At 37.9% G+C, this 138,670-nt stretch overlaps 18 protein-coding genes and 1 pseudogene across 24 annotated transcripts; 10 read left to right on the top strand and 9 right to left on the bottom strand.

The window, feature by feature from the left end:
- The first annotated feature begins 4,568 nt into the window (after nt 1-4,568).
- LOC103953438 (probable protein phosphatase 2C 46) lies at nt 4,569-8,046 on the top strand. Its single transcript, XM_009365169.3, has 5 exons — nt 4,569-4,966; nt 5,425-5,839; nt 6,071-6,438; nt 7,043-7,279; nt 7,527-8,046. The coding sequence occupies exons 2-5, from the start codon at nt 5,521-5,523 to the stop codon at nt 7,785-7,787; spliced, it is 1,185 nt and encodes a 394-aa protein (XP_009363444.1). The 5' UTR covers nt 4,569-4,966; nt 5,425-5,520; the 3' UTR covers nt 7,788-8,046.
- Nucleotides 8,047-15,413: 7,367 nt separating this feature from the next.
- LOC103953536 (probable serine/threonine-protein kinase PBL12) lies at nt 15,414-19,827 on the bottom strand. Its single transcript, XM_018648956.2, has 6 exons — nt 19,629-19,827; nt 18,840-19,043; nt 18,266-18,334; nt 18,094-18,156; nt 16,129-16,451; nt 15,414-15,893 (listed from the first exon to the last, which is right to left on the bottom strand). The coding sequence occupies exons 1-6, from the start codon at nt 19,825-19,827 to the stop codon at nt 15,414-15,416; spliced, it is 1,338 nt and encodes a 445-aa protein (XP_018504472.2).
- Nucleotides 19,828-43,935: 24,108 nt separating this feature from the next.
- On the bottom strand, nt 43,936-45,702 carry LOC103953437 (NEP1-interacting protein 1). Its single transcript, XM_009365168.3, has 5 exons — nt 45,530-45,702; nt 44,842-45,020; nt 44,606-44,689; nt 44,325-44,492; nt 43,936-44,215 (listed from the first exon to the last, which is right to left on the bottom strand). Exons 1-5 carry the CDS (start codon nt 45,687-45,689, stop codon nt 44,093-44,095), a joined length of 714 nt encoding a protein of 237 aa, XP_009363443.1. The 5' UTR covers nt 45,690-45,702; the 3' UTR covers nt 43,936-44,092.
- Nucleotides 45,703-52,812: 7,110 nt separating this feature from the next.
- On the top strand, nt 52,813-58,444 carry LOC103929578 (aconitate hydratase 1-like). The gene is made up of 20 exons (XM_009338800.3): nt 52,813-52,987; nt 53,105-53,209; nt 53,409-53,569; nt 53,664-53,756; nt 53,919-54,104; nt 54,200-54,361; nt 54,539-54,683; nt 54,806-54,948; nt 55,024-55,080; nt 55,178-55,257; nt 55,345-55,420; nt 55,578-55,763; nt 56,143-56,210; nt 56,292-56,410; nt 56,500-56,621; nt 56,765-56,863; nt 56,976-57,455; nt 57,607-57,705; nt 57,804-58,046; nt 58,140-58,444. Exons 1-20 carry the CDS (start codon nt 52,984-52,986, stop codon nt 58,206-58,208), a joined length of 2,697 nt encoding a protein of 898 aa, XP_009337075.2. The 5' UTR covers nt 52,813-52,983; the 3' UTR covers nt 58,209-58,444.
- A 285-nt stretch (nt 58,445-58,729) lies between these two features.
- LOC103929618 (F-box protein SKIP23-like) lies at nt 58,730-60,174 on the bottom strand. The gene has a single exon (XM_009338839.3). The coding sequence runs from the start codon at nt 60,032-60,034 to the stop codon at nt 58,856-58,858; it is 1,179 nt and encodes a 392-aa protein (XP_009337114.3). The 5' UTR covers nt 60,035-60,174; the 3' UTR covers nt 58,730-58,855.
- A 746-nt stretch (nt 60,175-60,920) lies between these two features.
- Nucleotides 60,921-63,376, bottom strand: LOC103953435 (probable prolyl 4-hydroxylase 10). The gene is made up of 8 exons (XM_009365166.3): nt 63,087-63,376; nt 62,919-63,000; nt 62,529-62,626; nt 62,298-62,395; nt 61,979-62,108; nt 61,695-61,882; nt 61,364-61,452; nt 60,921-61,156 (listed from the first exon to the last, which is right to left on the bottom strand). The coding sequence occupies exons 1-7, from the start codon at nt 63,290-63,292 to the stop codon at nt 61,379-61,381; spliced, it is 876 nt and encodes a 291-aa protein (XP_009363441.1). The 5' UTR covers nt 63,293-63,376; the 3' UTR covers nt 60,921-61,156; nt 61,364-61,378.
- A 5,187-nt stretch (nt 63,377-68,563) lies between these two features.
- On the bottom strand, nt 68,564-71,277 carry LOC103929580. Its single transcript, XM_009338802.3, has 4 exons — nt 71,104-71,277; nt 69,313-69,504; nt 69,060-69,175; nt 68,564-68,973 (listed from the first exon to the last, which is right to left on the bottom strand). Exons 1-4 carry the CDS (start codon nt 71,275-71,277, stop codon nt 68,826-68,828), a joined length of 630 nt encoding a protein of 209 aa, XP_009337077.2. The 3' UTR covers nt 68,564-68,825.
- LOC103929581 (DNA-directed RNA polymerase II subunit RPB1) lies at nt 71,271-79,775 on the top strand. The gene is given in 16 exon segments (XM_009338803.3): nt 71,271-71,617; nt 71,761-72,024; nt 72,363-72,662; nt 72,751-72,909; nt 73,055-73,216; nt 73,357-73,577; nt 73,691-73,832; nt 73,919-74,254; nt 74,353-74,639; nt 74,826-75,084; nt 75,165-77,834; nt 77,836-78,227; nt 78,425-78,496; nt 78,645-78,698; nt 78,811-78,882; nt 79,356-79,775. Coding segments are annotated over 15 exon segments (5,463 nt in total). The 5' UTR covers nt 71,271-71,533; the 3' UTR covers nt 78,872-78,882; nt 79,356-79,775.
- Nucleotides 79,776-80,863: 1,088 nt separating this feature from the next.
- Nucleotides 80,864-81,322, top strand: LOC103929619 (uncharacterized protein At1g76070-like). The gene has a single exon (XM_009338840.1). It carries the CDS (start codon nt 80,864-80,866, stop codon nt 81,320-81,322), a length of 459 nt encoding a protein of 152 aa, XP_009337115.1.
- Nucleotides 81,323-83,609: 2,287 nt separating this feature from the next.
- LOC103953430 (phospholipase D delta-like) lies at nt 83,610-94,791 on the top strand. Its single transcript, XM_009365162.3, has 10 exons — nt 83,610-85,277; nt 90,569-90,685; nt 90,986-91,180; nt 91,341-91,643; nt 91,792-91,860; nt 91,970-92,117; nt 92,557-92,705; nt 93,056-93,208; nt 93,497-93,697; nt 94,038-94,791. Exons 1-10 carry the CDS (start codon nt 84,342-84,344, stop codon nt 94,332-94,334), a joined length of 2,568 nt encoding a protein of 855 aa, XP_009363437.2. The 5' UTR covers nt 83,610-84,341; the 3' UTR covers nt 94,335-94,791.
- A 1,567-nt stretch (nt 94,792-96,358) lies between these two features.
- Nucleotides 96,359-99,538, top strand: LOC103929583 (serine/arginine-rich splicing factor SR45a-like). Of its 2 annotated transcripts, none has more exons than XM_018643096.2 (8): nt 96,359-96,496; nt 96,590-96,609; nt 97,547-97,678; nt 97,802-97,825; nt 97,985-98,084; nt 98,196-98,345; nt 98,941-99,010; nt 99,104-99,538. In XM_018643096.2, the coding sequence occupies exons 1-8, from the start codon at nt 96,494-96,496 to the stop codon at nt 99,337-99,339; spliced, it is 735 nt and encodes a 244-aa protein (XP_018498612.2). In that variant the 5' UTR covers nt 96,359-96,493; the 3' UTR covers nt 99,340-99,538. The 2 variants fall into 2 exon arrangements, with proteins under 2 accessions (XP_018498612.2, XP_018498611.2); XM_018643095.2 differs by having other exon boundaries at nt 96,364-96,496; nt 97,802-97,831.
- A 1,454-nt stretch (nt 99,539-100,992) lies between these two features.
- Nucleotides 100,993-103,449, top strand: LOC108865737 (ankyrin repeat domain-containing protein, chloroplastic). The gene is made up of 7 exons (XM_018643098.2): nt 100,993-101,728; nt 101,975-102,051; nt 102,179-102,277; nt 102,377-102,475; nt 102,568-102,666; nt 102,763-102,861; nt 103,051-103,449. The coding sequence occupies exons 1-7, from the start codon at nt 101,014-101,016 to the stop codon at nt 103,147-103,149; spliced, it is 1,287 nt and encodes a 428-aa protein (XP_018498614.2). The 5' UTR covers nt 100,993-101,013; the 3' UTR covers nt 103,150-103,449.
- Nucleotides 103,450-104,207: 758 nt separating this feature from the next.
- Nucleotides 104,208-106,821, top strand: LOC103929587 (bifunctional nuclease 2). Of its 3 annotated transcripts, none has more exons than XM_048588361.1 (9): nt 104,208-104,523; nt 104,765-104,830; nt 105,074-105,126; nt 105,206-105,262; nt 105,600-105,665; nt 105,757-105,828; nt 105,985-106,094; nt 106,175-106,266; nt 106,418-106,821. In XM_048588361.1, exons 1-9 carry the CDS (start codon nt 104,265-104,267, stop codon nt 106,468-106,470), a joined length of 828 nt encoding a protein of 275 aa, XP_048444318.1. In that variant the 5' UTR covers nt 104,208-104,264; the 3' UTR covers nt 106,471-106,821. The 3 variants fall into 3 exon arrangements, with proteins under 3 accessions (XP_048444318.1, XP_048444314.1, XP_009337086.2); XM_009338811.3 differs by having other exon boundaries at nt 104,212-104,523; nt 104,765-104,977; XM_048588357.1 differs by lacking the exon at nt 105,206-105,262 and having other exon boundaries at nt 104,209-104,523; nt 104,765-104,977.
- Nucleotides 106,822-107,209: 388 nt separating this feature from the next.
- Nucleotides 107,210-110,061, bottom strand: LOC103953532 (annotated as a pseudogene).
- A 9,051-nt stretch (nt 110,062-119,112) lies between these two features.
- LOC103929586 (serine/threonine-protein kinase STY17) lies at nt 119,113-124,791 on the top strand. Of its 2 annotated transcripts, XM_009338810.3 has the most exons (16): nt 119,113-119,412; nt 119,747-119,861; nt 120,171-120,271; nt 120,400-120,519; nt 121,043-121,097; nt 121,935-122,045; nt 122,131-122,181; nt 122,424-122,599; nt 122,674-122,781; nt 122,872-122,945; nt 123,207-123,382; nt 123,556-123,651; nt 123,896-123,976; nt 124,106-124,159; nt 124,241-124,375; nt 124,453-124,791. In XM_009338810.3, the coding sequence occupies exons 1-16, from the start codon at nt 119,216-119,218 to the stop codon at nt 124,522-124,524; spliced, it is 1,722 nt and encodes a 573-aa protein (XP_009337085.2). In that variant the 5' UTR covers nt 119,113-119,215; the 3' UTR covers nt 124,525-124,791. The 2 variants fall into 2 exon arrangements, with proteins under 2 accessions (XP_009337085.2, XP_048444300.1); XM_048588343.1 differs by lacking the exon at nt 121,935-122,045.
- Nucleotides 124,792-124,930: 139 nt separating this feature from the next.
- On the bottom strand, nt 124,931-125,983 carry LOC103929585 (protein IQ-DOMAIN 6-like). Its single transcript, XM_009338809.3, has 2 exons — nt 125,246-125,983; nt 124,931-125,152 (listed from the first exon to the last, which is right to left on the bottom strand). The coding sequence occupies exons 1-2, from the start codon at nt 125,501-125,503 to the stop codon at nt 124,967-124,969; spliced, it is 444 nt and encodes a 147-aa protein (XP_009337084.2). The 5' UTR covers nt 125,504-125,983; the 3' UTR covers nt 124,931-124,966.
- Nucleotides 125,984-126,127: 144 nt separating this feature from the next.
- Nucleotides 126,128-128,790, bottom strand: LOC103929584 (thiosulfate sulfurtransferase 16, chloroplastic). The gene is made up of 6 exons (XM_009338805.3): nt 128,434-128,790; nt 128,038-128,148; nt 127,825-127,898; nt 127,199-127,269; nt 127,033-127,086; nt 126,128-126,440 (listed from the first exon to the last, which is right to left on the bottom strand). Exons 1-6 carry the CDS (start codon nt 128,595-128,597, stop codon nt 126,366-126,368), a joined length of 549 nt encoding a protein of 182 aa, XP_009337080.2. The 5' UTR covers nt 128,598-128,790; the 3' UTR covers nt 126,128-126,365.
- Nucleotides 128,791-130,151: 1,361 nt separating this feature from the next.
- On the top strand, nt 130,152-134,815 carry LOC103929588 (ganglioside-induced differentiation-associated-protein 2-like). Of its 2 annotated transcripts, XM_048588326.1 has the most exons (6): nt 130,623-130,765; nt 130,917-131,176; nt 131,263-131,376; nt 132,355-133,792; nt 134,132-134,396; nt 134,480-134,815. In XM_048588326.1, the coding sequence occupies exons 4-6, from the start codon at nt 133,669-133,671 to the stop codon at nt 134,697-134,699; spliced, it is 609 nt and encodes a 202-aa protein (XP_048444283.1). In that variant the 5' UTR covers nt 130,623-130,765; nt 130,917-131,176; nt 131,263-131,376; nt 132,355-133,668; the 3' UTR covers nt 134,700-134,815. The 2 variants fall into 2 exon arrangements, 1 of the variants encoding a protein (XP_048444283.1); XR_007259890.1 differs by lacking the exons at nt 132,355-133,792; nt 134,132-134,396; nt 134,480-134,815 and adding an exon at nt 131,476-131,793 and having other exon boundaries at nt 130,152-130,765.
- Nucleotides 134,816-135,277: 462 nt separating this feature from the next.
- Nucleotides 135,278-137,374, bottom strand: LOC103929590 (putative F-box protein At1g65770). Of its 2 annotated transcripts, XR_007259889.1 has the most exons (3): nt 136,038-137,374; nt 135,631-135,853; nt 135,278-135,525 (listed from the first exon to the last, which is right to left on the bottom strand). XR_007259889.1 is itself a non-coding variant. In XM_009338813.3 (2 exons), the coding sequence occupies exon 1, from the start codon at nt 137,300-137,302 to the stop codon at nt 136,043-136,045; it is 1,260 nt and encodes a 419-aa protein (XP_009337088.2). In that variant the 5' UTR covers nt 137,303-137,373; the 3' UTR covers nt 135,278-135,525; nt 136,038-136,042. The 2 variants fall into 2 exon arrangements, 1 of the variants encoding a protein (XP_009337088.2); XM_009338813.3 differs by lacking the exon at nt 135,631-135,853 and having other exon boundaries at nt 136,038-137,373.
- Between the last annotated feature and the right edge of the window lie 1,296 nt (nt 137,375-138,670).

The raw sequence follows: 138,670 nt of genomic DNA, 5'->3' as shown, positions 1-138,670 counted from the left end.
ACTATTAACAAGAAATTCACATGTTACAATATGAGTTGATTGGTAATATCGCCTAATAGTATAACAGTTTGAAAAACTTCTCTATGCATATAGTTAATTAACGCTATTAACCTTTTGTGTGTATGCCTCTCTCTCTCTCTTCTAATAATTGAACATATTTTCTCACGTAGTCTCTTAGTTTTCTCTTTTGCGTTCCTAAAACAATTAAGAGAATTGGTATTGGGAAGGTATTAATTGAGAGTTGTTATTGACAATGTAAAAAGGATAATGATAGCGAGTTCAAATTTGTAAATCAAATGATGTGTCATTAATAAGAAAAAAAAACACGTTAATCGATACTTAATTAATAATCTAGTCATCTACAGCCACATCATTTAGTTTGCAAATTTAGTTTAAAATTTTAATCTCCCAAACATTACCTCTATAAAAAAAGTTATCATGTACTCATTTGTGTGTATTTTGTTCATTGTGTTTTTAGAGATGAAGAGTACATAATCACTTTTATGGAGCGTTGATGACACCTCTTAGTTAGGAGTAACACACTTCACAATTGGAAGTTAACTTATGGATAATGGTTGTATCCCCTTGACAAGTGAGCTCATTCCCCACTTGCAAATAATGCATCTTCATTGGAAAAGTTTCATAATAGAAACCATTCAATATCTATCTTCATTTGAAGACCATTTCTATTTAAAAATCATTTGAACTGGTGATTGTTAGTCTAACGATTCATTATAAATATGTTACTTGGTATCTGCACCGTTGGTTTATTTAATACATTTGAATGACTAAACAATCACCAATTCAAATGATTTTTGTACGAATGATCTTCAAATAAAGACTAATAGATTGAACAGTTACGACTACGAAATTTCTAATTTTAAGATACATTATTTGTAAGTGAAAAAAAGAGTTTATCCAGAAAAAGAAATGCAAGTACTATTATTGTACAACAATAAAGTCTCTTGGCAAAAGAAAGCCATCTTTTTAGCAGGTTCGTTAATGATATTGTTACGGGCGATGGGCCTAACTTTTGGGCCTTTCTTGGCTGATCGAGGTCCCCAGCTTGGTAACGAATAATGATAATGATAATGCAGGGCCTCTTCTTCTATTTATTGTCTTTGGGCTTGATAATGCAAAAGCAATATGTCCATCATCTCATTTCTTTTTCTTAATGCTATTTAAATTGTGGCCAAAATGTAATATGCTTACTTATCGGGAGTAACTTATATGAAACAGATTCATTCCTATTATAACATATCGTTTTATAAAGTAATGTCAGGTGAAAAAAAAAACACACACACACACACACACATATATATATATCATTTTATAGTATTGAATCGAAACGCCATATGATGGTGAACTCGTTTCATATAAATATTTTTCTATATAAAGGGTTATACATTAATCATTCCTTGCAATTAAACTTTCCCCAAATACGCGTTTTAGCTTTTTCTATTAGCTTTTGGACTTTGGAGCGTTGCACTAGTTTTGTTCCCTCTATAATTTGACCTATACATACAAAAGTATAAGATCGCCTATATCTATCAACCCTACGAGGCTATCTACCTATATATGACCTAATATTAACGTGTTCTTATTATTGAGCTTGAAAGCGATGAACCGTATAGCAATTTGGAAGAGTCCGAATCGATCCAGTTATTGGTTCCCACTTCCCACCAAACGAATTTTCTGTTTTCAAATCATTCTCGACCGTTTAAAATTTGACTTTTGTTACACATGTGTGTTGTCATATACAACAACTGCATAAAAAATTTCATAAACTTTAGACTAAGTAACCTCTAGCCAAATCAAACCAAATCAAGCTACGTAACGAATTAATAGTTTGAATCTACAACGACACTTGCTTTTAAATTTATGATTAAAAAAAAATGGAGGAAATGTGTGTCTACTTATTGATAATTGATAAGTTGATTATCATTGTCGCAAGGGAATATTTTAATTTTAGCATGAAACACGCCATGCCAGCAGACCTAGGGACTCCTATGGGGTTAATGGTAGGGCTAGTGCCTTATCAGCTGCAAGCGAGAAGAGATATTTTTCTGATTTCTTCCACCAAGATCATCAGATCAAGTGATACGGATTATTGAAATTTCATTCAACGGCCCATCTGTTTTGACCTCTTAAAAGCTATAATAATTTTTGACCGTTGGATGAAATTTCAAAAGCTCGTATCACTTAATCTGGTGGCCTTAATTAATCTTTGATCAGCAATTATACTAAACACTAATTAATTAAGTAACCAAAGTTCAAATTCTTTCAAACCACCTTAGAAAAATTTGAACTCAGGTGCAGATAAGAAAACAGAATGTGTACCTAATTTAGTTACTGTGCATGCTTTTTCGAGTTAACTACACCCACAAATTTGTTTACCTCTCATTCTTATAATTTAAACGAATTCCCTAACTACAACCCCGCGTAATAGCATATCTAATGCATGCAAACTATCTTACGCAAACATGTTATTTAGCCTCCACATTCGATTTTTAATTAGGTTAAAATAGTCAGGGTTTTTCAAGGGGCCAATTTAACATGCGATGTATGATGTATCAGATACAATGTTAAAGGGAAAATAGAGATACCTTTTACGTTAACAATAATATGTGAAAATATCTACATGATTTATAGAGTCACGCATTATTGTCTTACAGGAGAATCGTAGACAATATTATATTTGTGTGTGTTTATAACTTCTTGTTTATGATGTTCCATGCTGGAATTGGATCTCATATGGATCCAAATTGTGAGGATCTTAGAGATTCTCACATCTTAACAAATCGTCGTGTATCGTGCGATCATAAATCATTTGATTTTTTATTTATTTAAAATTAAACACGAATGATACCTGAAAAAAACTGACCGTACAATGTACGATGAACAATTAGGATGAAGGGATCTCTAAAATCCTCACAAAATAAATCCAAAAAGGATCATCTTCCCTTCCATACACATACAATGATACTATGACAAGTCTTATACATAAAATACAGACGACCAAACTTGGATTAAAAAACACAAACAGTTGTACTTAAAATTCTTCTTTGGCTATAGACGTCTATCATTTTGGGATATTCATCAACAGTGCCCAAACGACAACCTAACTTTGTCGTTTTCCATGCTAGGGTGTAATCTTATGACAGAAAATTCAAGAAAAACAACCCAATAAATAGAAAAAGTACACCAAAAAAATATGTATCGCTCGGCGCCATAAAATGCAACATAAATCTAAGATTTTTATATAAATATTATTTTACGTTCAACTCTCTCCATAAAATAATTGCCACTTTCTCGTGAATACGTGCGGACACGTGTCCTATAGACAGTTGATGCATGGACACCTATGCAAACAAGTCACAAGGTCACAGATACAAACCATCTTCTTTTTTTTATGGTCAATGGACAAACCATGTTCAAGAATCAAAATAATACTCGAAGCAAACACGAAACAAAATTGTATAATAAATAAGACTACAAATCTACATGCAATGTGTTTGCAAATAATGAACTTTATTTGGAATATTGTGTATTGTTTAAGGCAGTTGAGTGGTGTATTTTTGAGATTCGATTCGTAAAGTATGTGTTGCTGTCATGTACTTGAATTTTAAGATCAAACAATCAAATAATACTTCTGGTTGTTTTTTAAGTCATTTACATGCAAGCAATACAAAAAATAACTCATTGTAAAATGATATCGGGTTAGTTTGAAAGTGTTTTTAAAATGACGTAAAATCTTTTGATGAAATTATTTTTAAATTTTAAAAATACTTAAGTGTTTTTTTTTCTTCAGAATTCACTTGTATTTTACCACGTAATGATCATTTTCGATCTTTGCCATATCATAGCATATTGCTAAAAGAAATAACATGTCAAGTCAACCATACCACTCAAGTAATATTTTGAAAAAAAATGACATACTTGAAATGGATAGAAAGAGAAAGTACTTTTTTCCCTCACAAGTTAAAGGCACTTTTTGAAAATGTAATACTCCAAACTCTTGAAAAAAGATGTTGATAATTTTAATCTCCTCCAAACACACACGATCAACTTGTAGAAGCATATACGTTAACAAAACACTAAATTGACAAAAAAAAAAAATATTTAGAATTTTGATAATTGAGTTATGTTTAAATTTGATGGAATTTAACTTCATACACCTAATGTAAATTTATAAACTTTTATTGTAAAGACAATTGTAACTTTCCATTTCATGAAATGATTGACAAATTTAATGGCCAAACAGTGCAAATTGGACAAGTTATCCTTTACGACTAGTGACGAAAAACAATTGAGTCCATGCACTCTAACGTATATTTAATTCATTTCCAAATTTTTATATCTCAATTGGGCAGACAAAATTTAAAATAATTTAACAATTTAGAGTTTCAAGCAATTAAAAAAATTATGTTTATCTTTTCATAATTTTCAATTAAAAGAATATTAAATTATTGTCCCTCTTTCTATCTACTTTCTCTTTCTCTGGTTTATGTGGAGCCCATGGCTGCCTATATGCATTGCTGGCTCTCACCGATCGATTTGTTGGTTTTTCTTTTAAGGGGGTTTCTCAGCTGATAAAATAAGAGGATTAAAAAAGAGAGTTTCAGTTCGTTCAATCACTCTGATTGAAAGCTCTCCCCTGTCAAATAAAATCACTCTCTTTCTTCTTCCTCTTCCTCCTCCTCCTCCACCCTTCTGCATTAAACCCACAAGAAAAATCCCAAATCAGAAAGAAAAAAAAAACCATAAAAGTTGAGAAATTTATTTCAAAACCAAAAGCAGAAGTGACCCCTGTCCAAAAACCCTTTTGCCCACGGTTTTCAAGTTTGATGGATCTGCAGATCTAACGCGTAAACACCCACATGTATTGCTCTGTTTCATTTAGATCTCCGTCGTTTTCACCAGCCAAGGTTCAGTAGCTGACATCAAAACTGCCTAATTTTGCACTGTGAGTTGATTTTTCTTGGTTTTTACTCTCTGATGTGCTGTTTTTGCTATTGGGTAATCAAAAAGTACAGTAATTTGTTATCGGGTAACTGGAAAGTGTAGTAATTTGTTAGTGGGTAATGTTAAAGTTGCTTTGGGCGTGTAGAGATAATTGTGTGGTGGAAGTTTGGTGTGTAAAGTAGTGGTAGCTGTGACTGTCACTGTTTTCCCAAAACTGTATGTTGGTTGTGTTGCTTTCTTTGTTTTCAAGGTAGTATTTAGTACAAATGCAGATGGGGTTGATATTTCATGCCTGATTTTATCATTTGATCATATTTTTGAATGAGCCTGTTAACTAAATTTGCATTGTAAAGTTTGATTCTTTGGTTAAGTTTGTGGTGAATTTTGATTAACTTGTTTTAATTGTACTGTATTAATTGATCGGTTTTGGGTTTTATATTTCGATTTTTTGGTCTTCAGGAGAGGAGGCCGGTGTGGTGGGGTCCTTGGTTGTGAGAGGGATTGCATCCATTTTGGATGTGGAAGCATTGGAGGCTGGCCCAGGTGAAATGAGGGATGTTATCAAGGTTGATGAACATTCTGAGGGGCTGCTGGCTGCCTTCCTCGGACCGGTATGGACACTCAGGTTCGGATGCAGCTGGCAGACAAGAAGGGCTACTTTGGTACAAAGACACTGGGCAGCACATGAATGGTGAATTTTCAATGGCTGTTGTGCAGGCCAACAATTTGCTTGAGGATCAAAGCCAGGTTGAGTCTGGTCCCTTGAGCTCGCTCGAGTCTGGCCCGCATGGCACCTTTTTCGGAATATATGATGGTCATGGTGGTCCTGAGACCTCCCGATACATCAATGATCACCTATTCCAGCATCTAAAACGTAAGCTACTTCATCCCAGTCCCAAATGCACTTTCTAGCAAAAAAGTGTGTGTTAGGGAAATTAAAGTCGATTCACTCAAACTAGTCCATGTTAGGATTCATTATCACGGAATTAAATGAAGCTCCTTACTACAATTCAGGGGCTGTGTATTATCTATTTCTGATTGATGATTTCTTAGGATTGAAATGAATTCATTGCTGACAATTCTGTTAATCTTGGTTTATTTTCAGGGTTCACTTCAGAGCAACAGTCCATGTCAGTAGACGTGATACGTAAAGCATATCAAGCAACAGAAGAGGGATTCCTCTCTGTTGTTACCAAACAATGGCCTATGAAACCCCAAATTGCAGCTGTTGGATCTTGTTGCCTTGCTGGTGTGATTTGCGGTGGCACCCTTTACATTGCCAACGTTGGTGACTCCCGTGCTGTGCTGGGGAGAGTTATGAAGGCTACAGGGGAGGTTCGTGCCATCCAGTTGTCATCAGAGCACAATGTGGCCATAGAATCTGTCCGACAGGAGATGCATTCTTTGCACCCTGATGACTCACATATTGTAGTTTTAAAGCATAACGTATGGCGCGTGAAGGGCTTGATACAGGTAACTTCATTGCGTTAATTACAGTTTATCCATCACAGATTCTATGATTCATGGTAAAGTGCTTTCTTTCCTATTTCCTAAGCTAATTCAATATTGACTCGTTTAATTGTTGAAGAAGAAGATTGAAATGACTAATCAGTTTGGATTATTAGATAGAGAACTGTGGCTCCCAAAAGCAAAAAAAAAAAACGATGTTAACATCTACCATGCTAGGGGACTAAGATGCTGGTTTTGGTTTGAGCTACTACATAGGCTTGTAGGCTAATGTTTGTTTTCATTTAAAGAATAAAGATTTCATGTGGATAATTATCAAACATGATCCATGGCGGGATAATACCTGGCCTGAGATTGATTCAAATTTCAAGCAGTGATAAATTTCCATTATTTTTGGAGCTGGCGTAGAGCTGCTATTAATTTTCTATTTCTGTGATAGAAACGACTAAGCACATGCTGGGTGTTACTGAGTTTCGTGGTTATGATCATAAGTGCCATTTTCTTTTCTAAGATTACTTTATTTTTGGCGTTCAATGAATCAAAATTATGGTTCTTGTTTGAATATTTGGTTGTTATTGATATTAAGGGTAATGATATTTTTCTTCTGCAGGTTTCTAGATCTATTGGTGATGTATATCTTAAAAAGGCTGAATTTAACAGGGCGCCTTTGTATACTAAGTTTCGGTTGCGAGAACCTTTTAAAAGGCCAATTTTAAGCTCTGAACCATCGATCTCTGTGCATGAACTTCAACCACATGATCAGTTTCTCATACTTGCTTCCGATGGGCTGTGGGAGCACCTTACCAACCAGGAGGCAGTTGATATTGTTCAAAATCACCCACGCAGCGTAATTTACTTATCTCTGCAGTTCGATTTTGTTTAATATGTTTGAATAGCCAGTTAGATGGTGGGCTATATTTGGGGTCTATGTGCCAAATGGGCAAAGTGGACTTTGAGGAGCATATAAATGCTTGTATTGATAGGATCGAGTTTATGACTACGAATACAGGAGCACCACAGAATAGTGTCAAACACCATATTGCGAGTGGTTAAAAAGAGAAGGAACATGATTTTACTTGCTTATTGGTTTTCAGGGAAGTGCTCGGAGGCTTGTGAAAACTGCCTTGCAGGAAGCAGCTAAGAAAAGAGAAATGAGATACTCAGACTTGAAGAAAATAGAGCGTGGTGTCCGCCGGCATTTCCACGACGACATAACAGTCATAGTTTTATTCCTTGACTCGAACCTTGTGAGCAGAGCCAGCTCAATGAGAGGCCCTACTTTGTCCGTGAGAGGAACCGGTGTTCATATACCATCAAAAACTCTTGCCCCATGTTCCACACCCATGGATACCTGATGGGAGCCAGCTCATGAAATATTGTATCTATTGTTGTGTCCCTCTGAGAACTCCGGTGAACCGTCAGCTTGTACATCCGAGAGAGAGAGGTAAGAGAAGGTCCAGTCATTTTTTTTCACTGTACAATGTAACAATTAACTTGAATATGTAATTTATTTTTAGTTTATGAGATATTCAGCAGAGGTATAAAATGAAAGAACCAAAAGATGTAGAGCTACAAAGGTGACAGACACATAAAGATTCTTTCTTGAGGACATAATCTTCTCTACAATTTTTATTTTTTATTTTTCTCTGAATTCTGAAATTGTCAGGATGGCCCGAGGATCAAATTGCTGCAACATAGAGCTTCCTTGGATCAGGATCCTCTCCTAAGCTTAGGAGGCTGAGCCTCTTGAGCAAACTCATCGGACCGTTGAAATTTGATCCAACGGTTACAAATAGGGGCCCTTTAGAAAGTTATAATAATTGTAGCCGTTGAAACAAATTTCAATGGTTCGATGGGTTTGCTTAGGAGGCTGAGCCTCCTAAGCTCAGGAAAGGATCCCGATCCAGCTTCCTTAACCTTGAATGTGTGGTTTGTTGGGTCCATAGATATCTTATAAATTTGGCCGTGTGGAACGGGTTTATCGTCGCGTGGTGTTTTAGTCTATTATTATAAGACCATGTATTAGTAACGTAGGATGTCGCAAAGACGATGCACCTATTGTCTCCTAAATGGGAGAAGAAGAGAACACACTTCCGTATACCTAATGGTATGCAAGCGTTGCATTCCAGTATAATTACGCGATGTTATGTTGGAACGTGTAAAACCATGACACTCTTATTCATTTGGGATGTCTGGGTAGTGTAGCTAAAGGTCCTTCCTAAACGGATGTTGGCTCTGAAATAAAATCAAGGGATGAGATTGAATACCTTTTCTGTCTTTAGTTAAACATGGACGTATGGAGCATATGAGCAGGAAATTTGTTGACCCTAAAAACTACCAAGTCTACATGGCGAGCAGGTCAAGTAATTAATAAGCTAACTACGTCCTTCGGTTGTGTGTGGGGCGTGCCAACTCGTTGGCCGAGCTCAGCCGAGGAGTAAAATGTGTTGATGCTGCGTTGAGCGCTCTGCTGACTTCTTGATCTTGTGACTACGGTCGAGGAAGGAACACGTCTTGGCCTTCGGGTTCTAGAGCCTGAAGACAAGACTGCTAGTTCTGTGAAGTTCAATATCAAATTTGACTTTCAATGTCCCCGAATGTAATAACATGGTAACACCTCACTTCACCAAGAAGCTGATGAGATGACCTTTGCCAACAAGGATTCGAAAATCCTTCTCGACCGAGACTTGGATAGATAACCAGTCGGCCTCGACGCAATACTGTTTATCCAAACTGAAGGTACTTCGAGGTCGGCTGATTTTACGGCAACAATGCTGTTTATCCAAACTGAAGATGTCACCGGTTGCCTTCATAGTGCTGTTTATCCAAACTGAAGATGTGTCGGCGGAAAAAGAAAATAAAAATCTCAAAGTGTTTGAGAGGTTTCGCGTAGAGTGAGAGTTTGCACAGGGCAGTTTATGTGTTGAAGTAGAGAGGCTTAGAATGATGCACCCTCTTCTTATTTATAGCAGCCAATCTCGTCATGGCCGAACCAGAACTATACTCAGATTAGGATTCTTTATCCTAATCTAACCAAGTCTCAGCCAATCCTACCTCCATTAGGCCTTTGAACCAAACTCTTTATCTGACCACATTCACTTTTCAAATCTCAGCATCCTCATCCCATTGAGACTCATTATCATGCTAGGATTCGACTTTCCCATCAATTCGTCTCATACTAGGACTCGGCCGATCTTAACCGAGCGGCCCATAATAACTAGAATTCGGGATGATTCTAGAATACTGCCGGGCTGAGAACAACTCCTAACTTGACCCACACCAATTTTTTGGGCCTAAACATTACCCCTCGCTTCTGAGGTCATTGGCCTTCATTCCTAGGCCGAGCCTCGACCTTGAAGAAGCGAAATCGACCCTTATACCTCTATAAAAACTGAACTGCCTCGAATCACCTAAACATGCGCATTTATGGGACACGATCACATGTCCCTGGTTCCTGCCATGTGTCAGTCCTCTACTTACTTGTCCCCTAATGATGACATTTAAAACGTGTAGACGCCAAACAATCTCTGTATCATTAATCCTGCTGTTACACTTAACAACGCTTCCTTGAATCACAAACTGCCAGGTCATTGAATCGTCTATTCATCATGAAAACTTGCCACCACACGTCACCACATCGCCTCAATCTATGAGTTCTTCAGTCCTTTCATATGGATTCCCTAAATATCCGTGATGATTGCACAACTGTTGACTGGTCTTACCCTCTCTTTTCAAAAATCAAATGATTGGTCTCCTTCCAAAACCCCTATAAATGCCCGAATCCCTTCATTTTTTTCTTTACGCTTTCAGAAATCCTAAACCGTTCTTACCCTTTGCATTCGAATTCCCAGAAAACCCAGAAACTCTCAGCCTAGAAACTCTTCGAGTCCTTATCAATGGCTTTCTTCATTTCCAAGTTTTCCGACGAATGCAACAAATGCCAGGACTTCATCGATCTAAGTGCCATCAAGACTGTACGCTTCGAAGATGATTTGATTGCTTCCCATCAGATCTTGGGGCCACTCTTCAAGGACGTTGTGCCATCGTCCATCACCACCTCTTCATGGCTTATTGTCTGGCACCCTTGTTGCAAGGGTTTGATTGGTCGAAGTGGGACCTGACCAAGCCTCAAAGATCCTGGCCTTCGACCACCGCAGCTTGGGTCGAACGGATGGAAAAAATCTTTGGCCAAGAAAGGAAGACTCTTGGCATCTACGATGCCATTAAACTTTCGACCGTGGAAATCAAAATGGACAAAGATCTTCTCATGGTAGCTTTGAGCTTCTGGTGCTCGGCCACTAACACCATGGTTTTCCCCTTTGGTCCTATCGGCCCTACTATCCTTGACGTCTCAGCTATCCTGGGGACCTCTCATTCTGGCCTTCTAGTTGACGTCGCCCTCTATGGGTACCCGTCTAATCTTGACCTCAAAGCATTATACAATGAACTGGGCTGCCAAGATGCTGAGCAAAGAAGGCCAAAAACCTTCAAGAAAAGAAATTCAGAAGCTACACAGGAATTTCTTCAACTACAACACCCTCATCCTTTATTTTGCTGGCCGATGAGAAGAAAACCTTCGGAAGGGAGAGTAGGAGGCCTACTTATTTTACTGGTATAACAAATTTATTTGTTGTACCAAGTCGAATAAGTGCTTGGTCGAGAATATGCCTGTGGCCGAAGCCCTGGCAAGTGGTCACACCTTGGTCCTCAGTTCGGTCGTCCTCGCCAACCTCTTACGCTGCCTGGCCGAGACGACCATCAACATAATCAATTTGCACTAGAACAGCCCTTTCTGGGTTTTCCAACTTTGGCTGCAGGTTTATTTTGCCACCCTTCGACCAGAGATCCCCAACTTCTAATCCACTAAAACGCTCGGTCTTCAGTTATCATCTCGACCGGTGTCTTCTTACTGGGCAGAAGAAGTTTTCAAAAACTTCTTCAGCTTAGAAGACCTTTCTGACGATGAATTTCTAATATGTCGTCGTCAAGAGTACCATTCTTCCATTAGGCTCCCATCATCAGCGTGGAGTGAAGCCGAAGATGCTAATCTTCGCCAAAGCTGGGGGTCGTTCGTGTTAACATGCGACCATTCTTTTGGCTGCGATGCTTGTCGAGTGAGATGGGAAGTCTACCACCTTCATTTCACTGCTCGGTAACTCAGCTACCTCCAAGGTTGCCAGGTGCCTCTACTCACTTCCTGCTCCTTCCTAAGCTGACGACGCATCTCTGTTTCTTTAGAGAGAGAATGCAAGGAGATTGCACGTGAATTTCAATAGAGGTGCAAAAAATTCCATCTTAGGCCAAATGTTCTTGAAACCCTCAGTACCGACATGTTCGCCGACTGGTGGGAAACATACATTTAGGACTTATTTCACACATCGGTCGAGGATGCCGTCAAAAATGTTTTTGGCGACCGCCCAAAGAAAGCCTTGCCCTAAAATCCAAAGAGACGGCTCAAGGTATTTGCTTGCGTCTATCGTTTCACTTTGCCCGTTTGTTTGAACTCTCATCTGATTTGATTTTAGTTTTTTCAGGCAGTCATACAGATGCGGCAGTTGCGGCCGTGGCCAAGAAGAAATTTGCCCTTTCAAGAAAAGAAAACCGTGATTGCACTGTCGAACTTGCCAAGCAAACGGTCTTGCCTAGAGGTTGAAACGATTGACGATGCTCCCTGCTCTAAAAAATGCATCAAGAAGTTGGCGAGAAAAGGGGAGCGTGAGATTTATGTTATCTCTAGCCAAACCACAGGAGCAACCACTGAGTCTCATCGCGCTTCTGTCGTTCAAACCTCAACGGACATATAACCAAACCTTCCCACTGGTCAAGCACTTGAGGTTCGTCCTGTTCACCAAGTCGTGGTCGAGCCAACCGTTGCTCTGGTGGTCAAGGAACCGGCAGTTTTAAGGTCGGCCGTTGCTCTTGTCTTAGAGGAAGTGGCTACCTTGACCGAGAAAAATCTCCCCCCGGATCCAAAAACAAAACCAATGGTCGTTCTGGAGGAAGATGTATGATTATGTTTTTGAAATATTATTATTATTATTATTTTTTTTTTTTTTTAAGATTCCGAATGCTAACAACTCTTATTTCAGGACGACGATAGCAAAGAAATCTCGTTAATGAGTCGTCCTCGACTAACCAATCCTCCACTTATGGTTGAGGCAACTGACCAGGTTGATCCTCTTGCAGCCGATCGTGAAAAATGGCCTCTTGTCGAGCCTAAAGCGACGGCGGAGACACCAATCCATCCGCAAGATCAAGACTTTAGCATTCTTCCACAAAAAAGTTACTTCGGCTTTTGTAAGGCTCGATTCCTTTCTCTCGTTACTTTTTACTATAACAAGTTTGAACCGAAAAATATTAACTGTCAGGTGCTCGATTATTCGTTTCACCGAAAATTCCATACGTCGAAGGGTGTTATTTATATTTCTTGGCCACCTCAGTGGCCGTCGAACGTAGATAACCTTCATCAGCCGCGTGAATTGAGAAGCAGTCTTAAACATTGGGCTCGGCCATTAAGCTCTCTAGGTTCGAGCAATGAACCAAGGGACATGGCCGAAGTCTCATCTCGGCAGGTCTAAAAAAAATTCTCTCTGGTATATTCCTTACGATTTTTCTTTTGCCTAAAATCTTTTCATGTGCAGCCTTTGTGGGAAGTCGAGCTTGACGCTATCCTCTCAAGTACTTCTGGGACGATTGGACCCTTAACCACCTTGGTCGAACCTGCTGTAACTGCGACTGAAACCAGCGCCTTTGTCAAACTACTAGAGCTCATTTCTCTTTCAGCTTCGCAAGTTCTAGAGTGCAAAGACCTCGACTCCGCAGGAGAGTGTCTGAACTTCCTTGCATCTGAAGGTGAACTGAGCAATGAATCCATTGTTCATTTGTCGTCAATCTTGGAGAGAACTTGAGAATATTTTTCTATTTTTGAGAGGGCTTTTCGAGTAGAAGATGATCTGAAGGTTGCAATGGTTGCTCCAGAAGCAATTCGACCGGAGCTTGAGGCAATAAAAACTCAGAAGAAACGGTTGACCGATCTCGACCATCAAATTGCAGAACTTTAACGCCAGAGATGGACCGTTGCTTCTGAACTCAAGAAGAATTTCGAATCGGACAAGGCTAAGTTGACAGAGTTCGCAGTTGGTGCGAGGCGGGTTGAACAAATCAAACTTAACAAGAGGACGCGACAGGCCAAGGTTACAATGGGTGAAGTAAGATGGCTAGAATTAAAAGCCGTTCTCGAGGCCTTCCTTCCTTCGACCCCTTAGAACTTTGTATATCTGTAGGCTGCTTTAATTTCTTATCACTTGTATCATTTTCAACATTAATGAAAAGCCTTTACTCCCTTATTTCCCAAGTGATTGGATAGTATTTCTTTAAAAATTTCTCGTTGATTGGCAACTTATGAATTAAACCAGTCCGATCCTTGAGGTGGTATGCCCCCTTGCTGAGAACTTTGTGAACGACGAAAGGTCCTTCCCAATTCGACGATCATTTACCGAACCTAGGGTTTTTAATCCCCACGAGCAGCACAGTTTGCCAAACCAACTCTTCCTCTCCGAATGTTTTTCGTCTGACTTGTTGATTATAGGCTCGCTCGGCAATCTTCTTTTGTGCCACCAATAAATTATAAGCGTCAAGTTGAATTTCTTCCAAGTCTTCTAACTCTTATCTCATGGCCTGACTGTACTCGACACTGAACACACTACTTTGTTCAATGACTTACACCAATATGCCACCTCTAATCTTGAAGTTGAACTTCAAAAGTGGTGCTCTTGCTTTGCTTCATATGTCTCTTCGCAGAAGGCGTATGCCAAAGCTCTTGATGGTGGGATATTCAAGTTTGCTGGCGCTGAAAATGAATCCGGCTCCCCCGACAAGGCTTCACTATATAAGAAATGGTTAGCTTGCCTGAATAACCTTCCAGATGAAGCAGTCACTTGTGCCATGAAAGAGTTTGGGAAGGATGTCCAAGCACTGGTTGATCGACAAAGAAAGGAGCATCAACTAAACATAAAGATTGACGAAGAGTTGAAAAAACTGAATAAGAGGAATAGGCTTGAGTCCTTGACTGATATGAAGTAGCAGTTGGAGAAGAAGCTAGACAAGAAGAAGGCGATAACTTATATTTCTATGGGTAGATTTCAGACGGGGTTTTCAACGGTTTTCGAATCCCTGGTTGAGTATTGAAACAGTGCAATGAAAATGTATCATAACCTTATAGCAAGCTGCGGAGATGCAAACGAAGCTGACAACGAAAGTAGCAACTCATCCTAAAATGATCTTGCTGCATTCGTATTGATGCCGACGTCTGATTTGGAAAGGATGCGTATAGGATTTTGAGCATGATAGGCAATTTTAAGAATTGATTCATGTTATAGGATTTGAGAACGTTAGGAACTTAATATGTTGTTTTTTGTTTTGGGAACAATATGTAATTTTTCTTTTTTTATTTGAGGAATTTTTTTTCTTAACAAATTAACTTTTTTCTATGATCCTTAAAATGCAACAAATCGTAAATAACTTTACATGGAATGGAGAAGAAACTTGATTCTAAATATAAACTATCCGTTCAATCAATTGGACATTTGGTTTGGGTCAATAAACCAATTAATCAACGGTTCCAACCTTTTTCATGAACACTCGGCTTTGCTACTAGTGCGCGTTTGTCTCCTGAGGTGCTGTTGTTTTATGTTATTAAGTTTTCTTGTATGTCATGTATTATAATACTGTGATATGTAAAAGGATGATGCTAGGGAAACTATTTATTTAAACTATATGACGTGGTTATTGATGATTGAATCAGTACTTAAGTGTTGATTAATATGCTTATTACTTATTGAGAACACATTATATGATTTGCAAATATGGTTTAAAAAATTGATAATTTCTTTATAAAAGAAGTATTGTGCTTCTTTAAAGAAATGATAATATATCACAATTCAGAAAACTCATATATTATGCGCACACAAAAGAAAGATGTATTACATGTTCAATTCTTTTTCTCTAACAGATTCCTCATGTATATCTTTCAAATTTTCGATGTCGATGATGATGCTGCTATCGTCCAACTCCAAACACCTTAAGCTTGTGCTCCGTAAGGAGATGCTATCCATGTCGACATGAAACCTCTGGAGTCCAATGCCATCTATGCTCACCGAGTTTTGAGACTGGTCGTAGTCCATCGATCTTCTAAGCCCTATATCTGATGGTCGGCGGGATGTACCAGTTGATCTTCGAGGTCCCCTCGAAGGATGTTTGCTAATGAAATTGTCTGCAGAGTAGAGGGCCTCTTCGAGTTCTTGCCACACCATCGACATTGTAGGGCGGTTTTTGGGCACTTTCACAACACATCTTAGGCCAAGTTTCCCCATCTTTAGCATCATCTCTGTGTTGCATGGCTCTGTCAAAAGATTTGCATCTAAAATCTCCTCAACGCGGCCTCGCTCTAAGCTTGGTCTTGCCTGCATTCAAGAAAAACAGTTCACTAGAACTCAAAAACCAAAGGCAAACTCTTTTGCAATCACTTTTAGTGCAATGAGCGAAAAAGCTTGTTGGTTTACCCTATTAGGGTAAGAAGGATTTTAGAGTACCTTATATTCAAGCAAGTTTGAATTGCTCTCTATGCATTTTAAATTAGTGAGTAAAATACATATTGCTTCTATTAGAAGAAAGAAAAGCAATTATTGAAATATTTACCCAGTCAATGATATGCTGATTGGGGCGGTGCCCGGTTGAATCAACCGCTGGCCGGGAAGAAACAAGCTGCAGAAGTATCACACCAAAACTATAGACATCGCTAAACGGCGTCAAATGGAAACTTGAACAATAGGCAGGGTCTAGGTATCCTGGAGTTCCTTTGATTTGGCTGCTGACATGTGATTGATCCCCAGTAGGTCCTGACCTAACAAGTCCAAAATCTGAAATCTTGGCTTCAAATCCATCTGCTATCAAGATGTTACTCGGCTTTATATCGCGGTGGATTATGTTCGGGTTTACTCCTTCATGCAAATGAGCAATGCCTGCAAAATTTCACACAATCAATTAACAGCTCCTCCGTATAAGACGATCGCTTATTTTATTAAAAGACGGACCTATCAACGTTATCGATGAGTCAATATTATATTACATATTTTACCGTAATCTTAGTTTATTTTGGTTTTTTTTTTTTTTTGAGTGAATAGTTTATTTTGGTTATTATTTTGGAATAATTTTGATATTTTGAATTGCATTTTCAATATAAGACTTTTGACTTCCTCTGGGGAAAAACATGATCAAATGGATGAATTTTGGAGTAGTTCCAGTTAGAAGACGTTTGTGAGTCACTTAGCTTTATGTCAAAATATCAGATTTTTCCATCAAGCAGTTATTTTCTAATGATAGAATAAAGGAACAATGGACAGTACTGGAAAAGTGACATTTTGGGCTTGATTGCAAGTTTTGGAGGCAAGATGGCCTATTTTGGATTCGGCCCTTCTGGTGTGTTCAGATGGTTTCAATATTTAAAACAAGCTATCATGGGCTGGATTTCGAGGAGTTTTAGGGCTAAAATGTGGCTGGATAGATGCATTGCAGATTTTCTTAGTTAAATTGGGTTTTATTTTCTAGTCTATTTATTATTATTTGGTTTCCTAGTTGGATCCTAAGACTTTTATTAAGGGATGATTGGATAGCTTATGTAGATATATAAGGTCTTTGGCCGGCCCTAGCTTCCTCTCTTTCTTTATGCGACTTTGGGAGATAGGAAATTGGCTAGGGTTCTTGAAGAATTTCAAACTTTTACTTTAAGGTGTTTTCAATTTGTTTCTTCGTAATACTATTTTCTTTGATTTTAATTATGAATATGAGTAATTAATCCGTTTTGCTAGGGTGAAGCCTTGCGCTTTAGCATGAATATGTAATTTTTATTTAATTACTTGTGATTGTATGCATGCATGTATTAATCATTGTGCTTAAACTACCTAATTGTCTTAATGCCTGATCACCATTAGGATCTTTACAAAAGTAATTTGAAGCAATTTTGATAGGAAGGTTCCCTGAAATTGACGCTGACTTCTCTTGATGAACACCACGTCATAAGGGTTGCATGGTTTTTCAAAGGGTTTTCACAAAACGTAATTAGTCTCTCATGTTCATATTTGATCCAAACGTCCAGACGAATTGCATGTTAGATATACGTTCTATGTTGGAGGTTCCAAGTAAGACATATATAATGAAAACCTAACCTTCAAAGTTGCATGAGTAAATCATAAGTAATTGGTAAAAAATACATAGGATTGCTAGGGTGATAGCGGAATCCTAGTGCTTTTATAAATTAGTTTTTAAAGACTCTTTTCTTTTATCATTTTAATTTTGGCCGAATTTATTATTTAGTTTTTTAATTAAAATTCATTTTAATATTACCAAAATTCAGAATCACCTTTCTCAATTTCCATTTTCAAGTAATTAATTAGGAATTGGTTTTACATAAACTATTTAAATAATCTTTGTGGAAAACGACATTGCATGAGCATTTATACTACAAGCGCCTTATACTCTTGTAAGTATTTTGTGTAATTTTAACCTTCGTTTAGTAGGTACTAAAAATCCTATTAGTTATCGAAAACACTGATTCAACTTATCTGTTTAGACTAATTATATAGTAATGAATCACTGATGACTGACCTTTTGCTGCTCCAATGGCTATGTTGACTCTTTGCCTCCAAGTTAAGCTCCTCCCTTTTCTTCCTACATGGTAATTAAACAGGATTTTAAGCTAAACAAACATAAAATTAGGAAGGTTATATAATTAGCACTTAACAAGTAGGTTTAATTTCCTGGTAAGGAACATACATACCCATAAAGTAATCAAGGAGAGAACCATTTGGTACATATTCATAGATCAACACTTTTCCTCCTTTTGCCCCTATTCCAGTCACAATCCAACAATATTAGCTAGTATGCATGCTTTTATCAAGGGGAATTCATTTTCACACTCTCCAAATCATTTCTGATATTCAGTTTTATGAAATCAAATTAAGGAGAATAGGAGTGTGCGAAAATCATCTTCCTTGTCATTATAAGGAAGGATAATTTGGAAAATTGAATATGCATTTACAAGTTGATTACATACCAGATGATCCTTCACAATATCCAACCAAACGTACAAGGTTTTTGTGCTTGACCTTAGAAATTAACCTCACTTCTGTTTAAGGAATAAACAGTATATAGAAATCAGATTAAAATTCAACTAAATTCTGATTTCTTTCTACACTACAAACTTACACATTGATAATTCTATTGGGACACACAACACTTTTGATTGGCCATACTATTGTATGTGAGACTCACATGTATTAGAGAGTGTCAGCAAATGTGTCTGTTTTGTGAATCTAAGAACCGTTTACACATTTATATTGGTTGAGGCTTACCATTTCTGAATTCTTCGACACTCTGAAATGAATTGGCGTGGGTTCGCTTAATGGCTAGGGTTCCTGCATCATCAAAGGTCCCCTTGTAGACATTTGCAAAAGCACCGGAACCCAACAAGCACTCACTGGTGAAATTCTTAGTAGCCTTCACTAGTTCATCCAACTGGAAGCTCCTCAACATTATTTTCTCTTCTTTCAAATTCCCTAATATACAAAAACATATGTAGTCACACCCCTAAATCTTCGAGTGCTCTCTGCAGATTTTCAACTTCTAACTAATGTTGTCTTGTCAAACGGATTAACAAAACACATAATTTTGTTTGGCTGTTTAGTCAAGTAATTTCTTATTTTGTATGGACAATGTTTAATTGACAGTTTAATTGCATAATATGTCTAATTAAGAGAGCATTTTCATTATTAATCCCGTTTGATTTAGTTTTCATGTGCTAGAAATTGAGAGAAAGTATAAAAGAAAAATGAATAGCGTAGAAGGGTGTAGGATGAAAGGGAGGTAGTGGGAGGGAGAAGAAAGAAATGAAGGAGATTACATGAAAACAAAAACTTAACAGGAGTAGACAATTTAAAATTGATTTATGCTTTGCTTATTTGTTTCCATTTTGTTTTTCATTCACACTTCATTCCGTATTTCTCCCACATACTTTTATTTTATCAACAATACAAAAACTAAAACTAAATAGTTAATAAATGATTGCTTTAATAGAGTGTCAATGAATTAGGTTAAATTGGTGTGAGGCCCACATCTACTAAACCGAGGTTTAATTTGCTCACCTTTCTGCCCAGGCTCATGTAATGATTGTCTTTGCCTGAGAGCTGGTACGAGCTTCTTCTTGATCAAGTAGTATAACATGGCCACCATCAAAACTGTCAGACTGCCAACAACAAAGCCTCCCAATATTTGTGTGTGATGGGCACGAACAAAACTTTTAGACGGCGGTGAAGCCACCGCTAATTGGCGTCGCATTGCCATTTTCCTATTCTTAAGGGGTGAGTACAATTCGGTTCCGTCCAAGCTTCGTAGCCTAATAAATAAGAACGGTTTAAAACAAGTAACTCATTCTATCTGCTATCATCTCCAAGAAACTAGCTAGCTCATCATTTATATGCTTCAAAGTTGATCGAGAAACTAGCTAGCTCATCATTTATATAAAGCTTCACAGATCCTGATCATCTGCCGGCTATTTTTTTCAAATACATATAACATAGATGTATGTATAGTAAGTCTATGGTTTCAAAGACAGTATTCGAGTCACCACTTATGACGAGGTCTTATGGTAAGACGGCATATAAGACAAAAACAGCATGTACATGTCGACATACGTATGTGAATCGATGTTGCAAGACAGATGATTAATTTCTTGCAATAAGAGAGGCAGAGTCTCGTGCTTCTTAAGCTCAAAACTTGACATGTGTTGGGAGACTTGGCCATAGGTCCCAAGTATTATTTAGAGGGAGTGGTTCGACTGCTACCGAATGGTAATTTACAATACATGATATAGAAATTGGTAATATCATCAATAAGACCAAACACCTAATTACAATACTTTGCCAATACGACCTAATTACTATTTATTAAACCTTGTCCCATATTATTAACCACTTCCATTTATCATCCATTTGTTTATCATGTCTTTTGAGTTTGACATTGTACCAGATAATGTGGATCAATTTTGGGAATCAATCAATCTTTTTGCATACAAAAATAACTATTTTTATTCAGAGTTTTGCAAACGTATATATGTTTTATGGGTCGAGGTATAGGTTGATATGGATCAAGATGAGGGTATACAGGTGTTTTTAAATGCAAATTTAGTATTCTAACTAGTAGCTATAATAAAAGAATGAGTCTTCTAAGTAAAGTGTTTCCGACCTTTTTGTAGGATTCATTTGAAGTGTTTTTAAATTGACTAAAAACATTTGGGTGAAAATGTTTTTGAGCAAACCCTTAATAAAAATGCAAGTGAATCCTGAAAAAACACTTCAAATATTTTGAAATCCAAAAATATTTTATCTAAAATCGTTTTTAGTTATTTTAAAAGAACTTCCAAATGAGATTGTAATCTCTCTGGTCATTTTCTCACAGCCTCACTTCCTTACGTGCAACAGAACAAGATACTAGGTATAAATAAATCTATAAAAACATAGAAGAAGAAAAATCAATAAAAATAATATTGTTATATGATGCAATGAAACAGTACTAGTGACGAGGGTAGGAAAAAACAAATGAAAAATGACTCTTTTTATTGGTAGAGTATGGATACAAAACGACTGATTCATCTTTATAATTAATTCCAGGATAAATTGACACAATACTATTTAATTTGTTATTTATGTATACGAGTGATGGGCAAGTAAATGTTAGAAATTAATTATTAATTATCTCGAAGATTTGAACCTATACGATGTCGTTACGTGCTTTTGGTTTTGTATATTGATCTGATTATCAGTTAAACAAATATTGATCTGATTATCAATTAAACAAATAAAAATTAATGTAAAACATGACCTTTGCTTTGGATGCTTTGGACACCAATGTCCCTGGCCTCTTGTTTGCATAAGATTCTTTTGAGAATGGAATTTATAATTAGTATATTGTAAATGCATATAAAATGTAAACACAGCGTTGTAGCATAAACTAGCCACATTAATTTAAGCATGGGGAGTGCTGGTTTTAAGTGAAAAAAATCTACTAATATAATAAAATCACGGTTAAGGTGGGTTGTAGCCTAGCTAGGTTTTGTGCAATGAAGTAGGATTCTCTTCCCTCTTTTTTTTTTTTTCTCTTTTTCACTCTCCTCCTATTTGAACGGTTACGGGTAAGTCACGTTAATATCTAATATTAATTTTTTATAGCAAGAGAAAAATAAAATAAGAGAAAGTGAGAGGAGGAGATAGCAAATTTATCCTTACAACCAACTGACAAAATCCATTAAAACAGTTCAACTATTGGTGCATGATTTGTAAGCTTATCCACATGAACTATGTACCTAGTTGTTAGAGAAACTTAACAAATGTCTACAAGGTAATCTAAAAGTTTTTTAATCAAATACTAATAATAGGGTAATGCTAGAGAAATCATCTACTTGAACCATATTTTATAAAAATATTAGAGTTTTAATTGATCATGTGACTTTATAAAGAAAATTTTATTTGAACCTAAATTACCTTACTCTACAATGCACTTATACATTAGATGTGAATCATCTTTTGACCCTATTGTACAATGATGATATGCCATTAAAACTAAAACTATTTTTTTTTTTATCCATAACTCCATATATATTCAGTAATTGGCCACCATGATGCAATGAGTTTGGAATGCCTTATTTAAAGATTCAAATATGATGAAAATGCTTGAGAACCTAAAGGCACAAAATCTACCCTCCTAAAGCACATTTGCTTAAATAGCCGAGTGACACAAAAGGAGACTTAAAATCTCAATTGGTGTACCAAGAAAACTTCAGCACAACCAATTTATTTTTGCACGATTGTTTTATGGGGTGCCGAATTTGAATTAACGATACAAAGGATAGTGATGAGATGATGACCTAACCCAATCAAGTTTTCTCACAATTCTCCATTAATCCAATTTATAAATCATTTCAACATCCAGTGCAATTTAAAAAACGAAAAAAATGTTTGAATACCTTAGCGCCTTGGTTGATTCGGCAGTAGAAAGAGAGCAACGAAATTCACCTACACCGTTCAATGTTTCTCATTGCTTCGACGACTTTGTGACCTTTTAGGATTTATATTTGGTTTTTTATTTTTTGATTGAGTGTAAAGATAATTTACATATTGGATTGAGTTTGTTAGGGTAATTTAGGTAGTAAAAATGAGTTTCAAGAGATATTAAAAGATAAATTAAATATAATATGGGTGTAGAGTGAGACAATATGGGTTTAAATAAAATTGCCCTCACTACTACAAAAAACACTTTGCGCGACGAAATAAGTTTGTTGCACAAACTACAATTTCATCGAGCAAAACCTTGCACGACAAAAGTTTGGTCACACATGGTTCGTAGTTTGCACGACGAAGTAGTTTGTCGAGCAAAGTAGCTTTGTGTGACGAAGATTCACCAAGCACAATAGTTCCAATGTTCTTGAGCCCAATCAGATTTTTGGGTTTCTTTCTTTGGGCCAATTGAGAATCCTATCTATCTCCCTCTTTCTCACGGCAGCCCAATCAGAAAATGATATTTTCTGATGCTGCCCAATTAGACACACACACACGTGTACTCTCACCCTCTTCTCTCTATCTTTCTCGATCCTTCTCCCTCATTCTCCCTTTGCACCGTGACACGCATACACCCAACTATCATCAAATTCACACGGATCGAGTTTTTAGAACCCACCATCACCTTTCTTATGACTCCACCTGTAGGTCGTCGAACGGACGTCAGGAATTCGAGAACGCAGAAGCTCCGACGAGGAACTAGGTTGCTCTGGTGTGATCGTGGACATTTCACAAGTTTTAAGGCTTGATGAGACTTCCAAGCAACTTATCTAGGACCTTAGAGTAGCTTTGGAGTGAAGTTGATGTCGGAATAGGCGCATTCGAGGGATTTTAGTTTTGGTCAAAACTTTTGAGAGTTTTTCCGACCATTTTCCATTGGTTTTAGGACTTATAATAGGTACGAATGTGTTCTACTCTTCAAGACCTTCAAATCCATATAAATTTCATGGATTTTGGTTGAGAAATGAAGTAGATATTAAGCTTTGAAATTTTCCAAAAACTAGCGAACCAGACAGCGGTCGGCGGCAACGGACGGTGGAGACCGGCGAGGTCCATCGGAGAGAAAGGAGAATATTTCATTAAAGTTGACGGAACAATCTAACGGCGTCATGTAACACTGTTATAATTTAACGAAATATTCTGCTAATGCCGTTAGGGTTTTCAGTCCCGTGTGCCAGGCACGTGCCTGTGCGTGGGGGCATGTTTGGCTGTGCCTTGGTTGGCGTATTTGAGGTCCGAATTTTTTCTAAAAATATGGGGCTGTTCATGTTGTCGAGTAGATCACGTTGGTATATTCAAACACCCCATTTGAGCAATGTATGAGGAATTAATCCTAGACTTTGTTTATGTGCTATTGAATTAACGTTAAATTAGTTATATCGCATACAGGTAAGACGTACCCCAAGGACAAGCGTGGACAAGCGAAGCAAGAGGCTGCAATCCTGCTACTTATCAGTGAATGGGCATTTGTTATATGAATTTATGCCTAGTATGCCATGTCTATACCGCTTTTTACTATATTGTTGCATTAGAATGAATTGTGAATTATACTATTTGATGTCACGGAGGCTCAGGTAAGCTTCAGGTGGGTTAACATGTGATTGGTCTTGTTGCATTGCATATTGCTATGCATTTTAGCATGTAGAGCTTATTATGCTGCATCCCGGTGTTAGTGCTCCTGCCTGAGGCCAGGGCACAACTTTCACATAATTGTTCACCTCCCGCACCGCACACTCACCTTGAATCCAAGTTTTGGTGCTAGCCTGTCGCACAGACCATAATAAGTGGTTCCGACTCGTAGGTGACCCGCGATCTATTGCACAACTTTCACATGATCGTAGCACTTAAGCGTACTTATTTACACCCAACCTATCGTACAGGTCACATTAGGTGACTTCGACTCGTGTGCAGACATATGTTAATGAGCTATAGATCCAGTCATATAGGTCACGTTAGGTGTCTCCGACTGTCATACCACTTTATATTGGTTTCACACCTGGCTTACATCTTTTAGTGCTGAAATATTATGATATGGCATACTTCAGTTTTCGTTGGCCTTGTGCATTGGTTTTTTGTACCTATGTAGTAATATTTTCTGCAAAATATACGAGTTTTACGGAGAGGGGTTATTATGTTTATAAACCTAAATATGTTTTCAAAAACTTTGTTTTTACCCATTCATCCTTCTGTTTTGCGCCTCTCCAGGTTCTAGTAGCTGATCATCTTTGGTGGCTGACAAGGACTACATGGCGATTCTGACGTTTCCATAAATAAAAGTAGGGATATTCTCCCTGTTTGTATAATTAGTACTTAGTTAGTTTGACTGTACTTTTGTTTTACCTATGCTTTGATATGTGTGTATCTTATATTTGATCACTTTCACACACTTGCATCGTATCACTAGTTAAATAAGTTTAGTTTTGGTTTTTTAGTTATTCACATTTCTTTCATTAATATCACTTCTGTTGTGCACTTGGCTACGTCACCCTCACGTGACGGCCATTATGCCTTGACTCCGGTCGAGTTGTGTCAGTTTGGTATCAGAGCTTAGGTTGGGTAGTCCTGTATTTTTTTGTAAGTCCTAATCATTTTGTTCTCTTATGTCAGAACGATGCCGCCTCGTAGAGAACCACGTATTTCTTCTGAGACTAATTTTTCAAGTATTGGACAACTTGGTGAAGCTATTACTAGTGCTATTAGTCCTCACTTCGTTCTCCTCAGAGGACCATCTTGGAGACTGTGTATAACTTGAAGCTAAATGATTTCTTTGGCAATGAGGGGTCCAAGGGAGCTGAGCATTGGCTCGTCCATGTTGAGAAAACCTTTCGAGTGATGCAGCGACAAGGAAATCTTTCAGATGACAGATGGGTCGAGACAACCACTTGGTTCTTGCGTTTGGAGGTTGTATCATGGTGGAAACATGAATCCTTTTAGCTGTCAGTTGAAGATGCCACAAATTATGAGGTTTTCAAACATCTATTTCAGAAGAGATTTATACCTCCAGAGTATTTGGATCATAAAAGGGATGAATTCTCATAACTGAAGCAGGGGAAAATGTCAGCCACTGAGTATCACAGAAAGTTTACTGATTTGTCCTGATATTGTCCAGAGATTGTTGCAAATCATGCTGAGATGCTTCGACGTTTTAAGAAGGGTACTCGTAAGAAGTTGAGTTTTATGGCGACTTCGACTCCCTGTTCTACATATCAAGAGTTTTTCGAGTATTATTTTGGGTCGAAGACTCCGAGAATGCTCCAGATGATAGTGATGAGGAGGAAGAAAAAGGTAATGCTTAGAAAAATAATACTAATAAGGATAAAGGGCAGTCATCCTATAGTCCTAGTAAAACATAAAATTTTAAGCGAAGTGGCAACAATTTTGGTTCATTCAGTGGTGGTTCAAATTCTACTATGCCGCGGAAGGGTGGCAGGTTCACAGGTGGTTCCCGATTCCAATGGCAAAGAAATCCTAACGGTTCTGATGCTCCACTTTGTCGTAGGTGTAATAATCGTAATTTTGGGGAGCGTAGACAAGGTGGTAGTGGTAGATGTTTCACTTGTGGTCAGACAGGGCATAGGGCTAACCAGTGTCTGCAGAATCAGCAGAAATCTCAGCTCTCTGCATTACCACCAGTTATACCTCTTCAGCAGATTCAAGGGCCTAGTGGCTATACTCTGACAGGTTATGGTGGTGTTTACCACTATCAGGGAGATGTATCTCTGTATTCTAGATGAGCTTATCAGTATCCAGCTTATCCATATTATCAGGGTAGTTATCCACCATATCAGGGAGGTTATGCGCTGTATGCACTGTATCAGGGCGGTGGACCACAATGGTATATTGAAGGACAGTCCCAGAACCTTGATGTTGCCTCTAGCAGTGCTGGTTCGTCTAGGCAACCTAATCAGTCCAGTCAGGGATGAGGTAATCAAGGAAATAAAGGTCATGGATGTCGGCAGTAGGCGCAGGGCCGTGTTCATCACATCATTCTGCAAGATGCTCAGGGCAATCCTGATTTGATTATGGGTACGTTGAATATTCTTGGTCATTTTGCTAGAGTATTAATTGATTCAGGTGCTACACATTTTGTTATTTCTCATATATTTGCTCAAAAGACTCAACCACACCCTACTGCCCTCGGTTATGAATTAGAGTTTTCGATGCCTAGATGCGAGACTTGTTATGTCAGCTGGGCATATCAGGGATGTCCTGTTCTTGTGGAAGATGTCATCATGCCAGCTAATCGTTTTCCACTAGATATTGTTGATTTCGATGTTATTCTGGGCATGGATTGGTTACACTACAATCGTGCTCAGTTAGATTGTTATCAGAAGACAGTTACTTTCCATCGGCCAGGCTTGCATGTGGTTACTTTTGTGGGTGAGCGTAGTGGACTGAGACATGGCGTTATCTCGGCCGTGAGAGCGAAACGATTGTTGAGGAAAAGATGTCAGGCCTATCTAGCTCATATGGTGCTGAATGAGGATACTTCTACTTGTGTGGAGGATGTTCGGGTAGTTAGGTATTTTCCTGATGTTTTTCTTGATGATTTATCTAGACTACCACCAGATCGTGAGGTGGAATTCGCTATAGATTTAATTCCTGATACATATCCTATTTCGTTAACCCCTTATCGAATGGTTCCTGCTAAGTTAAGAGAATTGAAAACCCAATTACAAGAACTTGTTGATAACAGTTTCATTTAGCCGAGAACTTCTCCTTGGAGATCCCCAGTTTTGTTTGTACGAAAGAAAGACAGAACTTTGAGGCTGTATTGATTATCGACAGTTGAACCAATAACGATTAAAAACTGTTATCCATTACCTCATATTGGTAATCTTTTTGACCAGATTCTGGGTGCCTGTGTGTTCTCAAAGATTGATTTAAGATCAGGGTACTATCAGTTAAAAATCAAGCATGAGGATGTCCCGAAGACAGCATTTCGAACTCGTTGTGGTCATTACCAGTTTCTCGTGATGTCATTTGGGTTAACGAACGCTCTAGCAGCTTTTATGGATTTAATGAATCGGGTATTCTGCCCGTACCTTGACAGGTTTGTCATTATCTTTATCGATGATATTTTGGTATATTCTAAATCTAAGGCGAAGCATACTAGGCATCTCACACTAGTTCTAAAGAAGTTGAGGGAACATCAATTGTATGCTAAATTTAGTAAATGTAAATTTTGGCTGGATCAAGTGTTGTTCTTAGGACACGTGATATCAGCCCAGGGTATTCTTGTAGACCTTCAGAAGGTAGCTACAATAGAGAATTGGGAACAGCCTCGTACTGTCACGGATGCACGAAGTTTTCTTAGTCTAACCAACTATTATTGGCGTTTTGTGAAAGATTTCTCAATTATAGCTCTGCCATTGACGACGTTAACCCAGAAGGGAGTTAAATTTGAGTGAAGTGATGATTGTGAGCAAAGTTTTCAGCAACTGAAGTATTGTCTCACTCATGCACCTGTGTTGGCACTTCCGGATGACAGTGAGAACTTTGAAATTTATAGTGATGCTTCTTTGAATGGTTTGGGCTGTGTACTAATGCAGCATGGTAGAGTGATCGTGCATGCCTCGCGACAATTAAAGCCCCACGAAATGAATTATCCCACTAATTATCTTGAATTAGTCGCTATTATCTTTGTATTAAAAACCTGGAGGCATTATTTGTACGGAGAAACGTGTTGGATCTTCATTGACCATAAAAGCCTTAAATACGTTTTTACTCAGAAAGATCTTAATCTCAAGCAGCAAATATGGGTTAAGTTGCTTAGTGATTATGACTGCACGATTGAGTATCATCGTGGTCGTTCAAACTCCGTAGCTGATGCTTTAAGCAGGAAATCGAAGGGTCAACTCAACACACTTTATATACATAGAGTTCCACTCTTGACGGAGTTGCGATTTACTGGAGTCACATTAGGTGAAGATTACCAAGGAGCTCTACTTGCTAATTTTCAAGTTAGGCCAATTTTGCTGGATCGTGTACTCGAAGCTCAGGCGAATGATCCAGAATCTCAGGAATTAATACAAGTACTATCTAGAGGGAAAAAGAAAGACCTCATGATTCAGAGACCTGATGGTATGCTTATGCAGTGTGATTGGATATATGTACCGGACATAGCAGAATTAAAGAAAGATATACTTGATGAAGCACATATTTCGACTTATGCAATGCATCCTAAAAGTACCAAGATGTATCACACCATTCAACCTTTCTATTATTGGCCTAGTATGAAAAGAGAAATCGCAGAATATGTGAGTTGTTGTGCAGTTTGTCAATAAGTCAAGGTAGAAAGGAAGAAACCTTTTGGGTTATTATAGCCACTTCCCCCTCAGTGGAAATGGGAAGATATTATCATGGATTTCGTGTACAAGTTACCTCGTACGCAGAATGGTTATGATGGTATTTGGGTGGTAGTTGATCGACTCACCAAGTCAGCACACTTCATACTCGTTCGAGAAAATTACTTGTTGAATCAGTTAGCAAAACGGTTCATTTCAGAAATTGTCAAATATCATGGTGTTCCGGTGAGTATCATTTCTGATCGGGATCCAAGGTTCACTTATAAATTTTGGGTAGCTTTCCAAGAAGCACTCGGTTCGAGATTGCTTTGCAACACAACTTATCACCCTTAGATAGATGGACAATATGAGAGAACAATTCAGACGCTAGAAGATATGTTGAGATCCTCAGTTTTGCAGTTTGGCGACGCTTGGCATAAACGTTTAGCTTTGATTGAGTTTGCTTATAATAACAGTTATCATTCTAGCATTGGCATGTCACCTTTTGAGGTGATTTATGGTAAACCATACCGTACTCCATTATGCTAGTATGAAGTTGGCGAAAGGGCACTAGTGGGCCTTGAGATTGTGGATGAGACCACATAGAATATTCAGGTGATTAAAGTTAACCTGAAAACGGCCCAGGATCGACAGAAGAGTAGCGCCAATAAACATGCCACTGACAGAGTATATAAAGTTGGAGATTGGGTATTCCTGAAGTTAACTCTGTGGAAATGAGTGCTACGGTTCAGTAAGAAAGGTAAGTTAAGTCCTCGATATATTGGACCGTATCAGATCACCTAGCGAGTTGGTGAAGTTGCCTACATGCTTGAGTTATCTCTAGAGTTATCAAAGGTACATGACGTTTTCCATGTGTCCATGCTTCGTCACTATGTCTCTGATCCAACGCATGTAATTCATCCTTAGCCATTGGAAATTAACCCTAATTTAACCTATGATAAGGAGCCGGTGACGATCTTGGATTGGAAATATAAGGTTTTTCGGAACAAGACAGTTCGTATAGTGAAGGTTTTATGGATGAACCATTCAGTCAAGGATGCTACCTAGGACACGGAAGAATGTATGTGAAACCTATATCCACGTCTGTTTTATGATTATTGATGTGTTCATATGTCGAAATTTCAAGGACGAAATTTTCTTAAAGGGGGTAGACTGTGACGATCCGTCCTAAATTATTATATATATTTTCTTCCCTAGTGTGTAAAGTGACGATATTGCCCTCGTTGACTTAGTGGCGTGGATGTACATATGTAGTTTTAAATTATTTCCTCGCCCTTGTAATTAAATCGTACTCGACATCACAAATGGGTTGACGCGAGTTAGGGCCGAATCGGATTCGTAACGAAAATGTTACGATTATTTGAATACGTAAATGGGTAGAAATATTTTAGGGTTGAGTACACCTATCACATATTCACCAATCACAATAGTTCCAATGTTCTTAAGCCCAATCAAATTTTTGGGTTTCTTTCTTTGGGCCAATTGAGAATCCTATCTTTTTCCTTCTTTCTCACGGCAGCCCAATCAGAAAATGATATTTTATGATGATGCCCAATCAGACACACGTACACATGTACTCTCACCCTCTTCTCTCTATCTCTCTCGATCCTTCTCCCTCATTCTCCATTTGCACCATGACACCCATACACCCAACTATCATCAAATTCGCATAGATCGAGTTTTTAGAACCCACCATCACCTTTCTTGTGACTCCACGAGCTTAACCATACCTGTAGGTCATCGAATGGACATCAGGAACCTGAGAACGCAAAAGCTCCGACGAGGAGCTAGGTTGCTCTGGCATGATCGTGGACATTTCACAAGTTTTAAGGCTCGATGGGGCTTCTAAGCAACTTATCCAGGACCCTTAGAGTAGTTTTGGAGTGAAGTTGATGTTGGAATAGGCGCATTCGAGAGATTCTAGTTTTGGCTGGAACTTTCGAGAGTTTTTCCGACCATTTTCCATTGGTTTTAGGACTTCTAATAGGTACGAATGTGTTCTACTCTTCAAGACCTTCAAATCCATATAAATTTCATGGATTTTGGTTGAGAAATGAAGTAGATATTAAGTTTTGAAAATTTTCCAAAAATCGACTAACCAGACGGCAGCTGGCGAGGTCCACTGGAGAAGAAGTAGAATATTCCATTAAAGTTGACGGAATATTCTAAAGGCGTCAGGTAACACTGTTATAATTTAATGGAATATTCTGTTATTTTGACAAAATATTCCTAATGCTGTTAGGGTTTTCCGTCCCGTGTGCCAGGCACGTGCCTGCACATTGGGGCATGTCTGGTCGTGCCTTGGTCAGCGCGTCCGAGGTCCAAAATTTTTCTAAAAATATGGAGGTGTTCGTGTTGTTGAGTAGATCACATTGGTATATTCAAACACCCCATTTGAGCAATGTATGAGGAATTAATCCTAGGCTTTGTTTATGTGCTATTGAATTAACGTTAAATTAGTTATATCGCATATAGGTGAGACGTACCCCGAGGACGAGCGTGGACAAGTGAAGCAAGGGGTCACGATCCTGATACTTATCAGTGAATGGGCATTTGTTTTATATATATATATGTTTTACGATTTCTAGAAAACGTTTTAAATGAATTTATGCCTAGTATGCCATGTCTATACCGCTTTTTACTATATTGTTGCATTAGTATGAATTGTGAATTATACTATTTGATGATGTGGAGGCTTAGGTAAGTTTCAGGTGAGTTAGCATGTGATTGGTCTTGTTGCATTGCATATTGCTATGCATTTATGCATTTAGAGATTATTATGCTACACCCAGGTGTTAATGCTCCCGCCAGAGACTAGGGCACAACTTTCACATGATTTTTCACTTCCCGCATCGCACGCTCACCTTGGATCCAAGTTTTGGTGCTAGCTTATCGTATATACCATAATAGGTGGTTCCAACTCGTAAGTGACTTGCGATCTATCGCACAGCTTTCACGTGATTGTAGCATTTGAGCATACTTATTTACACCCAGCCTGCCGTACAGGTCACATTAGGTGACTCCGACTCGTGTGCAGACATATGTTGATGAGCTATAGATCCAGTCATATAGGTCACTTTAGGTGACTCTGACCGGCGTACCACTTTATATTGGTTTCACACCTGGCTTATATCTTTTAGTGCTGAAATATTATGACATGGCATACTTCAGTTTTCGCTGGCCTTGTGCATTGGTTTTTCGTACCTACTTAGTAGTATTTTCTAGAAACTATACGGGTTTTACAGAGAGGGTTATTATGTTAATAAAGCTAAATATGTTTTCAAACACTTTGTTTTTGCCCACTCACCTTTCTGTTTTGCGCCCTTCAGGTTCTAGGTAGCTGATCATCTTTGGTGGCTCACGAGGACTACACGGGTTCGACTGCACTTTCGTTTTACCTATGCTCTGATATGTGTGTATCTTATATTTGATCACTTTCACACACTTACATAGTATCTCTAGTTGAATAAATTTAGTTTTGGTTTTTTAGTTATTCACATTTCTTTTATTAATATCAGTTCTGTTGCGTACTTGGCTACGTCACCCTCACGTGACGGCTAGCATGCCTCGACTCCGGTCGGGGTGTATCACGCAAAGTCTTAAAAAAAAATTGGGTAAAGTATAAAAAACTACCTCAACTATTGGTGTCACGACATTTTCATACCTCATCTTTTAAAATTGACAATGTCATACCTCATCTTACGAATTTGTGCCAATGTTATACCTTCCGTTAGCTAGCCGTTAATTTATTAGTTAAATGCTAACGTGGCTTAATCCAGACCCCACTTTCTATTAAAAAATTAAAAAAATATTAAAAAAACTAAAAAAAAATCATTTAATATTTTAAATATTAAAATAATAAAGAAAAGTTAAAAAACAAAAAACAAAACCTTTCGTCCCTTCCACCCCCCTCCCCTCTTCTCTCTCTCCCCATCTTAATCTTCTTCCCTGCTTAATCTTCAACCAAAAAATAAATAAATAAATAAATTTTGAAAACCTATCAACCTCATCCCCGAAGAAGAAGAAGAAGAAGAAGAAGAAGAAGAAGAAGGAGAATGAGGAAGAAGAAGAAGAAGAAGAAGAAGCAAAAAAAAAAACCCCAACCCAGTTCGTCTCCCCCCCCCCCCAAAACAAATCCAACCCCCTGCAACCCAGAAAGAACAAGGAGGAGGAAGAAGAAAAAGAAGAAGAAAAAAAACCCCCAGATCCCATTCGCTAGGCCGATTCCACGAGTGGAGAACCTGGGCATGGAGAAAATGGGGGGAATGGGTGTGGATCTAAGGAGTGGGGTGTGTAGAGGAGGAAAGAGGGTGGGTGCAAGGTTGGGTGTGGAGGGTGGGTGCCGGGGAAGACAATTGGTCTTTTTTTTTTTTTTTTTTTTTCTGGGTTGCAGCAGGTAGGAAGAAGAGGAAGGGAGATGAAAATGGGGGAGAAGAGAGAGGGCGCGTAGAGGGGAAGTTTTGTTTGGTTTTTTTTTTGTTTTTTAACTTTTCTTTATTATTTTAACATTTAAAAAATATTAAATGATTTTTTTTTTGTTTTTAATAATATTTTAATAGAAAGTGGGTCTCGAATTAAGCCACGTCAGCATTTAACTGAGAAATTAACAGAAAAGCTGACGGAGTTATGACATTGGCACAAATTCATAAGATGAGGTATGAAAGTGTAGTGAGATCAATAGTTGAGGTAGTTTTTTGTACTTTACCCAAAAAATTTCCCGCGTTCCATATTTGGTGCCAGCTCAAATTTTTAGAGTTTTGCGCAATGAAAAATTGGTAGCACAAAGTCTTAAAAAAAAATTCCCGCGTCCTATTTTTGGCTCCTGTCCAAATTTAAGGATTATGCGCGACGAAATATTGGTTCGTCGCGCAAAATTTATAAAAATAATTTTTATAAATAATAAAAAAGAAAATAATTTTATTTTACAATTTGTTTGTATATACTTCGAGATCGCATACGCCAAAAGTCGCAAAAAATAAACATTCAGAGATCAAGTAACGGGACAAAACTTTTCGACGGTTATAAACGAAAAATCACAATTTAACGGTTATTTTAACTCCGATTTTGATGATTTTTTTACAGCTACACTCCTTGACCTTATATGAATACAATGACTAAATACGATCTTCAATTTAAAATATTTACATTAGTGGATATCACAAAATCTTATGTTATACTCAATGAAAGTATAAATAAACTCGTAAGTGTTAGTGAATCTATTGTTTTGATGGGATACGCATTCTATGAAACTAATTTCAACGATCCAACCATCAAACTTGTTTGTAAATACTTTGAGATCATACACACCAAAAATCACAAAAAACAAACATTTATAGATCAAGCAATGAGACAAAACTTTTCAACGGTTATAAACGAAAAATCACGATTTAACGGTTATTTCAACTCTGACTTTGATGATTTTTTACAGCTACACTCCTTGACCCTATATGAATATAATGAACTAATTCGATCGTCAATTTAAAATATATTTTCTAACAAAAATCCAATCCGAACTACAATAATATATTTTTCTAACAAAAACCTGATCCGAACTATAATAATAAATTTAAAGCTACTTAATATATATATATATACCGTTCAATTTCTGAAGTGTTATATGTACAAAATAAAAACCCGATCCGAACTACAATAATAAATTTAAAACTACTTAATATATATATATATATATATATACACCGTTTAATTTCTTAAGTGTTATACGTACAAAATAAAAAAAATGAAAATAAATTGGTTTAGGCGATGAAATATTTGAATTACGTTGCGCAAAGATTTAATAAAATAATTTTTTTATTTTATTTATTTTTGTAAAGACTTTGCGCGACGACGTTTAAAGTTTTGTCGCGCAAAATCACTTTGCTCGACAATGTGTTTTTCGTCGCGCAAAATTGCGCGACGATGTTGTTTCATCGCGCAAAGTCACTTTGGGCGACGATATGTGTTTTGTCTTGCAAAATTTCGTCACGCAAGAGTTTTTTTTTTTACTAGTGCCTATATAAATCAATAGTCTCAGAGCTCTTCATTGTGGTTTAGACCCTCTTCATCTCTTGCTTACTGGAGACAATTCATATGATGTCTAGGATTTAGAATGGATTGGGTAACAAATAAAATTCAAGGTATACTGAAGATATATGAGACTGATTTTTTTTTTTTTTTTTTGAGAATATTAAGAGATTAAACATGAAAAATAAACTTATATGTCTTTAGTAATTCTACCATTTCTTGTGAAGTTGAAATGAATAAGTTTCCTTAATAAGTAGTTCATCTTTTACCTTCAAGTTTAAAACAATTTTTCATTTCTTTTTTTAAGATACCTTAAATACTCGAATCAAATCTTAGACACCGGACAAGGCCTTGGACTTTCTTGAGCCGTCATATATATCAAGCACCCCACTTGATGCTGTTCCAAGCAAAGTTATAATTGCATGCATTCGAGGTTTCTGTTTTAAGAAAGCTAGTTGACGAGAGTGAGTGGTGGTGTTTTCTTCGTTATTCGTTAATCAATAGTCGGAACAGTTCGTCAAATGAAAGTGGATTAATTCCCTTTCCCTGCTTGCATGAAGTCCTAAGATCAATCATTTGGAATTATATGCTTCACGTGAATTACTTTGAGACCATGGCTTTCTGCAGGTGATCATGATTTTACAAAAAGCTGGAAAAAGGGCACAGCATGTGAGAAGATCACATGGTTCAACAAATCATCCACACAATGCCTCGAACAAAAGAACGCAGAAAATACAACCGCAGAATAAAACTAAAACACAAAAAAGAAATGTTGAGAAATGTTGAAGGTGATATATGCATGCATCAGACGTGTGTGAGCGTGATTTCTTACCTGAGGTGGCAGCTCTCTCTCTCTCTCTCCGTGTTGGACCAAAAAATACGCAGGTAGCTGGCTAGGTAGTCGCATTCATTTCACAAGGCAAAAGAAAAGAGAAGTTTACTTGAAAAAGCCAAAAGTGATCAAGTTGGTTTGTTTTGGTGTGTTTTTGGTTGATTGTTTGGATTAGTTTCTTAGGGTTAGAATGGCAAAGAATGGAGAGGACTTTTGGAGTGTGTTTTACGGTTTCAAGGCTGTGCAAAATGCAGCAGTCATAACTTCATTAAGTAGAGGAAATCTTGTAGGGTATGGTGCATTGCCAAGATCCATACTTCCTTAAGGGAGTGATTGACGAAAGACTTAAACAACTCTTACATCCTTACTACTCCAGATTAAATCCTAGCCCTTCATTTAGGTTTTAAGCGATCTAATCTGGAGTTACACATGTCACTTACACACTCACACATACATTCAAACAAAGAACTAGCCGTTGGAGGCTTTAACCCTTCATTTCTTCTTTCTTCATCGATGCAGACAGCAGCCATGCTCAGGAGCTCCTTGGTGCCTTTGATCCCTCGACTCCAGGAGCTGTTTAGCTTCCAACACTCCCTTCTAAACTGCTTATGGGAGTCATTCCAAGTAATCCCCTCAGGTAATTGAATCTCTCATTCAGTAATGCTTTTGTGAAAATGTCTGCGATCTAATCTTCTGTGCTACAATAGATTAGCTTGATTGTGTTGTCCTGCAATGCCTCTCTGATGAAATGATATCTTCTTTTGATATGCTTTGTTCTTTGATGAAATACTGGGTTTTTGGTCATGGCAATTGTAAAGGTGTTGTCACACAGAAGGGGTGTGGCATCAACCTGTAATTCCCCAAAGTCATTAAGTATGAACCTTAGCTAAATAGCTTGAGCTGTAGCTTCTGATGCACTCACATACTCTGCTTCGGCTGTGGACAGTGCAACACTTTGTTGCTTCACAGTGGCCCATGAGAAAACCCATGAACCAAAAGTGAAAGCATTGCTCGATATGCTTCTGCTATCATCTTCACTGCCACCCTAGTCACTGTCACAAAATCCAATTAGGATAGTTAACTTCCCCATTTCATACTTGATCCCATAATCAAGTGTTCCTTGCACATTTCTTAGAACTCTCTTTGCTGTCTCCATATGTATCTTGTTAAGATTCTGCATAAACCTAGAAAGTAGACTTGCTAAGAACATTAGGTCCGGCCATGTTGAAGTTAAGTATAATAGACTGCCAACAATGCTTTTGTAGAGACTAGCATCTGCAGGTTTACTTCCATCATCCTTTTTAAGTTTCTCATTTGCAATTAGGGGTGTAGAGACCGGTTTGCATCCCTTCAATCCAAACTTTTCAAGAAAAGTTTTAGCATACTTCCTTTGATGAATGAAGATGCTACTTGCTTCTTGAATTACCCCAATGCCAAGAAAATGATGCAAGAGGCCTAGGTCAGTCATTTCATACCTTTTCATCATCTCTTCCTTGAACTCTTCAAACATTGCAGCATCATTTCTAGTGTAGACAACATCATCCACATAGATTGAAACAATGCGGGTCTTGTTGTTGCTTTCTGTCTTGGTGTAGTTTATAGCTTCACTAAGACTTTTCTGAAATCCTTTATCAGTGAAATAGAAATCAATCTCACTGTACCAAGCTCTTGGAGCTTGCTTTAGGCCATAGAGAGCCTTCCTTAGTTTGTACACCTTCTCTGGAATCTCTTGACTTGTGAACCCTTGAGGTTGTTCCACAAACACCTTATCCTCTAGCACTTCATTTAGAAATGCGGATTTGACATCCAATTGATGCAACTTCCAACCCTTCTTGGCTGCTAGGGCTATCAAGGTCCTTATGGTGTCTAACCTTGCTACTGGAGCAAAGGTTTCATTGAAGTCTACACCAGGCTTCTGTAAGTAGCCTTTTAGCTACCAATCTTACCTTGTTCTTCTGCACATAACCATCTAGGTTGAGCTTGACCTTGTACACCCATTTCACTCCAATCACACTTTTGCCACTTGGTTGATTTACAAGTTCCCAATTGTCATTCTTCTCAATCATTTCAAGTTCTTCCTTCATTGCTTTCTTTCAAGCTTTGTCTTTCTCAGCTTTTTCATTTGTTTCTGGTTTCACTACACAATATTTACATGTAGCATAGATCTCATCCAAGCTTCTCAACCTCACTGGAGTTAAACTTGGAGTTGTTATCTATGATTGACTTGGTTGTGGACTCATGCTTGCTTACTGTGGAGTCATTTGTATGTCACTGTTTTCTGTGACTTCTTCTTAAACCGAGGTCTCCATAAGCTCATTTGTTTACCTTTTGTTGAGGTCAAGTTGTCAAAAGACACTGTCCTTCTCTTCTACCATTGTTTCCCAGTTCTATGTTGAGTCTTCATTAAAGATAACACCCCTTGATATGATTATCTTCTGAGTTGACAGATTGTAAACTCTGTACCCTTTCTCACCGGTTCCATAACCCACAAAAACACCCTTGTTACTTGATTTCTCCAACTTCTGCCTTAGCTGTTGAGGAATGTGGGTGTAGCACACTAAGCCAAACACTCTCAGATGTTTCACAGAAGGCTTCCTTCCACTGAACACTTCAAATAGTGTCTTCTTATCTAGTGCTTTAGTAGGGCATCTATTCAATAGGTACACTAAGGTGTTCATAGCTTCACCCTAAAATGTATAGGGTTTGTTCTTCTCATACATCATAGACTTAGCCATTTTGACTATAGTCTTATTCTTCCTTTCTGCAATCTCATTCTGTTGTGGTGAATATGCCACAATGAGTTGCTTTTTCAGCCCCACATCTTCATAGAATGCATTGAACTTATGTGAGTTGTACTCACCTCCCCTATCATTTTTCAGTCTTTTGATTTGGTATCCACTTTGCAATTCCACCGTTGCCTTGAACTTCTTGAATATTGTGAATACCTCAAACTTAAACCTCATGAAATACACCCAACACATATGTGAGTAGTCATCAATGAAGGTTAGGAAATACCTGTTTCCACTGATTATTGTTGTTTGCATTGGTCCACACACATCTGTGTGAATCAATTCGAGTGGTTTTGTCGCCGTCCAAGCTTTTCCAGCTTCAAATGGATCTTTGTGATGCTTGCCAAACACACGCCCTTCACAGGTTTCATTGCATTGATCCATCTTTGGTATACCTTGCACCATTTCATGCTTTTGCAGATTTTGTAAGCTTGTCATGTTTAAATGACTAAGCCTCTTGTGCCGTAGCTTCATAGAACCTGTCACACTTGCTTTCCTTGCCACTCCCTCTAGGTACTTCAGCATAAGTGGAAAGCTTCTGTTTTTCACTTCCACTCTAGTCACTAGGTTTGATAGGGACCTATCATCATAAATCTCGACCATAGTTCCCCCAAAGAGTAGGAAATAGTTATGCTCCATCATTTGACCTACACTAAGTAAATTCTCATCCAATCCAGGCACTAGCATCACCTCCCTTATGCATCTTCTTCCTTTCTTGGTGTTAATGACCAGAGTTCCTCTTCCAGTGGCTTTGACAATGTTTCCATCTCCCATTTTCACTTTTCCAGTGAAGTTTGTGTCAATATCAATGAGTAATGACTTATGTGCAGCCATGTGATTGCTGCAGCCACTGTCAATGTACCACATTTCATTGTTTTTCTCCACTTTTGCATTGAAATCACAAAACACATTTGCTTCTTCTTCCACTTGATTTGCAAAGTTCACTTGCTGCACATTCTTTGATATGTAATATTTCATGATGTGCCCGAACCTGTTGCATTTGTGGCACCTAGGCTTGTCCTTGAACCAACACTCTCCAAGATGTAATTTGTCACAGTGCTTGCATTGCTGCTTGGTTCTTAAACCTTCATTTGAGTAGCTGCCTTGGTTAGGTCTAGAGTTTTGATACCCCTTTCCTTCCCATTTCTTGTTCTTGCCCTTCTGCTGTGGTTTTTGTTTGCTTGCACTAGCTTGACTACTAGATCCAACATAGAGTGATTGAAAGGCTTTCTCAGGTGCAAAATCAGCATGCATCTCAAGCCTTTGGTTAAAAGCTCTTAAAGATGCCATCACATCTTGTACACTAAGAGTTTCGGTGTCTTTGGTTTCTTCAATGACACTCACTATTGAATCATAAGGTTTAGTCAAACTAATCAACAATTTCTGGACAATTCTTTCATTAGGCAATTCCTCACCATATGTTTTCATCTTGTTTACAACATCAAATAGCCCAGTAAAGTAGTCTTTTTAACAGCTCATTCTCCATCATTCTTGTATGCTCGAAATCTCTTCTAAGGGATTGAAGTTTTATCTTTCTGACTTTGGTGTCTCCTCTGTACTCTTGTTGTAAAACTTCCCAAGCTCCCTTTGCACTTTCTTCATTTGCTATCCTCAGGAAAATGGTGTTTGAGATAGCACATTGGATGATTCCAAGTGCTCTAGCATCCTCCATCCGGTTCTGCTTCAGTGTTTTGAGTTGTGTTTCTGTGAGGTCCTCTTTTAGAGCATCAACCTCCATCTCAGGTAGTTCATACCCGTATTGAACCATATCCCATAGATCATAGGACTTGAAAATGGTTGTCATTCTTATTCGTCAAAAGTCATAATTCTCCTCATCAAAGACTAGAGCTTTTAGCTCACTGCTACTACTGGATCCCTTCATTTTCAGGGTTGTTTATTGGTTGTTGTTGTTGAGGACACTACGTAGGTGCTCCCAAAGATCTCAACTTGCATAGATTACACCCAGAAAGTTGTAAGATCAGGAACTAAGCTCTAAGGCCATGATAAAGTTTGTTTGTTTTGGTGTGTTTTTGGTTATTGTTTGGATTAGTTTCTTAGGGTTAGAATGGCAGAGAATGGATAGGACTTTTGGAGTGTGTTTATTAAGTAGAGGAAATCTTGTAGGGTATGGTGCATTGCCAAGACCTATACTTCCTTAAGGGAGTGATTGACAAGAGACTTAAATAACTCTTACATCCTTACTACTCCAGATTAAATCATAGCCCTTCATTTGGGTTTTAAGCTATCTAATATGAACTGAACACTTGTCACTCACACACTCACACATACATTTAAACAAAGAACTAACCGTTGGAGGCTTTAACCCTTCATTTCTTCTTTCTTCTTCGATGCAGACAACAACCATGCTCGGGAGCTCCTTGCTGCCTTTGATCCCTCAACTCCAAGAGCTGTTTAGCTTCCAACAAAAAGTATGTATCCACAAGAAAATATAAACAAAAAAATACCTTAACTGTGAAGCTACCAAGAATAGGACGTTATTATAAGTCATACATCAAAATATTGACAAACTATTATCACATTATTTTTACATGAAATTTTGACTCTTGAGTTTTATATGTTTATCAAAACTGATGTATAAATCATTTTAATTCTTAACCTCTTATGTGTTTATTAACACATATATAACTAAAAAAATGTGTGTTTATTTTTAAAATTCGTATTGATACTTAAAAGTTAAAATCAGATCAATTAAAGGGGATTAATTGATCCAAATCTTGTTCTTTACTTCTCATATTTCTAAGTTTCTCGGTCCATTACTCATGTAAAGTAAACATGTCAACAATTTTGTACATAGTAGTTATAACAACTTAGTTGTATGGAAGATATCTCAAGTTTGATTTGAAAAAAAAAAATAAGAAAATGACACACACGCACACATATAGATAAATCTGTCCAACTCATTGTAATTTTGCATATAAAACCTAATTCCTAAAACCAAATCATCCGATGTTGTTAACTACTATTACTAAAGTTTTGTACTTGCAAAGATGTGAGATGCATAGTGTAGAAATTAAAGCTACCACAGATGATAGGTCTACAATATAATAATATGGTTATGGCCCGCACGTTTTATTTGAGAGTTCTAAATTATTCATGTGGTAGCTGAAGTTCTTAAGTTATGACTCTCTTGTACTAGTAATACTCTATTTATTTATGTTATGGGGTTTAGACAATGGGGCAGCTCAATGGCTGTTGGCTACAAGATATTTTGTGTTTGCTTTAATGTTTTTTATGTGCGGAGATTCTAATCTACAACCGATATACATTCTTATATGTTTATAATTTTGATCACGCAATATGTTTATGTGATGATCGTTTATTATTCATGAGAATACACTCATGTGGCGCTCAAGAATCTCTCCCTTAAGCTTTTTACAGCGGGCCGAAACAAAAAAGCATGTTACTAATGTATTGAGCTTATATTGGAATCGTATTTTTACAGTCGGTAGGAATATTTGAGTGTAAACTACTAGGTTTTTAAGTGTGACTCTAACAATTACTGAATTTAAACTAGTGTAGCATTAATATAAATATCACACTCATTCAAACTACTATAAAAAGCTTTATTTGATATCCATACTACACTCAAATAAATAAAATAAAACAAGCGTCTAAACTGAGCATTGTCTGGATTATTATTATTTATTTGAACAATCCGAGGAATCTCTTTTCTTTAATTTAATTTTCTTATCTTATTAGTGGTAGATGACAAGGGAACCGGATCCCTTACGGGCCCAACTAAACTGAGCCTGCCGAGTAAGAGATCCAGGCCGTTGAAATTTGATCAAACGGCTACAATTATTATAACTTTAGAGGGCCCCTGTTTGTAGCCGTTGGATCAAATTTCAACAGTCCGAATCTCTTGCCCAGCAGGCTCAGCTTTATTGGGTTCGGAGGAGATCCGGTTCCGATGACAAGGTTACTTTTAAGATTTGGTCTGCTTGTTTAATAATTTACAGGCACGATATATTCTTCACAAGTGACTTGAGTCAGACTTCATTCCAGTCTTGCAAGAATAAGAATGAAAATCTGATAACCGTAGAAAAACAGGAAGAGATTTTACCTACTTTGTTTGGTCAGAAAGTTTGTCATTGCTTGTTACATTGCACAGGGCAATTCCCTAAAAGGCCATAGAAACATCATATATTCTTGTTGATGTTATGTAGTAAGGGGTGTGCTATCCACACACCCCTTTTTACTTCTCATACACTCTTTGTTAATTTCTGTCCGTTGATATTTTTCAATTCATCCGATCCGACGGCCGAAAATTAGAAGGGTGTGTGAGAAGTAAAAAAAGGTGTGTAGATATCACATCCCATGTAATAATAATGAAGTAAGATCGACGCATTGCTACACGTGTGATTGGGCGGCATGGATATGATCCAGCCGTCCAACACAGTCAATGATGAAAAAATCATTGCACAATTTTCTCCATCTGAAAACTCCTGTTTACTTATGGTATTTAATCATACTTTGATTTATTCAATTCAAATATCAAAACTAAAAGAAAAAAAATACGTGAGAAAGTGACTTCCCTAAAATCATAAGTTATTCTTTTCGGGACACCATACACACACACAAATGGCTTTTTTATTTTGTTCTTGAAAAAATGGCTTGGAAAGAAAAGAAAACACAACATACACATGAAAAAAACACAACCATATTTAAAAGAAAAATGTTTTCTAGTGTGATATAAAGTTCCTACCTACCTGATGAGATAACTTCGTCAGCAAAATTTACACCAAAATATGTCAATTGTTGGAGCCAACTAATACCCAATCAGTTGCACCAGAAGAGAAATTATTGGGTTACGCATTATGTTAATGGAAAGTTAAGCCCAATTGCTCTGTGGATTAAGGTGGGATTATGGAAGAGATTACTTTTAACTCATCTTTACAGAGCGAAAAATTTGTAACTCATATAATTTAAAGCGTTTACTCTTGCACACGAGATCATGTATTCGAATCTCCCCTCGCATGATAATGTTTGACCTAAAAAAGGACTTATCCTTGTAAGGGGAGGCATGGTGGCATGCACAACAGGTGATACCATGCTAAAATAGTTATTGACATCTTTGCAGACAAATCTGGCATTGCAATTGAAAATTCCTAATTCAACTCAAACTCATATAGACCCTTATAAATGGGCAAAATTTTGTATGGCGTTCCAGAGCATAGGATTCTCCGAGCTTTTTCCAAGATCTTACGTTTAAAAAACCAGGAGTATCTCATACTCCAAGACACCGTAAAAATACCATGTCTGTCTTGCGAGTACAAAAAGTAGGATTACAACAACGTCCTTGTAGTGCCTAAGGAGTGCTGTAAAACAGTTAAAGGGAGGGGATTCTGTGCAATGAAAAGGTTTAAAACTACCACAATCAAAATTTTTATACATGAATTCACAATGTAGCATGAAGCTACTGGAGCAGCCTGGTGAATGACGGTACAGATGAAAAGGGTACAAAATTTGTATAATTCAATAAACAACTTTTTACTCATTTGGTAATTTACAGGAAGATCATCAGATTCACAGATCCCTTCTGCAGAGAGGGCATGAGCCATGCCTTAGGAGCCACTTATCTATACAAGGCAAGTGAAACATGTGATGGCAGTGTGGCAAACTTCTTACTGTCTCTCCAAGCTGAAAATCCTGATCGTGTAAAAAAAAATCACGATGTCAATAGCTAAAAGTTCGAAACTGAGACGAATTCTCTCGCTTGTGAGCGAAAGACGGTTTTTTAAGATTTTTTTTTTTTTACCTGAAGGCAAACTGAACAGGAGACTTTCTCCCCAGAAGCATCCACGTTGTTGTGGCAGGTGATTTTGATCTTTGGGATCTTTTCAACTGAATCTCCGGGCAACCCTTTGGAGCCGCCAGTGTCGAAGATGTTGGGGATCTCGTCAAAGCTTGATTCCACATCACCCATCTGGTTAAAGCACAGCAGAACGACTGGTAAATTAGTAATTAGCAAGCTCATGAATGGGCCTCTTGGAGTTTATGTTGCCTCACATAAGACTAGCATCTAAGCATTGAAATTACCTGACTTTGCACTGCACTTAACATGGCGGGGCCAATCCGCTCGCGGACTAATCTACCGCTTAGGAGACTAGCAATGACATCAATCTGCATGGAATAGATTACACGAAACACGAATTAGGCACCCGAAATGATGGCATTTGCTACTTAATATTCTAATAAACCAAACATTTGAGGCAATTGAACGGTGACCACCTAACCATATAAATAATGGGGTCCCCAAAATCTTAATTGCTCACCAAATACAGAAGACACCCAATTCCTGATTCATCTGATTGCCAAAGAATAAGGGAAGATTCAAACACTTCAATTGAAAAAACAGCTCCTGATATTGCTCCAACTGCAGCTCCTCTCACAAACCCACTCTCAGTTTCTTGCCCTATCAAAGCTCCAGTCATTGCTCCTAACACGGTGCCCACTGCACACAAAAATTACCATTTCATTGAGTGAGAATCTTAACATAACATACAATTCTTCTCTGTATCGTTCCAATTTTATCGCATGTTCCCAAAAGGACAATATAACATACAGTTCTTAGTTTCAAAAACGCGCTATGTTCCAAGGATCCAGACACAAATACACAAATATTGATGAACAAACTTTCCCAGAATAAAACCGTTTTGTCATCAAGTAAAGTTATTAACTTTGATTGGAGCCAGAATTTAACAAAACAATGGCATATGAAATTCAACTCAATTCAATTCTCCCCACAAAATTCAGGAATCCAAATACATGCAATTATTGGATTCATTTCCTCTGTCACAGATACAGAAACCCAAATGATTTTTCCCGCAGAAATTATTAATTCCAAGAGCCAAAATCCAATTCATTGCAAAATTTCCACCCTTTAATGCAATAGCAAAAGAAAGACAACAACTTTCAATGAACAAGCAGAACCCAATTCAGAAAACAGAAAATAAAACAAACCTAATGCAAAGAAGAAGGTGAAGATCGCAGAGAAAACGTTCCCCAGAACCGCAGAGACGGCGAAGTTGCAGAAATCCTTGACCCGTTCGATGAAATTACCCAACGAAAACGAATAGGAAGGAGAAAAACGAGATGGGTGCGCAATAAAATCCATTGCCATTTGCGTTTATAGAAGAAGAAGGCTTTTGGGTTTATAGCTGGATGTTAGTTGATTATAAAGCAAAAATATATGAATTTAAAACCCTTTTTAAACTATGAATATCTCCCTGCACATGAATATATATAAAGGGAAGAGGGATGGATGGATAGGTGAAGAAGAGAAAACCAGATCGACCAGCTCGCATTTAAAGCTCTTTTTTTTTCTTTGACAAAAATCTGTCTCTGCTTCTCTCTCTATCGCTTTCTCTCTCTAGTTTATTAAGCTCTGTTTTTCTTCCGTTACAGCTATATTTGCTCGTGGATAAAAGCAAATATAGGCTTTGTAGAAAAAGACTGGTAATTTTGGTATCAGAAAATACATGTGAGAGAGGAGAGAGAGGAGAGAGGGGGAGAGACCCGATATTAAGAAGCCTCTGCTTTGATAAATGATCAAGTTGTTCAGGCTGTAAAATCGTCCCACAAAACCCGTCACCTGCAAATTGATTTTTAATTTTCCATCACCCATTTTTCAACCAAGAGAGAGAAAGGGAGGAGAGAGAGAGAGAGTCAAGGGTGTGGGGTTGGGTTTTTGTATGCTTTGGTAACAGTTTGATTGGCCACCGCTGAGGTTGGTTTAAATCCGCAGGGTACGCAAAAGGCAACGAAAATATCTTCTTCTTCTTGCAATAAATTTTTTTATTATTATTCTTTAAACGTTATTAAATATTTAGGTTTAATTGGGTTGCTTTGGTTAATAGGTTTTGCCTTATATGGCATGTTGCCGATAAGTCCTGCCTGCCACCTCAACATGGGGACAACACATAGGTGCGTTTTTAACTTAATATTATTTTAGATTCAATTGCAGACAACCAAAAGACGTGGCAGATTGAGGAATGTTGAAACTAAATGTATTATATTCGTTTTGTACAGGTGGGAAGAGCTAGGGCGGGTGGGGGAAGAGTGATTTCCCTAATTGGATATAGTGGGGGATAAATTTTTATAAATAAAGAAAATTAGTATTGTATTTTTCAAAGTATCCTCTAGTTTAAGAATTTTTTTACAAGGTGAGCTAAAAATGTTCGTTATTAAACAAATATGCGTTAAAATTCAAACAATTCAAACTTGCACATGTACAAGAAACGATGAGAAAACTGATGCAACAAAAAGATATGATTTGTAAACTGTATTATATAATTTTGTATTGTTAAACCAAGAGAATTAGGAGTAGTGACTAAATATATGATGGGTTACATTCGAAAATCAATAAAAATTACATGTAAAATTTTAATTTTTTTTACAGAAAGCTACATGGGTTATAGCCCAGGGTAGCCCTTAACATGGCTACGCTATTGGTGACAAATCAACTCATTGGGTTGTTAGTGGTATTCATTAAAGACCTGTTTAATTTGATATTACCATAATATACAAATGAGATTAGTAGTGATAATGATGGTGTAAGGTGAAATCAAACTAAATGGGTCTTTATGGGTATCTATTAACCGCCTAATCTAATGTGTTAATTTTGCCACCTCTAGTTAAAGTATGCATCTTAACATCTGAGATCTTACTTTAGAATTTATGTTTTCCTAATAAGTTTTTTTACAAAAAACAAAAAAAAAAAAGTCATTACTTAAATGATTTTTGTATACCCCTTTTCTCTTTCTACACTCATATTTTCCTTTTGCACTCCTTCATTTGTATTTACCTCTAATTATTCTTTCATTTATTCGATTTAGTAAAGAGAAACAAACATATAGGTGCAGTAATCTCATCATGCACACATGCAAATATATACTAAACTTATAAATTGAGCGATTGTGTGGAGTTATTTGAACCTGAATGTTGAGAAGTCTCTTAAAATATTTCATAAACAACTGAACTACCCTACAAACAGCCAAAATAAAATAAAGATGTTACCAGTCTCTGGCAGTGAACTTATGCGAAAGAGAAAAGCAAACAAGAAAATTCGAACTAAGTGCAATCGGATTCAAATATGAATCAAACTTGTGGAAGTAAAGCAAGCTAGGATTGGTTCTCTAAATTCGCCTACAATATGCCTAAGTGGCTACACAACAACTAGAGAGTAGAGACATTCAAAACTTTTGCAATTTTATTACGTCATTTACTGGCTTTTATATTTTATGGGGAATGCATGCATGCATCAGAAATAAGGACGACCACACAGTCAGTGCATGCACCATGCAGTCTCATTTGACAACGTGGCTTTTGTAAATACTAAGACCGCCAAAAAAAGACTTCCGACAACCATCTCATCAAAATACGCGGTTCGAAGAAGAAAAGCCAATCTTCTGGAAAAGTATCCAACTGAATTAAGGCGACTGCTTCGATCTTGGTCTTCGAGGCTTGCATGGTTTTTCCCAATGCGGACCATCTCACACCTTCTAACCTCCTAATTAAAGCTCGCTACTTGTTTTTCTCTTTCGACTGCGCTGAGTCATTTGTTTATGCATGAACGAGTGACTTTTAGCTGTTAATTTAATATTATAAAGTATTTTATATTGTAACTTGCATAAATGTGAACGATTGCATTTAACATTGAACGTCTGTGGCTACTCATTATATATCCATTATGATCTTTGACAAAAAAAAAATAATAATAATAAATCATCCATTATAATCTTAAAGGAAGATGCATGAATTATTCAAAAGTCCTGTGTCATGTCCAATTTTGTAGATTTGCAATGGCAACAGACAACAATAATACATACCTCTAGAAATTAAATCGCACCAAAAAGGAAAGAGATATTGTATATATTACGTGCATGCATATATACATAATGCATGTAATTGTTTTGAAGTTGAAGTCGAGAAAGTTTGAAGCACTTTAAGGAAGCTAGAACTTTCTTTTCTTCTTTGCCTTTCGTTTAAATTGCCTTCACCACACGACTAAATTATTAAGATCCACTAAGTTCATGTCTAGCTTATCATAGCAGTTAATTATTACTGAAGATGCACATAAGCTGATGCATTACATATATTATATTAGTTAGTTCCTATATCATACTCAAAAGAAAGTCCAAATGAACTACTATATTTTGAAAAATACTAAGAAGATTCTTTTAAAGTGAGATTTTTTATGAACTTTCTGTCACCTCACAGTTTTACATTAATTTTCGTAACAACATTATAAAACAGGATAAGATCAAGCGAAGTACATAAAATTTCTCATATATTTCTACCTAGATGGAAAATGTACATGAAATTTTCACTTCGTATATTTTTGAGTGTGTCAAATGATTGAAAACGTGATTCATAAAATATAAATATAAATTGATATTTTTATTTTAGGTAAATCTTAGTTTAGTACCTTTAAATTTCGTGGTTTTCAACATTTAGTACATGAAATTTTTTTCGTCCTAGAATTATATTTAAAGTGTTAATTTTGGAATAGTCTCATACATCCGTTAGTCTGATGACGTGGTGCTCATGTGGACAATGACTGAGCGTCACGTGTTATTAAGCGTCCACGTGGAAATTCAAAAAGAAAAAAAAACTGGCCATCTTCGACCTCCCCCGACCTTCCCTTCGTCCCTGATCCCTCCATTCTCTCCTCTGCACCAACCCACCAAACCTTCCTCTCCTCCACTTCTTCGTCGCTGCGGAAACTGTACTACGGCGTCGTTTGCCGGGTCGCCACCTTGTTGAAGATCCGGTACACCTCCCCGGGTTTCTAGGCAGTCAGACTCGCTCTCTTTCAGTTCTCCCATTCCCTCATTTCCGACCCTTTCGAGAAGGCCCATTTGCTCGTTTGCATCGTCCTAATCCCCAAAATCTTTCAAGTTTCAAAAAAATTGCCACAAACTAAACAATCCCAAAACGAAAAATAAAGAAACCCCCAATTCACCTATAAAAGAAGCTCATCCACCAATAACCCACAACCGGACTCCATCCCTTGAATCTCTAACACCCCAGACCCATCCAACGACGCCGTATCCTCCTGTTCTCGCTCTTCCATTCTATGCTGCTGCTCCTCCTCTCGTTTCCGCTGAAGTTGCCACTCCCTCTCCTCCATTGCGCGCAACGTGCTCGACAAAAGTTCCCACTACTCAATCTCTGCCTGGTACTTAGCTCTGAGTTTGAGAAGAAACTTCCTCCTCCGCTCTCTCCGGAGTTTCTGGCGATCCTCCTGTAGATCCACTGCGGACAAGGACGGTGGAGCCGGCGAGTCGGCATCTGGGTTGAGTCTACGCCGCTTCCTCCACTTGAAGACGAAGCCGTCGTCGTTGCAGACCTCCCACTCTTGGGCGTCCACCCAAGCTGCTGCAGACTCCATTACCGCAAGAAGCCACGAGCGGGAAAAATGAAAATGGATGGTGGCGGGTGGGTATCAGGGAAGGGGAAGGTGGGGGTGGGTGAGGGGAGGGATAGAGATTTAACCCATTTGTTTTCTATTTTTTAAATTTTTTTTGAATTTTTAACTTTGACGTAGACCTCTTATTAATAACACGTGTTGTTCAGTCATTGTTAATATAGAGTCACGTCATTAATGAACGGAAGACTTAACAGTCAGATTGACAGATTTATGAAACTGTTCCAAAATTAACACTTTATGTATGATTTTGAAACGAAAAAAACTTCATATACCAATTGTTAAAAACCACGAAACTTGATGATAGTAAACTGAAATTCACAGTTTTATTTTCTTTGTAAATGATAGGATAATTTATATTAAGTTGATTTAGATGCGGCATGGATTCGGAAACAAATGTCTGCAGGAACGTACCGATGTCCAATCGTATGTTGTGACCCTTTTCCTTTGGCCAATAGATTTTGTGATCTATAATCCAGCGTTCTAGAATCTTTCTATACCACGTGCTATTAATCAGTTGGAGGGAGACTCATACATGCATGCATATTTTAATGTCAAATGCTCTCTCACGATTTCTCAATCTTATTTCTTCCACTTGATTAATTGGTGGTTAAGCTAAACAATGACCAATGATCGTGTAATGATCGTTGAAGACGCAATTAGTCAATAAATTGTATTACAATCAGGTGCAGACCTCAACAAAAAAGAATATATATGTATATTAATATCAAGGACACTTAATTGTTGGTTATCTTTTAAGGCTAAAATTTGAAGCAAATTTTCGATGTATTTGACAGATAATCATGTAACATTATTCTTTCACTCAAATTATAATATATTAATTATTTTTATTAATACACTTAAAAATAAAGCATATCATGTGGTTTACCTAAGGAAATAAAGAAATAAAAAACAAGAAGTATTTCTAATTGGAACCCACATAAGAGATATGTGGTTAGGTAATATTGTAATCTAATCCATGCGTGTAGTAATTAGGTAAAAGTACAACATAGTTAAATGGCCTACATGTCACTCTGAAATTCTACCAGATCTTTTACTGTCCAAAGTCAAATTTGAAAAGGAATTTACCCAACTTATATTTGTATCAGATATTGTCGCATTAGAAATGCAGTATACTTTTTTGTAGTAAGAATTATTTTCTGTACAGTCCTAAACAGTCTCACAAAGTATGACAAATTACATGCTGCTCTATCTAGCCAACTCCAAACAATGTCATATTGTTATAGGTGACGCTGAGAATAGAACTCGAGACCTCACAATCCAACAGTCATAGGCAGCGGAAGGGTAGAGAGGAGAAGAAAAAGGACGAAGAGCAAGGGGGTTGCCTACCGACCCCAACCAAAAAGGAGTAGGCAGCGAAGAGCAGAGGATTTTGGAGGGGTTCTGTGCGAGAGAGAAAGGGGGGCCTATTGCCAACTCTCTGTCTCATGGAAAGAGGGTTGATTTCTATGTGTGAGTGCATCAATGCCTATACCCTTCACTTTTCATCCTTATAGGGACTCTGCTATTTTTTAAGTACAAACAATATTTTACAGTAATTTACAATAAAGAAGAGGGGGGATGGTTTGAACCGGAAACACAGTGGGGTGAAAATGAAGACTTTAACCATCCACGTCTTGCGTGGACCAAGCCATTTTAAAATTTCAACAACCCTTATTTTTTGTGTAATGTCTTATAAGTTAAGAGATATTTGCTTTGTATTCACGTCTCTTATTATACGATGATTTTCCCCTAATGGGAAATATAGATTTCAAAGACATAATCACGGTTACATTGTATTATCACCTTCACGTTAGGACGGTGATGGTTGAGATAACATGTCATTAATTGTTCGAATGCAACCTTATATAATTTGGTTGATGTACTTGTTTTTTCTATAAGGAATAAAGAATGGGAAAACATAGACATAGAGTATGAACCATATTTTGTTCAAAATTCGCTTACTTCGGCATCATTTGGCTCCTCTATTGTCTACAAGACATAGAGTATGAACCATATTCTTACTTTTTGTAAATGTAATAATAACTCATCTATTAACGTGTCAAATTATGATTTATCTATTATATCAGAAGCCAATTATCTTCCATTCATTGTCACAACCTGTCCCAGGCCTCCATCACATTCTGGGCCCTCCCTCCACCGTAGCACGATATTTTCTGCCTTGGGCCCTGACCACGCTTTCATGGTTTTGTTTTTGGGAACTCACGAGCAACTTTTCAATAGGTCACCCATCTTGGGATTGCTTCAGCCCAATCTCGCTTAACTTCGGAGTATCTATGGAATCCAAAGTCAGTGAGCTCCCAAAATCTCACTTAACTTCGGAGTTTCTATGAAATTCAAAGTCAGTGAGCTCCCAAAAGGCTTCGTGCTAGGTAAAGATGAGAATATACATATAAAGAGCTATTTCCAACTATAAGCATAAGCAATTTCAAACTTTTTTTTTTTTTTTTTGGTGCTATAGGAGTTTTCTAACATTTGTTTTGGGATATTGTATTTGCTAAAATTAAGACCTCACAGAAAAAGAGCTTAATATCCAACCAACCCCAATCCAATTTGTTCTATAAATAGCAAAACGCATCAAGATTGGTGACTGGTGTATGAAAGCCACACGCCTCTCCAAGGATCCAAGGGCCCACTTTTGCCTTATCATATCAGCAGCGACCCAAAAGTCACCCAACTAACGGTCCAATTTCCAAATCATAACCATAAATAAATAAATAAATTCGCCACACAAATTAGGCTCGACCCCACCGAATCATTGCTCCTCCACTAAGATCGGATATTCATCGGAGTAAGAACATACGACAAAAACATCAACAACAAAAGAACTTCATCTAACATTGTGAAGTCTTTCCCCTCCTTTCATCACTTCACTCTCTCGAATCGTCGGCCCGAATTCGATTTGAATCGAAACCCTGAAAGCTGATCCACCCGGATCGCCCAAAGCTCGGATCTTTATCGCTAAATGGGTACTGTAACTACCCATCAGCTCGATCTTTTAATTTTGTTTTTTTCCTGATCGGAGCTTTTTATTTATTTATTTTTTAGCTTTTGATTTTAATTCGATGTATCGGGGGTGGTTTCAGCGGCGGCAAATCCGTTTCAGAAGATACTGACGGCGCTCGAGAAGCCGGACGGCGGTGAATTCGGCAAATACTACAGCTTGCCGGCTCTGAACGATCCCAGAATCGGTTTGTTTGTTTCCCTGATTGATTTTGATGTATTTTCTGTTTGTTTGCCGAGAATGTTTGAATCTTTGTGATTTGTGCTGTGTAAAGTAGTTGGTTTTTTTAATTACTGTTTGGAAACAGAGTGTTTCTTTTGTTTATTGTACTTGAAAGTGAAAATTTGTGGTGAAATTTACTTTGGTGTTGGTGTTTTGTGTTGCAGAGAAGCTGCCATTCTCTATTAAGATCCTTCTCGAATCCGCAATTCGTAACTGTGATGAGTTTCAAGTGAAGAGTAATGATGTTGAGAAAATTATTGATTGGGAGAACACTTCTCCCAAGCAGGTTGAGATCCCATTCAAACCTGCTAGAGTCCTGCTTCAGGTAAATCATTGTGTGGATTGTCAGTCTTGAAATTTGAAGTTATTGCCGTTTAGCGTTACGAGGATTATCAATGTGTTGTTCATCTGGTTCTCAGGATTTTACTGGAGTACCAGCTGTAGTTGATCTAGCTTGTATGCGTGATGCCATGAACAATCTGAAGGGGGATTCTAACAAGATTAACCCGTTGGTGAGCTACATATATGCGTGCATCGTTGTTTCGCATTGGCATTTCTTGTTTATAATAACTTGACTGTCTTTCAGGTTGCATTACAAGCATGCCATTTGATTTTTTTTTTTTTTCTTTTTAACTGTTTCAAAGAGAATCTACATTGGCTTCTCATGAATGCAGGTCCCAGTAGATCTTGTCATTGATCACTCGGTTCAAGTAGATATTGCAAGATCAGAAAATGCAGTGCAGGCAAATATGGAACTTGAGTTCCAGCGAAACAAAGAACGGTTTGGTTTTCTGAAATGGGGATCAAATGCTTTCCATAACATGCTTGTTGTTCCTCCTGGATCAGGGATTGTTCATCAGGTAATTCAATCGATTTGGAGAACACAAATGTTAACCTGTAATATATTATTCCAGAATTCTAACCTGAGATATACAAAATGAAATGCTAATTGCAGGTTAATTTGGAATACCTTGGTCGAGTTGTGTTCAACACAGACGGCTTGCTTTATCCTGATAGTGTTGTTGGGACAGATTCACACACAACTATGATAGACGGATTAGGTGTTGCTGGCTGGGGTGTGGGTGGTATCGAAGCAGAAGCCACTATGCTTGGCCAGGTAAAGAAGTGCATCCATGGATCCTTGCCTGCTATTTTTGATGAATAACTTGATGTCTTCTTTTGATTATGTTGACTCTAGTATTACTGTACAACTTGAGTTTTATTGCCGCACACTTTCTTATCCAGAAATATACATTTACTCTTTTTTTCTTCTCTCTCTTTTATTTTTATACAGCCCATGAGCATGGTCCTGCCTGGTGTTGTTGGGTTTAAATTATTAGGAAAACTGAGAGACGGTGTGACAGCTACTGACTTGGTTCTGACAGTAACTCAAATGTTGAGGAAGCATGGAGTTGTTGGCAAGTTTGTGGAGTTCTATGGTAAACCCGTATGCTTAATCATGTTATCTAGTTGTACTGGTGTCTCGATGATAGATGCTTCGGCTGGTGCTTGGTTTCCATTTCTTCTCACATCAGATATTGGCCTTTGCTCTCTTTTGCAGGGGAAGGCATGAGTGAATTGTCACTAGCAGACCGTGCCACTATTGCTAACATGTCTCCTGAGTATGGTGCAACCATGGGCTTCTTCCCTGTGGATCATGTCACCCTGCAATATCTAAAACTTACTGGCAGAAGTGATGACAAGGTAACTTCTTGTTTAAACACCGTTTCATTTTTCTTGTTCATTTGTTTGTATGTTGAGATAAAAGTTACCATGCAGGTCGCTCTGATAGAATCCTATTTACGGGCTAATAAGATGTTTGTTGACTACAATGAGGTGAGATATGTGCACCCACTATTTTTGCTACCTTCCTATTCAAAATCTTCTATAATATGGGTTCTGAACTTCTGAGTGAATATTTTTGTCAACACAGCCCCAGATCGAGAGAGTGTACTCCTCATATCTCGAGCTAAATCTTAATGAAGTGGAACCATGCATATCAGGTCCAAAGAGGTAGGATTTCTTGGTAAATCAAGCCAACTTGCACACTTCATTGAATTCAATCTTTTGTGATGACACTGAGAATCATATGTTTTCTAGGCCACATGATCGTGTTGCATTGAAAGAAATGAAAGTGGATTGGCATGCATGCCTTGACAATAGAGTTGGATTTAAGGTGAGAAAGTGCCATAAATTGACACGAATTTTCATTCAGAACTGCTTGGAAATTGTGGGGGTCATTTGGATGTTCCGTAATTGATTACTTTATAGTTTAATGTTCACGTAAGAAAACCTTTTCTTGAAGAGCTTATGTTTCCTACAATGCATTGCAGGGTTTTGCTGTGCCAAAAGAATCTCAAAGTAAAGTCGTAGAATTCGATTTTCACGGAACCCCAGCACAGCTTAGGCATGGGGATGTTGTTATTGCAGCTATCACCAGTTGCACAAACACCTCAAATCCTAGTGTAATGCTTGGAGCTGCTTTGGTTGCAAAGAAAGCTTGTGATTTAGGATTGGAGGTTGGATGTCTCTAATTATGGCTCATTTCTCATGTTTATTTAATTCGTTTTAGGATAATAGTAAGGGGAAAAAGTTACAAGAGGATTGGTCTATAGGGGTAGAATAAAATGATGTTACGGATAATGAATTTCGTGTCAGATAAAAACTTGCGGTGGGCTATTTAGAATGAGTCCATTTCCAATTTGCCTTCCATGTGATTAACAAAATGTGTGCCTGCATTCTGCGGGTTAAATTGATGTCCCCGTGTTTCTTAGTCTACTGAATACTTTTGATGTCACATAACTGAAAGATTAGTTTTATTTCTGTGTTGTATAACGTTGGTCAACATAGTGAATTTTTTATTAACTATCTTTGCATTATTTTGGTGCCTTTTATTAGGTCAAGCCATGGATTAAGACAAGTCTTGCTCCCGGTTCTGGGGTTGTAACCAAATACTTGCAAAAAAGGTAATTTTAAGACTCTATGCTACAACTTTGGAATAAATGCAACTCTTGTGATGTATTCCTAAGTCATTTATTGTTCTGCAGTGGGTTGCAGAAGTATTTGAATCAGTTAGGGTTTCATATTGTTGGGTATGGATGCACCACTTGCATTGGGAATTCAGGAGATATTGATGATGCAGTAGCGTCTGCAATTACAGAAAATGGTAATATTCTCTACAGTTTGTGCATATACAAATGCTACTTTATAGTCTTGCACGGTCACTAAGTTATTGATTTTTCTGCACACATACAGATGTTGTAGCTGCGGCTGTATTATCTGGAAATAGGAATTTTGAGGGTCGTGTGCATCCGTTAACAAGGGCTAATTATCTTGCTTCTCCTCCCCTTGTTGTTGCCTATGCACTTGCTGGAACGGTATGGAACTCAAACTCTTACAGAGACAGTTGTTACATTCTGTATCATGTTATTTTGTATGCATCTTTATGCTATACATGAGCTGATTTTATGCTCATAACTTTTGAGTTTTGGTGCAATCTCATTTGTTTGCAATTCTGCAGGTAGATATCGATTTCAAAACAGAACCAATTGGGGTGGGAAAAGATGGGAAAAAGATATTTTTCAGGGACATCTGGCCATCCAATGAAGAAGTAGCAACGGTGAGTTATAATTTTTTTTATTTTTTGAAAGGAATGACTTTCACAAGAATAGTTTCTACTATTTAAGTCGAGGGATCGAAAATTCATGTTGGTCTTGTCGTGCTGTTTTCAGGTTGTGCAATCAAATGTGCTTCCTCATATGTTTATGGCTACCTATGAAGCAATCACCAAAGGAAATCCAATGTGGAATCAATTGTCTGTACCATCTGGCACTCTTTATGCCTGGGACCCAAAATCAACTTATATACATGAACCGCCGTATTTTAAGGATATGACCATGTCTCCCCCAGGCGCTCATGGAGTGAAGAATGCTTACTGTTTGCTCAACTTTGGAGATAGTATTACAACCGATCACATCTCACCAGCTGGTAGTATTCACAAAGACAGCTCAGCAGCCAAATACCTACTGGAACGTGGCGTTGATAGAAGAGACTTTAATTCCTATGGAAGTCGCCGTGGTAATGATGAGGTTATGGCAAGAGGCACTTTTGCAAATATTCGGCTGGTCAATAAGTTTTTGAAAGGAGAAGTTGGTCCCAAAACAATCCACATTCCCACTGGAGAGAAACTGTCCGTGTTTGATGTTGCTATGGTAATGCCCTCCTATCTCAGCCTTTACTAAAGGTTATCGAAAAATCATTTTAGTTCCTCGGGAAGGTTTTCCTCCTTATTTGATGTTTAATATTGATGCTTTCATCCCTGGCCTAAATTTGTAATATTGACTCCTTTACTTTTATTGACAGAGGTACAAAAGCGAAGGACATGATACAATTATTTTGGCTGGTGCCGAGTATGGAAGTGGAAGTTCTCGTGATTGGGCTGCAAAGGGTCCCATGCTACTGGTAATACCCTTTAGCAGTATCTTACTTACTCCATTCGATGCCAGTATATGTTTGTCTTATTTCTAATGAAGTCTGTCTTGCATCATAATAATTTTCAGGGTGTGAAGGCGGTCATAGCAAAGAGCTTTGAGCGCATTCACCGTAGTAATCTCGTTGGCATGGGCATCATTCCACTATGTTTCAAGACTGGGGAGGATGCCGACTCTCTTGGTTTAACTGGGGAGGAACGCTACACCATCGATCTTCCAAGTAGTGTTAGTGAAATTAGACCCGGTCAGGATATCACAGTGGTGACAGATAACGGCAAGTCCTTCGTATGTACACTACGTTTCGATACAGAGGTAACATGCTGCATTATCGTTTGCTTCTTTCTATCTTCATTTCCTGTCAAGCTCGTGTTGCTTCAGAGTTCCCTTGTTTCGTCTTTCGTGCAGGTTGAGCTGGCCTATTTCGACCACGGGGGCATTTTGCAGTATGTCATCAGGAATCTGATCAAAAGTTAGATCAACAACCATAAGGTGTTGATCAACATTCTACCAAAACTATCCTCTCAAGTTGAAATAATTGACCCAGTTCGGCAACAAGAGGACGATGTTTCAATCCCAGCGCTGACCCCAGCTACATTATAAATAAAGGAATGTTGGTAGGAATATTCATAATTTTCCAGTTTTTAACGGTTAAATTTGGTTTTTATTGGAGGTGTGGAGTGCATTCAATACGACCTTGCCTTCAATTTTGCGACTCATGCTCATAAATTTTCAATTTTCTAATTGATAGTCGCTAGCACTTGTACTAGGGCCAAGATTCTTCAATTTCGACACAATTGTGCTGCGTGTGGAAATCAGTCGTTGATCGTAGGGTTGTGTGGACTCTTGTCAAGTCGTATTAAGGAATTAACCGCAATCGTATTAGGTCACTTTTGATACAGAGAACTAGATTAGACCGCAAAACGATTAGATTTCACGTGCAATCAAGAAAGATGTATGGATGTGTTTTAAGTACAATAATTAAGGGAGAGGAGGAGTTCGGCTAAGCTACATAATGAGCAGCATAATTTGGTTACGAATTTGCCATCAGAAAGAATATGGATGTTAAGAAAGAGATACATGAATCAATGAAGAACAAGAACTTGAACAATGTCCGTTTCTTCTTACCACATCTTTCTCTTCCTCGCAGCCTTGTTCATGATGCGCCATCTCCAGGTTGTGGGTGGACAAAATATGTTCAAACTTGGAAAATCAGTTATCTGCGAGACACGGCCTGAATCCAAGCTGTACACTGCAATTTCTCTGGACATGTTTTCCAACTCATTGCACTTGTAACTCCTGTAATGAAGAGCCTCTTTGAAATAAATACATCTCCCCTCGACTCCCGGGAAATCTCGAGCAGAAAGGGAGTAGCAGCCGTCATCTCCGAGAACCAATATTCGATCATCCAAAGCCTGAGCCTCAAACTTAACCCACTGCTTCTTGTGAGCGTCCAGCTTAAAAATCTCGAATGTAAAGTCCGACGGCTTGCCGTATAAATACATATCGACTAAAAGCAGCTCTCCCAACGACTCCACCAACTTCTTCTTCCTCTTGTCGTCACGGCAAGAGCTATTCGCTAATGGAGAAGCAATCAGTTCCGTATTCAGACAAGAATCAACCCCTACAGCTCTCCCATCACGACACACAGCACAAAACCTTCCTTTGTAAAATATAACATCTTGAAAACCAGGGTACACGTCGTCCAACTTCAAAGGGAAGTTGATGCACTCTACGACATCACCACCTAGCTCTCCGTAATATAACGTTCCGAATGGATCAATCGCCATGACAGCAGGGAAATCGAGATTCAAGGATGCGGCCACCTTCAAATGATCATCAGGCATCTCATGATCGTATACTAGACTATACATTTTTGCCACTTCAAAAACCGTAAATTCCAATAAGTTGAATACCTTTGGCAAGGACTTGGGCTGCCCTCCAAATAAGCGGGAGAGTGGATGCAACATGCGATGAGTTGGTTGTTCACTCAACTGATCAGTACCTACTTCTTTGACATTAATCAACCAACCTCTTTTCCGGGGACCATCATCCGCGGGAGGTGCGATATGATAGACTGCGCTCTCGACGAGGGTAAAGCCTACGCAATAACTATCTATGCCATCCTCTCCGACTGCAAACCACGCTTCTGAGGGTAACTGGAGCAGGTTCTTGAAGGGAGGAATAGAGGACCGCCATGACTTACAGACCGCACGGAATCTAGAAACATCGGTTTTACTGTTGAGGCGGTTTCCGATGTTCGCTAACAGTTCGCGTGGGATATTATCTGCACCACTCGCCATGTCAAGTCTGTCTGTATTGTACGTCGTGGTGTTTTCAGAGGAACAGGGTACTTGGAGTCTAGGGTTTTTGCTCAGCGTGGTGAGAGCTCAACTTTTATATGATTATATCCTCCAGTCCTAATGAGAATCGGAAAACTTATCAATTAAATATCCTAAAATTAATTGATATTCCTAACTTTTAGGATTTTTCTTTAATAAACAATAGCATTATTGAGTTAAATTGTTAGTCGTTAAATCAAGTTCACTCGTTTTAGGAGGTCAAGGGCAGTAAAATTGTCTTTACAAATAGTAATTGCTTTTGTGCAAGTCCGTCCCTTTAAGAGAAGAAAGGGCATGCCTCGTTAAGTTTGTTCTTTAAAAATAAACTCCCTCTAACTCTGATAATTTGATTTTTTTACCTTTGAATTAATTTTGACGGTTGATTTCTAATCTTCTTTTAAAGCTAGATGCACTAAACTGTGCCACCTAACACCTTCGATAATTTTTTATTTTTTTAACGTTGAAATCCAATGATCAAGATGAGAAGACCGTTGAAAATCCAACAGCTAAGAGCGAGAAAGCAAGCTTTCGTGGGCAGCACGTGGTGGACCCCCCTATGTTTTCGTTGACAGTCGGCGACCCAAGCTGCAATCCCAGGCAACAATTGCAGGGGCAACTGAAAGAAAGTCGAACCTAAAACCTCAACTTATTAAATCATGTCACTTTCTTCTTTGTAATAGGTGAAATGATAGGGCAACTTGACCCAGTCATATTAGGGATTAATTTCAATAAAAAAGATGCAAACATATGATTAGTACATGTAATGCTTTCGATCTTCCGCGAATATCCCTTACAGTTTCTTTTCATCAACCCAACGTTCTAAAGCTTCAGACAGTAAGAACTTCCATTAAAAAAGAAACGAAATCGAAGTTATTTCATCGAGGGGTTCTCATAACAAGAATACAGAAGCTCATGCAAACAAAATTGAATTAGTAGTAGAGCAGCTATAGACGATAGTACATCAAAATCTAAGGCATGCAGGCACCGATCCGTATACTAAGTTACAAATGAGACTTGAAGCACAAGTACAAAGGCTCTGGCTTGAGATATTGACAAGTACCACACCAACATAAGAACTTGTACCTGCCAATCATTGAGAAAATAATACATATAATTTACGGGAAGAAATAGCGTATAACAGCATAACCCAAACCAAGACATACACAAGAACAAGAGCATAGAGCAAGTCAATGGCATATTTTGGGAAATTGAGAAACGGAATTTTGTAGCTTCATAGAATGTAGCAACCATAAGTACTGTTAGTTATCTATTTTGGGTAAAGATAGCTACCTTTTGTAAAATAGTTCAAATAGTGTACTCGTTGACACGGATCCATTTAGTAGATGACCACTTATTCCCCTTAATCACAGGGCATCCACCTGAAATAAACAACGGAGTAAGTTAACTCATTCTTGATAAAGGTTAGCACACTTGGGAATAAGTAATAAAAGTTACAAAATTGTGATGCAGAAATAATTTTTCTTATATCTACATTTTAAATAGGCACAAAATTGATAAAGAAAGCACAGATAAACAAATGTCATATTCCATGGTGGACATTTTGGAATCAGTGAAACTTGAATTGATGCTTCGCAAAGCTAATTATAAGTGAGCTACTAACCATGTAAACTTGAAGGATCTAGACTTGCATCAGGCCTCATGCTCCAGAAAAGCAATGCATCACCCATCTTGGGTTTAACCGACAGTCCTTTTTTACCGCATTCAGATAGCTCATACCACCAAGGCACAGAACTAATATTCCCTTTGGCAGCAGGGAACACGGTCTCACCCCCTTCTTCCACATCTGAGCTGAACCACATGGGAGGAGAAAACATTTGTGAAGGATATAAGTGGGTCGATGATCAGAAATATGAGTATTTTAGGCAGCTATGCTAGGAAACTTACAGGTACATAAGAACCGTGCCTATACGTTGGCCTCCGTTCTTAGTGTTAAAATCATCTTGAAAATAGTCATAGTGAGGTTCGTACTTCTGTCCAACTTCATAGTGGAGAACCTGAAGTCCCTCCCCGTGTTCTGTATTTGGTTTAAAAATAGCTTGTGAATTGTATGAAACGCACAAAGCTACACTATTAATAGATGAATACCCTAAAGATTGTAGCCCACATAAAGGTAGTACCTTCAACTTTGAAGGCAAAAAAAAAATCATTAAAAAGCACAAGAAAATAAATAAATAAGAGAGCAGACATGAGCTCAACAGCATACCTACAGGTAAAAAGGTGAAATTAGCAATTTTTTTCTCAATGTTTCTGATAATTTTATCGCGGCCTCTTGCCAAAAATGTTCCCGAGCTTGTACGAACCCTGCATAAAACAAGTAAAACAATTGTACCGCCATGAGGGGATTAAGTAAGGGAATGAAAACAAAGACAACAGATTTTCCCATCCACGTCATTCAACCAAAATCACACCAGAGAATGAAGTGAGAAATGAATACCTGCTATCTTTGCTCTTTCCGGTTTCACTATCAACTACGGTTGACTTGTGCATAGTCGGCTTGGCAAGATCGATTAGATAGTCACATTCCGCCTTGGTCTGCCAACATTAGCCAACCAGGGTTAGAATTTCCCCGGCTTTAGATTACATCAAATCCCGGCACTTATGAAGCATTAATTTCTTCCAAAACTAAATGCAATGCAATTACCAATTACAAATTAGAAATTACACTCAATTATTTACTCACACCATCTATAATGCAAGATACATTGGCACAATTATAACAAATCCAGCATTCCAATGGATTGCTCAATTCAGTAACTTCAAAGGTAATAAAAGAAAATTCAATCCAAAATTTTCCGAAAAATCATAAATTTTCAGCTCAGCTCACCAAGAAATTGTGATACACAAAAGCTCTCGGCTCCCACGAGATGACTTCGACCCACTGCTCCCCTGCCCCATCTTCCTCACTCCTAACAAAACCCACAAAATTCAATTTAATTACCGAATTACCAACCAAATCAATCAAAGCAAAGACTGCAAACCGACTCATCGGCACCTCTCGACGCTGTGCCGTACGATCGAGCTGAGATCGTTGGCCTTGGAGGAGCTGCCGGAGGAGCCGCTGGGAACGGAGAGGATGCCAAGGGCGAGGAGAATGAGGATGACGAAGGTGAACATGACGAGCGAGGTCAGGACCAGCGTTGTGGACCGCGAAGACGTTTTGCGGGCCGGGAGGCGCGCGTGCCGTGGCTTGACAGCCATAGTTGCTTCTGGGCGAAGGAATTGAGAAAAAACCCTAGGAGTTTGAGATCGATTGGTTCGATTTGGGAATTGGGACAGCAAGATCTGGACCTCTGTGAGGAGAGATTCGATTAAAGCATCGAAAAGTCTACAACTTCTAAAGTTCTAATATTTTCAGAAGTCTTCTGCTTTGGGAAATATGGAATTTGAAAACAGTAGTGTCACTCTGTTACTTCTATTTAATCCTTTTTTTTCTTTAGAATTGTTATTAGTATTTTAAAATTTTCATTTTCTTTTTAATTATAAAAAGTTTGAAATGCAAATACAATTTTTAAAGTGCTAATAACAATTTTTTTTTTTTTAGTAACTTATTATTCTAAAGAAGAGAAAATTTTAGAAATTTTAGTTATATAAATTTCCTTTTAGGCCTCAACATATGGTGTTACATGTCTATCAAAAAAAAAAATTAATAATTTGATAGTGTTAGGTAAAGGTTAATTGTGTTAGGTGTTCTATATCAAATGGTCTCACATTTTAATGGCGCTAGATAATTTGATATGTTAGGATTCATTGAACAATCGTGAAGAGTTAATGTTATTATCAACGATCATCAGTCACACATTTGCGTAAGGATTATTAGTACTGACATAAACTATATAAAAATAGTGTATGTCGATCAATTTGTAACATTGGAAAGCTGATTTATTTTACTCATATTAGAGACGTTGATTTGTTTTAGTGTGAACGAATGATGATAGGATAACTAATATCGTAACCTATTATAAATCATTGTTCTAAAAATTCTCGCCTAGCGCCTATTATTCTAAAGGAGGTGCTAGGCTGGTTACCATCTTGATTAATGTCTAGGTGTTTGAAAAATTAAGAAATGACGCCTAGACCTACTGAGGTGCCCACCTAGATCGCCTAGCCTGCCAAGACCCTGCCTAGGTTGTGACTCACTTAGACAGAAAATAGATAACTTTCATTTTGCATTTTATTTTTTTTCAATAAATTGTAAGAGACTTGTTGAATATTTAAATGAACACACATTATATACTTGTTTCCTATATTTTCATTATGTTTCAATAGCTCATAATATATATGTCATTCTATTTTGTAGTTTATAATGAAATTATATATAATTTAAGTATAGATAGACACTTATTTACACGAAATATAATAAATTTAGGGAACTATTATTAGCACTTCAAAAATCTTATTATACACTCCTCATTAGTGTATTTTTATTTTTAATTATAAAAAGTTTGGAGTGCCAAATGAGATTTTTGGAATGCTAATAACAATTCCCTAAATTTAATTAATTCTGCCTAGTCCGCCTAGCGCCCGCCTGACCTTGCTTAGCCATCTAAGCACTAGGCCCCAACCCGCTGCCCAATTAGCATTGAGCGTTTTTTAGAACCTTATTATAAATTGATTTTTATTTGAATGCCATGGTCCAAGTTGACCCATATAATATGACATAGGGTTGGTAAGAGTAATTCATGTGACGTAATGCAATAAAGTGGGTTGGCAGGAGTGATTAATATTAACTAGTGTATCTCCACATTTTTTGTGTGTGAAATTTTTTTATTTTTGTTTTTTAAATTGAATGAGAGATGAAAAGTGAGAGAGAACATGGGAGTAAGGAGTGCAGAAGAGAAATTTTTTTTTTTTCACGTGTAAGTGAGGCTTAAACAAAAAACGACAAAATTTTGTTTCTTGAAATTACGTCAATGTGATAAAAGACTAAGGGCTCCCTTGTTTGACCTCCTTAGCTAGGATTAGACTAGCTAAGACTAATAACCTACGTTTGGCATGGCTATGGACTAAGTTAAATGGGACTAGCCCGGATTCGCATGGACTACCGACCTCGTTAAGTCGTCCTAATTAGTCCGACCCAAAAGCATGGGATTGCTAAGAACCTCATTACGCTGCTTCCCTCGCCGTCTCCTTCGCGTGAATTGGTGGGAGCGAATTGTTGTTCTTCGTCAAAGCTATTGATCCTTCAGTGAGCTTCCAGAACAAGTCTCATCACTCTCTCGGATCGATATGGGAATTGGGGGATGAACTTGGTAATTAGAGTTGATCATGAACTTGGTCAATTTGCCTTAAAATTTGATAATTATTTCTCTTGAATTGAAGAAGAACCATCTGGCTCTCCCTTTTTCCATGTTGATGTTGTGCTCATTGGATGCAGTCAAGAAATTCCGATAAAAATTTTCAAAGCTCTTGTTGAAGCTCTGCCATGGTAGCTTGACAATTATATCCTATATTTCTGATGGGTAAGTGGGTTGGCGCACAGGAGGGTTGAAAAAGCACTGCCTAGATGAAGATTGAAGACGATGGAACAAATTGTCAAATTTTGGTTTTGTCAATTTTGGAGGAGAGAGAGGATAAAACGGAAGTGTTCTACTGGATTTGATCTTTTATTATTTATGTATTTATTAGTTTTTAGTTTTTCATTTGTAAAGCAAGTGTGGATTAAAAATGAAAAAAAAAACGATTTAAGTCCTAAAATATTTTAGTCCGGCATTGTACCAAACACTTCGCTATTTTTATCCTGCTTAGTCCAAGCCAAGCCAGTCCAGCTTAGTCCCTAAGACTAGTTCAGTCCAAGATAGTCCGATGCAACAAACGCACCCTAAATAGTCTTTTCACTCTCTTTTGATTGACAAATAGAATTCTATTAATATCTAAACTACCTATCATCTAAACTCTCTTTGTCAACTAAAACAAAGTGAAATGACTATTTAGTTTTCTATCACAAAAAAAAAAAATGATGGTCAATAATGTGATTTCACAAGTCCAAATTTTACTATTTTTTATTGAAATCTCACCTACAATATAAGATATATTTAATATTAAAAACAAAAAACAAAAACATTCCACTCCCACTCCCACCCAAGTTCTCTCTCTCCCTCTCCTTCCCATTTTAAAACATAAATAAAAAGTGTTCATACACACAAAAAGTGTGTATGTATATGCTATCTAAACTACCCATTAATAGAATCCTATTTGTCAACTAAAACTCCAGAAAACTACTACTCTAACCCTCTCATCAAAACCAAACAAAATAAAAAAAAGGGTCAAGTACAAAAAACTACCTCAACTATTGGTGTCACAACACTTTCATACCTTATCTTTTAAAATTGACAATGTCATACCTCATCTTTAGAATTTGTGGCAATGTTATACCTTCTGTTAGCTTGGCCGTTTATTTCTTAGTTAAATGCTGACGTGGCTTAATCCGGAACTCATTTTTTATTAAAAAATTTATTAAAAACTAAAAAAAAAATCATTTAATATTTTTTAAATATTAAAATAATAAAGAAAAGTAAATCAAAATAAAATAAAATAAAACCTCAGGTCCGTTCATCCCTCCCCCCTCTCTCTTCCCCATCTTCCTGCAACCCAGAAAGAAGAAGGAGGAAGAAGAAGAAGAAGAGAAGGAAAAATTAAAACCCAAACCAAACCCAAACCAAACCCAATTCGTCCCCCCTCCCCCCACCACAAACCCAACCCCTTACAACCCAGAAAGAAGGAGGAGGAAGAAGAAGAAGAAAAACAAAAAAAAAAAAAAAAAAAAAAAAAAAAACCCCAACCCAACTCGAAGGAGGAAGAAGAAGAAGAAGGAAAAAAAATAAACCTAGTTCGTCCGTCCCCCCGCACCCACCCTCTTCCCTCCACACCCATTCCTCCCCATTTTCCCCGCACCCAGGTTCTAAACCTTCGGAATCGGCTTGGCGAAGGTTTCCCAATTCCACCTCAACGGGATCTGGGTTTTTTATTGGGTTTTTTTTTTTTTTTTTTTGGGTTGCAGGTAGTGGGTGCGGGGAGAAGAGGGGGTGGGGAGCGGGGAAGACAAATTGATTTTTTTTTCTCTTCTTTTTTCTGGGTTACAGTTGTAGAAAGGGGGAAGATGATGAAGATGGGGAGAAGAGAGAGAAAAGGGGGGGGGGGGAAGGGGACGAACTAATGTTGGTTTTTTGTTTGTTTGTTTTTTTTTTTTTCAACTTTTCTTTATTATTTTAATATTTAAAAAATATTAAATGATTTTTTTTTAATTTTTAATAAAAAAATGGGTCCCGGATCAAGCCACATCAGTATTTAACTGAGAAATTCACGCCTAACTAATGGAAGGTATAATATTGACACAAATTCGTAAGATGAGGTATGACACTGTCAATTTTAAAAGATGAGGTATGAAAGTGTTGTGACACCAATAGTTGAGGTAATTTTTTGTATTTTACCCTAAAAAAACATGAGCAATTTGGTAATTACATGCAACACCATTTTTTTTTAACACAAACATCACAGCTAGGAAAACATAACAAACTCTATTTAAAAATAAAAAATAAAAATATTGAGAAGGTTTTTTTTTGCCTCACATTCCCACTTCGAAACACCCCATCTTCTAAGTTCCACGCCAAATTGTATTATGGTCTAGTGATATTGTTCTTCAGTTGTAAATAGGAGGTTTTAGGTTGATTCTAGCCAAAGGCGAATTTGAACTACATTATTGTTCAACCATTGCAAGGCTAAACACATCCCTCTTCCTCTAGTGCAAATAATATCGTTTGTTCAAAAGACAAAAAAAAAATTTTTTTTTTTTTTTTCAATGTTTTTTATTTTATTTTTAAAGTGATATAAATATTTTTGTAACAAATATTACACAAATTTAATTGCACGCCTATAATGTGTGGGCATAGGACTAAACTGTGCAATCCACAACAAACAGCACACAAAGCAGTTAGAAATTTAGAACGACAAAGAAGAGAGACCAGACCACAAAAGTTAAGGTCAGTAACGTTGCTATACATACACAACAGACACCTCTGGTCTCATAGCTATCGTGAGGCATGCGACCGTAGGTAGACCATAATTGGAACATGATTGTGAATGTAAATTTGATTGCACACACATACAGTCATAAAATTTCATTGGTTTTTGGTGGTTAGGTTGTCATGTACATACAACAGTCACCTCTGGTCTCATACTTGTCGCGAGACATACAACTAAATTTTGTTTCATGTAATTACGTTATTGTCTTTAAATTTTTTGCTGTATAGAAGTCAAAATAGTTTTAGTCTCTTTAGTTGACAAAGAAAATTTTATTAATATGTAGTTTAGATTATATGAATTATATTATGAGCACATTTTACTAGTACGGTTTCGATCCACACTGACCTTTCTCGCACTAATAACTAATAATTGAATCCATTAATACCTGTCGTTTGGGGAAAAAAAAATGCGCTAATTAACTAAGATTGGATAAAATATTGCAATCAAAGCTCCACACCGAAAGTACTTTCCGTTGTTCCAATTAATTTATTAAATATTCAGAAATACAAACATTTCATCGTTCTGAACAGAAAACAGAAACATATACATGACATGCAGATGATTAATTCTGTGCAGAAACTAATGCTTGCAAAGGCTGAAAACCTTTACTTATTCCAAATGGAATTAAATCGTCTATATATTTGGCAACACAAAAACTTCACGAACAATATTCAGTCCAGTCAACTAAATCAACTGATGATGATCAGCCGGTCTAAAACACACCAAGAGAAGTAGGGTAGAGCGGCGCCGGCTTATAAGCGAAACAATTCGGAACAAATGTGGACGTCCGCCTTTTCGGGGGATCCACGGAGGACGCCACGGCGGGTTGGTTCAAGTATGCGTACTTGCTTTTCGTCCACCTGCACAGATACTTGTTAAAAATATATATATATGTTCAAGAAAAAATTGATAACTTCTTCTTGATTGATTGAGACAATTAGCTCACCAGTCCTTGATTCCAACACGAATTTCGTTGTTACTGTCATTAGTAGCAGAAGATCTGTCGTTCTCATCTTTGTCATCGTCGTTTAAGGACTCCTCGAAGCGTCTGTAATCTTCCTTCTGTATACCATACACCTTCAACTAGTTAGGAAAATGTAAGCAAATAAAAATGGCTACTGACTGCTCTTTTGTACTTGTTTCTGATCATGTCTCAGCTCGATAGTGCGTGACACGTGATGATTGAGATAGAATCTTACCGAGAGCTTGCGGGCTCGAATACGTGCTGCAGCCTTGATAGCGGCGAGGAGATGCTCCTCTTCCTCAATACGCTTCCGATACCAGAACCTCGCAATTTCTCGCTTTGTCACGCTCTCCGTAACAGCCTTATTAGCCCAGAACCTTGGAAGTGGAGGTGGTGGATGGTGGCGGCAGCAGTGAACTCCCCTGCTCTATTTGCTTCATCTTCATCAATCTTTTCGACAAATCGAATCGATCAATTTATTTTGTCGAAGTTCTAACAGTACAGATTAAGATTGGAATGTGGTGGAAGAAATAAAATGATTGCAAGTCTTGGACATGGACTTTCAAGTACCAACCCTCTAAAGGTAGCTACTACTCCAACCTAACTTTCAAATGTGACCGATGGATTTGGTTTTCCAGGCGCATTTCCCTGTCAGGCTTTATAATACAAAGGAAAATTGACTGGTAGTTGCAACCTGAAATTTCCCGGTAAGAGTTGAGAACTTGGGATTGCAGCAACTTTCAACAAGAAATATTTGGCAGATTGTACATGGAACTAAGGCATCTAACGAAAAAAATTTGTGTGACGGTGACATCCTTTATTGGTGTTATTATCTTAATAAGGTGGACTGCAGAGTCAACATTTTATGAATTTAGTAACACCATACCGGATACTATTGTGGGAACACCATATGTCTCATGAATTTAGTAACACCATACCGAAGATCATGGTGGGAACACCACATATCTAAATGCGTTTTATTAACTCTGGTTCCTAGCTCCCGGCCCCTCCCTTGGTTGGGGTTGGTGGCAACCCTTAAATTTACTTTTCCTGCAACTTTTGACTATCCTTATTTTTCTGCTTTGCTTTTGATCATTGTATATGGTGATTTTGTTATTTGAGCTCAGTCTATGTTTGCTTGGCTCTGTCTCAAGTTCCTTGGGCTTTGTCTCATATCCAGATTTTATGCTTTCTTCCACTCCAATGGTTGTTCCTAGCCGCGAGTCACAGTCCACCAGCCTCGCCCGCTCGATTCATCCTGTGTTTCCTCCATGAATCTCATTGGGAGACATGCTATGGGTTTAGGTGACTCTTAAAGTGCTTTTAGCACCATTTGGTAGGGTTTTGGGAGTGCTCATAGCGCTGGTGGTATTCCAACCCCATTTTTCAGTTTCATCCAGTTGGTTTGTTGGGTCTTCTTCTCAGTGGTGTGGCTGCTTGGGTGGAAGCGGTTGGTCCCTCTTTCCAAATCGAAGTGCCTTTTAACTTTCAAGGGCACGTTTGGGGTTTTACTCACAAAGAAAGCACTTTGCATGTAAAAACATAACGTGATACAATAAATGCATTTAAATTTATTGAAAGTTCTAAGTGTCTCATGGAAAACGGCTGAAAGTACTTTTTAAAAAAGCATTTGGTATGTGGATTTATAAGAAGCGCTTCTATGATTATTAGAATACTTTAAGGTTTTTTTGCCAAACACACTTATAAACGCTTTTAACTGTCAAAAATTTTTTTTTGTCCTTTTTATAAGCATTCCTAAACAAACTAATGCCTCCTGTAAAAACACTTAAGTGAACACATATTCAGTATCACTTTGGAATAATGTCACACACTCAAAAGACATTTCTAATTACCTTTTCCAATCACACATGAAAGTCATTGTGATTATTTGAATGCACTTTTAACACAACATGTATGACATTGGTATATTATCATGATAACATAACGTGCGAATAATACATAACATATATTATTTTGCCCTCACATGTTCTTACACTCTTAGCACGAAATATTATATACCAATAACACTAGACGTCACCATTAACCGTGTCATACGAGTTCCTCTCTTTTCAATTAGCTTTGCCACAGTCCACAGCACACGACCCACAACCCACAACCCACAACCCGCCCGGAGAAGGCAGCCGTCAATCTGAGAGGGCAATTTCGTCTTTAAGACAAGTAGGCAGCCACTAGCCTCCATCCACTTTGCCTATAAATGGAGCCTTATGGCCTAGGCTCTCACTTCGTTTAGTAAGAGGACTACTCCTCCAAAGTAGAGAGCCAATCGATCCCTCGTTTTCGCAGCAATCAGAAAAACAATTAAACCCAAAAAAAATCGGATAAAAAAAAGAAACCAGAAAACTAATTGATCGACAAACACCGCGAGCTGAGTAAGTACCAGTGACAGTGAGAATTTGACTCAGAAAAAAACCCTAGGGTTTGTCGTCGTCGTCGCCATGGATATCCGGTTTCCCTTCTCGCCAGCGGAGGTGGCGAAGGTGAAATGCGTGCAGTTCGGAATTCTCAGCCCTGACGAAATCGTAACTTTCCACTCCCTCTTTGTTCGAAAGCTGTTTACTGAGTTTGTTCGATTTGGTAGTGATTGGATGATGCTAGGGTTCGATGAGTGCTGTATTATGGTGAATTGGAGTGTTCTGAGACAGTCTGTTGTGTTTTGTTGCAGAGGCAAATGTCTGTGGTGGAGATTGAGCACAGTGAGACTATGTTGGGAGGCAAGCCGAAGACCGCTGGTTTGAGTGATCCTCGGCTCGGTACAATTGACCGGAAGTTGAAATGTGAGACTTGTACAGCCAACATGGCTGAGTGCCCCGGCCATTTTGGGCACCTAGAGCTTGCGAAACCAATGTTTCACATCGGTTTCATAAAGACTGTGTTATCTGTAATGCGATGCGTTTGCTTCAATTGCTCGAAAATTCTAGTCGATGAGGTACTTATAGTTATTGCCCTTAAACTTTCCGAGTAGAATAGTTTTCTAATCCACATGATTGAGTTTCAGTTACTGCTTTCTTAATGTTGACAGACATTATAGTTGATAAGCTTGTTAGTCTTGTAAGATAGGTTGAAAGGTCATTTGGATGTCCCTAGCTTGTTGTATACCTCGTTGTAAACTTATTGGGTTATGTTTTGGGGTAGCTTGAAATGCATAAAATGAGTCTGTTGCCTCAGGAATCCAAAAGCGTCAATTTTGTTTTAAAAAAGGATCTTATACTCAAGTATGCAGACAATTGTTAACCTCGACAACTTTTGTGTGACTTCATTTTGCAGGACGACCACAAGTTTAAGCAAGCTATGAGAATAAAAAATCCGAAAAACAGGCTGAAAAAGATTTTGGATGCCTGCAAAAACAAATCCAAATGTGAAGGTGGTGATGAAATTGATGTCCAGGGCCAAGATACTGAAGAGCCTGTAAAGAAAAGTCGGGGTGGCTGTGGTGCTCAGCAGCCCAAGCTGTCTATTGAGGGTATGAAAATGAATGCAGAGTACAAAGCCCAAAGGAAGAAAAATGATGACCAGGAACAGCTTCCTGAACCTGTGGAAAGGAAACAGACCCTTACTGCGGAAAGGGTTGGTGTACTTTATTTAGACAGATTTTCCTTCAATCAGACCAACTTCTCATGATAGTGATACTAAAACATTGTTAAATTTGTTTTAGGTTCTTAGTGTTTTAAAGAGAATAAGTGATGAAGACTCCCAAATATTGGGGTTGAACCCAAAGTATGCTCGGCCAGATTGGATGATTCTACAAGTTCTGCCCATTCCTCCACAACCTGTGAGACCCTCTGTAATGATGGACACCTCATCCAGGAGTGAGGTAAACTTCTTTCATGCTGTGTTTCTTCCTTTCTCTCCAGAGAACAGGTGGCAAGCTGATAATTTTAGTAGCTAAAAGGAAAGTCTAGTATTTATCATTGTTGGTGATAAGTTGATAACTGGCTTCATGTATTTTCTGAGTTCAGGATGATTTGACGCATCAACTGGCGATGATTATTCGTCATAATGACAATCTGAGGCGGCAGGAACGAAACGGTTCTCCTGCTCATATCATTTCAGAGTTTGCACAACTTCTGCAATTCCACATTGCCACTTATTTTGACAATGAGTTGCCAGGACTACCAAGGGTATGCATACATGGAAACATATTTCTGCATAGTAGCTATATGCTTTTATGTTGTGTCTTTCTTTTTTTGTGGACATAAATTTATGTTAAGCAGTAGAACTTCATTTCATGCATACTCTGAAAATTTTCCACACTGAACAGGCTACGCAGAGATCAGGGAGGCCTATTAAATCAATTTGTAGTAGACTGAAGGCAAAGGAAGGGCGTATAAGAGGCAACTTAATGGGGAAACGTGTTGACTTTTCAGCACGAACAGTGATTACTCCCGATCCAAACATAAACATTGATCAATTAGGAGTGCCATGGAGCATTGCTTTGAATCTCACATACCCTGAGACTGTGACTCCATATAATATTGAAAGGTAAACTTTATTTTATTTTTTTGTAATTTTCCGATCTTGTTCTTTTTTACAGTTTTTCATCTTCCCTAGTTTATTCTATTTCTACTGATGGAATATCATTCAATAACAAACAGGTTGAAGGAGCTTGTTGAGTATGGCCCCCATCCTCCGCCTGGTAAAACTGGTGCGAAGTATATAATAAGGGATGATGGGCAAAGGCTTGATCTTCGTTATTTGAAGAAAAGCAGTGATCATCATTTGGAGCTTGGATATAAGGCATTGCTATTTCAGTTCTGATAAGTTTTGATTTGGATCTTTTCTGTTTGAGAGTAAATTTTGAACTTCTACTATTGTGGCTTCAGGTGGAACGTCATTTGAATGATGGAGACTTTATCCTCTTCAATCGACAACCTAGTCTCCATAAAATGTCTATCATGGGCCACAGAATCAAGATCATGCCGTACTCAACATTTCGATTGAATTTGTCTGTGACGTCGCCGTATAATGCTGACTTTGACGGGGATGAAATGAACATGCATGTGCCCCAGTCCTTTGAAACCAGGGCTGAAGTATTGGAGCTCATGATGGTGCCAAAATGCATCGTCTCACCTCAGTCAAATCGACCTGTCATGGGAATTGTGCAGGACACACTTTTAGGTTGTCGTAAGATCACTAAGAGGGACACCTTCATAGAGAAGGTAACTGATTCATCCCTATTTTACCTCTTGAATATCATGTTTTGTTAATATTCTCTTTTCACTGCAAAAGGAGCCTTACCCTCACTAATTCTTTTCAGGATGTTTTCATGAATATCTTGATGTGGTGGGAGGATTTTGATGGAAAAGTTCCTGCTCCTGCAATTTTGAAGCCCCGGCCACTTTGGACTGGAAAACAGGTGTTCAATCTTATAATACCAAAACAAATAAATCTCCAAAGAACTTCTGCATGGCACTCGGAATCAGAGAGTGGGAACATAACTCCAGGGGATACTCTTGTTAGAATAGAAAAGGGTGAATTGCTTTCTGGAACTCTCTGCAAGAAGGCCCTTGGGACTTCTACAGGAAGTCTTATTCATGTTATATGGTATGATTTTCTCTATTCCGTTCACTCTATTAAGTTAAGAAATGCATTTGTGTGTATGATCTTGGTGAAGTTCATACTCGGAGTTTATGATGCACCATACAATAGGACGTTTGCTTCCATCTGAGTATCAAACATATAATTTGACCAAAGGAGAAGTTGTATCCATTGAAACTTCTTGTTGGGCAGGGAAGAGGTTGGTCCAGATGCAGCTCGCAAGTTTCTGGGTCATACCCAATGGCTTGTGAATTACTGGCTGCTGCAGAATGCTTTTAGCATTGGAATTGGAGATACGATTGCTGATGCAGCCACAATGGAGAAAATCAATGAAACAATTTCCAAGGCGAAAAATGAGGTGAAAGATCTTATAAGTAAAGCCCAATCTAAGCAGCTGGAGGCTGAACCTGGACGAACCATGATGGATTCGTTTGAAAACAAAGTGAACCAGGTGTGCTACTTGGCTTTTTGCCTGCAATTATTCTTTTTTGCCTGCATATTGTTGAGTAATAATGTATGTGATTTTTCCAGGTGTTGAATAGGGCTCGTGATGATGCTGGAAGTAGTGCTCAAAAGAGTTTAGATGAGAGCAACAATCTTAAGGCCATGGTTACAGCAGGGTCCAAAGGGAGTTTTATCAACATATCACAGATGACTGCTTGTGTGGGACAGCAGAACGTTGAGGGTAAGCGAATCCCGTACGGGTTCATAGACCGGACGTTGCCCCACTTTACTAAAGATGATTATGGACCAGAAAGTCGTGGATTTGTAGAGAATTCATACCTGCGTGGACTAACTCCACAGGAGTTCTTTTTTCATGCTATGGGTGGTAGGGAAGGTCTTATAGATACTGCTGTTAAGACATCTGAGACTGGGTACATCCAAAGGAGACTGGTGAAGGCTATGGAGGATATTATGGTGAAATATGATGGCACAGTACGTAATTCTTTGGGTGATGTCATTCAGTTTCTATATGGGGAAGATGGGATGGATGCTGTTTGGATAGAATCACAAAAGCTGGATTCTTTGAAAATGAAGAAAACAGAATTTGATAAGACTTTTACTTATGAGTTGGATGATGAATATTGGAATCCCGACTACATGTTGCACGAACATGTTGAGGATCTCAAAACGATTAGAGAGTTCCGTAATGTCTTTGATGCAGAAGTTCAGAAACTTGAAACAGATAGATTACAACTTGGAACAGAGATTGCAGTCACAGGTGATAATTCTTGGCCACTGCCTGTTAACTTGAAGAGGCTTATTTGGAATGCACAAAAAACCTTTAAGATTGACTTCCGAAGGACTTCTGATATGCACCCGATGGAAATTGTGGAAGCTATTGATAAGCTGCAGGAGAGACTGAAAGTTGTTCCTGGTGATGACTTGTTGAGTGTCGAAGCGCAGAAGAATGCAACATTGTTTTTCAACATTTTACTTCGCAGCACTTTCGCAAGCAAACGGGTGTTGGATGAGTACAGGCTTACTCGTGAAGCATTTGAGTGGGTTATTGGGGAGATAGAATCACGCTTCCTGCAATCGCTTGTAGCACCTGGGGAAATGATTGGCTGTGTTGCTGCACAGTCTATTGGAGAACCTGCCACTCAGATGACACTGAATACTTTCCACTACGCAGGTGTGAGTGCAAAGAATGTTACCCTAGGTGTCCCCAGGTTGAGGGAAATTATTAATGTAGCCAAGAGAATCAAAACGCCGTCCCTGTCTGTCTACTTAAAGCCTGAAGCTAATAAAACGAAGGAGAGGGCGAAGAATGTGCAGTGTGCTTTGGAATACACCACTTTGCGAAGTGTAACTCAAGCTACAGAAGTATGGTACGATCCAGAACCCACAAGCACAATAATTGATGAGGATATTGATTTTGTGAGAGCTTACTATGAAATGCCAGATGAAGAAGTTAATCCTGATAAAATTTCACCTTGGTTGCTTCGCATCGAGTTGAATCGCGAAATGATGGTGGATAAGAAGTTGAGCATGGCTGACATTGCTGAGAAGATTAACCTTGAATTTGATGATGATTTAACTTGTATCTTCAATGATGACAATGCAGAAAAATTGATCCTTCGTATCCGTATCATGAATGCTGAAGCTCCAAAAGGGGAGATGGTTGATGAATCTGCTGAAGATGATGTTTTTCTGAAGAAGATTGAGAGTAACATGCTGACAGAGATGGCTCTTCGTGGTATCCCAGATATTAACAAGGTGTTCATTAAACATGGTAAAGTTAACAAGTTCGATCCAAATGAAGGGTTTAAAGCGGAGCAAGAGTGGATGCTGGATACGGAAGGGGTTAATCTCTTGGCTGTTCTGTGCCATGATGATGTTGATGCTAGGCGCACAACTAGTAATCATTTGATTGAAATTCTTGAAATTCTCGGAATTGAGGCAGTTCGTCGGTCATTGTTGGATGAGTTGAGGGTTGTTATATCGTTTGATGGGTCCTATGTTAATTATAGGCATCTCGCTATCCTTTGTGACACAATGACGTACCGTGGGCACTTAATGGCAATAACCCGTCATGGCATTAATAGAAATGACACTGGTCCTATGATGAGGTGCTCCTTTGAAGAGACTGTTGATATTCTTCTTGATGCTGCAGTGTTCGCAGAGACGGATTATTTAAGAGGCGTGACAGAAAATATAATGTTAGGGCAACTTGCACCAATTGGGACGGGAGATTGTGCCCTGTATCTCAATGATGAGATGCTGAAGAACGCCATCGAACTCCAGCTGCCCAGTTACATGGATGGTCTTGATTTTGGTATGACACCGTCTCGTTCTCCAGTGTCAGGAACACCATATCACGAGGGCATGATGTCCCCTAATTATTTGCTGAGCCCAAATCTTCGGCTGTCACCAATTTCGGATGCTCAGTTTTCTCCTTATGTTGGAGGAATGGCATTCTCTCCTACTTCCTCTCCAGGCTACAGCCCATCATCCCCTGGATACAGCCCTTCCTCCCCTGGATACAGCCCCACTTCTCCTGGCTACAGTCCCACCTCTCCAGGGTATAGCCCCACTTCTCCTGGGTACAGTCCCACCTCTCCGACATATAGTCCTAGTTCTCCCGGCTATAGTCCCACCAGTCCAGCTTACTCTCCTACAAGTCCATCATACTCGCCAACCTCTCCCAGCTACAGCCCCACCTCTCCAAGCTACAGCCCCACCTCACCAAGCTACAGCCCCTACTTCCCCTGCTTACAGCCCCACTTCCCCTGCTTACAGCCCCACTTCCCCCGCATATAGCCCTACTTCGCCATCTTACAGTCCCACGTCTCCTTCCTACAGCCCAACTTCGCCATCCTACAGCCCAACTTCACCTTCCTACAGCCCAACTTCTCCTTCCTACAGTCCCACATCTCCATCCTACAGCCCTACCTCGCCAGCCTACAGCCCAACTTCTCCTGGTTACAGCCCAACCTCGCCTAGTTATAGTCCAACCTCGCCCAGTTACAGCCCTACATCTCCAAGCTATAATCCTCAGTCTGCCAAGTACAGTCCATCATCAGCCTACTCTCCAAGCAGTCCAAGATTGTCACCATCTAGTCCATACAGTCCTTCCTCTCCGAACTACAGGTGAGCTATCTTTTGAACTGCACTTATGGTATTAGAATTGCTGTATGTGGGCTGATGAGTAGGATTATTACTCACAGTTGATTAGTCTCCAGTTTCTAATTCTCTGTTTTGCTGCCTCTGTCTTTTCCAATTATTGTAATTATTATGTTGAGGAAATCTCATGTAGTCTACCAATTATGTTTTCTTATCTTTTGCAGCCCAACCTCACCATCATATTCCCCTACATCTCCATCTTACTCTCCCGCAAGCCCCACATACAGTCCCGGCAGGTAAACTTACTTTCTTTGGTCACCTCTCGACTGCACAGTTCTATATTTTCCTGTCCAGTTTCGTTTTTTGGGACTCTACTTGGTTTTTACTGATGTGCAAGTTTGTTGAATTTTTTTTTTTCTTTTTCTAATATTTATTCTTGTTCAGCCCATTGACTTCTGGAGTGAGCCTAGACTATAGCTCGAGTTCCCCTCAGTATAGGTAAACTGTGAAACAATCTTTGTTTTTCTCCGAATATTTCTATTTTGATCGCCATTGCACTAAATGTGCCATAATGCTTGTGAATTTTCCTCTCACTTTTATTTCTATGCAGTCCAAGTGCTGGATACTCACCCAGTCAACCTGGTTACTCGCCATCATCTGCTAGCCAGTAGATGATGTGGAGGTATATTATTTGAATCCTTCATCTTGTGGGTGTCTATTTATTCAAATGGAGATTTCAGTTTCTTTTTCAAACCTTTATCTTTGGGTTATCAGGGTTAATTTCATTCCACCAGTTATTTGCATTTCCACGTCTCTTGAACATCAGTGCCTCCTTAAGCTTTTGACTCGAGCACTCGTATTCTTATATCTCATTCATTTATGCATAAAGTTTTATTTATAGTTACATGGTACAGTTGTTTAGTTAAACTTAGTTTTCATTTCGGAAAAAGGAAATTGCATGTAGTTGTAGTTAGAGAGACGGAAGCATGTAAGCAAGTCGATATTCAATCCGGCCATGGAAAATGAAAGGGTGTTTTGGTTGGATGAAAATTTCAGAATAGGGTCCCAAATGCATGCCAGTAGCTAGAGAATGAAAATGATTTACAATGATACTTGATCGGCTTTTATTCATGGTTCTTTTGTATAAGTCTACAGCTCTCCTGTTACCATCGGAAAACATGGACTAATTGGAACTGAGAAGCCGTGTTCAAGTTGGCCGCTTCGCTGGGGGATGTAAGCTTGCCGTACATATTACAATCCCGTTAGTAGTCGAGGATATGCCCAGGACTAGTTTTTACTATTAATCAGTTCAGATATCCAGGGAGGAATGTGTAACTGTGTTTTCAGTGCCCTAGAACTTGGCATCAGTAGAATATTTTCCTCTCGCGATGTGTTGTAAGTGTCGAAAGTTTACGTTCTAGTCGGATAGCTTCCTCTCTTCATCAGTGTGAGGATGACGAGTCTATTGAGAAGTCTGGTTTTGAACTTATAACCAATTTGTAGATTTATAAAATTGCCTACGTCGCTATCATGTACTGTTTTGAACTTATAATCAAGTTCAACCCTTCTCGTTAACTGTTTAACGATATTTTTGTTCTTCTGATACAACGATATTCTACTATAAATGAAGAGACGTTACTCTTTAACCGTTTAATGCTCATTACATGGCCTTCACTCACAAGCTTACACAATCCAATGAACGTTGTCAAAGGCTTTACAGCTTGAGTGTCCACAAAGATACGTTGTTATACCGTAGTGTTGTTTTTTCTGCGATCCCGAAATTATGCTTCCGTTCACGGAAATTCGAGGGCCTAATTAGATGAGCGAATTGATGAAAAGAAAGTTTTTACTCAAGAGGTTACGCACAAAGCTCACAAAATGCTATTGGTTTAATTTATGTCTTGCTTTTCTACAAGAAATATTTTCAAATGGGTATGAGGAGAGATTGAATTTGGATGGAAGATGACATACATATTACTCTAGTTAACTGACATAATTAATATAGAATGAACAGTAAAATTATTGTGATTCCTAGGTTCTCCTAGGCCCATTTAGCTAGAATGGTAATAGAATAGTAATTGCTCATTACTGGGTATTAGATTGATGACTCCACGTTCGCATGTAAAAACGATGGATATTGATCATATGTTTTGGTTTTGATTCTCTCTTTTGTTGGAATTAAATTCAAGTACACATTCACGAATGAAGGAGTGAACCAGCAAAAATTGCTCATAATCTCTGACGAAACTACTAACTGACCCTTTAAAATAAAAAAGTTATAAAATATGTTTCAAAATATTTGCTCTTGATCCTAAGTCATAAACAAAAGATTTTGACTTGTGGATGTAAACCTCCTATCTGAAATACTGAAAAATAACAAAATTAAAAATCACATTCGACTTTGGAGATTGCACTGCTGTTTGCCACGTGGAGGATGCATTGTCAATCCAAATTTTTTATTTTGGCCGGCAAAAACCCTTTGCCTTTCCATCGCACAAGCTGATATTGTGAAGAGGTCAACATTCTAATTCCCATTCCGGCTCCCCCAAAGCCCCTAAAGGCATTTCTGCGTATATAAATGTAGATATACAAATATACACACACACATATATATATACTGTATATGAATATATAAGTAGACAAAAATCACAACAATTAAGTCGATGGAGAAACCATTAAAACGAATGGGAAGCAAGATTTTAACGTTTCTATCAAAAGCTGCACAGCCGGCCGTGATCACGTTCCACAGCCCACCTCCGAGCCCTAGAAAAGCAGCCGGTCCGATGATACGGATATTTCCTCCTGAATCCAGAAGGAAAACCAGGAGTGGAATTACCTTTGCTTCCAAAGAACCCACCTCCCCAAAGGTCTCCTGCATGGGGCAAGTCCATGGCAAGAAGAAGAGCAAAAGCAAATCAAATAGTACTGGTTCTGCTCCAGTTTCATGTATTCCTAAAGAGGTGAAGAACAAGCCGGCTAGGGTTTCGAGCAAGGTTCCGAAAGAAGTAGCCCTCCCGGAAGAAGGTAATGAAAATAGGAACCGTGATGGAGCTCCAGAAAGGGTGCCTTCTTTGGGTCAGATGAAGAGGTTTGCCAGTGGTCGTAGCACGTTGGCGGATTGATTTGTGACTGGAGGTTCGTGATGATCAGAAGAATGACGTGACACATGAGGTAAGGGGAGAAGAAGATGAAGATCATAGGGATGTGAAGAAGGAAGCTGTTGCTTTAAGGAAATGGAGGACCTTTTCTTCTCACCCTTTGCCTCTTCAATCGTAAAACACATATGCACGAATCAATCATTGTTTATATTTTGAAACTTAGGTTTCGAAATAGAAATTAAATATCTGTGGATTTAATTCAGGTTTATGTAAATATTAATTGTTCTACCATGATTTCATGACTATTGATATTTTTAACTAGAATGCTTCTTTTTGCTTGAGAACCAAACAACTGCCACTTCCTCTAAGTTTAATTACATGTTTTATTTGGTCAAATAGAACTGCTTGATACTTGGATGAGTTGAATTTGAGAACGTTTTGGAAGTGCTAATTAGAGATACACTTATGTTTATAAGCGTTTTTATAGAAAGCGGTTTTATAATTAAAAGTAACTTAAACTTTCCATTTAAGAATTCATATGCTTTTGAAAGTGATTTTTAAAGAAGCAATTGAAAAGGCTAAAAAAACACTTTCAAGTGCTTTCATACCAAAAGCACTTTGGCATTTTCATGTCCAACATTTGTTAGCTGGCTTTTCATTACATGAACATTCTTTTTCGCTGGAGATTTGTATTTTGGGCTCTTTAGTAGGACTAGTTTGGTGGTTCATTTAGGCCCAAAATCGACCCATTCTGAAATATTTCAAGCCCACAATAATTAAACTTCATTCTTACAAAGATACCAAAATCATCCAAACCCTATGTTGCAGTCCCTTTGGCACTATCTATCCGCAAGCCGTCCTTCACAATCATGTGGGGTTTTCTCCATTTGGAAACTAAAATTTGGAAAACATGATGGAACCATTGATATTTAGGAAAGTAACTTCTACGACACGAGTATACAGTTATCGTGAAGTTTTCTTTTATTTATATCACATGTAAAATTGGCACAAAACGCTACAGTACTGTGTTGTATAACTAACGCATGACAACACGGTGATAGCATACCAATATCATGGTCCATGAAAGTCTATGGATAGTTTGACTTGGCACTTGGCGTATAGATAAATGTGGAAAGCTTGTGATAACGAGTGTGAGGCTGGGGACAACTTCCCAACCAGACTGATTGTGATTTGTGGGCCGGTAGGTTAAAGCTGTAAAGCAAAATAAGCAGTTTTTTTCTGCTTTTGAATGGTGCTTTCACGTTTGGATTGGGGAAGTTGGATTAAGCACAAAAGTAATAAGCACCTAATCCACTTTCTGCTTCTGCTTTTGGAGGGACAAGTTATTAAAATAGTGTATGTGACACTATTCCTATAGTTTGTGGACTGCATTCTGAATTTCTGACCACCTAGCTTCGAAGCTGCTAGGAGATGACACCCACAAATATGGCTCTCCTATGGAGAGAATCTACCATGCAATCGAGCGTGCATACTGTGTTTTATTATCTTCGTCACGTGATAAGAAAATAAATTTAGAGGTGACTAATATAATAATGTACTCGCCAATTGACAAAAACACTAAATGATGATACGTTGCAAACTTAACAGTCATTCTTAGTATAAAATTTTGAGTGTAATTGTTTCTTTATATTTTTTTCTCTACCATTTTCATTTAAAAGGAATCATGAAATGCTTAGAAATCTCTCCCCTCCTAATTTGCAAACATCTTACTTTGTGTGTAACACATAAAAACTATATAGATTCTATGCATTTAATAACATTATGAAAACATGTAGTTCCCAAAGCATCATAAACATTGGAGAATCCCATTTGAGAATTGATATCATTTATCATCGGAGATTTTCAAAGATTTCGTGCTTAATTTTAAAATGGGTAGGTATTGATTGATGGTATAAGTAGTTGGATCCACAACTCACCCAAAATATGAAGTGAACATGCTCAATTATTTTCATGGGTCTCACTCACACTCCATGCGTACTACCCAATTATTGCACACCAAACACCCCAACTCATTTTTGGAATCCCCTATTCTTCTTCCCGTAAAAAGAAATTTCATCAAGAACAGAGTCAAACGAGAAAGCAATTAAAACCACAATAACTCTTTTTGAAAGAACAAGAGAGTGGTCATTTCTATAAATAGAGAAAAAAAAGAAAAAAAAGAAAGAAAGATGAATTGACGCCGATCCCAAGATCATAGTCAAAGGATCGGTTGCTAGGTTTTTTTCATTTAAGGATTAGAGTTTTTTCTTGAAGGTTTTTGTTATTGGTCTCTGATAGACTTTTGATTTGATTATTCAAATTATTAACTTCATTCGTGTTTACTAACACATAAAAAATAAAAATACGATCTCACTTTCAAATTCATAATTAGATAATCTCATAATCATAAATTTGATAAGTTATGAGATTAGTTGACGCAATTCTCAATTTTTATCGGGATCTCTTATGCTTAAATTCTCCAATACATTTACTTGCACCATCCTCATAACTAAATAGGAAATAATTTCGCTTGCACATTTTAGAGCATGTTTACTTAACACAAATGAAAAAAAAAAAAAAAAAGAATCAAAAATTAAAAATAGGAGAAAGAAATGGAATCATAAGAACTAGTACGGATTTTAAGTAAATATTTGTACTTTTTTGGTTCATCATGTGTAAATAGACCGAGACAAGAGGAATGTCGAAACTACGGAAAAAAATTGACACCTCTCCCTCTCAAGATTCATGTCGTGTGCAAATTGCTCGAACTTTCCCGAAATATAAACCCAATTATTATTTTTTTATTTTTTATTTTTTTTGGTAACGGACAGTAACTTCCTGGCCCCACTCACACTTTGTTTTCACGGGATTTTAAAAAGCCCCCAAATCCCTCCGAGGTGCCACGAGGTCCTCTGCAACTCCCACCTTCTCTGCCTATAGGCAACGCCAAACCCCATAAACCCAGCTTTTGTCACTATTCACACCACCGCAAACCCAGCAAATCTGGTATACCAAATTACGTTTTGTACACTGACCTCCGGAAATGGCCGAAAAGACGTCGGAGCGGGTGACCTACCTGCACGGCGACCTCGACCTCACAATCGTCGAAGCCTGCCACCTCCCCAACATGGACATAGTCTCCGAGCGCTTCCGCCGCTGCTTCACCGCCTGCGACACCATCAACATATCCTGCCACCGCTCCGCCGAAGACGACGGCCGAGACCGCAAGCCCCACGGACCCCACCGCAAGATCATAACCAGCGACCCCTACGTCACCGTTGTGGTCCCCCAGACCACCGTCGCCCGGACACGTGTCATTAAGAACTCCCAGAATCCGCAGTGGAAGGAGCATTTCTTTATCCCGCTGGCTCACCCCGTGACTAACCTCGAGTTTCAGGTCAAAGATAACGACGTCTTCGGCGCCGAGATAATCGGAACCGCCAAGATCCCAGCCGAGAAAATCGCCACCGGAGAGCCCATCTCCGGGTGGTTCCCGATTATCGGACCTTCCGGGAAGCCCCCGAAACCCGACTCGGCGATCCGGGTCGAATTGCAGTTCACGCCGTTCGAGAAAAACCCATTGTACAAACAAGGCATAGCGGGGGATCCGGAACACAAGGGCGTGCCGCACACGTATTTCCCGCTCCGGAAGGGAAGCTCCGTGCGATTGTACCAAGACGCGCACTGCCCGGAGGGGCTGCTGCCGGAGATTCAGTTGGACGGCGGGAAGGTGTATAAGCAGGAGAATACGTGGGAGGACATTTGCTATGCGATTTCGGAGGCGCACCACTTGATTTACATTGTGGGTTGGTCGGTGTTTCACAAGGTGCGGCTGATTCGGGAGCCGAGCCGGCCGCTGCCGCGCGGGGGAAATTTGACGCTCGGCGATTTGCTGAAGTACAAGTCGGAGGAGGGCGTGAGGGTGTTGCTGTTGGTGTGGGACGATAAGACCTCGCACGACAAGTTCTGCTTCAAAACGGTGACATTTCTAAACCTGCATTGTCGTTTTGATTTACTTTTTCTTGATATGGTATGTCGGGTATGTAGCCTTGGTGTAGATAATATTTTTTATTAAAAAAAAAAAACACTTTTGAAACTTGCATAGGCTTTGAAGTATGCCATCATTTCTAGACTAAAAACCTGCATTGTGTAGTTTGTGTAATGCTTGAGTTAGTTTAAATACGACGGTCTGTATTAGATGAAGTGTACTTGTTGTTAACCTAGTTTTAGGGGGATGGGTTGATGTACCATGTAGAGTGGGTTGTTTTCTGCCCTCTTGTACATTATTGTCACCAATAGTGTTTCTTGTTGTCAATCCCCTTAATTCAAGGGATGCGTATCTAGTAGTTGTTTACTTTTGGTTGTTAGCTTTTAGGCTTAAATCAAGGAGGGATAGGGGGCTTGTTCCTTCTCTTCGATATACATATATTGGTTAGGTCTTGTAATCTTTTTCCTGACAATGAATATACGACTTGAAAACTCCAAAATGGTATCAGAGTAGTGACCCTAACCGGCCTGTCTCTATGTACTCTCTTGAGAGATTTTTTGAGCTTTTTATTTATTTATTTATTTTTTATTTTTTTTATTTGTTCTTCAAACATGGCTGAAGAAAGTTCAGTACATGGCGAAGGAGATAGCTCTCATGCTGCTCCATCATCACCTCGCTCAGACGTTGATGTCAACCCAAATCAACGTCTTAGTTCTGTCTTACTAAATGAGTTTAACTATCTTCCCTGGGAGAGAGCAGTCACTCTTGCCTTGGGAGGACGATCAAAGCTTGGCTATGTCAATGATGCTATTCCAATGCCTAAGAAGCCCTCACCAGATTACGATGCTTGGTTGTGCAAAGACCAGTTGGTCATGTCGTGGCTACTCAACTCTATGGATCGTAAGATTGCAAAAATTTTCAGTTATGTTGAATCCTTCTTGACTCTTCGGAAAAATCTCAAGGAAATGTATGGGAATCAAAATAATGCAGCTCGAGTGTTTCAGTTAAAGAAGGATATTGCTAGCCTGCAACAAGAAGGAAATTCATTTGTGCAACACCTTGGAAAGTTGACCACCATGTGGAATGAGTTGAATGTGTACCGACCACACACCATCGATGTTGGCTGTGTTAACTAAGAGAGCTGAGGAGGACAAGATCTTCCAGCTTCTAGCAAACCTAAGTCCTGAATACGAAGACCTTCGAAGCCACATCCTCATGAATCCAGACCTGCCTTCTTTCTTAAGTGTGTGTGTCACGATTCAAAGGGAAGAAGTTCGCAGAAAAATCATGACCGTGGTAGTTAAGGCAAATATACCAGAAGCTAGGGTTCATTTTTCTAACCACAAACCTGGTGAGGAGAAGGGCTACAAAGGAAGAAGATCTGGTTTGAAATGTAGTCAATGTGATGCTGGTGGGCATTCAGGAGATCATTGCTGGATTCTTCATCCAGAGCTAAGGCCAAAGTTCCCTACGGACAACAACAAAAGTTCTTTTAAGGGTTCACACAACACTTCTTACAAGGCAAATCATGTTGCCACCACTTCATCCGAGGGAGCATTGAAGTTCACCTCCAATCCAGCCACTTTAATCAATGAATTTGTTGCCTTCCTTCATAAGAAACAAGGTCATGGAGATAGTGAAGGACCAACGAATTAGTGTGACAACAATCAAACTGCCGTACTAGGACAGTTTGCTGGTTTTCTGGTTGAAAATGAAGGTGTGATACAACAAGATATCTCAGGTATCTTACACTCTTTCTCAACTGCTCTCAAAGTAGGTAATGTGCATGATTATTGGATTATAGATTCATGAGCCACTGATCATATGACTAAAAAGTCTACAAACTTGCATAACTTTGAAAAACTTTCAACTCCATCTCAAGTGTCAGTTACTAATGGCAAGGGTGCTATGGTTGTAGGAAAAGGAAAAACACACGTAATCTTAAATGATGTCAAGTCTGAGGCTCTTTATGTCCCTTCATTCTCTTTTTCAACTTTTACTGTTGGCAAGATCACAAGCTCATTAAATTGTCTTGCCATTTTCTCTGAAAAAAAAGTGATTTTTCAAGATTTAGTCACCAAGAAGACGATTGGTGAAGGATTTTTCTTAAATGGTCTCTACTACCTTTCCAAGCATACTCAAGTTCCCAAGGTTTTTCAAGTTACTTCAAGCTTAGCTCAAGAACAACAATTTTGGCATCAACGACTAGCACATCCTTCTGAAAAAGTCCTATCCACTTTGTTCCCAACTTGAGCAAAATTACAATCTCTTGTGATGTGTGTCGCTTCTCTAAGTTTACTAGATTACCATTTACCTCCTCTTTGTCTAGGGCTAGTAATCCTTTTGAAATCATGCGTTTCGATGTTTGGGGACCAATTCTAGAGTCTTTTGATGGATACAAATACTTTGTAACTTTTGTGGATGATTTCACAAGTATCACTTGGTTGTACCTTCTGAAATTTAAAAATGAAGTGATGAATGTTTTTCAAGATTTTCATAGACTTGTGGCCACACAATTTGCTTCAAAAATTCATGTTTTACTATCAGATAATGGCACTAAATATATGTCTCATAACATGTCAGAATATCTGAGCATGCATGGTATACTACATCAAACAAGTTGTGTTGGAACACCCCAACAAAATGGGGTAGCCGAGAGGAAGAATAGAGATCTACTTGAGAAGACTAGAGCTCTTATGTTTCACATGAATGCGCCTAAGAAATTTTGGTCTCAGGGAGTTCTCATTGCAACATATCTCATCAATAGATTACCTAGTAAGGTGTTGAACTTTAAATCACCTTATGAAGTCTTGAAAGACAAAAAGATCAATTTATCACATTTGAGAGTCTTTGGGTGTACATGCTTTGTTCACATTCAAGCACAAAATCGTGACAAGCTAGACCCAAGGGCTGCCAAATGTGTCTTTCTAGGTTATTCATCCACCCAAAAAGGTTATAAGTGTTACAATCCAACAACTAGAAAAATAGTTGTTTCAAGGGATGTTAGATTTGAAGAAAAAGTTCCTTGCTTCTCACGACCATTGGATGATTCTAGACAGGGGGAGCATTTACTAGATTTATTTCCAACTCCATATCCAAATGAAGAAGATGCAACATGCATGTCTAGCGAGCATGAACTAGATGCTAGCAACCTTCACTTCGTGACACATCCTGAAGAGGAATTCTCCACTCCTTTGGAGTCTCCTCTTTCAGAGACTCCTTCCAACAATGACATTACTCAGTTGCCTGCAGTCCACTCTCCTCCAGTTAGTCGCAATCCTGCTCGTGAGAGGAAACTTCCCTCCAAGTTACATGACTATGTGACATACACTACCAGGTATCCTTTTGACTGTTGTTATTGATTATAGCGAAGTCTCACCATGTTTTGCTGCGTTCTTAAGTGCTATTAATGAAGCTCGTGAACCACAAAGTTTTCAAGAAGCTAATCTTCATAATGAGTGGAGAACTGCCATGGAAGCTCTTCATGAACATCACACATAGACCATAGTGAAACTGCCAAAAGGGAAAAAGGTAGTGGGGAGCCAATGGATATACAAAACCAAGTTCCATTCAAATGGCACGGTTGAAAGACATAAGGCTCGCTTCGTTACTCGAGGATTTACACAAACCTATGGGGTCGACTATAAGGAGACATTTGCTCCCGTGGCAAAAATGAACACTGTTAGGGTGTTGTTGTCAGTTGCAATCAACAATGCATGGCCTCTCTTTCAAATGGATGTTAAAAATGTTTTTCTGCATGGTGAACTTGAAAAAGAGGTTTACATGAAGCTTCCCCCAGGTCACCCTCAATCAAATAACCTAGAAATGGTGTGCAAACTTCATAAATCCATTTATGGTCTCAAGCAAAGTCCACGTGCATGGATGCCAAGTTAAGACATGTTCTAGAAAGAGTTGGTTTTCTTTGAAGCACTGCTGATTCCTCTCTATTTGTTCGTTCTAGCTCAGTAGGTAAACTCATTGTGCTAATATATGTTGACGATCTATGACAGGTGATAATATGTCAGAGATTAATGCTCTTAAATAGTATCTCAACAAGAAGTTTGCAATCAAAGATCTTGGCACTCTAAAATATTTTTTGGGAATCGAGATGGCACACTCTCGCAATGGCTTCTTTCTCAACCAACGCAAGTATGTTATTGACCTTTTTCACGAAGCAAATATGATAGATTGCAAGCCTGCTCGCACTCCCTTGGATGGCAACTTGAAGCTGAAAACTCACGGTGATGTCATTCCAAACATACGTTACTGTCAAGGGATGGTTGGCAAACTCATTTATCTGACTATCACACGCCCTGATACATCACATGTTGTCAATCTTGTTAGCTAGTTTATGCACTCTCCAACCGTGGATCATTTGAAGATTGTTCAGCGTGTGCTTCGTTATCTCAAGGGTTCTGTTGGTAGAGGAATTATTATGCGCAACAAATGGATCATTTGAAGATTGTTCACCAGATGCTGACTGGGCGGGCAATTCTCTCGTTCGCAAGTCTACCACAGGTCTTTGTACCTTTGTAGGAGGCAACCTAGTTACCTGGGAAAGCAAGAAACAAAGTGTGGTTGCACGCTCCAGCGCCGAGGCTGAATATCATGCTAAGGCATCCACTGCGTGTGAACTAATTTGGCTCAAACACCTTCTGTTGGACTTAGGTTTTTCTCATTAGCAATCGATGTCCCTGCACTGTGATAACCAGGCTGCAATGCACATTGCATCGAATCCGGTATTCCATGAAAGAACTAAACATATCGGGGTTGATTGCCACTACGTTAGCAATCAAGTTCAATCGAAGGTGATTCAGACTCACTACACACGCAGTCATGATCAACTAGCAAATATTTTCACAAAAGGATTGACATCTGCTGTTTTTCAGCGTCTTTTGTTCAAGCTTGGATCAATTGACCCATTTGATCCAACTTGAGGGGGAGTATTAGATGAAGTGTACCTGTTGTTAACCTAGTTTTAGGGGGATGGGTTGATGTACCATGTAGAGTGGGCTGTTTTCTGCCCCCTTGTACATTGTTGTCACCAATAGTGTTTCCTGTTGTCAATCCCCTTAATTCAAGGGATGTGTATCTAGTAGTTATTTACTTTTGGTTGTTAGCTTTTAGGCTTAAATCAAGGAGGGATAGGGGGCTTGTTCCTTCTCTTCGATATACGTATATTGGTTAGGTCTTGTAATCTTTTTCCTTACAATGAATATACAACTTGAAAACTCCAATAGTCTGGAAATTGGGTCATAACGTGAAAGTTGGATTGGATGCAGGCAGGAATGATGGCGACGCATGATGAAGAAACAAAGAAGTTTTTCAAGCATTCATCTGTAAATTGTGTTCTGGCAACTCGCTACGCGAGCAGTAAGCTTAGCATTATAAAACAACAGGCAGGTTTCAGTTATGACATTTTGTAGTTTGGTATTGACACTGTTTTTTTTGTCCCTTTTGCTTTTGCTCATTTGTTTAATGCAATCTCCAAGTTATGGATATATCCCGAATACTGACCATTTGGGTACAATTGGCCAGAACCTTCTGTGTTTTGAGAATAACTTCTTCATTGCAATCCACTTATTGCTTTTATCGGAGATTTTGTTTTATTTCAGAATAGTTTACGGTTTACTTGACGTTCTTTTCTACTGAGCTGATCAACATTTTGAATTTAACAAGCACTGTATGGGTTTGAACAGGTTGTTGGAACCCTCTTCACCCACCATCAAAAATGTGTTCTTGTGGACACACAGGCATATGGTAATAATCGGAAGATAACTGCGTTTTTAGGAGGTCTTGATCTTTGTGATGGTCGTTATGACACACCCGAGCACAGACTGTTTCGTGATCTTAACACTGTATTTGAGGGTGATTTTCATCAACCTACTTTTCCTGTAAGTAATTGGCGATGGGTTTTATTATCTGCATTGCATCTAGGCTCTAGCATACTGTATCCCTTTTTCTTTTGTATATTATGCTGTAATTAGAATGATATATAATGAGACTTCTTTAATGCGTATCTTTCCGCATGTTCATGGTGTATTCTTGTAATAGGCTGGAACCAAGGCTCCAAGACAACCATGGCATGACTTGCACTGTAGAATAGATGGGCCTGCTGCATATGATGTTCTTATAAACTTTGAGCAACGTTGGAGGAAAGCAACACAGTGGAAGGAGTTTGGACTATTACGTAAGAAGGTTTCACATTGGCATGATGATGCTTTGATAAAAATTGACCGCATCTCCTGGATACTAAGTCCTCCCCTATCTGTTTCAAAGGATAGTACAACTATTCCAGAAGACGACCCTTCCTTGTGGGTTAACCGTGAAGAAGATCCTGAGGATTGGCATGTTCAGGTGGAGATGCAACTTTCTTGCCCTCCTTTCTGTTGTTTTCTGTTTCTTTTAATAATTTTATTTTGGTGGGTATGCACACACACACACAATATATTGTTTCTGTAGTAAAAAGGAGAATCAAGTTGGTAATTTCTTCCTTCTCTTGTAGATTTTCCGGTCCATTGACTCAGGATCACTGAAGGGATTTCCCAAAGCTGGCCGTGCTGCTGAGGCCCAGGTTTTTATTTGATTCCCCCTCTTGTTCCCCCTTCTTCTATCTGTCTTCCATTTTTATACTTTTAAATGGGCGGCCTAAATCTGATCATACCTCTTTATTGTAACTGCAGAATCTTATCTGCTCAAAGAACCTGGTAATAGATAAAAGCATTCAAACAGCATACATCCATGCAATCAGATCGGCCCAACGTTTTATATATATCGAAAATCAGTATTTTCTTGGTTCATCATATGCGTGGCCAGATTATGAAAATGCAGGTGAGATGACAATGTTTAATGCTTGTTTTCTAGGAATTAATGTTTATATTTTGGGAGCAAAATTTTAGTTTTGTAAAACAGTACAGTAGCTTGTTATTTCATGTGTGCATAATTGCACTTGGAATTTATGGTTCAAGCATTTTGTACATGGGAAGCAGCTCAATTTGCTGTTATGTTATCCTTAATTGACTAGAAGTCTAGAAATATTGAAAGTTTGCATCTGCTTTTGGTTTCTTCGTCGTTGGGTTTACACAAATTTTAGCCTCAATTACCCTATATTTTTGCACCTGCCACCTAACCTGTAACTACTTCGCTTATGTCAAATTCATAATTCTTCTGTTTGCAAACATTTAAGTAAACATCGTTATTAATTGATAGTAGATATCTCCTTTCTTATGATTAAAATTTATCTGACTATTTTCTCTCATGGTGTGTACAGGAGCTGATAATCTTATCCCAATGGAGTTGGCATTAAAGATTGTTAGCAAAATTAAAGCTAATGAGAGATTTACAGTCTATGTCGTTTTACCTATGTGGCCTGAAGGTGATCCAAAAACTGCTGCAATGCAAGAAATTCTCTTCTGGCAGGTATGTGGTTATCTAATATATAAATATACGCGGAAATCACACGGTTGTTAAATAGGACTACGAAATTGGATATTATGATCTTCGAATGACTAGGATAAATAGTGATGGACTTTTTGCTTCGACATCATTGATTCTCTTTGCTAGCAGCTTGACTAGACCCGAATCAACAGGAATTTGTTCATGGAAATTATTGGCTTAGCCTTAGAATTATTTGTTTGATGTTGCGCATAATGTTGGTATCTAATCTTTAGATGTCTAGGATAAGGGGAATTGAGAAACTGCTTAACAAATAAGAACCGAAAGGACACGTGAAAGTTTCTTTCTGACTTGTGTATATTTGCTATTTGCAGAGCCAGACAATGCAAGCGATGTATAGTGTCGTTGCACAGGCACTGAAATCGGCGCAGCTTCAGGACTCACATCCTCAAGATTACCTAAGTTTCTATTGCCTGGGTAAACGGGAAATACCTCCTGAGGATATGGCAAATGACAATGCATCTTCGGTAATTATTTGAAAACAATTGTCATCTGCACCACTCTAATAGTCGAACTCATTGAATTCTAACTTCTTTGGTTGACCTAAGTTAAATTGTAGGCCCTTGATCCCTATGGCTAATAACAAAAAAAAAAAAAAAAAAAAAAACCAAAATGGTTTGTTTATTGGGTTCGACGGTTATTATCAAGATCTGTCACATGTATACTACATTTTGGAGTGGATAAGATATCTGCTTTAATTTATTGTCAGCTGGAAACTCTTCAGATGTTGGTCTTCATAATTTATTTTCTTTCAGGTTTCCGATTCATTTAAATATAAGCGGTTCATGATTTATGTTCATGCCAAGGGTATGGTAGTAGATGACGAGTATGTACTACTGGGATCTGCCAATATCAACCAAAGATCAATGGCTGGTACAAAAGACACTGAGATAGCTATGGGTGCGTATCAACCCCATCACACTTGGGCTGCGAGGAAGAAACATCCGTTTGGTCAGGTCTGTAGCTTGCTGCACTTCTCTCTTGCTTTTCGCAACCTATAGTGGCCCACTACCTTTAGCGTCCACGAGACTTTATTAGCACTAGCTGTCGTAATTGTTCTTGTCTTGGACCCTTTGGTTTAGAGTAGCAGTTCCTTCTTGCCCCTTTATTCCATTATCTTCACAGAACAAGTTAAAGTGCATTTTATGCTAATTATCTCACAAATTTAGAATTTGTTGACAACATCAGAAATGTCCCTTCCTTCATCTTCTGTCTCAAAATATTTTGATGGTATATAACGGAAGGAAATAGTGAAAGACATGCTTTGATGAGACCTCCAATCTTCCGTTTATGCAGATATATGGATATCGAAGGTCGCTTTGGGCAGAGCACCTTGGTATTTTGGATCCATGCTTCCAAGAGCCTGAGAGTTTGGAATGTATGAGGAAAGTAAATGCGATTGCGGACGAAAACTGGAAGAGGTTCACAACACCAGAATTTACACTACTGCAGGGTCATCTTCTGAAGTATCCTATCCAGGTAGATGTTGATGGGAAGGTCGGCCCCCTGCCGGGACATGAAAACTTCCCTGATGTTGGTGGTAAAGTACTTGGAGCTCATTCCGCCGCAGTTCCTGATATGCTCACAACATAATCTCTCGACATTCTTATGTTCAAACGTGATTTGTGCAATCAATTTGAGGCGAGACATTGCTTAGTGTTCAAGTTACCAGATCAAAATAGTGGGCGTTGTTTGTTGTTGATTCAATTTTGTAAATTTGTGAGGTGAAATGATGTCACTTTGTGAATTTGTATCAAATGAAGCAGCAGTCCTTTTTTTTTTTTTCAATTTGTTGTATGTATTAAGGAATTTCGACAATGTGAATAGTGAAGTAGCAGTAATCTTTTTCTTTTTCTGTAAAACTATTAATCTACCCACCTCTTAAGAAATTTTTTTATTTTTATATAAGCGATATTTTAGACTAATTCATGTAACTACGAGAGCAAACTGACTCATCTAAACCATTATGTTTGTCTTTAATTCTTGGATAAATACAATTTACACCCTTAAATTTGGGTGCAATTGCAAATCATACCTCTTTTTTTTTTTTTTTTTTAACAAACGATATTATCTACAATAAGGGAAATGGAGTACGCTTAATGTGGTTCAAATTCGCCTTTAGCGAGAATCGAACTTAAGACCTCTCACTTACAAGTGAAGAGGAATATCACTAGACCGTAGTACTAAGTGACAATCATACCTCATCTTTAAAACAATGTAATGTCATACACAAACTTACAAATATATTTCAATGTTATACATTTGTTAATTAATCTATTTATTTAATCGTTAACTGATAACTTGACGTTGTATGAAAAGAATTAAAGAAAAATTAAGAAATAAATAAACTTATCAAAGAAAATAAACTTTGTTTATTTTTTGTTAATTATTCTAACATTTTCCATGTGGCACATTTTTTCCATCGACATCAGCGTAAATTCATAAATTTATGTATAATATTGTAATTGCACTAAAATTTAAGAGCGTCAACTGGAGTTTACCCGAAAATCTTTAATAAAAAGAAAATTACACCTAATAAAAATGTGCCTCGCCGTAGAGGATCGTTCCCGAACAAATATTGAATGTCATTCTCCGGTCCTACGCAGAAAATAGACGCAAAACAGCGCTTTCCAACCGTAACGATCCCTCAACTTTAATCCAAAAGAAAAAGGGGCTTTTGGATCTAGGTCCAAAAACTTAGATAGTTTTTGGGACCGAGTCCAGTTATTCAATTACATATTTTGATATCAATTTTGCCCCTTCAGATAAAAATATTTAAATTCTTTAATTTTTTATCATTTATTCAGTTTTTAAATTTTGAATATTTAAATACTCAAACTAAAATATTATCTAGTAACTACCTACTATTTATGAAGAAAACAAGACCGATATAATCTAGTAACTACCTACCTATTGTATAGGAAGAAAATGCTTTATACCTACAAAGCAGATATAATCTACCCGCAAAACAAAAATAAACTACTTATTGTATTGGAAGAAAAATGCTGGGAACCTACATGGTGGAACATAAAAATATAAATATGATATAATATACCTCCATTAAAGGAACGAATTTGGAGGAAAGAACGTAAAAATATCACCCATGAAAAGAAGAGACAAAAAAGAGAAGGATTGATAGAGGGGATTGTTTGGAAGAAGGAAAAAATGAGGGATGAAACAGACTGGGGGTTGAGGTGATTATATGGCTATAACTAATCCTACAATTAAGGGATTAGTTAAACCACAAATTATCTCATAATTAAGAAATTTTGTGTATTTACTACAATTCGTAAGCCTAAGGGGTAAATATGGTACAAACCACAAATAAACATACATGGAATCTCAATTATTGGACCTATTTCAATGAAGTGGACTAATTCTACTAATCTCTCACAAAATTGGATCTATATCAAATTATCCCAAAGAAAAAATGGTCCCTCAATTTTAATTCAATTGAAGACATGGTCATTTAACTTTTATTCAATTGGAGAAATAGACCTTTCAACATAATTTAATTTGACAAAATTTTGACTAAGTCGACGAAAATGATCATAGCTACATATTTTGATGAGTTAAGGAGTTAATAGAAATGAATTTTTAATTGAGAGATTATTATTCAAATTTGATTAAAGTTGAGGAAGCTTCAATTTACTCATCCCAGAAATCTTATTGACCGCAAACCCTAATTACCTCCGGTCTTTTCCCTCTCTGTTCTTTCTCTCTCTAGGGTCCTTCGCCTTTGCCCTCTGAAAATGGTAATTTCTCTCTAGAACATCGTATGCAGCTGTTCCATGCTCGACAAAAGTTCAAATTTTTAATCCCTTTTTTGTTTTACAATTTTTGTGCAGGCGGATTCTCCACGCAAAAAGTAAGCCCTAAAATCCCAAATCTTGTTTTCAATTTCTGGTTTGGAATTGCATCCTACCATGTTTTTTGAAAGAAAGAATTGTACTTTAACATGATATATGTATCCAGGCTTTCGATCTGTTGGAGTTTAGAATTCGCTGTGTGTTTAACTGATTTTTTGGGTGATGGATTGGGAACATTTCTTTTGCTATGTTTGTCTCTGGTTATCTCTCATTTTTCGTAAACTTTTGTGTAGAAACCGATACTTTAAGGGGCCTCCCTTAGCAATTATAGGAAAGGAACAACACACAAATTCCCTGTTTTAGGATTTTCAATATTAGCTAATTGTTTTAGAAATGCAGTTGATAGATATGCCGGAGCGCATGCGGGTTATGTTAGGTTCATGTGGTTGTGCTTGATGTGCTGCGCCGTAGTCTATGGAAGATATTCCGACGTGAAATTTGAGGGTTTCTCGGAGAGACCATAATGTGGCAACTGTTTTTACACGAGAGGGTTTGTTTACCATTTAAGTGCTGTAATTGTACCATAGATGTTTGTAATTTACTGTTAGGCTTCGAAGTTGTTCACTGTGTTATCCTATAGAAATATAGAATCAAGTGACCTGAAAGTTTATGCTTTTTGAGCATTTGTTTATTTTTTCCATCGCGTTTTCAAGAATGTTTCAAATTTGGCTTGGATAGTGGGTGAAATGCCCAATTTGGAACATTCTAGTATCTCTCAATATGGTTAATATGTTCATGCAAGGGTTAATATGGTAATTCTAGGGTCTGTTAAATTCACTAAAGATAAATGTTATTTTGGATAGAATATTAGGTTTGAGTTGGCGGTCTTAATTATGTAGATTCACTATGCAGCAGAGTTCAAATCAGATTATCAATGTTTATTTTTTATTTATTTGAAGTTGTTCAAAAAATTTATGTTGTGTATGGATAAATAAGGTATTCACGATCCCCGTCTCCATGGAGAGCTCAGTCCAGGTCCAGGTCCAGGTCTTGGTCTAGGCCGAGGCCACGGTCAAGATCATTGTCTAGGCCACCAAGGCAGAGGTCTCGCTCTAGAAGTCGCGGCAGGTTGGTGTTAATTTTTTGCTTATATGTACTTTTCACTATGTTACTTATTGACCTTAATAACTTTAATATTTTGGCCGTGTACCACTTATATTTCTGATACATGGTTGGCATTTTTTGGTGCAGATCAAGGTCCAGAAGTCCTGGCAGGTTGGTGTAAGTTTTGGTTTTTCTTTTGGGTAGTATATGTGTTTCTAAAGTTGAATCTTGTCAAACCTTGTTCCGATTGACGACACTGATATTTTTCTGTGCTGGCCACATGGGCTGATGGTGCTGCTAGTGCTCAACTTAGTCTCTTTTTTGTGGTAGGGCTGCTGCTATAAATCCTGGAAATACACTGTATGTGACCGGCCTATCTACAAGGGTCTCAGAGAAGGATGTTGAAAGGCATTTTTCAAAGGAGGGAAAGGTGCTTCGATTTTATAGTTTGTTTTAAAGTTAATTGTTTTAGAACTTTTTATTGAAACGTGGTGTACTGATGAATTTTTCATTTATAATATTTGCTTGCATTCATCCTCAGGTAGCTTCATGCTTTCTTGTTATGGAGCCTCGGACTCGGATTTCTCGTGGTTTTGCCTTCATTACGATGGACTCAGTTGAAGATGCTGAACGGTGCATTAAAAATCTCAATCAGTCAGTTCTGGAAGGTCGATACATAACTGTTGAGAGGGTAATGTGATTTTAATATGGTGATAAACTTGAAACCATCTAGTTGGGTTTTCTTGTTCTTAACTTGGAAGTTTTCTGGTTATATTCAGAAGTCATTGCGTCAGCTATGTTGGCAGCAATCACAGATGATGAGTTTATCCATGTCAACTTTAGAAACAGCTTGATCAATGGCAAGCTTAAACAGCATTTCAAATGCGCCTGATCAACTAAACATAGCAACTATATTCCAACAACTATACAACTTCAGCATTCACTTTCAACTTTCAACCCTCAACTAATCCACGGACATTACGAACAACTTTCTAATCAGGCTTTTATGGTATTTCATAACTGGCATTCATTTTATGGACATTAATCGTATCACGTAGGTGCCCGGATATCTTGTGCTTGTTTCTGTGTCCAGATTTACCACTTTATCTAGATTCTTCTAAGTTGTTAAAATATGTACTCTGGAATCCGAGTTTATTAAAAATGACGTCGCTTGGAGATTTCTGTTTCTGTTGTTTTTTACAACTTTGTTTATGATATTTTTTTTTATTCATTTTGAGATTGTGTGCCAGAAGTTTCAGTAATTGAGGGTTTATGATTATTTTCAGTCCCGGAGGAAGCGACCAAGAACGCCAACACCTGGGCATTATCTTGGGTTGAAAAATACTAGAGACTATGGTATGTTTGATATGCTTTTCATAATAAATGATCTATTGCCTTTCTGTGGTTTGTGTGCCTCTCTCTCATATTTTATCTCTGCCTTGGTCACAGGCTACCGAGGTGATCGTGATCGAGATCGTGAACGTGATAGTGATCGTGGTAGGTACCGCGGGGGCTCAGGTCGTGATGACTATGGATATAGGAGGTCTCCAAGGCGCTCACCCTATAGAGGTGGCCGTGATTATTCTCCAAGGGGCGGCTCACCTTATGGCGGAAGATCAAGAAGAGAGAGGTCTTATTCTCCCTATGGAAGCCCGGAAAGAAAGTATGCTCGTGGCTCTAGATGAGTCTATATGTGATGTATCTCCCGTCTGTCAAAAGTGACAAATCTGGAAACACGATGTAGGAGTGTATCGATCTGCGTCTCGAAGTCTGCTGTTCCTCTTGTTTCGTTTTCTCGTGCTTTTTTTAACTAATTGTAGGATATTGCTGGTTTTAGACCTTGGATATGGGGTTTAAATATGTATGTGGCTTCCTTTTCGTCCATTTTGGTCTGCTTTTGGCATCTGCTTTTTTATAATTGAGGGAACAAGTCTTATCTAAGGCATGAAGTATAAATTGGCATAATCAGCTTGAGTTGGCTGATCGCCTTTGCCCATATATCATGCTCGGAAAAAATAGGGTTAAAATCTTCACCAAAAATTGAAACTTTCTCCTAATCTTTATCTATTCAAACTATATCACACATTATATTATATATGGGGAATCATCCTTCAATGCCAGGAGTCATTTCCAGATCATCTTTATAAGGATCATTGGCATTCTCAAATTATGTCCGTTCATCGTATATCGTGCAGTTATTTTTCAAATTGTGTCCGTTCATTGTATATCATGTGGTCATTTTTCGTCATGTACTATTTATATTTAATTTAAAATAAAAATATTTAAAATAATTTTTGACTGCACGATGTAGATGAATGGATACGATTTGAGAATTTTCAGGATCCTCACAAAGAGGATCATTATTCCCTCCAATGGACCAAAAATGGAGTACCACATATGCATCACTATAAAATCTTAAATGTTAATATCTAAGAAAGCCTCAACTTTTCTTAACTAAACCTTAAATAGGTGCAATAACACTTAAATTACTTGCAAGAACACTTGAACAATAAAGTCGTAAAAACACTTACACAGTTGCAAGAAAACTTGAGTGAAAACTTGAAACTTGATTGATGACTTGCAAAAATCCTTAATTAAACAGTTCATGAAGTTGCAAAAAAAATGTAGAGAGAAAAATACGAGAAAAATGCTAAGAAGATTTTCAAAAATAGAACTTTCAATGACTATCTATCATTCATTTTATTGTTCCAAAAAGATGAGGTGGCGAAAAATTCATGGAAAGTCTTCTTAGCATTTCTTAAAATATGAACATGTTGTGAAATGATGTAAATGCCTATATAAAACAAATAATTACATATAACTAAGGATGATGTTGAATAATAGAAGTAAAAAACATATAACTTCAATAGTAGAACTTGGATTTTTATTGTTTTAGTAATACTCGTATTTCCTCCCACATTTCTTTCTACGTTCATTTCTCATTACCCAAGTAAAAAAACATAAACATAGTGATACTTTAGTTCCATTCTACTTCAATTTCGGTTCAAATTCAGTAAATATAATATAATCTATACTAAAACATAAAACACTTTGAAACACTGTTGATAAGCACGCTGTGCTTCCTGTTTTAACCCTGCTAAGCAGGATCTTGTACAATCTTAAGTACTGGTTTGGTATTGAGGTGTTTTTATGAAAAATTGGTATAAAAAAAGGCTAAGCTCAAAAAGATGTTTGGTAAACACTTAAAAACAGCTCATTTTCCTAGTTTGAGGTGAAAAAAAAAACTAAAAATGTGAAACAATAAAAATAAGTTTATTCTCGCAGCACGGTACAGTTTTTTAAGCAGAGCAATTCTAAACCAGTTAAGGTATTTTAAATCTTTGATTTTTGGGGAAAGCATGGCGAGTGCAAAGACCATGCCACTCTCTCTAAACCCCCAATCCACCTTCATCCTCGCCAAACCCCTCTTTCTCCCCACCACACCCCGCAAGCTATCGGCGCCTGCTACCCTAAAGTTCCCGCGAAAGCTCCATGGCCTCTTTCCCTCTTTCACCTCCTCCTACTCCGCCCAAACCGACCATTTTGACGAGGACCATGTAATAGGCGACTGCGTCGTGTTCGAAGAAGGCGTGTTCGACGACCCCTACCTCCAAAACGACACCAAAACCGACCGTATCAGACCCGAGAAAGCGAAACCCAGAAGAGATGGTTCCGAAATCGGGTCGGAGAATTTGGTACCGGACCAGTGGCGGGAGGTGCAGGCGGAGATTAACATAACGAAGAAAGAGCGGCGGAAGATTGCGCAGGAGTTGCAGTTCGGGACGAGGGTGGAGAAGCAGAAGAAGGGGCTGGAGCCGATTAGGGATTTGAATTTGGAGGAGTACTTGGCGTATAGGGAGGCGAAATTAAACCAATTGAAGCCACTTGTTTTGGATGATGCTTCTGGTTTAGCTCCGACGGAGGAGTTGAAGGAGAATGAAGGGGATGCTAGCAAATTGAGTGAGAGAGTGGCGCCGAAGAATCCGAGGTGGGCGGTTTATGGGAAGGGATTGGAGGATGTTGCAGATTACTTTAACAGTGGGAATTATGAGCCTGGTGCTAAGAAATCTGAAGGTAATTGCTTGTTTATACTGAATTTTGCGGATGTGACTGCGATTTTTTGGATATTAGATTGCAGATGTGAGCTCTGAATTTTGTTGGAAAATTAGTAAACTTTAGATAATCAAGTATCCAAACTTCTATTTCTTAACCAAATTTTCAATATGGATAACTTTTCTTAGGTTGAACTTGAATTGGTTTTTTTGGGTTTTGTTTAATTCATAAGGTATGTGAGGCATTGTTTGTTGCTTGGATGAATAGGACCCCGAAAGTTATTTTCGAAAGAGGAAAAAGCTCTCCTTAATAAGCGAAAACCTGATATAGCTGCTGCTACCTCTGTAAGTGTCCCCCTTCTTATGATCATTTGTACATGTTTAGGATAAAACATAATCACGTTTTTGTACTTCTAACCTGATGAGCTTGAAGTTGTTAAGTTGTTTATAAAGTATTTGTAAACTCTTTCAGAGCAAATGGCTACCCCTGCACACTCTTGCTGCATCTGGAGAATTTTACCTTATGGATGCTTTATTGAAACATAATGCTGATATCAATGTCGTGGATAAGGTACGTAAATGGCCGCCTTTTACCTTAGAACGTTGCATGCAGAATGTTGTTCTTGGCTTTTCAATACCTGATTTAAGATTTGGTTCATGTCGTCTCCAGCACGGTTGGAGTGCTCTTCACAAAGCAATTCTTGGTAAAAACCAGGCCATCACGAACTATCTTTTGAGAGAATCAGCTAATCCATTTGTTCGTGATAAAGTGAGTACAAATTCACGTAGTGTATCACTGTATCCAGTTTAGAATTGGTGTGAAGATTATTGTCCTAATCAAATGTTTATGGTAAAAACCAGGATGGCGGCACATTGATGCATTATGCTGTTCGAACAGCTTCCAGTCAAGCAATCAAAATTCTTCTTTTATATAATGTTGATATAAACCTTCAGGACAACGTATGGATTTTAATTTCCCCTAGCACTTTATTATGCAACTTCAATCTATAATAATCCAGAGAAGTATAATTAAAAAAAGTTACTTTCACTATATAGGATGGTTGGACGCCGTTACACCTAGCTGTTCAAGGCAGAAGAACAGATGTTGTGAGGCTTCTGCTGATTAAGGGAGCGAATAAGACATTGAAGAACAAGGTAAACATAGGAGTTCTGGATTCTGCACATGCTTGAACTGTCCTCCATAATTTCTCCTCTTATATAATGCTGTTCAAGTTTAAGCAACTTAATGATTTTCCAGTATATGCATCTCATCACCTTGATGTGGACTGTAACATTTGCGAATGTTATGATGAATGATTGCAAGTCATCTATACTTTCTTGCAGGATGGTTTATCCCCTCTTGATCTTTGCCTTTACTCTGGTCAAGACATGAGGACTTACGAGCTAATTAAGTTGTTGAAGCTTCTTCCAAAGTCGCGTTAATGGTTGGATATTCTAATCGCATATCCGCCTCATCAGTGTGTCAGCTGGCCAAATGATCTGAAGGCAAACCAGGGTTTGATCTGCCATAACTTTACATCAAAGATTCAGCATGTCCTGCTATCATCCGACGATCCATCTTTCCAACTCACGAGCCGATGCTGTTACAACTGCGAAAACGCCAACTGGACTATCGAAAGGAGAACATTTGAAGCTCAAAATCATTAGCTATGCACCAACTTTGTAATGTTTTGTACTTGTGAAGTCACTGAAATTGAATTGCAGAATATCTCGTTACATATTTGGACTGTTCGTGTTAGGCAAAAAAGAAGCTCGAGTCTGCACGAGCTCGGCACGTGCTCAACGCAATTGAAAGGAGCAGGACACGTACATTCATGATGTTTACATGAAACAAAAGTGTGCTAGATCAATCAAGTCTTGAGAACGACTCATTTAACGAGTAAAATCACGTGTTTTATGTGGGTTTGGGCGAAGTGTGCACGCGAATTCAAAATTCGTTCTTTTATAGATTATATAGATTATAGTAATTTAAAATATCGTATTGTTAGAAGAAAAAAATGATAAATCATGTGTCATTATGCTATGCTATGTTGATATGTCATTGCTATGCTAAATAATTTTTATTAAACTCGTTATGATATGTCAGCATGCTGTGTTTTGTTATTGTTACGCACATTTATTTGTGCAAGCACCGAGTCACAATCGCCCAACCGAAATAGATAGAGTTGCACCTGGTCCATAGAAACTGATCGAGTTTGAGTTTTTTCATGAGTAATGTTAGTGGACCAATTTTTAGACCACATTTGCAAATCATATGATATGTCACTAATAAAAAAAAATGCACGTTCATCAATTCTAATAATCAAATCATCAACAATCACGTCATACGATTTACAAATATAATTTAAATTGATGGTCTTCTAGCATTACTTCTTTTTTTTTTAATTGGGGAGACATGCCTCTGAGAGGGAGGATTAGAACAAAATTATAGAAAATTAAACTCGTTAATCACATTGATTAAAAAAGAGTTAAGAAGGCAGCCAGCCGAAGTTAAGATCAACTCTCTCTCTCGGACGTGGATATTTTGGTTTGGTGCAATGCTCGGAGCCGGAGCTCAATTCCACGTGACGGATCGCTCAGCTGCCATCCGTCCGGACCCAAAAACTTCGTCTTCTTCTTCCTCTTCGCGCCACTTGGTCTTCACGGTTCGATTAGGGTTCATCAGACCATCAAAACGGTGTCGTGCGCTCAAATCTCTCCGCATTACCTGCAACAGCTCTTCCTCTCGCTCTAGATCCAGCAATGCCGACGATCATCACGATTTCGACCACATCCAAGCTTCCCTCCTCCTCTCAGGTCCCATCTCTCTCTCTCTCTCTCTTTGTGATCGCATACATGTTTGTATACACATACTAATACGTACGTTTCTATGTATTTGTGATTATTGAATTGATTTTGATTCTGTTTCTTACTATTTCGTTCAAAAGATGGTCTTTGTTGCCTAAATTCTGCAATTTTGACCTAAAGTGGAGTAATTTGTTGCTAATTGAGTGTGATTAGGTCCTTGAAGTTGTTTATTTCTGTTTAATTAGTGCAGAAACTATATCGCACTACCGTATGCAGAGGCGAGGGTTTCAAGAAGAATCGAAATGGCAGTTATCTGGTAAATTGCGTCCCTTTTCGGTCCACGCCAGCCGACAACAAAACATTCTTGATACATTAGGCCGAAACTTTGTCCAGCGTTTCCAAACTCCCACGATTTTTCTTAAGATTTCTTGTGATGGAGACTTTTTGCTGCCAATTGTTGTAGGTATATGCAGTTATGTGTGTCATATGAATGAACGTGAATGTGATTTGGAGTGTATGGCCTCGGTTATTAATGTCGTGATCTGATTTTTGTTTTCAGGCGAATTTGCAATAGAAAATCTCATAGATGCCCAGTGGGGAGATGAGAATGGGGTAACTGTTTGAGCTCTGTTAATTAAGTTGGTTCTTTCTTATGTAATGTATATTGATCCCGTAAATGGTCTTGCTACAGGACTCCCCAGATCATTTCCAGTTCTTAAGAAACCTTGTTGACAAACTCGGCTATCAAGTATGGAGCTAATTTTTTGTGTGTATTAAGTTTACTTTCTGAAAGGTTGAAGAGAAGGCTTTTGTAGTTTGTCCTTTTCCTGCTTTAGCTACTTACTAGTCTCACTCTATGTTTATTGCATGTTCATAAGAAATCTAACGATACCAATAACTAGATTGTAGAAAAAAGTGAGTGTTGAGAAGGGATCGCAAGTATATAGTTTGTCCGACTTAAGAAGACATTCATAGTCTTTAGATCCCTGATGGTAGCATTGCACTTTGATTATACAATATTAGTTTTCCAAGTACAAGATACCATTCAGGTGATTGTCTTATTTTTGTCACCACTTCAATTCCAGGTGAATATGGTGAGAATCACGGAAAGAGTGCGGAATACTTACTTTGCCAGATTGTACTTTAGCAAGGTGGTAAAAGTTAAAAACCGTATGAGTTATGTCCTAATCTTTTAAAGAAAATGAAGCAACCTTATGACATTGAGGTTCCTGTTATCTGCAGCCAGGGGAAAATGGCTTTCTTAGTGTGGATGTACGCCCGTCAGATGCCATAAATTTCGCACATAGATGCAAGGTATCTACATCTCTTGCCTTCCTCAACACAAATACTCATAGACTTTATGTACATAAATATTCCTGCTGCTTCATGTCCAAGCAAGAAACCTTCAGTTTACACATGACCATTTCGTTGAAATTGTTGTTAAGTTTTAGTGACACTTGCCACGTGCAGGCACCCATATATATAAACAAACAGATTGTCTTAACAGATGCAGTGAGGATCAGTTATGGAATGGGCAGAGTGCGCGATACAAAGTCTTGTTATGACGTATCTCTTGACAGGTACAGAGTTGTATTTTAGGGGTCTCAATTTTGTTTCGTCAGTTTTTTGTGTGTACGATCATATGTTGTATTCTTTTCAGTGCTATAGAGGGCCCAGATTCTTTAATTCAAGAACTTGGTTTGGTTAAGAATATCAATTTAGCTATCAAAGAGGAAAGATATAAAGATGCAGGTATTTTATCAGGACTTTTCACTGCTTTTGTAACATATACAATTACTAAGTCACGTTACATTTTCCCTTTTATTCATCGATTTGCTTCTGATTGCCTGATTCATGTTTTTATATATCGGATCATTTGCAAATTAACGACTGGTTCCTGCAGCTATGTGGAAAGACGAACTATTCAAGCTTCGCAAGTCAATTCAAGGGCCTTAATCACCATAGAAGGTTGTCCTCTTCTAATGGTTTCTTAGAAATATGCCTTTGAGGCTTTTGGCATAGCTTTTCATCGCGAAGATTCTGGTGCAAGCAACACCTTTACGAGTTACTCAATGACGAGGGAACTTCCAAATTATTGAATGTACAGCTACCCTAGTATATTTTCCCCAAATTTGTAAATATAAATCGTGTATTTAGTTGGATCTTCCAAACCTAAAGACGGTAGGTTTTCCTTGGAGATATCCAGAATTCCAGAGTTTGTAAATCTTACCAAAATGTTGTATGAAAAGAATGATCATATTGTGTTTGCCCATAATCGAATTGAAAAAAAAATCTTGTTTCAAAAGACATTGGATGTTTTATTACATTTGTGCAGTGATTCTTCTACTACATTTACGTTCTTCTAAAGTTTGCGTGTATGAATCCTTGACAGCGATAGCATTTCAATTGTGTTCCAACAGTAGTTACCTGTAATTCGAATCATAACGTGATAAAATTGGATTATTGCAGTATGTTCGTATTTTTTTCTTCACCAAATTACATAAGACATGAGACACGAACGTAAATTACATGTCACAACTTGTACTCCAGTAGCAACATTCTTCACCGGTATGAACATGTACGCTTTACAGACGAGAACAAAATGATGGATTGAACTAGCACCAGCAACGAAAGTGGCTGCATGCATTCTTTGAACTACAAAAACCGGGGGAAAGTACTGCAAAACCTACTACATTTACGCTACAAAACTATGCTTCTCGCATCTGCAAATGGAAGGAATCCGTGGATTCTGCCATCGAATCTGTGTAGACGTCTTCTCACCGTCTCCCCACAGGGCATACGCTTCTTCTCCATGCGCAGCATGATTCATCACCAATGTTGAGGTCCTCTTCCTTCATTCGAAGATCAACTATGCGGCTGATCAAAATACAAATCAAGTTCGTGACAACGGCGTTCCACCAGATGATGAAAAGTGCTCCGCCGATCTGGTACCCCATTTGTTGGAGGCCAACTTTTGTTTTCCCTTCAAGGATGCAGTGCATTAAGCCAGGACCGTAGGTATAGTGGGGGTACATCATTCGGAAAAGTTTGGGTCGGGCAAAGAAGCCCGAGAGGAGTCCCCCCAAGAGGCCGGCTACTGAGTGCGTATGGAAGACCCCCAACGTGTCGTCGACGCTTTGGAAGACGGCCGATCTTCTGTGCAACATCATCATGGTATACCAAGGTATTGAGCCAGACATTGCTCCCATTATTAGTGCTGCCCATGGCTCCACAATCCCTGCTCGATCATGTTCATATTATTGGTAGAATGCTGCAAAATTGCTTGTTTTTACTTTCTTAAATAAATCAAAGCCAAGTTAATAAACATTCCTAACCATCAGGTTCTTGTTTTATGAAAGCAATGATTACATTATGTTTAATTGTTAGATAAGTGACACGTTATGTTGTTAGATTGTTCGATGATGGACTTTAAAACAACAATCCACTTGATTAATGAGCGAAGATTGACAGTCTGATAATTTAACATGTCATGTATTTTGTTATATGAGAGCATTTGCATTTGTTATATCTAGGAGTGATTTCGGTCGGATTGGAAACAAGCATTCCCAATGCCAATCCAAAAATTTCGGAATCAATATTAGTTCCAATTTCGCAATTTTGGATTATCAAAATTTATCAGAAATTTCGGAATTGGTTTTATCTCGTAATGTTCAAAACATAATTCGGACCTCCTACATTTTGCAAGACTTTGAAAATTTTCAAACTTTTATATATCCGCCATTCAATTCTATTTCTAAATTTTTGCGATATTTGTAGACCGTTACATGTGTGTTTGACATAAAATCATATTAGACAAGATATAATATTGTCCATTTATAAAGTATAATAGTATTATTAAATACACAAAATACGAAATAAAACATATCTAAATACAACAATAAACTTGATAAAATAAGATTATCCATGGTTTTTTGTTTTTTTGTTTTTTTGTTTTTTTTTTTTTTTCATAGCATTGGAATTTAGGAATTTCGGTTTGGATAGGTACATTCCAATTGCCATCCAAAATTTTCAAAAATTTTCAGAATCGGAAAATTTTCAAATCTGGGAACGAAAATTTTCGATTTGAATTATAATTTTCAATCCATTTTGCAGCCCTAGTTATATCAATTGATGTTAATCAAAACCTAGTTCACATATATTGATAAGCATCATTTGATATATGACATGTTATATTAAGGCATCTTACGTTACACTTCAAAACAGAATATACGACTAATTGATAGTATAATAACATAACATGTCATGCATTCCTGTAAGATGATGTTTTCATTGGTTGGTGTGATGCAGACGAGGCCGGTGATCATCCCCTGGACCGCACCGATGACAGAGCTTTTCCGGTACACCAACATGTCAAGGGAAACCCACACCAGAAGGCTGGCGGCGGTGCAGATGTGGGTGTTGATAATGGTCAAATGGAGATCCTCCATTGAACCCTGTCCATCCAAGCCACAAAAACCCTGCACCTCCCAACATGCGAATTATGTTGTTTGGTGGAAAATGTTGCCTGTCATGTGCTTGCCTTGGTCCTACCTGTATGATCATCACCAAATCACTCCATCACGCGACAATAATCTAACACTAAAAATATACGAAAGATAAAAGCAAAGTATGCACAACTATAATTGGTTATATATATTTAATAAAAAAATAGAACGAAGAAGCACCAACCAAATTATATAGATGCACTAAACTACGGTTTATATACTACTTACTATTTGTTTAGTGTTTTTCGGTTCTACTTTTGATAAGATTTTTGTAAGTGATTCTGTTTGTGCACGTTATTAAAAAAAAAGACTAGTATTAAACATAGAATGATGTTATATTACTTGACACAATACGATGAATAATCAATAACGTATTTCTCAACAAGCTGAGTATTGACAATTTGATAATATAACAAGACATAATAAGTATAGAGTTGGGTGTCTAGATCAATTACCCAATAGGCAGCAGTGAAACCAGCCACACCAGAAGAAAGATGAATCACAAACCCACCAGCATAATAGATGATGTACTTCTCATGAAACCTGTTCCCCCAAATGCTAAATGCGCCCACAGTGTAAGACAAGGTGAGCCACATTGGCACAACAAACAGCATCCAAGCATAGAAGTTCATCCTCCCACGGAGGGACCCACCGAGCAAAATCACAGTAATGGCGGCAAATACAAATTGGTAGTACACATAGTCAGGCTTCGGAAGATACCCCACATATTGCGTCAGGAGAAAACGTTGGGGCAAAACCGGGTTTTCACAAAATTGAGCAAAATCTTGAGTGTGGGCCCACATGATCCAACAGATTAGGACAGCGGCAAAAGCATATAGGGCCATGAAAGCTGAGTTTACGGCCCATTTCTTCTTCACCATGCTCCCGTAGAGAATCACGATTCACAAGGCCAGACACACTTTGCATGCCCACCATGGTGGTTGCTATTAGCTGCCACCCATTGTCTGCTTTGTTCATCCATGACGGCGACACTTGTCCGGATAGAAATTAGCTGGGAGGTCGATAAGAAGTGGATACCCATTGGTATTGTTCATCGGAAATAGGGGAAGGGAAGAGAGAGAATTTGGTGAAAGTTTGGTCTTCAATTAACTATAGAAGGGTCAGATCCCACGCATTTGTATTGAATTAGTTGTTGAACAAGTTGTAAAGCTAGTTTGAGGCTGATTGAGGATACGAAGTAGGGAGCTACCTAAGTTTGGTACCCAATAAACTCTAAGGGCAAGCTCTCAAGACATTTGTCTTGATTTAATTAATGAATCAGTTGTAAAGCCAGTTTGTGCGATCATGATTTTGCCTCTTTTCTTTTTAGTATGCATAAATTTTGAGGGTTCTGAAGAGTCGAGAATAAGCCGTCACCTAAGTTTGGTTCTTAAACAATTCTACAAGAGTCAACTCTCGAGGTATCTACCTTGGTTTAACTGTTGTACAAATTGTGGAACCAATTCATGTAATCAGTTTTGTTTTTGCTTTTTTTCATTTGTACACAAACTTCAAAGTTGCTCGGAGGTGCGAACTAAGAGTGGAATGGCCATGATCCAATTGGTGCACTAACATTAAGACACCAACACTTTTGGTACTCCCTCTTACAAAACCTCCAAAATTTTGATAGTCTTGTTTCCACAGTCCACACATTAGCTAGAGTTCCATCAAATAAACTCCAAGCAGTGGAATAATGTAACAATTAAAGCACACCCTATCAATGACTAATGTGTTGCAGTCTTATTATATTAGAAACGTGATTGTGTAAATCATATACTAGGAATATCTCTTATATTCCTATTAGGAGTTGATTACCTATTAAGAGTTGTAATCCTAAAAGGGTAAGGATTTTACCTATCTTACTACTATAAATAAAGTCACAATGGGGTAGAATAGAACATATCTCACAATTACACATCTCTCTATCTTCTCTCTACTATTGCCGCACCTTTCTCTCTCTCTCTATGGTCCTCATAATCGTTCAGTAAATTATGCTTACAACATAATGTGATTAATTATTTTATTTTTTGGGTGCAAATTTATATGATTAATGTGAATATTTTGTCTCTGCATTTGAATATTCATTTTTGTTTTCCCTTTTTATCTCGTCGAGGTGTAAATGTAGGGGGGTGTATTCAATTGAGAATTTGAGAGACTTTAATGGATTTATAAATTCATGGATAATTTTGATTCAATTCCCTCAAAATTTCATGAGGAGAGGTAAGATTTGTATATGCTTAAAATATACTACGAAATCTCTCCAATTCCCTTTAACTCCTCAACTCTCTCAAATTCTTTAAAATCAACTTCTAATTGAATACACCTGGAATGTTATAAACTTTTTAAAAATCCTAATTGAATACACCCGGATTTTTAAGGATTTTAATAAACTATTTTAAAATTCTAATTGAATACACCTTGAATTTTAGAGAACCACTTAAGATCCTGATTGAATACCCCTATATTCATTAAAAGAATTAAAATCCCTCCAAATCCCAATTGAATACACCCCTCGTAGTCATCAGCTGGAGCGTAGAAAGCTATGGCCCATGGTGTATTCTCCTTGGACTGTACCTTGATATGGAATCGTACGTTGCAGCCTCCAAAATTCTTATTTTATCTCTACTAATTAATATAACACTCATTGTCAACCAAAATTCTATGAAATTACCAGTTTAACCCTCTAATTAAAACAGAACATGAATAAGAAATATGGGGCAGAAATGTAATTTCACACAACCGAATTTTGTTTTTTTTTTTTTTCAAAGCCTCATCTACATGTAATTATAACATATCTCTAATTTAAAAAAAAAAAAAAAAATTCCCGCTCCCATATTCTCCAACACTTTCTTCCTCTCTCCTTCTATTTCAAAAACAAAATTAAAAAAAATTTCTCACACACTTTGTGTGTGCCCATATGCTACTATTATTTAAGAAAATAAAAATACTTGTTTGTAAATTGTGTTGGAACTTGGAACACCAAAATAAATAAATATATGATATTTGTTCAACGAAGATTCTTAGTTCAATACGAAGAAAGTTCATTGGTTTGTATATTTGACAGATTTTTCAATGTAGGGAAAATACGGTCCGGTACATCTATATTATTATGCAAATGGATAGATATTTGAGGAAAAAAAAAAAATTCCCCTTTTATACTACGATACTTAGTGTATCCGACCGTACTCTCGATGCACTGAAAATCTTTATGCGTATTGGAAATCCACTAACACTAATTAGATCAAATAAAGAGTTAAGATATGTCAAGACAAGAAGAAATTATTGGATCGCGGGTCGAACATCCGCCTAAAAAGGACTTACATGAAAAAAGAAAGTTAAAGTGATGACATTTTCAAACTAATAATATATTGTCATGGACTCATGAAAAAGTTCAAACATAAAAGATATGTATAATGGGTATGAGATGTTCTAGAATGTAGGTTAATTGCTCCCCAACTCAAGGCCCAAAAACATCGCACCCAAGCGCCCTTTGTATTACTTACGACCCCAGCCACCCCTTCCTGGTCCCAACTAATGGGTCCTTAGCTAAACTACCACGTGACATCTGATTTTGATTTTTTCTGAAAAAATCTCTAGTTGCTAACCGTCTAAAAAATTATGCGCAATTTATTTACTATTGGTCGAGATATTTCATTAATTAGTAACCGATACTAATCAATATGATTTTTTGTTTGTGACTTGACATAAACAAATTAGCTAAAACAATAACTCCAACTTCACATAAATTCATATTCTATTTCTCATAATATATTAAAATATCATTTTCTCAACCAAAAAATATGCCATATTTTAAAATAGGATTAGAATTAATTTGACTCCTCAATATATGAGAAGAAGTTTCTCCTCAATATGTTTTCTTATCGATTTATGGAACTTTGTATTTATAATCAGAATCGTTCGTATTATAAATCACATTATAAATATCATATCTGCAAACAAAATTAATAAAAAGTGAGATTGTTTAGTCAGTGAACTGTATGAAAACAAATGTCGAATACGGTAAAAGCATTACTTACCTTTTATCTATTTTCTATTGTTAATTGACTCAACGACTTGATTTTAAATTGATTTTTTAGATAATCTATACATAACGATTTACAATATAGAGGATCTCGATCCTAAACAAGAAGTTTCGTAATATTGGTAACCAAAAAACAAAAAGAAAGATATTTTTTTTTTTGGTATAAAAAAAATAAAAAAAGAAGTAGAATGAATTCAAGTTTCATTAATAGTTGCCATATTTGTGCCAACAAAGTAGCATCACCACACATCTCCTAACAATATAGAGCCTGGACCTTTTTTCTCTCATCATGCTCCAACATCCTTGCCTCGCTGCACACCCAGCGCCACCGCCACCGCCACCGCCACCGCGAGCAGAAGAACAAATCGAAGAACCACCCCTCAGCCCCTTTCGCTTAACTTGCTTACATATGCATTGACCCATAATCTGTCTCCAAATTCTCAAGCTTAAAAAAACAACGTACAAAAATATTGAAATATGATACAGAAGAATCCCCTTAATCTAATTAACCCTAAACCAAAACAGACCAAACCCAGCAAAGATTTCCCATAGCAAGTCATAAGCTTTATGAATATATGGTGAAGAGGAATTTACATAATTTAACCCTAAGCCAAAACTGAGTAAACCCAGCAAAGATTTCCCATATTTTGTAACAATTTTATAGAAACCCAGCAAAAAACTCCAGTTTGTTGGTTTTGCTTTCTCTCAATCTGTGACAAATGACAGCCCACATCATCCAGACTTATGTAAACCCAGCAAAAAGCGCCTCCCTGATTTTCGTCATGTCAAACACTTGTCTCTTCCTCCCTGACTCTGCATTTGTTTTCTCTGTATTTATTTATATTTTTCAGGAATGCTTTGATAATTTGGCATAGCAAAAGGTTTCTTAATTGCTTTATTATTTTTGAGTAGTTACGTTTTTTTTTCTTCATCCGACGGTGGAGATTTTGATCGAGACCATTCTTAGTGGTTTTGTCGTCCACGTTCCGTGTTTTGATTGGTTGATATGGGAAAATGATTTTCTCCGGATCCACTTTGTGGGGATTCTAATGATCCTCACATTATAATCGTTTATCGTACATTGTGCGATCAATTTTTATTAAGTATTATTTGTGTTTAATTTTAAATAAAAATTGTTAAATGATTTCTGATCGCACGATGCATGATGAATTGTTAAAATGTGAGGATCCCCACAATTTGAATCCGAATGGAATCCAAATCCGTTGATATGTACACTACATCGATGTATTAAGCAAAAGGTTTATTGTTATATGGTTATGGACTTTCTAATTCTAGAATAATTTTTTTTTTTTCAAGCTGGAAATTAATGATTCCTGAAAAATTAAAAATTATGAGTTAGCACCAATTAATCGGTTAATTTGGCTTAAGAACGATCGATAATACTTAAACCATATTAATGAGTTGGACAACAAAATTGTGGGTGCAATTTGTTTCCTATTAAAAAGTTATTAGGTGGAAAAATCTTTGTTTGTTACTTTAATCTGGAAAAAATAAGAATTTCACTAGCTTTGTTCGCGTTGCTCGTGTTTATACCAACTAATGTATAAACAACATCACACGCTCACGCAAGACAGGAGCACATCTTAAACAACAATACGATATTTATCAAAACTTACTAAATATATATCGTTGAATCCTGTGTCATAAGTGACATTACACCCTATTTTAAGAAATGAAGACATAAGAGATAATAAAAGGACAAAGTAGGGTCATCCCACCGTGGACGATGGTGCATAACAGCTTGATTCGTTCAAATATGGTGGTTTATTTTTTATTTTTTGTGAAGATGAATATTACTAAATCGTTGTACTGAGTAACAATATGATGGTTCAATTAATAAAATATAATGTTATTTAACCATCAAAATGTATTGACTTATGTATTAAACGTGTCTAGATTAGGGAAAAGGATCCTCGCCGGATCATTTTCCCGGGGATCTGGGGAGGATCCAAAAATCATGTCCGTTAATCGCACATTGTAACATCCCACATCGCCTAGGAGAGTGATCCTTAAATGTATATTCTCATCCTTACCTAGCACGAGACCTTTTGGGAGCTCACTGGCTTCAGGTTCCGTTGGAACTCCGAAGTTAAGCGAGTAGCGTGCGAGAGCACTCCCAGGATGGGTGACCTATCAGGAAGTTCTCGTGTGAGTTCCCAAAAACAAAACCGTGAGGGCGTGGTTGGAGCCCAAAGCGGACAATATCGTGCTACGATGGTAGAGCGGGCCCGAGAAGTGATTCGCCCCGGGCCGGGATGTGACAATTTGGTATCAAAGCCTAACCCTAGCCGCGTGTGTGCCGACGAGGACGTCGGGCCCCTAAGGGGGTGGATTGTAACATCCCACATCGCCCAGGGGAGTGATCCTTAAATGTATATTCTCATCCCTACCTAGCACGAGGTCTTTTAGGAGCTCACTGGCTTCGGGTTCCGTTGGAACTCCGAAGTTAAGCGAGTAGCGTGCGAGACCCATCGGGAAGTTCTCGTGTGAGTTCCCAAAAACAAAACCGTGAGGGCGTGGTTGGAGCCCAAAGTGGTCAATATCGTGCTACGGTGGTAGAGCGGGCCCGGGAAGTGATCCGCCCCGGGTCGGGATGTGACACACATCATGCGGTTAGAAATCATTTAAAATTAAACATAAATAGTACCTAACGAAATCTGACATAAGCTCAATCTTCTACAATTTCAATGCTGCCTCCAAAAACTTCGACATCTCAAGTTTGAAGAATTAATCAATGAATTTTACTTTTTTGAAGTTTAGTTCCAATTTTTATTTGGTTTGAAACTTTAACTTCTATTTGCATTGTAAGCTTAATTTTCATCATGAATCTTGATGCATCATTTGAATTATTGTGTGTGTAAATTGTGAATGATGAATAATAGATGAATTTAGGTTACAATGTATGAGATAAAGGTACAAACAAAGGTTTTGCCCTTGAATTGGGTTAAAAAAAAAAAAACAAATTTTGTCCCAAAACAAAGTGGAATTGCCATTGTCATACCATGCCAATCAAACTATTTGGCAATATCAAACTTCGGTATACTAAAATTTTGGTATGGTAATGGTAAAAAATTTTGTCAAACCGAAAGTTTGGTACTATGGTTTCGATATGGTAACCGTACTGAACTCACCCCTAACTATTCACATTTCAATTCTCAAGGCATTGCACTAAGAATAATACTTGTGTTGGGTAAATTACTGTTTGACCTCCTGAATGATTAGTCTAGTTGAAATTGATCCCCTAAACTATTTTTTTGGTAAATTAACCCCCTGAACTATTTAAAATAAGTCAATTGACCCCTTATCGTTAGATTCCGTACACTATTCTGTCAAGTTCAAGAGCAAATTAGTATTTTTATCATTAATTCTTACATGTCACTAATAACCACCAATAAATTCTAACTTGTGGACACATAATAATGTGTAATGACAATGTGAAATTGTATGTTATGCAAACGTTTGGATTCTTTATGTTTCTTATTATGCTATAAGTTTTTGAATTATTATGTGTCCACGTGTTATTATTTTATCGGTGATTATAACCGACAAGTAAGAATTGATGATAAAAAGATTAATTTGACGGAACATTGGACGGAATCTAACGAGAAGGGGTTAATTGACTTATTTTAAGTAGTTTAGGGGGTTAATTTACCAAAAAATAGTTCAGGAGATCAATTTCAACTAGGGTAATAGTTTAGGGGGTCAAACCGCAGTTTACCCTACTTATGTTTCTCCTTATAAGGAACCTACTTGTTCCCCCACTTATAATTAACGTATCTTTACTTTACGAATATTATAATTGGAATTGTTCATTTTTTTATCATCATCTAAAGGTCATATCTACTAAAAAAACATTTATTATATCATTTAGCTATCCATATGCATCAAACAAATGGACGGTTTATCATGATGATACTATTTGTTACCAAAATCATCGATTAGTTTGACATGCATGAATGACTAAATCATGTCTAAATTGAATGATTTTTCTGTACATATGATCTTTAGATAATAACAATAAAGAGATTGAACGATATAATGTTCACAAGATGAAGATATCTAATCATAAATAGGAGAACAAATAGGTTCCCAGCGAGGAAAACACAAGTATTCTGCTTGCAGTAATCCCCACCACTTTCAGTCATCTATCGAACGGTTTCATTTCAACATCTCAACATTCAATCCTTTAGGTAATTATATTTTAACTTCCTTGTGGTTAAATAAATATTGATTCATAAGAATTTAAAATATTCAATATGTAGAACAATTTAATCTCTTATATTCATCATAACAACTCAGATATAACTTTTTCGTTTAAGGAAAGAAACGATCATTAGGGTGTCCAAGGTGATTCAATTTCTAGTACTAGGGCATTTTTGCCCACTATCCTTAGATAGTTGTAATATTCATCACTTTATTTATATCGTTTAATGAGTTTAAATTTTAAGATTTGTGTCTACCCACTACAAAAATTTCTAAATTTAAATTCATCTAACGATAATAAATAAAGTGATGAGTAGTATCATCACTTGAAAACGGTAAACAAAACTATTCTTACTTGAAATAGGAATGCGAGCTAAGCAATCAGATGGAAATAAAATGGAGTGCGTACTTTAAGTAGCAGTGCAGTATGTAGCAGCGCAGGAGTAGTGCTCATCCTAAGGCTGGCCCATGAGAGCCTCATCCTCTTGTGCCATATAACCTATCAATACCATAGTTGATAGCATATGAGTTTTGGTATCTTTAGTCGTTCATGCGATGTACATGACAATATGAGTCGTTTGTTTGTGCATTATGAAACTTATTTGTGTTTGACACATGTCAATTATAAGTTTACGGGGTGTTGATATCATCAGTTGTCTTGTATTAGCGTCTCATGTTTTTCCCTACACACATACAAACTAAGGTAATTTGTATGTGTGCACTGAAGCTTTTAGCGGCTGTCCGATTTGACGTGGCAGTCTTTTGATGCTGTACGAAGCCTTGAATGAGTAAGAACATATATATAGGATATTGTCACCAAATAATCACATATATATATATATGTTATGGAGTAGGATTTTCTCCTCTTTTTTCTCTCTTTTCCTTCATTTCCTTCCTATTCACGGTTAAGTCATTTCAACATCTTTTATTAATTTTATATAAAAGGAAAAAGATAAAATAAAGAATATGATATAAGGGATGAAAAGAGGAGGAAGAGAATACAATTCGTATGTTTTAGCGTTTGTTAAAACTTGGAAGGGTCAGATTTTTACTTGGAACTTGGATACCTTAGACCGTCGGCAATGCCATTTAGCGTGATCGTAAATTTTCCGACTTTCCTAATTATTTCCGTGAAATGACTTAATTCAACATTTTCGCTTGTATTTGAACGAAAAAAAAAAAAAATAATAATCATTTTCGCTCATGAAATGGAAAACTTACGGCGTTTCGCATCATTCCAAGTACATCAATCCTCAAAAGAAAATAAAATTAACACAATAAAGGTCAACAATAAGTACATATGAAATAATTAAATAGAAGAAGAAAACAAATTTAACAAAAGAAAAAACAATTCAACATTTTTTATTTGGAGATATCCATAATCATAAAATATATATATATATGTATGTATATATTAACATATGATATTATCGATACTAACGAGTTGAATGTGGATTAAGTCTCATAATAAGGCTAGAAATAATATTATTTAAATTTATTTTTGATGAGAATTGAATTTAATACTTATTACTTCTTTTACTTACAAGTAAAAAAAAAATACTACTATACCGTAATTCTAAATGAAATCCATAATTACGTATCTAGTACTAAATAACTAGTGGCAGACTGGCAGTGATAGATAAGTCGCGGATGAGTCAACAGGTGGTGGATCCCAGTCGCTAAAGTCTAAATGCCATGACGGAAACAGTTGGATGCATCCAACTGCAGTAGAAAGCCAGAACGAATCTCTCGCTCTCACTCTTTCCCTTTTTCCAGTTCAAGCTCTCTCTCTCCTCTCTCTCCTCTCTCTCTCTCTCCTCTCTATAAATTCTCCGTCTCACTCTTCCCCTGCATATTCCTTTCCTCTAATCTATAATTCCACAGCCTGATTTGATTCACTTCTCGCAAGCTTTTCCCCCGAGCTTCTCCAATGGCTATAGACGAAGACGTGGAGAGCTGCGGCAGCAGAGCGGCGCTGTCGTCCCAGGCGCAGCTCCGCCACCACCGCCAGAAGTTGGAAGTGTACAACGAGGTGCTCCGACGAATACAAGAGTCTAATTTTGAGGAGGCTAATCTTCCTGGATTTGATGATCAGCTTTGGCTTCACTTCAATCGGTTACCTGCTCGGTACTCCTCTCTTAACCCTAGAATTTTGTAATTTCGATTTTTATGTTCGGTAATTAGCTTTTTGGGTTTTGGCATTGCTTGTTTGGTTGCTGAGAAAGTATGGGAAATTTAAAGAAAATAAAGAGTTGGAACTTGGAATCTATACTGATACGTGTATAAAATATCAGATGATTACTTGTTTCATATTTTTAGATTTTTCAAATTTTTGAATTCGTATTGCTCGAAATAGTGATAGTAGGAGAAAAAGATACCGAATTGGCGCAATTTATTAATCTTGAAGTCTTGGAAGTTAAGTTTGTATAATTGTGTAATTGTTGTTGCTGGTTCTATGTAGTTATGCATTGGATGTGAATGTGGAGAGGGCAGAAGATGTTCTAACACATCAGAGATTGCTGCAATTTGCAGAAGACCCTGTTAACCAACCCGCCTTTGAAGTTCGCTCTGTGCAGGTGAACACATATGCATTTCTTGGAATAATGTGAATATTAGCTAGCTGTAACTCTGCTGATGCCTAATGCCATCCGTCTTTGTGTGTGGGTTCATGCATGACCTTATCCTTACATTATCCGTGTATGTATAATGGTTTGACTGTGGTCCGCATTCTTTTCTAGTGGAAACCGTTCGTCCAACTTTTGTTGCCAAGTATAGTTGTCTAGTCTTGAGTTGAAGACTTAGAAGTACCTATTAAAATCAATGTAATTACCTTAGGTTACGATGCATGACTACTTGCTAATCATGAAAATCGTTTTTTTATGCAGGTTTATCCTGTCTTCAATGGAAATTCTGTTGATTCTGTCCATTCAGATTCTTCAATGAAAGAAGATGCACAAAGTTCTTTCAATTATTCTAACAGACAAGGGTATGTCACATTGTATAGTTTTATATCAGTTACTTGTATTCTTCATCCATGTTTTTCATTCAATTACCTCACTCTGCATTTTGTACTTTACACTTATATGTGCTAATCATAGTATTGTCTGTCAACAGGATTCATGCACCTCCCACCTTTGGTTCATCTCCTACTCTTGACGCACTTGCACTTCAAGCCAATAGATACCATGTTGAAGATGGAGGTAGTGCTATGAGTGCAACACCAGTCTTTTCGCGGTAAGAAATGACATTGAACCCAATCTTAAGTAGTTACTCATCCACGGAGAAATGGATTCTCCCCTTAATTTTGTAGAGGTGTTTAGCTTGATAAGTTGTCTGCTACTTTGTTGCTGTTTCAAATTATCAAAATACATAGAGACAGAAAGAGAGAAGGTTTCTCGACTTAACTTCATGATAAATCTGAGAAATTTCCCATGTGCCGTGGAATATGTTTGACGCTCAATAGGAATTTTAGTTAACATTATGTTACAAATATTCTATGCTACATAATTCTTTTACAGTTTAGTTTGTTCCAGGTTTTTCTCTCTCTCCATCTGGTTGTCAACTTTTCGTAGTTTATAGTGTTTTGTACTTGTGAAGTCTGGGGCTACATACTTTAGGCTTACGCTTTAGATGCTTCTATATGACAAAGTAAAGTGTTTGATGTTGTTTAACATGGATACAGACACAATATTGGTAGTAATTTATTGCGTTGGCTGTTTGTAAATGTCGCTGTTAATTATTGTTGTTAATTGTGTAGGCCTATGCATGAGATCACGTTTTCAACAGTTGACAAGCCCAAACTTCTTAGTCAGGTAGTCCTCATCTGTATATATATCCACATGCATGCCATTGACCTTTTATTTCTACCAACTTTTATTCAATGCTGTGCACATCTGATTCTGTTCATAGGCTCATATCTATGGATATGTTTGAACTTTCCTTTCAGAATGTCCTTTATAATTTATATATTTATTTCGTACTGACTTGGAACCAATGCATTACAGTTGGATCCTTTGGATGGACTAGATATACAATGAGAACTCTGTTTAGATACAGAACCTTTTATCCTATTAGGTGGCTGTTGTTACACATTTTGTACCTTTCACATTTTAGATGAAACTTGACTTAATATTTATCTCAACCTTGTTCCATCTTTTAAAGAATATCTTAAGCAGCAACATATTCTTTGTTTTTGTACTCATCCTGTCTCCGCTGTGATAGGTTACTGGTGGATGGATTCTGAAAATTAACATTGTTTTATCAATTGCTATTGTCTGCAACTGGCAATTTGTGCTTTAACTGAGATTATTTCTAGAGACAATTTGTATCGATCTTTGTTTACTTTTGTAGGAAAGGCTTTTTATTTTGTTAGAAGATTATGCTGTAATAGAATGACCTGACTAGTGGGGCTCGAGTCTTGATTTCTGTATTTTTAACCCTGTAGCTAGTAAATTTTGGAACTCTGTAGCTCAAGAGTTGCTCATCTTTTTTCATGAGATATGCTTGGTGGAGCAGTTCCTAGGTTGTTAACATTAAATTGTGTATTGTCTTAAGATTCAATAGTTCTATGGCAAATTTTATGTTATCTTTCTGTCAGTTTTTGGCCTACTCACTTACTAAATGATACATATTAGTGATTAATTTTCCAGTTAACTTCATTACTTGCTGATATTGGACTGAATATTCAAGAAGCTCATGCTTTCTCCACTGTTGATGGATTTTCTCTTGATGTTTTTGTGGTTGATGGGTGGAAATATGAGGTACAAGTTTGTATGTTTCTTTATGGATATTTGATTCACATGCTTCTTGTTCTTTGAACAAAATGTTCTTGCATGTAAAACTTAGGTAACCGAGGAGCTCAAAAGTGTGCTAGAAAAGGAAATTTCAAAATTTAAGGTAAGTTTTCTCCTTGACTTGCTTAATTTTATGGCTGTATCTTGTAGAACAAAATTTAAAATGTCTCATTCTTTGAATAGACTCAGACTAGTGTGGTACGGGAATACTTGTGCTGGTTTCTTAAAATCTGGTGAATCTTTGTTTTTGTCTCATGAAAACCGGATACCACATACCATCATGCAGAAAATTTGGGTTCATTGCTCCCATCTGATCATACAATTTACTGTGATTTCGTATTTTAGGATCAATCTTGGTCAAAACAACATCCAATCGCGGCTATTGGTGAGGACAATCAAACAAGGAATGAGTCCTTCCCCAGTAGCATAGAAATACCAACTGATGGAACAGATGTCTGGGAGATTGATACAAGGCAGCTGAAATTTGAGAACAAAGTTGGATCTGGGTCTTTCGGTGATCTGTAAGTTACATTTTGAATCTGTGTTGGATTTTATGCAGGTTCTCATTTGATATGCTGTTTCCAACTTCTTTCAGGTACAGAGGGACATATTGTACTCAGGAAGTTGCCATAAAAGTTCTCAAACCTGAGCGTGTCAATGCAGAGATGCTGAGGGATTTTTCACAGGAAGTTTATATATTGAGGTTCACCCATATACCTGCTTATACTTGTTGATGGCAGTTGTCATTTTCTGTGCAGCTTTCTAAACTTCTTGATATCATGAGATTTGGCAGGAAGATTCGGCACAAGAATGTTGTGCAGTTTATAGGTGCATGTACACGACCTCCAAACCTATGCATTGTGACAGGTATCTCTTAGAATGTGTCTATATATATATATATATATATTAATGATTCTCATGGGCGCATCTATCTTATTTCTTGAGTAGTCATGATTGCTATGGATGGCTGCCATACTTTCATCTTTGTTATACCATGTCTAATTGGTTACAACTAGAAGAAAACAGTGACATTGATTGTCAACAGTTATGAATTTTTATTTTAAGAAATATAGTGCATTTTGAATTCACTGATGACCACCTTTTGATGCTCATGTTCCTGCTTATCAGAGTTTATGTCCAAAGGAAGTGTGTACGATTTTCTGCATAAGCACAAGGGTGTGTTTAAGCTTCCGTTTCTACTCAAAGTAGCAATTGACGTTTCCAAGGGAATGAACTATTTGCACCAAAATAATATAATCCACAGGGATCTTAAGACTGCCAATCTTCTTATGGATGAACACGAAGTATGTGGAATTCATGACTATTCAATCAACAATTCATTTGTCAGCCACACATGTTTTCCCTTTGCATTTATATAGATAAAAATTCAAACAAAATTTTGTGTCTCAATTAACTGTTCTTTTTTAACATGTTTGCGGATTTTTAATGTTTAGAATCGTATATCCTTCCTGTGCAGGTCGTTAAGGTTGCTGATTTTGGGGTTGCCAGAGTGCAGATTCAATCTGGAGTGATGACAGCTGAAACTGGTACATACCGCTGGATGGCTCCTGAGGTAGTAATCTCCTTGGACATCTACTTTAAATCCTACTTTGTTTAAAGTGATACAATTCATAGTTTAATTATTCATGGGGTTCAACTCAATCCCACTAAACTTTTACCCCGGAGTTAGAGCTATCATGGGGCTTTTTTGGCCTGCGATCGTCGGGTTCAACAGTAATTAAGTTGGTTGGTAGTTTGTGCTGACTTCATTTAACGTAACCTATCTCTCAACTTCTTTTCACCATGGTCTTGTGAAGGTCATCGAACACAAACCATATGATCACAAAGCAGATGTTTTCAGTTTTGGAATAGTTCTGTGGGAGCTTCTAACTGGACAAGTAAGTGCTTACTTTTCTTTGCAAGAAGTTTGTGTTACAATGCTTGCTTCTGCCTTTGCTATTCAGTGCGTCAGTTGATGACGGCATTAATTTCAAAACTCACGGTCATCTTTATGGTGTATTTACCAGCTCCCCTACTCATCCTTGACACCGTTACAAGCAGCAGTAGGTGTGGTGCAAAAGGTACTTACCCAATTTCTAATTTGGCATAACTCTACCACATGATATTCTTATGAATTAACTTTTATTTGGCACGGCATTCAGAGCCTACGACCTACAATTCCCAAGACCACTCACCCAAGATTCACCGAACTGCTTGAGAGATGCTGGCAACAAGACCCGACTCAAAGGCCCCCCTTCTCCGATATTGTACAAATCCTGCAGAATTTGGCCAAAGAGGTACTTTCTTGCCCAACCATAAAGCTTCTGGGCCGTTAAACATATTCAAATGATTAAATCCTATAATCTCAACACAGGTTGGAAATGAGGGAGAAGATCGATGCAGATCTGGTGGTTTTTTCTCAGCACTTAGATGGGGCAATCACTGAGAACAGTTGATGAGAGAAATCTGATCTTGCACATGACCATTTTCATTGCACATACTTTTTGCATTGTACAGATTTTTCCAATCACACAGTTGTTCTTTTGTAGTTTGTTTGTGTTTTTCTGGTGGTCTTATCTTCAGAGACTCGAATTTTCATCTACTAATTCAGTCCGGCCGGCTGGTTAACAGTAAATATTAATGAGCCCGTCATTGACAGATAATGTTAACTACCTTATGGTATGGTATTATATTTTTTGTTTGACATTGAGAATATTATTTGTTGACATTGAACTGCAGGAACTTTCCGGGCGAATTATCTTTCCTGTTAGCCGGAGAGTTTGAACTTAAAATTACACATCCATTTACTAGGAAATTCTTTGACTTACCAAATCGTTGTTACAAATTCTTAAAATCATACATCACTAGACTTGTTCAGCAAACACTGTTTAACCTGCGATGGATCTGCCGTCAGTAGACCCGCTGAGGAGCTGCCGTGCACGAACCTTGACCTGCAACCGGACCATCGAGTGCATGCAATACAGAGCTATACGTGCCTGTTTCCGCACGCACACCCCACGAACCAACGCCTGCAGCTTCACCAGGCTCCTCAGTGCTCGAAACGCTTGCCTGGCCTGTCAAATTGTTCAAATCATCACAATTATCATCCACCAAAGCAAAACTTGGCGTATAAAAAAAAAAAAAAGGAACAAGTTGGGGTAATGTACCAGGTGTCCCCTGAAAAAGGCTTGGAGTCTGATGGCTGCAATGTCTTCCTCGGTGAAAATTCTCCTTTCGAATGCCGAAGGTGACGAATCAATGAATGACGATGATGACGAAGCAATGCCGTCGAATTTTTTGTACCGGGGGGCTGATTCATCGTGAGTGCTCGGGGTAGTGTTGGTGTAGACGACGACGATATCTCTGTTGGATGATCCGACTAACTTTCTTCGGATTGTTCTGAACCACTTGCGAGTAGTTCCCATGTTCTTGTATAGCTTTGTGTAGTGATATCTAACAAGTGTGAGAGTTTTGTTGGGGCATTTTCCACTTAAAAGCAAATTGAAACGGTGACGTGAAGGAAGGAGATGTGGCCACCATGTTGAGAGAGAGATGGTTTCTGCTTGTCTGAGACGGAGAACGTGGTGGGATGAATTCCACACTGAAGTCTCAACCAACTAACCCAGAGTCTCATACACATAAATAAAAGGTCGAAAACTAATAAAATACAACCTCCACTTTTTTCAATTAGGAAACGACATGTCGGTTTTTCGAGCTTCGAGATTGGTTCGAGTTTTATGACATGTTTACTTAAAACGAAACGGGAGAAATCATAAATGATGAAGGATAAAAATGATGAGAATTCAGATGAACTACAAACAATTTTTGTTTTTTATTTTGTTTTTTTTGTTAAGAGTATTGATTTTAACGTGACATGAATATATCTTTTTTTATTTCATATACAATATATATAAGTAAAACTAAAAGTCAAGAATTAGAATAATTTAAATATAAATTATAGTAAACAACGCTTTTAAAAGTCACGAACTAAAATAGTTTCAGTTTAATAGAGCGTCGATTAGTAAGCGACTATAATATTGGATGCCAACTTTGTGGTTGTGAGAGCTTAATTTATTTACTAATTTTGCTTTTACATGATTTTTTCTGTTGCCACATTTTTACAATAATATTCTTTGGAACCAAGTTTCTATGCTTCGGCAGGGCTCTACTGCCACTTTATCTGTGTTTTTATTTTTCCTGCACCATATCCTTTGCTTCCAATGTACACCCCCCCCCCCCTCTCTCTCCCTCCCTCCCTCCCTCCCTCTGGCAAGAAACAATCAGATTTCATATCTCTGTTGGAAGTCCAGTCTGTGTCCAAACAGCATACCCACCAGCTATATCTGTAATGCCAGTGAAACCCTGCAAAAAGAAGATCAAGGAACAAAGCTCTGGTCAGTTTTTATCAATTCTTTGATTGCAAGGATACCAATTCCAGGGGACTCTTCGCAGATAAGTCCCTTGTAACTCCCCTTCGTAGCCAAAAACACTTAAAGCACCGTTTTGAATAAGGAAAAGGACCTGGTTGCCCGAACAAAGATTGCACCGATTATTAGTTTAATTGATAGTTGAGAGTTTTTGTCTTCTAACTTGATTCTTGAGCTATTTTTTCACCAACATTAACAATTGGATCGAGCTGTTATTTCACTAGACTATTATTTCACCGACGTTAACAATTGATAGGTAAGGGTTTTTCTTTCTCCTTCCACAATTGGATCCTCGAAGTGTTTCTCACTAACGTTAAGTACCGATTACTGAAACAAAACATGTCTAAAACACACATTCTGGCTTTGGATAAATTCTTTTCGGAATTTTAATCCGCCATACAAGTTGTGCAACCTATTTGACAATGACGTTCAACCAAAATGCGATGCATATTTTTCGTCTTCATCAACCACTTACTTAGAGATTAAGTAAAAAAGCATTGAAAGGTAAGTAAGGGTAATGTGCTTACAGCAGCTACAAGATCAGTTGCAGCCATCATCGACCTTTTCCCAAGCTGGCATCCCTGTGGAAAGGCATAAGATAAACGCTTAACCGCGACAGAAATTTACAAAAAACTACTGAAAGAAAAAAGAAGATGAAATTAGGAGTAAAACATTTTGAGTAATTGGACTCACAACTATAATCTCATCATGTTTTCTGAAATGTGATGACACTTCTTTTAGAAATTCTGGGTTCCTTGATATCCCTGCATAGAACAACAACATTGCCAAAATGTTTTACTATACCATTATAACACAAAACATGCCAAACCGTGTCAAACAACATCTTTATTCGAATTCCCTGATCGTTCTAGTTCGAAAAATAAAAATAAACTTTTCTCACCATAATCTCACTACAATTTCTAGTAGGACCAAATTTTTTGCCTAAATATGAGGGATGAACCCTATGGTTCAATTTCAAACAGTAATAAAAAGACACAAAAACTGTGAATTTTTCTACTAAATACGTTGTTAAAATTACGGCTAGATGTGAATGTATTGGATGCAACAGTCATAAACGACGGTCTAAAGGATTCCAAAGCACAATTCAGATTTTTTTTTTTTTTTTTTTGTTGCAACGAAGATTGCAAATTTTCAATGTTACTCAACTAGGGCAAGAAAAAACAATGCTAATTAATTTTTCTGCAGTTGTTTAATAAAATGTGGTTCTTGAGCCACTCTTTTTGGTGATCATAATTCTGAAAAATCATTTAACAAAATAGTGGAGGAAAAAGGGGTCGGGAATGGAGAAAAAACTGAACCTGAGCCAACTTTGTACAAGTAAGGGATGTTAACAGCCCCAGGTGCATGCCCTGCACTAAACTCCTCAGGAGTCCTACACAAACAAATTAAAAAAAAAAAAAAATTTACTCAAAAACAAGAACAGTTAAACAAAATGTTAATCAAAGATTAACAGAGTGCTTAACTTAATACAAAAAAATTAAATAGGCTTAAAAAGAAAACAGAGAAGTTACCTGACATCCAAATATTTGTGTCCAGCTTGAAGAAGCTCGTGAGCCACACGAACTGGCACGGAAGTTGGAACTCCAACAGCCTCCAAATTCCTTTTCTGATAAGCTTTCACACTTTCCCAGTTACCAAATAAGATCCAGTTAGTGAAAAACCACAACAACAATCTGGAAGTAATGATTTTCCTACTCCCCTTTTTCTCCCCATGCACTCGCGTCATCCATTTTTTTCTCGCATTTGGATCGAATAATCAAAGAAGAATCAAGAGACATAAACAAAGGACGAGGGGTGCGAGAAAGCACAAGTCTGAAATTTGTTACCTAACAATATTATACTTACATTATTAAAAATAATTTTATTTTTCTAGTTTTGTTGGGTTTTTTTTTTTTCCTTCTACTTACCAGAAGTTGAAGTTGTTGTTTTGGAGTCCAGTGCCAAGTCTCTTCCCGTTTAGAGAAAACGAAGATTTGTGGATGAGATTTTTGTGAGAAAGAAGTGAAGGATGTTGAATTGCAGCAGAGCTAGTAAAGTAAGAGGAGGATGACACAGACGAAACCGCCATCATATTTCTAATTATTTAGTGGTATCTGAGATCTGCAGATTGCAATGCAGCGTGCGAGGGTTTGCTGTTTTATCAGAGAAATATTGGAAAATGGTTGTGAGGGAGGATCAATGGGGGTGTGCTGTCAGAGAAATCGCCATCATATTTCTAATTATTTAAGTCTTGCTGTTGTTTTGGTATTCAGATAGACCTAAAAATGAGGCACACATACTTTTGCATGGATAAGTTTCAACCTTTGCCCTTTACATGTATGTACACCTGGTGGATGAGACTGCTGACAAGATTCTTTAGTGTTTTGGGAGTTACGTGGATAATACTAAGGGGATTAAAATTATTAAATCAAATGATGTGATTGTTGATGATTAGATTATTACTTAAGTGTTGATTAACGTGCTTATTTTTTATTAGTGACATATCATTTCGTTTATAATTTTGGTCATCCTAGCATTACCCTTGAGATTATTCCCGATTAATGTTAAGGAGATTAAATTTGTAAACCAAGCTTTTTCAACTAAGTGATATGGAAGTTGATGATTGAATTATCATTTAAGTGTTGATTAACATGTTTATTTCTTATCAGTGACATATCATATATAGCAACTCTACCCCTAAAAGTAGGCAACTCCGTCCCTAAAAGTTTCCCTAAAATGAACACTAATTGCTCAAGTACATCTTCACCCCTAAACTGAATAACCCAAACTATTGGTATTAAAATGGCTAGGTATTTATAGAAAAAGGAATTAGATTTTTTTTATATTTTTTGTATTATTAATCATGATTGATGTCACCTTGATGTCATACCATCTAGGCACTAGGTTAGGCAATTCGAGCCTGATGGGGATGTAGGGCTTCCCTAAAGCCCAGTCTAGTAGCTGCTCTTAATTTGCAAATTTTGTGCACTGGCATTTTAAAGACTAAATTTTGACTTTCGAAATTCAAGTACGTAATTTCAGACATCCACTATAATCCGGTGTATTATAAAAGTTTTAAATTGATTGACTATTTAAATTTTGTATAAACATCTAAGAATACACATCTATGACTTTTTGTAATTTTGGAAAGAGAGATATTATAAAACTAAGAGATGGTTGATAGACGAACTTATTAACAATGTGGCAATTATACTTTTCATGACTCCATAACACTTTACGTACAAATTTCAATATTGTTAGAAACATGATAATCACATACACTTTTATTTAATTATCTCCGTCCTTTTTATTGGATTTATTCAATATGATGATCATAGTTAAATAGAAGTATTTATTTAACAGTTTCTTTTGCCTAACTAGATAGTTCACATGTTTTGATTGTCTAACAAAAAACATTTTTAAAGTGTACATTCTGTGGTGGGGAGATTCTTGGATAGCCAATGCTGTGTTTATTCTCTATTCTCTCGTCACGTAATTAGGTCAATTAGTGAGAGATAGAGATAGACAAACATACAAATAGTGATTTCGTACCTCTGTTGCTTATTATCTCGAGAAATCTTCTTCTGTGATGAAAATAACATGATTTTGAAAAACAGATTGTTCGAATCATTAAAGTTTGATGTGATGTGGATTCAACAACTAATCTCTATTTTTTAAATAAAAAAAAAATTTGGGATTATAGGCTTCCCACAAATATAAACAGTAAACCCCAAACCGTTTCATCACCCGCCAAAATAGACCGTTGGGAAATTTGGGTTGGACCATAGAGAAGTTACTTGGGCCCAGCCAGCCCAGATTAGTCACCGCGAATCTCTGTTGATTTTTCAGGTGGAATGTGAGAGCAGAAATGGCGACTTTGACGTTCGCGAGCCTAACATCTCCGCCGCTCTCGTCGTTGCGCCGGTCTCCGTCGACCCACGGAAGATTCCTGCTCCTCCATAAATCTCTGAATTGTGGTCAGAGATCTCTGCTTCTTCCCATAACATGCTCGTCTACAGAACCAAATCAAAACGCCGACGACTCGGAATCCGAAACGGCGTCGTTGACTCCGTCTTCTTCGAGTGACTTGACCTACAAACTCTACGCAGGGCTCGGAGGCGTTGGGTTTCTCGAGACGACGTACTTGACTTATCTCAAGCTCACAAATTCCAATGCATTATGCCTCACCGGCGGCGGCGGCGGCAGCGGCGGCGGCGGCAGCGGCAGCTGCGGCGACATCCTCAGCAGCTGTCGTTTTTGGTACTCCCTTTAACTCCATATCTGAAACCAATTCAAATTTTTGATCACCCAAAACAAGAAAAAGTGAAAATTTCGATTGGCTTTTTGTGGATTGGAAATGAATTGCATTGCACGCAAGGTGTTTGATAAAAATCCCTTTTGGCTTTCCCAGGTGTTCCTCTTCCGCTTATCGGAATAGTTGCTTATGGGTTAGTTGCTACTCTGGGTGTGCAGCTTTTGACTGCAAAGAAGTTGCCTTTTGGAATTGATGAATCTAATGCTCGCTTAGTATTGCTTGGGACTTCAACTTCCATGGCAGCGGCTAGCGCTTGTTTTTTCTACATTCTTGGCACAAAGTTTTCAGGAGCTTCTTGCTCGTATTGCTTGTTATCCGCTTTGCTCTCTTTCACCTTGTTTTTCATTACTTTAAAGGTGAGCGTTTGGATATTGTTCTTTTCTGTTCTCTTTGGTTTGATGTTAATGGCAGTGATTTAGTATTTGGGTTTATTGAAATTTAGGATTTTGGGTTGGAAAAAGTACAGAAGGAAGTGGGTTTGCTGTTTTGTATAGCTTAGCTTGGTGGTTGTGACTCTCAACAGGTCATATAGTGCTCTTCCACCTGTGCCCTCAAGGTGATTAACCTAACTCATATTTTTTTTTTTTCAGCTTTTCGGTTTCATGGATGTGTTAGTTTCATGGGTGATTAACGGAACTCGTTTTCTGCTTTGAAGCTTAATCTTCTTGTATTATGAGGCTGCCTGTCTAACTAATTTGATAGAGGAGGAAATAGAAATATATGTTAATAAGAATGGCAGTCAGAGTGGTAGGAAACATTGGAGACGGATAAACTTAAGTGTTACAATGATTTTCATAACAGTAAAGAGTAAATCATAAGTAATGTATGGTAGGTTTGATGCTCACAGCATCAAGGTAGCTGTGGTTTCCTTTATATTCTATTTTCTTCACTTTCGTTACTTTATGTTTAAGGAATTCACCGTAATGGGAATTCAATGGTCATTGATATGAATAGATCATTCTTTCACTGTGTAGTCTATTGTGTTGAGTCTAAAGATGTTGCCAACTTGGCTATTTATGTAGATGAAATTAATATCTGTTTTCTGTTTCCCTTTTCTCCTTACCTTTCTACCAAAAATAAAAATAAAAATAAAAAAAATTCTAATATAAGATGTTGACGTGGCTTAATCGTAACTGTTTAAATAAGAGGGGATGGAAGGAGAAAGAAATAAGAGGTGTGAGAATCCTACTCCTTTTCAAAATGATAAGTTAACTTTTAAGTCTTATTAGTCAACGAGGCGAATATAAGGAGAGAAATCCCATTGGAAGAGATCATGTATGCTTCGGAAACTACCAAACCTCTGTAAAAAAAATTAAAAAAAAAATGTTACTAAACAAATGTTATGGTCACTTTTACACGTGTAAATTGATCTTGACTGTTAGAAACACCAACGACTAGTCTGTTGCTTGTCATATTGATGTTAATGCTACTCAAATTGCCAATTAAGCATTCTTTCATCATGATTATTAATGTTGAAAGGTCTCACATGCATCAACACGTGTTTTATTCGTGTGTTAACACTCAAAATTTGCAGGTTAACAAACTACATACTAAAGCCTTGGTGGGATCGGGATGTGGACTGTAATCAAATTGACACATAAATGTAAGTAGTTCACCTCTAAAAATTGGGTTACATCCACTGTATTGCACAAATTCTATTAACTGCAAGACTGGAAAACAACACTCAACTAATACATCAAATCTCTCCCTCCTTTTTGGTCTCACCCCTTATTGGAGGTTTTTACCCCTTTATATAGGCCCTCAATGAACCCTTCAGCTTGGGTCCTTCCTACTTGGCATTCAATCCGCTGACTACATAGACTAACTTACTAACATCTTGTCATCTGCCATCCAGACATTTGATAGCGAATTGATGGGTGTCCAGTTAAGATAACACGCATTCACATTGTAAAGTGGACTAAGCCTTCGATCTGCCTCGATTGTCGAACTCAACCTCTCTGAGCGCATTCCGACTCACTTTTCGTTTCAATCCTAGGTCCCTGCTGTTTAATTTGGGTAGCTAAATGGCTTGTTTGATGTCTGAGTAGACCTTCCCTTAGAGATTTGTGTCATAAAATTGTTAGTCTGCCCATGTGCTCTCAATGGTTGACAAACCTTTCGTATACCCTGGTCGGTTGGAGGGTGTTCGACAAGCCCTTCAGCACTTGGACGTGTTCCTTTCCAAGCCCTTTGGACCTTGGGCTTCTTGGTCTCCCATGGTCTTTGACTTTGCCTTGGGCTCTTTGTGGTTTCTTTCCAGGCTGGCACCTTCGGATGAGCTTAAAAATATCCGGCATTAACATCGCGTAGCACCAAATTAATTTTTATTTTATCTAATTATTAATGATCACGAGCCTCATATGCATCAACCATTAAAATCAACCTCCACGCATGCCATACCACAATCCCAAATACCAAATTAGCATTTTTTTTCTTTAATTAGCCAAGTAGATTAAGGCTTGACCACATGCCCATGCCATAAACACTCTTACTAGTTCAACCCTTGAAAGACTTTTTCTCCTCCCCTCCTTCTACCTTTGGACCCACCCTCCACTAAAACTGCCCGTCCATTCTATCCAAACCCTAATTTAATCAACAGAACGCCAACTCAGCAATCAGACACCCAGATACCTCCAATAACGGAAGATCCGTCCGAATATTCCATTCGCCCCCTTAATTCCTGAGCCAGTCACGAAATAATACCGCTTGTCGTCGGCTACATAATTCTCTCTCATCCAACGCCATTGACCCCCTCATCCTCCCTTCCCGCTTCAAAATTCTGTCACAATTCCCCTCACTTTCTCGCCATCCAAACAGGCAACAAGAAAGTAATACTAAACAGAAAGAAATGCATACTCCAATCTCCGATTCCGAGCAGCAGGAACTCATCGAGAAGCTCGACATCTTCAGGATCAGGGGACGTGACAAACGCGGCCGCACCGTCCTTCGCATCATCGGCAAATTCTTTCCAGGTATTTTAGGGATCTTCTTAGATTGCTTTTTGTAGAAAGCACTTCTCTTTCAGAGCGCTTGTGCTAGGAATGATTTTATTAAAAATACCTTTTGACTTTTTTTTTTTTGTTTATCAAAAGTTCAAGCGATACTGGAAGTGCTTTTTGAAGAAGCCCGTGCTTCTCCAGAAAGTGCTTTTGTGACCTATAACGTTTTCTGTCAATTTCAAAGCGCTTTCAGCATTTCAAAAGATTATTCCCAAACAGATTCTTAATCATTCTTTGTGATCAACAATTTATCCTTAATTTATTTTAGTTTTCTGATTATCTGATTTTTATTTTTTATTTTGTATTATTTAGCTCGAATTGTGAGCGTTGATGCTCTGCGGAAGTATTTGGAGGAGAGAATATTCCCAGAGATCGAGAAAAAGCCGTTCGCTGTGCTGTACGTGCACACCGGAGCTCAAAGGTGCGAGAACTTCCCCGGAATCTCAGCCGTCCGATCAATCTACGACGCCATCCCGATCGCCGTCCGCAGGAATCTCGAAGCCGTGTATTTCCTCCACCCCGGCCTCCAGGCCCGCCTCTTTCTCGCCACCTTCGGCCGCTTCTTTTTCACCGACGGGTAAATAATTGATTGATTTACTTGAACGCAAAAGGCGCAATTTCCCGTCATTTGTACTAACGTGCGCTTGTGGTGAGGCGCAGGGTATACGGAAAGCTGAGGTACGTGAGCAGGCTCGATTATTTGTGGGAGCACGTGAGGAGGAGCGAGATTGAGGTGCCTGATTTCGTGTACGATCATGATGAGGACTTGGAGCACCGTCCGATGATGGACTACGGATTGGAGAGCGATCATCCGAGGGTGTACGATGCGCCCGCGGTTGATTCGCCTGTGTCGACGTACTCCATGAGATGCATCTCTTAGCTAGTCGTAATAATTGGGAAGTATTTTTTTTGTTCTTCTCGCTTTGTTACAATTTAGTGGTTGATTAGGATAAATGTGGTTGTATTTAGATAATATATATAAATCCAAATTTTCAATTTTTGGTCTGTTAAATTATAATAAAATTGAAAAATTAACAACTAAAACCAAATTGGTCCATCGATCATCACTCAAATTTTATAAAATCAAAGGAGTTTTGTCGTGAATGTCTGTAGTTTACAACCTTTGTGCTACGATTTCAAAAGGAAGTCACAAAATTAAAGAAACCAAAGTTGAAAGAGAGTGCGGGAAATTACTTATCTTTCAAGAAATTTAAGTTCCGTGATCTTCATTTCGATTCAATTTTATCCAACAATAAGGCTCAAACTCATGAACAAAAACCTAGAAATGATTAGTTCCGAAAATTACGCTCTTCAATCGAACCCTTCCACCAGTTTTTATGGTTTCTAATGCGTGTAAAGGATGACAACGAGTTCAAGCAAGTGTCGTCATAGGATGATTGAGAATTTAGGCTGATGGGAGAAGAGAGTGGAAAGGGGTGGGTGCGGAGGGGAATCTGATTCAAGAAACGCATTACGTTACCAATTACATGTAAAGATTTGAGTTCAACAAAGAAACAGATTGCATAATCTGCATATATACATCCATAATAACATCGATAAACCGCATGCTTACACATCGGATAAACTAGATTGATGATTTTACACTAGTTTCGATCAGATGATTCTACAAATCACTCAAGAGAAACTGGATATTCCGCCCCCGAGAGATTCAGAAAATGTGTCTTCATTCGCTGTCAGCAGTATCCCTGTCAAGTGTTGAGAAATAATTAATAACAAACAAATCCTAGTTTCTCCAAGTGAAACACTATCAGTACACAATACTCAGGGGAATAAGCATGCTCTCAATCTACCTCATGAATCGCGATAGAACTTTTTCAGGTTTTGAAGAAAACCTGTATTTCTTCCCTTTTTCTTTAAAACGTGCGTTATCCTACATCAATTTGTTTACATTTTCGATATAGCCATTCGGTGTCTACATAAGATTGTCATAACATGAGCACTAAATCATGGGTTTGTCATCGCTGGAAACCTACAATCCTTTGAGGTGAATGATAATGTTCTTTAGGAAAAAGACTGCATGAACTAGCCTTGTTAATGATTCCGAAAATTGCTTATCTGCTATCACATTCTGAAGATGAAATTCAGTTGAAAATACAAAGCACTTTTTGTTTCGCCGAGTGGCAAAAACAAAAATTTTGTAGGCATGTAAACAGTAAACCTTTCACATTTTGAGAAGAATGAAGCATATCACACTTACATTAATCAGTCTGCAAGCCGATGCCGACGGAAATCAAGAACAGGGCGGAGCCAACTGGATGGTGGATGGAGCATTTTGTTAAAGCAGGACAAAGCATGTCCGTCCCGAATGATGCCACTCTCTAGCATGAACACGCGAGTGTTACACCTTTTTGATCCCCCAATTCCGTGTAAATGAGGAAGCTTTTGATCAGTGAATAAAATGCAATTTCCCTTCACTCTACCAAAGTCTTTGGTGGAGAAGGCGAAAGACCCATCATTGCTCAAAATAAACACTTGATCTCCCAAGTTCTTCACATCAACCCACCTACCCCATTCTTGATCCAGCCTATAAACTTTAAAATCAACAGCCTCGCCGTCAACAGAAGCGGCGAAACGATGAGGAGGAGCTTGAAAATTAGGGCCAAAAACACTAACATTTTCATTCTCAACATTGTGCTCTGGGAACCTTTCCATTTCACACTTGTCAAGGTACCGATCAACAACGAAGAGATCGCCACAAGACTCAACCAAATGCTTCCGCCCGCCAAACCCACATAACGGAGGCGAAAATTGGATCACATTCAAATCAGAATTGACCCATGAAATTGTTCCCCATCTATCGACAACATAGCATTGACCCTTATACACAATAAGATCATCGTAGTGTGAGTTTTGTTCATCCACATGGGTCCATTTCTCATCCCCGAATCTCAAGAAACCCAACTTTCCGCCATTGCAAATTATAAAAATACCACAATCATTCAACTTTTTTGCATCCATGACTACCACTTTGTTCACACAAGCCGTAACAACATTGAGACTATTTCTAAACTGCAGACTATACGATTTTCGCAATTCGACCATCTTAAAGTCCAACAAATTGAATTCCTTTAAAGAGTTAGATGCAGGGAAAAACCTGAGTGGCTTATTACTGATTGGATGCAGCAATCGCAGGTCCCCGGAACTCGACTCCTCAAACTTCACCACCCACGGTTTTGACGAATTGGGCTTTTCGCCGACGAGCGATTCCATCCGATAGACTTTGATTTGAAAGAGTAGGGCTTTGGGTTGAGTCTGCAGAGCTCCGCCATCCTCGGCGGCGGGAGGGGAAGAGAAGCTGAGGGGCAGAGGAGGGGTAACGGGTTGCTGAAAAGGGGAGACGGAGGAGCGCCATGTCTTGCAGACGCTGCGAAATCGGAGAACGTCGAGGCGGTTGTCGAGGCGATTTCCGATTGCCGGCCATAGCTCCTTTGGAAGATCGGACCACTCCTTCGTCGTCTCCATCTTGATTGACTTAGGAGAGAGGAGAATCTATGGAAAAATGGTTGTTTATCATGGTGTGGTCCCTCCCCACTAATTCGCGCCCTTTTATTTGTCGAATTCTTATTGGGTGGGGATTTCAGTTTGTCAACAAATAAGATAAATCTCAGATTGTCTGATACGACAGGTCGGATAATAACTGAGTCCATATCCAGTTTATTCTCTAATCAAGCTATTTAACAATGATTGGGTGAGTTTGTCAGATTTATTTAATTTTTACTATATTATTGTTGTTTTATTTTCACTCCTTTAAATAGTTGATTCCTTATTACATAAGATCAAATTTATGAAATATACTGAATTCCAGAATTGAAAATAAACTCAATTTTTGTTACCTGCCGTAGAAACTTAATTGTGGGTCACTCGTTTTGCTTTAGTGTAATGACGAAAATATGCTACCGCATCATATGTAAAAGAGTTGCATGTGAAGAAGGATTTATTGTTTCTTCACATGTATACACAATAAAATTAATAACATATTCATTATTTTTTAAAATAAGAAAACAGATGTTAAAATATTAATGGACAAATTAAAAAATGAATACAAGTTACTAATACGTATCCAATTGTTTTTTTTTTAATAAAAAAAATGATATTATTTATTCTAAGGGAGTGGCAGAGTAGATTAAGCCTTACAATGTGCTAGTAATAATATAGTTCAAATTTTCTTTTAGTTGGGTATCGAACATAAGACCTTTTATTTACAAATAAAAAAGAATGTCACTAAACCGTAGTACTAGTGGCTAGTAAGTATCCATTTAAGTTTGCCAAGGGTGTTTGAAATCTCTCTCTTGCAGTTGCAGGTGATGGTGCTTCTGGTTTTGGTATGAGTAATTTATTATCATAATGTTTTGTTTTATTTATTTTTAAATTTGATGAGTTCGATGGCGTAGCAGGTGTGCTAAATTTGATGGAAAAGGATCTTCTTCAGATTTCTTTCCACCAAATCCACCTAGTCTGGGATCCAGGCATTGAATTTTGATCCAACGATTACAAACAGGGAGCCCCTTTAAAAGTTATAGTAACTGTAGCCGTTGGATCAAAATCTAACGGCCCGAATCCTAGACATCAAAATCTAAATCCTCGGATCCCAGATTAGTTGGATTTGATGGAAAGGGATCCGGAGAGGATCCCTTTCCAAATTTGATGATATGTTGCTTGTTATTGTAAAGCAGGTGCCGGTTAGAATGGATCGGAAGAGGATCTTTTCTTGATTCACTTTGTGGGGATCTTAGGAATTTTCACATTCGAACTGTTCATCGTATATCATGTAGTCAGTTTTGGCCAAATATTATTTGTGTTTAATTTTAAATAAAAAAGTCAAATGATTTT

Source organism: the organism of the source record quoted next, unplaced genomic scaffold (genome assembly GCF_019419815.1).
Source record: "Pyrus x bretschneideri cultivar Hongxiangsu unplaced genomic scaffold, Pyrus_bretschneideri_v1 Contig1, whole genome shotgun sequence".
Classification (NCBI taxonomy): Eukaryota; Viridiplantae; Streptophyta; class Magnoliopsida; order Rosales; family Rosaceae; genus Pyrus; species Pyrus x bretschneideri.
Note: the sequence above shows the minus strand (reverse complement) of the source record. Positions and strands in the feature narration are given on the sequence as shown.

Excerpts from the sequence above, each read along its gene's own strand:
- LOC108865737 (XM_018643098.2), top strand. The coding sequence starts at position 101,014 with ATGGCGAGTGCAAAGACCATGCCACTCTCTCTAAACCCCCAATCCACC. Across the intron at positions 102,052-102,178 it reads ATATAGCTGCTGCTACCTCT|AGCAAATGGCTACCCCTGCA; the intron begins GTAAGTGTCCCC and ends AAACTCTTTCAG. Across the intron at positions 102,667-102,762 it reads ATATAAACCTTCAGGACAAC|GATGGTTGGACGCCGTTACA; the intron begins GTATGGATTTTA and ends TTCACTATATAG.
- LOC103929618 (XM_009338839.3), bottom strand. The coding sequence starts at position 60,034 with ATGGCGAGTGGTGCAGATAATATCCCACGCGAACTGTTAGCGAACATC.
- LOC103929590 (XM_009338813.3), bottom strand. The coding sequence starts at position 137,302 with ATGGAGACGACGAAGGAGTGGTCCGATCTTCCAAAGGAGCTATGGCCG.
- LOC103929580 (XM_009338802.3), bottom strand. The coding sequence starts at position 71,277 with ATGGAGGCTAGTGGCTGCCTACTTGTCTTAAAGACGAAATTGCCCTCT. Across the intron at positions 69,505-71,103 it reads GGTTAATGGTGACGTCTAGT|AGCAGGGGAGTTCACTGCTG; the intron begins GTTATTGGTATA and ends TGAAGCAAATAG. Across the intron at positions 68,974-69,059 it reads CGTGTTGGAATCAAGGACTG|GTGGACGAAAAGCAAGTACG; the intron begins GTGAGCTAATTG and ends GTATCTGTGCAG.
- LOC103953438 (XM_009365169.3), top strand. The coding sequence starts at position 5,521 with ATGTTATCAAGGTTGATGAACATTCTGAGGGGCTGCTGGCTGCCTTCC. Across the intron at positions 5,840-6,070 it reads CCTATTCCAGCATCTAAAAC|GGTTCACTTCAGAGCAACAG; the intron begins GTAAGCTACTTC and ends GTTTATTTTCAG. Across the intron at positions 7,280-7,526 it reads TTCAAAATCACCCACGCAGC|GGAAGTGCTCGGAGGCTTGT; the intron begins GTAATTTACTTA and ends ATTGGTTTTCAG.
- LOC103953437 (XM_009365168.3), bottom strand. The coding sequence starts at position 45,689 with ATGGCAATGGATTTTATTGCGCACCCATCTCGTTTTTCTCCTTCCTAT. Across the intron at positions 45,021-45,529 it reads CACCTTCTTCTTTGCATTAG|TGGGCACCGTGTTAGGAGCA; the intron begins GTTTGTTTTATT and ends TTTTGTGTGCAG. Across the intron at positions 44,493-44,605 it reads TAAGTGCAGTGCAAAGTCAG|ATGGGTGATGTGGAATCAAG; the intron begins GTAATTTCAATG and ends TGCTTTAACCAG.
- LOC103929585 (XM_009338809.3), bottom strand. The coding sequence starts at position 125,503 with ATGGGAACTACTCGCAAGTGGTTCAGAACAATCCGAAGAAAGTTAGTC. Across the intron at positions 125,153-125,245 it reads CCTTTTTCAGGGGACACCTG|GCCAGGCAAGCGTTTCGAGC; the intron begins GTACATTACCCC and ends ACAATTTGACAG.
- LOC103929588 (XM_048588326.1), top strand. The coding sequence starts at position 133,669 with ATGCATACTCCAATCTCCGATTCCGAGCAGCAGGAACTCATCGAGAAG. Across the intron at positions 133,793-134,131 it reads CATCGGCAAATTCTTTCCAG|CTCGAATTGTGAGCGTTGAT; the intron begins GTATTTTAGGGA and ends TGTATTATTTAG. Across the intron at positions 134,397-134,479 it reads CGCTTCTTTTTCACCGACGG|GGTATACGGAAAGCTGAGGT; the intron begins GTAAATAATTGA and ends GGTGAGGCGCAG.
- LOC103953430 (XM_009365162.3), top strand. The coding sequence starts at position 84,342 with ATGGCCGAAAAGACGTCGGAGCGGGTGACCTACCTGCACGGCGACCTC. Across the intron at positions 85,278-90,568 it reads ACAAGTTCTGCTTCAAAACG|GCAGGAATGATGGCGACGCA; the intron begins GTGACATTTCTA and ends GATTGGATGCAG. Across the intron at positions 93,209-93,496 it reads CAAATGACAATGCATCTTCG|GTTTCCGATTCATTTAAATA; the intron begins GTAATTATTTGA and ends ATTTTCTTTCAG.
- LOC103953435 (XM_009365166.3), bottom strand. The coding sequence starts at position 63,292 with ATGGCTGTCAAGCCACGGCACGCGCGCCTCCCGGCCCGCAAAACGTCT. Across the intron at positions 62,627-62,918 it reads TTGTGTATCACAATTTCTTG|ACCAAGGCGGAATGTGACTA; the intron begins GTGAGCTGAGCT and ends TAATGTTGGCAG. Across the intron at positions 61,453-61,694 it reads AGATCCTTCAAGTTTACATG|GTGGATGCCCTGTGATTAAG; the intron begins GTTAGTAGCTCA and ends TGTTTATTTCAG.
- LOC103929619 (XM_009338840.1), top strand. The coding sequence starts at position 80,864 with ATGGAGAAACCATTAAAACGAATGGGAAGCAAGATTTTAACGTTTCTA.
- LOC103929583 (XM_018643095.2), top strand. Across the intron at positions 98,085-98,195 it reads ATTTTTCAAAGGAGGGAAAG|GTAGCTTCATGCTTTCTTGT; the intron begins GTGCTTCGATTT and ends ATTCATCCTCAG. Across the intron at positions 98,346-98,940 it reads GATACATAACTGTTGAGAGG|TCCCGGAGGAAGCGACCAAG; the intron begins GTAATGTGATTT and ends GATTATTTTCAG.
- LOC103929584 (XM_009338805.3), bottom strand. The coding sequence starts at position 128,597 with ATGATGGCGGTTTCGTCTGTGTCATCCTCCTCTTACTTTACTAGCTCT. Across the intron at positions 127,087-127,198 it reads AACATGATGAGATTATAGTT|GGATGCCAGCTTGGGAAAAG; the intron begins GTGAGTCCAATT and ends GCCTTTCCACAG. Across the intron at positions 126,441-127,032 it reads CAACTGATCTTGTAGCTGCT|GGTTTCACTGGCATTACAGA; the intron begins GTAAGCACATTA and ends TTCTTTTTGCAG.
- LOC103929586 (XM_009338810.3), top strand. The coding sequence starts at position 119,216 with ATGGCTATAGACGAAGACGTGGAGAGCTGCGGCAGCAGAGCGGCGCTG. Across the intron at positions 119,862-120,170 it reads TTGAAGTTCGCTCTGTGCAG|GTTTATCCTGTCTTCAATGG; the intron begins GTGAACACATAT and ends TTTTTTATGCAG. Across the intron at positions 120,520-121,042 it reads GCAACACCAGTCTTTTCGCG|GCCTATGCATGAGATCACGT; the intron begins GTAAGAAATGAC and ends TTAATTGTGTAG.
- LOC103929587 (XM_009338811.3), top strand. The coding sequence starts at position 104,265 with ATGCTCGGAGCCGGAGCTCAATTCCACGTGACGGATCGCTCAGCTGCC. Across the intron at positions 105,666-105,756 it reads CCAGATTGTACTTTAGCAAG|CCAGGGGAAAATGGCTTTCT; the intron begins GTGGTAAAAGTT and ends TGTTATCTGCAG. Across the intron at positions 105,829-105,984 it reads ATTTCGCACATAGATGCAAG|GCACCCATATATATAAACAA; the intron begins GTATCTACATCT and ends TGCCACGTGCAG.
- LOC103953536 (XM_018648956.2), bottom strand. The coding sequence starts at position 19,827 with ATGGCAATGCGACGCCAATTAGCGGTGGCTTCACCGCCGTCTAAAAGT. Across the intron at positions 18,335-18,839 it reads TGTCGAAGAATTCAGAAATG|GGGCAAAAGGAGGAAAAGTG; the intron begins GTAAGCCTCAAC and ends TGACTGGAATAG. Across the intron at positions 18,157-18,265 it reads TCTCCTTGATTACTTTATGG|GAAGAAAAGGGAGGAGCTTA; the intron begins GTATGTATGTTC and ends ATTACCATGTAG.
- LOC103929578 (XM_009338800.3), top strand. Across the intron at positions 54,684-54,805 it reads CAAGTTTGTGGAGTTCTATG|GGGAAGGCATGAGTGAATTG; the intron begins GTAAACCCGTAT and ends TCTCTTTTGCAG. Across the intron at positions 56,411-56,499 it reads GTCTGCAATTACAGAAAATG|ATGTTGTAGCTGCGGCTGTA; the intron begins GTAATATTCTCT and ends GCACACATACAG.